This window comes from Pelobates fuscus, chromosome 2, assembly GCF_036172605.1.
Source record: "Pelobates fuscus isolate aPelFus1 chromosome 2, aPelFus1.pri, whole genome shotgun sequence".
In the NCBI taxonomy this organism is placed as follows: Eukaryota; Metazoa; Chordata; class Amphibia; order Anura; family Pelobatidae; genus Pelobates; species Pelobates fuscus.
This window is the reverse complement of record NC_086318.1, coordinates 66,424,103-66,568,281: the sequence shown is the minus strand read 5'-3', so window position 1 is coordinate 66,568,281 and position 144,179 is coordinate 66,424,103. Positions and strand designations below refer to the sequence as shown.

Genomic DNA, 144,179 nt, shown 5'->3' with positions numbered 1-144,179 from the left:
TTGCTCTATTTTCCGATACTTAACTCTATCAATATATAGATTACTTGCACGTTTTTTTCAAGAAAGTTGCTGCTTTTTGAACAGATATGATTTCTCTACACTTTAAGCATCTCTTAGCCTTGCAAGTGCAATAGGCCCTATGGCTCTCCACTTGTATATAAACTGCAAGGTTAATAGAGGGGGGTTTTCTAGATAGACCCAATGCAAAAGTATTTTCACCTGTACTCACCCTTGTACCCTTAGCTTATTTTCCATAATGTGGTAGTATACCCATACCTTATTATCCAGAATGTGGTAGTGTACCCTTAGCTTATTTTCCATAATGTGGTAGTGTACCCATAGCTTATTATCCAGAATGTGGTAGTGTACCCATAGCTTACTATCCAGAATGTGGTAGTGTACCATTAGCTTATTTTCCAGAATGTGGTAGTGTACCCTTAGCTTATTATCCAGAATGTGGTAGTGTACCCTTAGCTTATTATCCAGAATGTGGTAGTGTACCCATAGCTTATTTTCCATAATGTGGTAGTGTACCCTTAGCTTATTATCCAGAATGTGGTAGTGTACCCATAGCTTATTATCCATAATGTGGTAGTGTACCCTTAGCTTATTATCCAGAATGTGGTAGTGTACCCTTAGCTTATTATCCATAATGTGGTAGTAGTGTACCCATAGCTTATTGTCCAGAATGTGGTAGTGTACCCTTAGCTTATTATCCATAATGTGGTAGTGTACCCTTAGCTTATTATCCATAATGTGGTAGTAGTATACCCATAGCTTATTGTCCAGAATGTGGTAGTAGTGTACCCTTAGCTTATTGTCCAGAATGTGGTAGTGTACCCATAGCTTATTATCCATAATGTGGTAGTAGTGTACCCATAGCTTATTATCCATAATGTGGTAGTAGTGTACCCTTAGCTTATTGTCCAGAATGTGGTAGTGTACCCATAGCTTATTATCCATAATGTGGTAGTAGTGTACCCCTAGCTTATTATCCATAATGTGGTAGTAGTGTACCCTTAGCTTATTGTCCAGAATGTGGTAGTGTACCCATAGCTTATTATCCATAATGTGGTAGTAGTGTACCCATAGCTTATTATCCATAATGTGGTAGTAGTGTACCCTTAGCTTATTGTCCAGAATGTGGTAGTGTACCCTTAGCTTATTATCCATAATGTGGTAGTAGTGTACCCATAGTTTATTGTCCAGAATGTGGTAGTGTACCCTTACCTTATTATCCAGATTGTGTAGTAAACCAAGCTATTCAATTAAAATGGTTGGTTATACTAGATCCACGCTACTTATACAACAATGGTAGAGTATTGAGGGATATGATCACATCTTTTCCTAATTTAGAACATAATAAATTCCATGTTCCCTGACATTGGATTTAAAGTCTGGGAAATAAATAATCTCAACAGATATTAAAGAGCTATTTATATATTATTATTCTAAATATAATAAAATGTTGCCATTTAATACACAAGATACCATTTTGAGTAACTTTGAGAGCCCGGGTCAGAGTTTATCAATTCTGATAAAAGTAATTTAGCATTTTTTTAATGTAGGCCTGTTTTGTTTCAACAAAAGACTCAATCTCTGATTTGCAACCAAGTTTAAAACTACTAAAATGGTTAAACTATTTGTTTTCTCTTCAACAAACTGAGATTGAAGTAAGCTATTTGTTTTTCCAGCTGCTATGGAAATAAGGAGGGTATTATTCATTAATATCATTACAAACACATGCGTATAAATTCAGTTTAAGATTAAAGATGGTCTGCGATTAACCCCGGGTTACTGAAAAATTCAGTTTTATCTTCTAACGGATTTCTTACTTATCTTTCACAAATGTGAGATGCAACTTATCAGATGAATATCATTGAGATCAAACATGCCATAATGAAATCAGACAGTTATGCTTATTTTTTTTAAAAAAATTATAATTATTTATTTGTACCCAGCTCACAAGCGCAAGAGGGCATACAGGTGAAAATCAATAGAGACATGACATGCATATAAAATATCAGAGTATACATTCAGTGTTACAATGCATCTTAAACTAACATAGCCTGGGAGCTGAGGATTTTATTTGTATACTATTATGATCTAAATCAAAATGGTCTAATCGAGTCCTGGCCAGGGGAAGTGTACTGTGCGTCAGTGCGTATCGTTGGGTCAGTGGTTGTAAATGAAGGGTAATTAAGCTAGATAAGAGAAATCTAGATTCTCTAGCGCAGCGGTTCCCAAAGTGTGGGTCGCGACCCACTGGTGGGTCGCAGGGCGATTCCCAGTGGGTCGCGCTGACCCACACATCCAGGGCCGCCGGCTAGTCAGGCAGACTGACACCAGGAGGGAGCCTGCCGGCTTGCCCTGTATGCCGCCGGGCTCCCTCCAGTCAGTCTGCCAGCAGCTCCGGTCTGCAGCTCCGCCGGGTGCAGAGCTGCAGACCGTGTGATAGGTGTCTCGCGAGCACCCAGAGCATTACCATGGCAACACTCTGGGAGCTCGCGAGACTTTTATTACACTGTCTGCAGCTCTGCACCCGGCGGAGCTCAGACCGGAGAGTTACCCCACTGGACCACCATGGAGACACTGGACCACCAGGGAAGGTAGGACACAGCCCACAGACAACCCCCGCCCCCCCATGTAACCCCTTCACCCCCTGCCCCCCCCATATAACCCCTTAACCCCCTGCCCGTCCATGTAACCCCTTCACCCCCTGCACCTCCATGTAACCCCTTCACCCCCTGCCCCCCCATGTAACCCCTTCACCCCCTGCCCCCCATGTAACCCCTTCACCCCTGTCCTCCCCAAGTAACCCCTTCACCCCCGTCCTCCCCCAAGTAACCCCTTCACTCCCTGCCCCCCATGTAACCCCTTCACTCCCTGCCCCCCAATGTAACCCCTTCACTCCCTGCCCCCCCATTTAACCCCTTCACTCCCTGCCCCCCATGTAACCCCTTCACTCCCTGCCCCCCATGTAATCCCTTCACTCCCTGCCCCCCCATGCAACCCCTTCACCCCCTGCCCCCCATGAAACCCCTTCACTCCATGCCCCCCCATGTAACCCCTTCACCCCCTGCCCTCCCCCCATGTAACCCCTTCACCCCCTGCCCTCCCCCATGTAACCCCTTCACCCCCTGTCCTCCCCCAAGTAACCCATTCACCCCCTGTCCTCCCCCAAGTAACCCCTTCACCCCCTGTCCTTCCCCAAGTAACCCCTTCACTCCCTGCCCCCCATGCAACCCCTTCACTCCCTGCCCCCCAATGTAACCCCTTCACCCCCTGCCCTCCCCCATGTAACCCCTTCACCCCCTGTCCTCCCCCAAGTAACCCATTCACCCCCTGTCCTCCCCCAAGTAACCCCTTCACCCCCTGTCCTTCCCCAAGTAACCCCTTCACTCCCTGCCCCCCATGCAACCCCTTCACTCCCTGCCCCCCAATGTAACCCCTTCACTCCCTGCCCCCCATGTAACCCCTTCACTCCCTGCCCCCCCATTAAATCCCTTCACTCCATGCCCCCCCATGTAACCCCTTCACCCCCTGCCCTCCCCCCATGTAACCCCTTCACTCCCTGCCCCCCATGTAACCCCTTCACCCCCTGTCCTCCCCCAAGTAACCCATTCACCCCCTGTCCTCCCACAAGTAACCCCTTCACTCCCTGCCCCCCCATGTAACCCCTTCACTCCCTGCCCCCATGTAACCCCTTCACACCCTGCCCCCATGTAACCCCTTCACACCCTGCCCCCATGTAACCCCTTCACCCCCTGTCCTCCCCCAAGTAACCCCTTCACACCCTGCCCCATGTATCCCCTTCACCCCCTGTCCTCCCCCAAGTAACCCCTTCTCCCCCTGCCCCCCATGTAACCCCTTCACCCCCTGTCCTCCACCAAGTAACCCCTTCACCCCCTGTCCTCCACCAAGTAACCCCTTCACTCCCTGCCCCCCATGTAACCCCTTCACTCCCTGCCCCCCAATGTAACCCCTTCACTCCCTGCCCCTCCATGTAACCCCTTCACCCCCTGCCCCCCCATGAAACCCCTTCACTCCATGCCCCCCATGTAACCCCCTTCACCCCCTGCCCCCCCATGAAACCCCTTCACTCCATGCCCCCCCATGTAACCCCTTCACCCCCTGCCCTCCCCCTCATGAAACCCCTTCACTCCATGCCCCCCCATGTAACCCCTTCACCCCCTGCCCTCCCCCATGTAACCCCTTCACGCCCTGCCCTCCCCCTCATGAAACCCCTTCACTCCATGCCCCCCCATGTAACCCCTTCACCCCCTGCCCTCCCCCATGTAACCCCTTCACGCCCTGCCCTCCCTCAATGTAACCCCTTCACTCCCTGCCTTCCCCCATGTCACCCCTTCACTCCCTGCCCCCCTCCCCACAAACTGTAACCCCTTCACTCCCTGCCCTCCCCCATTGTAACCCCGTTACTCCCTGTCCTCCCCCATTGTAACCCCGTTACTCCCTGCCCTCCCCCATTGTAACCCCTTCACTCCCTGCCCTCCCCAATGTAACCCCTTCACTCCCTGCCCTCCCCCCAATGTAACCCCTTCACTCCCTGCCCTCCCCCAATGTAACCCCTTCACTCCCTGCCCTCCCCATGTCACCCCTTCACTCCCTGCCCCCCTCCCCACAAACTGTAACCCCATCACTCCCTGCCCTCCCCCATTGTAACCCCGATACTCCCTGCCCTCCCCCATTGTAACCCCATCACTCCCTGCCCTCCCCCATTGTAACCCCTTCACTCCCTGCCCTCCCCCCAATGTAACCCCTTCACCCCATAATTAGCATGATGTTCCAATGTTATGCACCTAAAGCTTATTGCCATGCTGTGCCAAGTTTATGTATTTAAAGCTGCCATGATGTTCCGAATTTATGCCTCTAAAGCTGGTTGCCATGGTGTGCCGCTTGTAAGCCTCTAAAAATGATTGCCATGGTGTGCCAATTGTATGCACCTAAAACTGATTGCTATAGTTGCTCCAAACTAAGTTGCTCCAAACAAGCACCTCGAGGAGGACCCGCCCCCAACCATGGCATACTAAATCAACGCGCTACCTGCAAAGATGCTCCCGTTGTGCTGAACGCTCCTGGAGGAAGTCTCGTACACAATCAGACTTTCTCCATTATAGATTCATATTGTGTTCATACAGTGCAGCCCTTGCCCTTGCCAAACAGTCCTATTTTTCCACTCTCATTAGTTCATGTTCCCGCAACCCCAGGCGTCTCTTTCACACCTTTAATTCTCTTCTTCGCCCTGCTGTGGCCACCCCCAAAACTAACCTTACTGCTGATAACTTCGCATGTTACTTCACTGACAAGATTGAACAGCTAAGGAAAGAATTCTCCCCTCCTTGCCTTTCTGTTTCTCAATCACACATAGATCATGCCTTTCCTACCCTTCAGACATTCTCCCCAGCTACTGACCAAGAGGTGGCTGCTCTTCTTTGCTCCTCTCGCCCCACCACTTGCCCGCTCGATCCTGTCCCATCTCACCTTATTAGATCTCTCTCCACTTGTCTCGTGCCTTCTCTAACACACATCTTCAACTGCTCACTCTCCTCTAGGAACGTCCCTGCTGACCTTAAACATGCCACTGTAGTACCTATACTAAAAAAAACATCCCTCGACCCATCCACCCCCTCTAACTACCGGCCCATATCCCTGCTCCCTTTTTCCTCAAAGCTTCTGGAAAGACTTGTCTTTACCCGTGTGTCTCATTTCCTCAATTCCAACTCTCTCCTTGACCCTCTTCAATCTGGCTTCCGCCCTCTCCACTCTACAGAGACTGCCCTTATCAAAGTTACTAACGACCTAATCGCAGCTAAATCCAAAGGCCACTACTCCATACTAATTCTTCTTGACCTCTCAGCGGCCTTTGACACCGTTGATCATGCTCTCCTTCTTCAAACTCTTCAATCGCTTGGTCTCTGTGACTCTGTCCTCTCATGGTTTTCCTCTTATCTCTCCCAACGCTCACTCAGTGTCTCCTTTTCTAATGATACCTCCTCCCCTTGCCCTGTCTCAGTTGGAGTTCCCCAAGGCTCCGTCCTTGGTCCCCTTCTATTTTCTCTTTATACTGCCTCTCTTGGCAAACTTATTACCTCTTTTGGATTTCACTACCACCTGTACGCTGATGACACCCAGCTATATCTCTCCTCCCCGGACCTCTCCCCTGCCGTCCTGCAACGTGTCACTGCTTGCCTTTCTTCCATCTCTGACTGGATGTCCTCCCGCTTTCTGAAACTCAATCTCTCAAAAACTGAGCTCCTTGTCTTTCCTCCTCCTAATACTGATCCTCCTCTTTCGCTCTCCCTCCAAGTTTGTGGTACCAACATCAGTCCATCCTTGCAAGCGCGCTGTCTTGGCGTCCTACTTGACTCTGGTCTCACCTTTGAGCCTCACATCCAGCATGTTGCCAAATCCTGTAGATTCCATCTTAAAAACATAGCCCGCATCCGCCCCTTTCTTGCACCAGATACTACCAAGGAGCTTATCCATGCTCTAGTAATTTCCCGCATGGATTATTGTAACCCTCTCCTGATTGGTCTCCCCAATAGCCGTACTGCACCCTTACAGTCCGTAATGAACGCTGCTGCTAGATTGATTTTCCTCTCTAGTCGTTTCTCTCACACCTCACCCCTCTGCCAGTCCTTACATTGGCTTCCTGTATGCTATAGGAGTCAATTCAAGGTACTAACTCACACCTATAAAGCACTGAACAACTCTAGCCCCTCTTATATCTCCTCACAGATCCATAGGTATGTCCCTTCTCGGTCTCTCCGTTCTGCCCGTGACCACCTCCTGTCCGTTGTCCGCACTCGTACGGCCAACTCGCGCTTGCAGGACTTCTCGCGGGCGGCTCCCTTCCTATGGAATAGCCTGCCTACCGCCATCAGACTCTCCCCTAGTCTTGCATCTTTTAAGAAGTGCCTTAAAACCCATCTCTTTAGGAAAGCTTATGGCCTCCAAGACTAACCCTTACCTCACATACCTGTCTCTTGCCCTCTCCTAAAGGGCAGCCCACCTTATTTGATTGTAAATTCCTGTCCTAATGTGTTTTACACCCCACCTCCTATAGAATGTAAGCTCGTTTGAGCAGGGTCCTCTTCAACCTATTGTTCCTGTAAGTTTATTTGTAATTGTCCTATTTATAGTTAAATCCCCCTCTCATAATATTGTAAAGCGCTACGGAATCTGTTGGCGCTATATAAATGGCAATAATAAATAAATAAAATAAAAATAGTGTGCCAATTGTATGCATCTAAAGCTGATTGCCATGATATGCCAAGTTTATGCATCTAAAACTGATTGCTATAGTGTGCCAATTTTATGCATCTAAAGCTGACATAATGTTCCAATTGTATGCCTGTAAACCTGATTGCCACGGTGTGCCAATTGTATGCCTCTAAAGCGGATTGCTATAGTGTGCCAATTGTATGCCTCTAAAGCGGTTTGCCATGGTGTGCCAGTTTTATGCCTCTAAAAGTAATTGTCATGATGTGCCAATTATGTGCATCTAAAGCGGATTGCTATGGTGTTCACTTTTTAAAATATGAATTAAAAGCAAGTGGGTCTCGAAAAATTACCGTTTTGAAAAGTGGGTCTCGGACCATAAAAGTTTGGGAAGCCCTGCTCTAGCGTGTTTGTGAATGTTGCTTCGCGTTAGGAAGAGAAACCCTGTGTCAGTTGAGAGGCAGCGTACATCTGACAGAAAACTCCTGGCACTAGATTTGATGTTGTACCCCTTTAAACACTCCGATACCTTGGTATTCTGAGTACAGGGTCAAATTTAGTCCACAAGGCAGGGTGGGGTGGGGTGGGGTGAGGGAGGGAAGTGTGTACAATTCCCTGTGTACAATTAGTGCAAAGACAGGCCATGAGTCGCATCTGACGGGAAGTAGTTCGACTAAAATTACATTACAGTGTCACTAACTAAAAAGCAAATTTATTATTTTTTTTTTAAAAGAAACAAACTTCGAACCACAATAAGACATTGTCCCAAAGAGCCACCAAAAATCATCAGTAGGTTGAGAGTTTCTTGGTTTAAGGCAACGGGTGATATGATTAGTTTTTATATATTTTTTTTGTTTTTGCTTTCAACCTCACTTTCTATATAAAATAAAAGTTATCTTCCAGACAGGGTTAAACATATTAAGAACATGAACAAATACCGTTCATGGTTCCTAACACATTCAGTATCAGTGAAAATGAGGAAGGATTTAGCAGTAATATTTTATTTATCTTTCAAAAGTTGTGTATACAGTAACACTTTTGTTAACATGCTTATTGTATCAGTTTGCATTTAAATGCTTCCTCAAAGGGGAATTGTAACTTCCCTGGAATTTACACCATTGAATAAAACATTGAAAATCACCTATAACTTGTGTTAACCTGTTTATGACGGTAAGGGGTTTCGTACCGACACTTTATGTAGGACCCTGGACTACGCCTATGTCCAAGTCACCCTGTACCCATTATAGGCGCACATTGTGTATTGTTGCCTTATTGTTATATGTTTTGTGTGCTCTCCTATCCTGCTAATGCTTGCTACTAAGTAGGTTGATTTGGCACAGCTCCACCTGTTGGTAACAACAGCAATATGTACTACCTGAGGCTTGTTAAAGGAACACTATAGGGTTAGGAAAATAAACATGTACTCCTGACCCTACAGTATTAGACCCACCATCTAGCCCTCTCTGGGCCCCAAAATATAGTAAAATCTTACTTGTATTCAAGTCTGCTGCTGCTGGCTCTGCCTTACAGCTGACATCATCAGAAGTGATTCTCTGAGCCAATAAAAATGCTTTCACATAAGATTGGCAGAGACTGTCAATGAGGCATATCAGGGGCAGAGCCAGCTCAAGTCAAACACAGCCCTGTCCAATCAGCATCTCACCATAAGGATGCATTGGATCAATGCATCTCTATGAGGAAAGTTTAGTGTCTGCGTGCAGAGGGTGAAGACACTGAATGATGGTACTGCATGGTGTGCAGCACTGCCCCAGGAAGCACCTCTGGTAGTTATCTGAGGAGTGGCCATTGAAGTTATTCCTAGGTTGTAATGTAAACACTGAAAATACTTTGTTTATTGCAAAGAGCTTGAAGGCAATGATTCTTCTTATCAGAACAAATATAATAAGCTGTAGTTGTTCTGGTGACTATAGTGTCTCTTTAATTCAGGTAGATTTGTACATTATGGTTTCTGCATGCATGAGAGATAATTCATTTTAGTTATTTTCTTCCCACCCCTTTATCAATATGTTTATGTGTTATTATGAGTGCCTGTATGTTTCCTGATTTGGTTTTATGTATTTATTTGTGTGTGTCACCATAAGCTTGATTTAGTCCCAAGTTTTAGAACTGTGTGTCCAGTGTGGATTTTTAGGCATCCCAATAACAGAGTCTTTGGACCTGTTGACTGGTTGCACTAGCCCTGGGATAAATCAAGAGAACTAGGCTTGAGAACCGCAAGTGCCTTTGTCAAAGCAATAGCAATCACTATAAGCAGAGGTGCAAAGGAATAGGCAGAAGGGGCAATAACTGCCTGGGAGAAGAATCTGGTCGGGTGGAAGAGTTCCGGAGAGACTCCAGCCAAGCTTTGGCGAAGGGGCTGAAACGTTTCAGGCTCCCTCCCGCCAGGGCCACATTTCATTGGAGTAGAAGAAACAGAAATATTGGTGGACATCAAAGTGATCTCATCCCTTTGTAATTCCTTTAAGCTGTCTCTTTCCTTTTTTAGTCATATTAAACTTGTCACCTCTTTTTTTGTTTAATGCACATAGTTTTTGCACACTTTTTTTTCAAAAATATCTAGTGCACTAGATTTAAAACTTGATGGGTAAAATTTAGATTTATTTTTTAAATAACTTTTTACATATTTATTTCCATTGGTAGCCTGCTCTATGTCACTATTTTTGGTGCCTTCTTTTTTTTTTACTTAAATAAAATCTTTTAAGAGTGGCGTACAAATTACGTACAATTTTATTAGCATCAATAAATGTTAAAAAGGGATTAAAAGTTTTTGTTGGAGCGTATTTTAGCTCTTTATTTAAAACTTTTAATTGAATATTAGTCAATGGTTTCTTAGATAAATTAAAGATTCCTTTATACTCTTCACTATTATTTACTTCTTTTAAAATCTCTCTACTCTTCCTTTTTTGTTTTCTTCATGCCCTCTGTTGACTGAACAGAAATGTGTCAATTTACATATTGTTTCCTGTTTCTGACCTGGCTTCATTTTGACTATCCTAATTTTCTATTTCCCTGACCCCTGTTTGTTCGTATTGTTAAAATTTCTGGTGTCCTTGATCTTGGCTTTCATTTGACTCTGCATTTTTTCCTATCTAGGGTACATGTTGGCCTGGCCACTCTAAGATCTGGTATCGTATCTCCCTCTGCCTTTTTCTTTATTTTGGTTACGGTTTCCCTACATTCTGTGTGCAGGTGTTACCCAATCTGGACACTATGCAAATTAGTGCAACAAAATAGGCAGTTAAATGTATGTATTTTTGCTGTTTATTGTGTTTTAAAGTTACTGGTATTATCTATTTTGATGTATTAATTATAGCTGTTTGTTTATCAAGTTTCTGTCAGGGTACCTGTGGTCTCTACCTCCGAAAGAGGTAGAGACTTAGCTGTTCCTCCATCCAGACGGTCTGATGGCTCCCTTCCCCGCGGTCTATCCGGTCATGCTAGGCCGGCCGCGAGGGAGTGACTGCCTTTTACAGCATCTAGGCAGGAAGTAGTCATCAGGACACTCCCCCGGAACAACCTGTCAGTCAATGGCTGCAGGACCAATCAGGACGCCTTGGAGGCGTGGTTACTGCTCTGAACAGGGTATTTAACAGAGCTTCTTTCATTAGCTCATTGCCCTGTCGTGGTTCTAGCTTGTTCTAGTCACTCAGTGCTTGTGTATTCTATTATCCCTTTTGGTTTTGACCCGGCTTGTTTACCTTACTCTGCTTATCTCTGTTACCCTTGATTCGGCTTGTCTCTCGCTTACCTGTCTTCTGTTACCCTCGACCTCGGCTTGTCTTTGACCATTCTATACTGTACTACTTACGTTAGTCCGGCCATTCTAAGGTCCGGTATACGTATCTGGCTACTGTTTGTACTCTGCGTGTTGGATCCCTGTCCCGATCCTGACATTACGACAGGGCCAATGGATCCTGCAAGTACAAACAGTCAGCTGGCTGCTCCTGATCCTAGGTTTGAAGCCATGGATCACAGAATGGATCAGATGGCGCTTGCGCTACAGGCTCTATTAGCTTGTGCCAATAACCCACCAGAGGAGATACGTAATACCCCTGTTTCTCCTGTCGGTTCAGGTCTAGAGGTAGCCACAGTGGGTGCTTCTTCTCACATTACCCCCCCAGTACGCTATAGTGGGGCTCCTGAGAAGTGTCGTGGTTTTTTAAACCAAATTAGTATCCACTTTGAATTGCAACCTCGCTCTTATCCTACAGATAGGGCAAAAGTAGGATTTATTATCACCCTACTCATTGAGAAAGCTCTGAGATGGGCCAACCCACTATGGGAGAACGATAATCCATTAGTTTATAACTATAACGCATTTGTAGCTGCTTTTAGAAGAACATTTGACCCTCCAGGTAGAAGGGTTAATGCAGCCAGATTACTGTTGCGCCTGAGACAGGAGAACCAAACACTGGTGGATTATGCACTAGAGTTCAGGTCTCTGGCGGCAGAAATCAAGTGGAATGAGCAGGCGTATATGGATGTATTTTTGAATGGCCTATCTGATGTAATCCTTGATGAGGTTGCTACCAGAGAACTCCCTGAGAATTTAGAGGATTTAATTTCGTTCATCTTTCGTATAGATGAACGTCTAAGAGAGAGACAGAACACTCGAGAGAGGAACCAGAGACCTTCTTTTAGGTTAGCTCCCGCTGTTCCAAGTCCTGACTCCACGATATCTTTGCTTACTGAACCTATGCAGATAGGGTATACCCGCCTCTCTGAGGAGGAAAGACAGCACAGGAGAAGAGAGGGTTTGTGTATGTATTGTGGAGCCAAGGGTCATTTACTCTCGAACTGTTCTAACCGCCCGGGAAACGCTCGCACCTAAGTCTCTCTAGAGGACAGGCCTTGGGTGTTTCTATTTTGTCCTCTACTCCTGATTATAAAGATCACAGGCTTCTGCTACCAGTTTCCTTAACTTGGGGGAAGGAAGTAGTAAGGGCTATGGCATTGATAGATTCCGGTGCTGCTGAGAATTTTATCGACCAAGCCTTTGCTAGTAAGAACAATTTCCCATCCCAGCTAAGGGAGACACCTTTGGCCGTTGAGGCCATAGATGGTAGACCACTACTAGACCCTGTTATCTTTCGTGAGACCATACCCATTAATTTAAATGTGGGTATCCTACACGTGGAGAATTTATCTCTTCTGCTCATTTCGTCTCCTTCCGTTCCCATAGTTCTGGGGTACCCATGGTTGAAAAAACATAACCCTATTATTGATTGGGAGTTAGGAGAGATACTCTCGTGGGGCCAGGGCTGCCAGGATCGGTGTTTGTGCAAGGTTTCTCCATTAGCTAATATTAACATACCGGAGAATCCTACTCAGTCCACAGAAAGACAAATACCAGACCTTTACCTAGACTTAAGGGCAGTGTTTGACAAGAAGAATGCCGATTCTTTGCCTCCACACAGGTCATTTGACTGTAAGATTAAGCTTCTACCCGGCACTATGCCTCCGAGGGGCCATGTATATCCTTTGTCTGTTCAGGAAAACTCGGTTCTAGAGGAGTATATTCGGGAGAATTTAGAAAAGGGATTCATCAGGAGGTCTTCTTCTCCGGCCGGGGCTGGGTTCTTTTTCATTAAGAAGAAGGATGGCACGCTGAGACCTTGTATCGATTACCGAGGCTTGAATAAAATAACTGTCAGAAATGCCTATCCTATCCCACTGATTACCGAGTTATTTGATCGTCTTAAGGGCTCCAAAATCTTCACCAAGTTAGATCTCAGAGGGGCTTACAATTTGGTGAGAATCCAGCAAGGTCACGAGTGGATGACGGCATTCAATACCCGGTATGGCCATTACGAATACACTGTTATGCCATTTGGACTATGCAATGCTCCTGCAGTATTTCAAGATTTGATTAATGAGGTACTTAGGGAGTTTCAGCATGATTGTGTTATTGTTTACCTGGACGACATACTAATACACTCTAAGGAGATTGAGACTCACCATAGACAGGTCAGAAAGGTATTACACAAGCTGCTGCAACATGGTCTATATTGCAAATTGGAGAAGTGCAGTTTTGATCAGTCTCAGGTAGACTTTCTTGGATACGTGATTTCTGGGGAGGGTTTTAAAATGGATCCTGTAAAACTTCAATCTATTTTAGACTGGCCCTTGCCCAAAGGACTCAAGGCTATCCAAAGGTTTATTGGTTTTTCCAACTACTATAGGCGCTTCATTAAAGGATACTCCTCTATCATTGCGCCTATTACCAATATGACCAAACAAGGGGCTGATACTAAGTTCTGGTCTAAGGAAGCTCTGGGTGCTTTCAAGACTCTCAAGGAACTTTTTGCCTCGGCTCCCATTCTAGTCCATCCTGATACGACTCTGCCTTTCTTGCTCGAGGTCGATGCCTCTGAGACAGCAGTTGGGGCTGTTCTGTCTCAAAGGTTAGGGGTGGATAAACCGTTACACCCTTGTGGTTTCTTCTCTAAGAAATTTTCTGGGCCTGAGAGCAGATATGACATCGGGGAAAGGGAACTGTTAGCAGTCATTAAAGCCTTAAAGGAGTGGAGACATTTGTTGGAGGGGACCCTACACCCTATTACGATTTTGACGGACCACAAAAACTTGTCCTATATTGGGGAGGCTAAGCGCTTATCCTCTAGACAAGCTCGTTGGTCCTTATTCCTGACTCACTTCAATTATGTACTGACTTACAGACCTGGTTCTAAAAACTCTAAAGCCGATGCATTATCTCGCCAATATGAACCTTCTACTGTACCTGAACCAGTTCTTTCTTCTATAGTTCCGAAATGCAATATCATTGCTAATACGAATCTCAGGATTCATTCTCCATTACTGGCCGAGATCATTAAGTTGCAACATCTAGCACCTAAACAGACTCCTGCGGGCCGTCATTTCGTTCCTCCTGCTCTTCAACTGGAACTTTTACAGTGTTTACATAATAGCAAGATGGCGGGACATCCTGGTATTCGCAAAACTTACGCGTTGATCTCTAAGGACTTCTGGTGGCCTGCTTTACGGAGGGATATTGAGGAGTTCATCGCTGCATGTGAAGTTTGTACTAAAACCAAACAACCCCATACGCTTCCATGTGGATTCCTGCAACCCTTGGAGGTTCCAGAAAAACCATGGTCCTGTTTGGCCATGGACTTTATTGTCGATCTACCCATCTCTAAAAGACAGACTGTTATCCTCACCGTGGTTGACAGGTTTACTAAGATGGCACACTTCATTCCCCTGCCTAAACTCCCGTCTTCTCCTGAATTGGCAGAGATATTCGCTAAGGAGATTTTTCGCCTACATGGGATACCCTCTCAAATTGTATCGGACAGAGGCTCCCAATTTGTTTCCCGCTTTTGGAGGTCCTTCTGCTCTCAACTTGGTATTAAATTAAACTTTTCTTCTGCCTATCATCCTCAGTCTAACGGAGCTGCTGAACGTACCAACCAGAAAATTGAACAATATTTACGATGCTTTGTTTCTGAACACCAGGATGATTGGGTCGGTTTGATTCCTTGGGCGGAGTTTGCACACAACAATCTCGTTTGCGATTCTACTCATTCAAGCCCCTTCTTCATGAATTATGGTTTTCATCCGTCTATTCTTCCTTCGGATTCCCCTTCCCAGGGGGTGCCGTCGGTTGATGTTCATGTTGCCAATTTGAGGAGGTTGTGGGATCAAACTCGACAAATCCTTGTGCACAACTCTATGTTGGTCAAGAAACACGCTGATAAACGTAGAAGGGCGGCTCCGGTCTTTGTTCCAGGTGATAGGGTATGGCTGAGCACGAGGAACATCCGTTTAAAAGTGCCCTCCATGAAGTTCGCTCCTCGTTATATTGGACCCTACAGGGTGCTGACCCGTATCAATCCAGTTGCGTATCGTTTAGCTCTTCCTAATACCTTACGCATCCCGAACTCGTTTCACGTTTCATTGCTGAAACCACTCATATGTAACAGATTTTCCTCCACAATAGCCCCTCCTCGCCCCGTTCAGGTGGAGGGTCAGGAGGAGTATGAGGTTAACTCTATTATTGATTCTCGAATCTCCCGGGGGAGAGTACAATATCTGGTTGATTGGAAGGGATATGGTCCTGAGGAGAGGAGTTGGGTACCTCAGGAGGATGGTCATGCTCCCCGTCTCCGCAGGGCGTATCACTCACGCTTCCCATCTCGTCCCGGTTCATTCCGCCCGGTGGGCGTATCTGAGAGGGGGGGTACTGTCAGGGTACCTGTGGTCTCTACCTCCGAAAGAGGTAGAGACTTAGCTGTTCCTCCATCCAGACGGTCTGATGGCTCCCTTCCCCGCGGTCTATCCGGTCATGCTAGGCCGGCCGCGAGGGAGTGACTGCCTTTTACAGCATCTAGGCAGGAAGTAGTCATCAGGACACTCCCCCGGAACAACCTGTCAGTCAATGGCTGCAGGACCAATCAGGACGCCTTGGAGGCGTGGTTACTGCTCTGAACAGGGTATTTAACAGAGCTTCTTTCATTAGCTCATTGCCCTGTCGTGGTTCTAGCTTGTTCTAGTCACTCAGTGCTTGTGTATTCTATTATCCCTTTTGGTTTTGACCCGGCTTGTTTACCTTACTCTGCTTATCTCTGTTACCCTTGATTCGGCTTGTCTCTCGCTTACCTGTCTTCTGTTACCCTCGACCTCGGCTTGTCTTTGACCATTCTATACTGTACTACTTACGTTAGTCCGGCCATTCTAAGGTCCGGTATACGTATCTGGCTACTGTTTGTACTCTGCGTGTTGGATCCCTGTCCCGATCCTGACAGTTTCTGTATATTTGTATTGTAAATGGTTGTCACCTCATGCTTAAGGACAAGTCACCAAAAGCTAGTCCTTGTCCAAAATAAAGAATAGCGTGGTTGTACCATTAGGATCTGTGTCTCCTGTCTGGTTTGTACTGCTATACTTTCCTGCGCATTATCTTGCTGAAAAAGACCACTGACATCAGGGAACACATTGCCATAAAAAGGTGACCATGGACCAGGCAAGCTTTTCCATTGCTCCATAGTACAGTTCTGACGCTCATGTCCCCAAGATGGACAGGGGTCATTATGGGCACTCTGTGGCTATGCAGCCCTCTACACAGCAAATTACAATGCACTGTGTGTTTTGACACCTATCTATCATGACCAGCACTAAGTCTTTTAGCAGTCTGAGCTACAGTAGCTCTTCTGTGTCATAGGTCCAGATGGGATAGCCTTTGCTCCCAACATGCATCTTGGGCACACATGAACCTGACATCAGTTATCCTTCATTGCACTTCTTTTGGTAGGTGTTGCATACCGATATCACCCCACAAGACTTGCTGTTTGACAATGCTTTGCTCTGACCAAGATGTCTAGCCATCACTATCTGGCCCCTGTCAAGGTCACTCAGATCTTTTTGCTTGTCTGTTTTTCTTGCTGCCAACACATGAAATTCAAGAACTGACTGTTCACTTGCTGCCCAATATATCCTAAAACTTGACAGATGCCATTGTAACAATATAATTAGTTATTCACTTTACCTGTCAATGGTTGTAATGTTGTGGCTGACCAGTGTACGCAGGATGTCAACTTTTATGGTCAAAGACTAATATAAAACCTTGAAAGAAACTATGTGCATTGGATGAAAAAAAAAAATCTACCCAAGATCATAAAATATCAAATACGGAAGGTACGTTGCTACTGTGACATTGTTTTATGTGAGAGAATGATCTGTACTCTGCTGTGATAAATAAAAATGAGGTGACTGTGTCTAGATTAAAAGACCATGTACTAACACAGTTTATGTTCCCTCAAGCACACTTTTTCAATGAAAAAAACTGTATGTCAAGACAATAAGACAAGAAGGTTAAATTGATGACTAGCCTTTTTTATCAGACTGGGCACATTTTTAATTTCACATTTTCAAGATCCGTTAGTGTATACTCCAGGGTCTTGTTGCTTGATGTCTATCCACTTTCCAGATAAGCAACAGTATCATTGATCTAATGAAGATAGCTTGCTGTAGATAGTCCCCCGGATTCTAGTTATCTGCAGTGAAGCAGACGTTTAAAGTAGTTAATCACTAGAAGACAGAAAATAACTAATCTTCTAGGTCATTTATTCATCCTTCATGAAAGCATAAGAACATTCCAAGTCTTCTGACATTACGTTACTAGGTTAAATGGTCTATTTTAATGATAATTGTAATGGGAATCCACTACTACTTGTGTCAAATTGTCATTTCCAGTGACGACCGGTGAAGTTTTAAGAAGGTGGGATGCCAGACTCTTCCTTCAGAATTCTATTCCTCTCTATATAGTACAGAGAACTCATACAATACATAGAGTTGAGTGTAATACAGAGATGCTCAAACAATAAAGCAAGCTGGGCACAACATAAAGATATCTAGAAAATACACAGAGCCGAGTATAATACAGAGATAACTATACCACTAACAGAACTGGGAAAACAAAGATATAATACACAGAGCTGGACACAATGCAAAGATACCTATACAATACACACAACTGGGTAGACTACAGAGATCCAACAGGTAGAGCTGAGTACAGGGGTCAAGTCCTGGGGGAAAAAGTGTGGGAACTCACCCAAGATTCCGCCTCCTCCCCCCCCCCCCCCCCCGCCTTAAAAAAAATTGCACTCCTATGCATATAGTGCAGTGCAGGGTGTGTATAATGAATGTAGTGTGTTTGTAGTGAATGCAGTGTGTATAATGAATGTAGTGTGTTTGTAGTGAGTGCAGTGTGTATAATAAATTTAGTGTGTTTGTAGTGAGTGCAGAGTGCGTATAATGAATGTAGTGTGTTTGTTGTGAGTGCAGTGTGTGTATAATGAATGTAGTGTGTTTGTAGTAAGTGTAGAGTGTGTATAATGAATGTAGTGTATTTGTAGTAAGTGTAGAGTGTGTATAATGAATGCAGTGTGTTTGTAGTTAGTGCGGATTGTGTATAATAAATGTAGTGTGTTTGTGGTGAGAGCAGAGTATGTATAATGAAGTGTTTGTAGTGAGTGCAGTGTGTATAATAAATGTAGTGTGTTTGTAGTGAGTGCAGAATGTGTATAATGAATGTAGTGTGTGTGTAGTGAGTGCAGTGTGTATAATGAATATAGTGTGTAGTGAGTGCAAAGTGTGTATAGTGAATGTAGTGTGTTTGTAGTGAGTGCAGTGTGTATAATGAATGTAGTGTGTTTGTAGTGAGTGCAGAGTGTGTATAATGAATGTAGTGTGTTTGTAGTGAGTGCAGAGTGTGTATAATGAATGTAGTGTGTTTGTAGTGAGTGCAGATTGTGTATAATGAATGCAGTGTATGTAGTGTGTTTGTAGTGAATGCAGTGTATGTAGTGTGTTTGTAGTGAATGCAGAGTGTGTATAGTGAATGTAGTGTGTAGTGAGTGCAGAGTGTGTATAATGAATGCAGAGTCTATATAATGAATGCAGAGTGTGTATAGTGAATGTAGTGTGTTTGTAGTGAGTGCAGAGTGTGTATAATGAATGCAGTGTGTATAATGAATGCAGTGTATGTAGTGTGTGTGTAGTGAATGCAGAGTGTGTATAATGAATGCAGAGTGTGTATAGTGAATGTAGTGTGTGTAGTGAGTGCAGTGTGTACAGTGAATTTAGTGTGTTTGTAATGAGTGCAGAGTGTGTATAATGAATGTAGTGTGTTTGTAGTAAGTGCAGATTGTGTATAATGAATGCAGTGTGTGTGCTGGATTATGTGTGTGTGTGTGTGTGTGGGTGCTGGATGATTGTGTGTGTGTGTGCTGGATGATGTGTGTGTGTACTGGATGATGTGTGTGTGTGCTGGATGATGTGTGTGTGTGCTGGATTATGTGTGTGTGTCCTGGATTATGTGTGTGTGCTGGATTATGTGTGTGTGTGTGCGCTGGATGATGTGTGTGTGTGTGCTGGATGATGTGTGTGTGTGCTGGATTATGTGTGTGTGTGCTGGATTATGTGTGTGTGTGTACTGGATTGTGTGTGTGTGTGTACTGGATTGTGTGTGTGTGTACTGGATTATGTGTGTGTGTACTGGATTATGTGTGTGTGTGTGCTGGATGATGTGTGTGTGTGTGTACTGGATTATGTGTGTGTGTGTACTGGATTATGTGTGTGTGTACTGGATTATGTGTGTGTGTGTGCTGGATTATGTGTGTGTGTGTGCTGGATTATGTGTGTGTGTGTGCTGGATTATGTGTGTGTGTGTGTGTACTGGATTATGTGTGTGTGTGTACTGGATTATGTGTGTGTGTGTGCGCTGGATTATGTGTGTGTGTGCGCTGGATTATGTGTGTGTATGTGCTGGATTATGTGTGTGTGTGTGCTGGATTATGTGTGTGTGTACTGGATTATGTGTGTGTGTGTGTGTGCTGGATGATGTGTGTGTGTGTGTGTGTGTACTGGATTATGTGTGTGTGTACTGGATTATGTGTGTGTGTGTGCTGGATTATGTGTGTGTGTGCTGGATTATGTGTGTGTGTACTGGATTATGTGTGTGTGTGTGTACTGGATTATGTGTGTGTGTGTGTACTGGATTATGTGTGTGTGTGTGTGTACTGGATTATGTGTGTGTGTACTGGATGATGGGGGGGATGCATTTGCTTTTTAACTTTTATGTGTTTTTTTTTTTACTTTACTCCCCCCTCCCTGCTTCTTACCTTGTCAAGGAGGGGGGAGATCGCCTGGTGGTCCGGTGGAGTGTAGCAGCCACTGCACACAGGGGCCATCACACGCGGCGTTCTTCTCCAGCTCTCTCAGCTTCAACTCTCGCGAGACTCGCCTGTGCGGAGCGTTGCCATGGTAACCCGTGGCAACTCTCTTACAGCTGCGGGTCTCGCGAGATTTGAAGCTGAGAGAGCTGGAGAAGAACGCCGCGTGTGATGGCCCCTGTGTGCAGTTAGCAGGGCAGGTCCTGCAGGACTGGGAACGGCGTTCCTGCTTTGGAAAAAGTGCAGGAACGCCGTTCCCATGCGTTCCTGCAGGACTCGAGCCCTGGCTGAGTAAAATACAGAGAAATGACACGAAGAGCTGGGCACAATAAGGAGATTCTCATAACTCTCCAACACAGCCAGCTGCAATACAAAGATCCCCACACAGCACATGCCTCTGTATAATGCTATAGTTACCTATCTCTGTCTATATTCCTAGCCCTCTAACAGCTCTGCCTCTCATAATATCATTTTCAGTAGTGCATCTGCTATGATTAAATTCTATTATTTATTGCTGTAAGGAAACATGTAAGCTACTTCGTTAGCTGTCGGCACACGGTGTGCACATGTTTAAAGCATCAAGGCACTTATAATCATGTCAGCGACTCATGACTCATTATTACAGGGCTCGACAAATCCAGGCGCCAGGTCGACATGCCGACAAGGAAATTTGTCCTGGTTCCTGACTGAGATGGGAGGCGAGTAGGCGGCTTATGGAGAGCGAAGCCTGCTGGGCAGGAGGCTTAAGGAGGATGAAGAGCTGAGGGAGTAAAGGAGGCAGGCGACTCACTGGGTGTGGAGGCGGTGATTGAGTTCTTATCTCTCTGCTTTGGTCCCTCGCGCGCCCTGGAGTGATGCCAGAATATGATGTAGCTCAGACTTCGGCACACTAAACAACGCGAGGGCTGAGCAGGGACATGACAGCCCCACTGGACCACAGCAGCAGAATCCACTCCAGTTCTCACTAAAGGTAGGGAGGCTAGGTGGACAAATTTAAGTAAAATAAATTATAATGTTATTAAAGACACGGAGGCTCATATTATGCATAACTCTTTCTTTATTTCCTCAGCAGCAAAGATAGAGGAATATAAATATTATCAAAATGAAAGAAAAAACGGTATAGGTACACAGGCAACCAATCACATAACAGAGGAAGTGACTATATAAGGCCTGTGTCTCCCACAATCCCCCTCTTTCTTTGCTGCTTCCTCAGACAGTATTTTGCTCCTTGTGCTCAAGAGCTTCCAAATCACACACAGAAGAGAAAATAGCACAGTCAGTAAAAAAGGGGGACAAAACTTTTTTTAGATACATAAATGAGAAAAGAAAAGTAAAACAAGGATTAGTTAGATTAAAAACAAAAGAAGGAAGGTATGTAGATGAGGATAAAGGTCTAGCTGACTGCCTCAATGAATATTTTTGTTCGGTATTTACAGCTGAAAATGAAGGAAAGGGACCTCCGTTAAGAAAAAGGATAAATGAGTCATTTATTACACGTGAGTTTACAGAGGAAGAGGTTCTATTTCAACTCTCAAAAGTAAAGACAAATAAGTCAATGGGACCTGATGGAATACACCCAAAGCTATCAAAAGAGCTTAGTGGTGTACTAGCAAAACCATTAACAGATTTATTTAACCAATCATTGTTAACAGGAGTAGTCCCAGAAGATTGGAAGTTAGCGAATGTTGTGCCCATTCACAAGAAAGGTAATAGGGAGGAGTCGGACAACTATAGGCCAGTAAGCCTTACTTCAGTAGTGGGGAAAGTGATGGAAACCATGTTAAAGGATAGGATTGTTGAACATCTAAAAACACATGGATTTCAAGATCAGAAACAACATGGGTTTACTTCAGGGAGATCATGCCAAACTAATCTTATTGATTTTTTTGATTGGGTAGCTAAAATTATAGATCAGGGTGGTGCAGTAGACATTGCTTACCTAGATTTCAGTAAGGCTTTTGACACTGTTGCACATAGAAGGTGTCAGGATCGGGTCAGGGATCCAACACGCAAAGTACAAACAGGTACAGGGTACGTATACCGGACCTTAGAATGGCCGGACTAACGTACAGAGAGTATAGAGAATGGTCAGAGACAAGCCGAGGTCGAGGGAACGAGAGGACAGGTAAGCGAGTAACAAGCCGGGTCAAGGATAACAGAGGAAAACAGAGTAAGTCAAACAAGCCGGGTCGTAACCAAAAGGATAACTGAAAAACACCAGAGCACTGTGTGACTAGACAGGCTAGAACCACGACAGGGCAATGAGCAACAGGGCGAAGTATGTTTAAATACCCTGGCTAGAGAGGATAGACACGCCTCCGACGAGTCCTGATTGGTCTCCAACGGATTGAGTGACAGGTCGTTCCGGATTGGCGTCATGACGTCAGTCTCCGTGCACCATGCTACATAAGGAAGTAACTCCCTCGCGGCCGGCGTTTATGTGAACGGGTCGACCGCGAGGAACAGGAGAAACATGGTGTCCGGACGGATAAACGTCTAAGTCTCTACCTCTCTCGGAGGTAGAGACCTCAGGTACCCTGACAGTACCCCCCCTCTCAGATACGCCCACCGGGCGGAAGGAACCGGGACGAGATGGGAAGCGGGAGTGATACGCCCTGCGGAGACGAGGAGCATGAACATCCTCTTGAGGTACCCAACTCCTCTCTTCAGGACCATAACCCTTCCAATCGACCAGATATTGAACCTTCCCCCGTGAGATTCGAGAATCAATAATAGAGTTAACCTCATACTCCTCCTGACCCTCCACCTGAACAGAGCGAGGAGGGGCTGTTGTGGAGGAAAATCTGTTGCATATAAGTGGTTTCAGCAATGAAACATGAAACGAGTTAGGGATGCGTAAGGTAGTAGGAAGAGCTAGACGGTACGCAACTGGATTGATTCGAGTCAGCACCCTGTAAGGACCAATATAACGGGGAGCGAACTTCATGGAGGGCACTTTTAAACGGATGTTCCTTGTGCTCAGCCATACCCTATCACCTGGAACAAAGACCGGAGCCGCCCTTCTACGTTTATCAGCGTGTCTCTTAACCAGCATAGAGTTGTGCATAAGGATTTGTCGAGTTTGGTCCCACAACTTCCTCAAATTTGCCACATGAACATCAACCGACGGCACCCCCTGGGAAGGAGAAGCCGAAGGAAGAATAGATGGATGAAAGCCATAATTCATGAAGAAGGGGCTTGAATGAGTAGAATCGCAGACGAGATTGTTGTGTGCAAACTCCGCCCAAGGAATCAAACCGACCCAATCATCCTGGTGTTCGGAAACAAAGCATCGTAAATATTGTTCAATTTTCTGGTTGGTACGTTCAGCAGCTCCGTTAGACTGAGGATGATAGGCAGAAGAAAAGTTCAACTTGATACCTAGTTGTGAACAGAAGGCCCTCCAAAATCGGGAAATAAATTGAGAGCCTCTGTCAGATACAATTTGGGAGGGTATCCCATGTAGACAAAAAATCTCCCTAGCGAATATCTCTGCCAATTCGGGAGAAGACGGTAGTTTAGGCAGAGGAATGAAGTGAGCCATCTTAGTGAATCTGTCAACCACGGTGAGAATAACAGTCTGTTTTTTAGAGATAGGTAGATCGACAATAAAGTCCATGGCCAAACAGGACCATGGTTTCTCTGGAACCTCTAAGGGATGCAGGAATCCACAAGGGAGTGTATGGGGTTGTTTGGTTTTAGTACAAACCTCACAAGCAGCGATGAAATCTTTAGTATCTTTACGTAAAGCAGGCCACCAGAAGTCTTTGGAGATCAAAGCAAATGTTTTGCGAATACCAGGATGTCCCGCCATCTTGCTGTTATGGAGACACTGCAACAGTTCCAGTTGAAGAGCAGGAGGAACGAAATGTCGACCCGCAGGAGTCTGTTTAGGTGCTAGATGTTGCAGCTTAATGATCTTGGCCAGTAACGGGGAGTGAATCCTGAGATTCGTATTAGCAACAATATTGCATTTCGGAACTATAGAAGAAAGAACCGGTTCCGGTATAGTAGAAGGTTCATATTGGCGAGATAAAGCATCGGCTTTAGAGTTCTTAGAACCAGGTCTGTAAGTCAGCACATAATTGAAGTGAGTCAGGAATAAGGACCAACGCGCTTGCCTAGAAGACAGACGCTTGGCCTCCCCAATATAGGACAAGTTTTTGTGGTCCGTCAAAATAGTAATAGGGTGTAAGGTCCCCTCCAATAAATGTCTCCACTCCTTTAAGGCTTTAATGACCGCTAACAGTTCCCTGTCTCCGATGTCATATCTGCTCTCAGGCCCAGAAAGTTTCCTGGAAAAAAAACCACACGGGTGTAGTGGTTTATCCACCCCTAACCTTTGTGACAGAACCGCACCTACTCCTGTCTCAGAGGCATCGACCTCGAGTAGAAACGGCAAAGTCGTATCAGGATGGACTAAAATTGGAGCAGAAGCAAAAAGTTCTTTGAGATTCTTGAAAGCAACGAGAGCTTCAGTAGACCACGTCTTAGTATCCGCCCCCTGTTTGGTCATATTGGTAATGGGCGCAATAATAGACGAGTAACCCTTAATGAAGCGCCTATAATAATTAGAGAACCCAATAAACCTCTGAATAGCCTTGAGTCCCTTAGGCAATGGCCAATCTAGAATAGACTGGAGTTTGTCAGGATCCATCTTAAAGCCTTCCCCAGAAATCACGTATCCCAGAAAGTCTATCTGGGTCTGGTCAAAACTGCATTTCTCCAACTTACAGTATAAACCGTGTTGCAGAAGTTTGTGTAACACCTTTCTGACTTGTCTATGGTGAGTCTCAATCTCTCTAGAGTGTATGAGTATGTCATCCAGGTAGACAATAACACAATCATGTTGGAATTCCCTAAGAACTTCGTTAATCAAATCTTGAAAAACTGCAGGTGCGTTGCAAAGACCAAAGGGCATGACCGTGTACTCATAATGACCATAGCGGGTATTAAACGCTGTCTTCCACTCGTGGCCTTGCTGAATTCTCACCAAGTTATATGCCCCTCTGAGATCCAACTTGGTGAAAATTTTAGAATCCTTTAGCCGGTCAAAGAGCTCGGTAATCAGGGGAATAGGATAGGCATTTCTGATGGTTATTTTATTCAAACCTCGGTAATCGATGCAAGGTCTGAGTGAACCATCCTTCTTCTTAACAAAAAAAAATCCAGCCCCGGCAGGAGAGGAAGATCTCCTAATGAATCCCTTGTCTAAATTCTCCTGAATATACTCCTCTAAAACAGCATTCTCTTTAGTGGATAGAGGGTATACATGACCCCTGGGCGGCATGGTACCAGGCAATAGATTAATTTTACAATCAAATGTCCTGTGTGGGGGTAGCGTATCAGCGTTCTTCTTGTCGAACACTGCTTTTAAATCCAGGTATAGAGAAGGTATCTGTATCCCCTTAGACTGGGTAGAACTGTCTGGTGTGTTAATTACAGCCAATGGGGATACCCTGCGTAAACACCTCTCCTGACAACCCTGACCCCATGAGAGTATTTCCCCTAACTCCCAATCGATAATAGGATTATGTCTCCTTAACCATGGGTACCCCAGAACTATGGGAACAGAAGGAGACGAAATGAGCATAAGTGATAAGTTCTCCTCGTGTAAGATACCAACAGTTAAGTTAATAGGTATAGTCTCACGCGAGATAACAGGCTCGAGTAGCGGGTTACCATCTATGGCCTCAATGGCCAAAGGTATCTTTCTTAACTGGGATGGGATAGTGTGTTTAGTAGCAAAGGCTTGGTCGATAAAATTCTCAGCAGCACCGGAATCTATCAAGACCATGGTCTTTAGCACTCCCTTCTCCCACGTTAAAGAAACTGGTAACAGCAACCTGTGATTTTTATAATTATGAGTAGAGGACAAAATAGAAACACCCAAGGCCTGTCCTCTAGAGAAACTTAGGTGCGGGCGTTTCCCGAGCGAATAGGACAATTCAGGCGCAAGTGACCTCTGACTCCACAATACATACATAATCCCTCCCTTCTCCTGTACTGTCTCTCCTCCTCTGAAAGGCGAGTATTGCCTATCTGCATAGGTTCAGGAAACAGTGAGGTATTGGAATCAGGACTTTGAAATGCGGGTGCCAACTTAAAGGTAGGTCTAAGATTCCTCTTTCGAGTGTTCTGTCTCTCTCTTAAACGCTCATCAATGCGAGAAATGAACGAAATTAAGTCCTCTAAATTATCAGGCAGCTCCCTAGTAGCAACTTCGTCAAGGATAACATCTGATAACCCGTTCAAAAATACATCTATATAAGCCTGCTCATTCCACTTGACTTCTGCCGCCAGAGACCTGAACTCTAGTGCATAATCCACAAGTGTTCGGTTCTCCTGTCTCAGGCGCAACAGTAATCTGGCTGCAAAAGTTCTTCTAAAGGCAGCTACAAAGGCATTATAATTATATACCAATGGGTTATCGTTCTCCTATAATGGGTTGGCCCATCTCAGAGCTTTCTCAATGAGTAAGGTGATAATAAATCCAACCTTTGCCCTATCGGTAGGATAGGAGCGAGGTTGCAATTCAAAATGAATACTGATCTGGTTTAAAAAACCACGACACTTCTCAGGTGAACCACCATAACGTACTGGTGGGGTAATACTGGAAGAGGCACCTACAGTGGCTACCTCTAGGCCTGAATTTACGGAGGAAATTGGAGTAGTACGCGTCTCCTCTGGTGGGTTATTAGCACGAGATAATAACGCCTGTAGTGCTAAGGCCATTTGGTCCATTCTGTGTTCCATGGCATCAAACCTGGAATCAGAGGGACAAACCTGACTGTTTGTACCTGCAGGATCCATTGGCCCTGTCGTAATGTCAGGATCGGGTCAGGGATCCAACACGCAAAGTACAAACAGGTACAGGGTACGTATACCGGACCTTAGAATGGCCGGACTAACGTACAGAGAGTATAGAGAATGGTCAGAGACAAGCCGAGGTCGAGGGAACGAGAGGACAGGTAAGCGAGTAACAAGCCGGGTCAAGGATAACAGAGGAAAACAGAGTAAGTCAAACAAGCCGGGTCGTAACCAAAAGGATAACTGAAAAACACCAGAGCACTGTGTGACTAGACAGGCTAGAACCACGACAGGGCAATGAGCAACAGGGCGAAGTATGTTTAAATACCCTGGCTAGAGAGGATAGACACGCCTCCGACGAGTCCTGATTGGTCTCCAACGGATTGAGTGACAGGTCGTTCCGGATTGGCGTCATGACGTCGGTCTCCGTGCACCATGCTACATAAGGAAGTAACTCCCTCGCGGCCGGCGTTTATGTGAACGGGTCGACCGCGAGGAACAGGAGAAACATGGTGTCCGGACGGATAAACGTCTAAGTCTCTACCTCTCTCGGAGGTAGAGACCTCAGGTACCCTGACAGAAGGCTTATCAATAAACTGCAATCTTTGAGTTTGGATTCCAATATTGTTGAATGGGTAAGGCAGTGGCTGAGTGACAGGCAACAGAGGGTTGTAGTCAATGGAGTATATTCGAAGCTTGGGCTTGTCACCAGTGGGGTACCTCAGGGATCTGTACTTGGACCCATTCTCTTTAATATTTTTATTAGTGATATTGCAGAAGGTCTTGATGTTAAGGTGTGTCTTTTTGCTGATGATACTAAGATATGTAACAGGGTTGATGTTCCAGGAGGGATAAGCCAAATGGCAAGTGATTTACGTAAACTAGAAAAATGGTCAGAGTTGTGGCAACTGACATTTAATGTGGATAAGTGCAAGATAATGCATCTTGGATGTAAAAACCCAAGGGCAGAGTACAGAATATTTGATAGAGTCCTAACCTCAAAATCTGAGGAAAGGGATTTAGGGGTGATTATTTCTGATGACTTAAAGGTAGGCAGACAATGTAATAGAGCAGCAGGAAATGCTAGCAGAATGCTTGGTTGTATAGGGAGAGGTATTAGCAGTAGAAAGAGGGAAGTGCTCATGCCATTGTACAGAACACTGGTGAGACCTCACTTGGAGTACTGTACACAGTACTGGAGACCATATCTTCAAAAGGATATTGATACCTTAGAGAGAGTTCAGAGAAGAGCTACTAAACTGGTTCATGGATTGCAGGATAAAACTTACCAGGAAAGGTTAAAGGATCTTAACATGTATAGCTTGGAGGAAAAACGAGACAGGGGGGATATGATAGAAACATTTAAATACATAAAGGGAATCAACACAGTAAAGGAGGAGACTATATTTAAAAGAAGAAAAACTACCACAACAAGAGGACATAGTCTTAAATTAGAGGGACAAAGGTTTAAAAATAATATCAGGAAGTATTACTACACATTCTATGTTTCTATGTATAGCTTGGTGGAAAGACGAGACAGGGGGGATATGATAGAAACATTTAAATACATAAAGGGAATCAACACAGTAAAAGAGGAGACTATATTTAAAAGAAGAAAAACTACCACAACCAGAGGGCATAGTCTAAAATTAGAAGGACAAAGGTTTAAAAATAATATCAGGAAGTATTACTTTACTGAGAGGGTAGTGGATGCATGGAATAGCCTTCCAGCTGAAGTGGTAGAGGTTAACACAGTAAAGGAGTTTAAGCATGCGTGGGATAGGCATAAGGCTATCCTAACTATAAGATAATGCCAGGGACTAATGAAAGTATTTAGAAAACTGGGCAGACTAGATGGGCCGAATGGTTCTTATCTGCCGTCACATTCTATGTTTCTATGTTTCTATGTTTCTACTTTACTGAGAGGGTAGTGGATGCATGGAATAGCCTTCCAGCTGAAGTGGTAGAGGTTAACACAGTAAAGGAGTTTAAGCATGCGTGGGATAGGCATAAGGCTATCCTAATTATAAGATAAGGCATAAGGCTAATCCTAATTATAAGATAAGGCCAGGGACTAATGAAAGTATTTAGAAAACTGGGCAGACTAGATGGGCCGAATGGTTCTTATCTGCCGTCACATTCTATGTTTCTATGTTTCTATGTTCATGGTGTTTTAATTTACGATTGTTTTATTTGTGCTTATTTTTGCTGCCTCTTTGTTTGTGCAGCAGACTTTTATGTTTTTCTCATGTCCTGCCTCACGCTGGTATTCCTGGGCTAACCCCCAGTCTCTGTCCCCTGGGATTCCTCTCTGGGATTCCTCTTCAGCTCTTCCCCTGCGCTGTTTGTTTCTCTGTCTGCTCGATCGCGGGCTGCCTGTGCGGGTAGGGTGAATGTGCCCCTTCCCCGGCCGGGTGGCAGTCCGCGATCGATCCCTGCTTCCCTTGCACGTTCGGCGGACATTTTAGGGGCGGTCCTTCCTTGTAGTCGGTCGCTCCCTCTGCTGTCGTGCGGTCTGCCTGCTCTATCCATGGGTCCCCTGGGTGCACCAGCGTGAAGGTTTTTCTCTGTGCAGTTTCTGTGGGTTAATCAACCCTTTCACTATTATTCTCTTAGTTTCATCCTCTGTTTTTTTCTTATTTACCTACTGCTATTACCATTATGTAGGATAGGGAGGAAGGGCCAGAGGGCCTCACTGGGGATTTTAACATGGAGACTAATGCCTCCCAGGAATTTAAGGCCCTGTTAGATGCCACTATGGCATCTTCCTTACAAAAGACATTTGCTTCAGCCATGACTGCTGTATCCTCCTCCTTCTCTCAGTCCCTGCAAACCATGCTTTTGCCTTCCCTAGCGGCCCCCGCCCTCCTGGGTGTGGGGACCCCTTCACCTGCCCCGGCTGTGCCTGGAGCCCGTAAGGCAAGGGCGAAGTCTAAACACGTCGACTCCCACTCCTCGATGCAGGTTCTACCTGCCATGACTGTCACTGAAAGCGCGCCTGCCATGCGCAAAAGAGCCCCTGGCCGGGCTAAAAAGGCTATAATGTGGAAACGGGCTAGGGCCCTAGATGATGGGTCGGATACCGACCGGAGTGTGGAGAATGAGTCTGACATTATGGAGTATGACTCCTATGATGAGGGCGAGTCGGGAGAGGACCTACCCATTACCGGTGTAACACCTTCTGGGACCTCTGCCGCTACCAGAAGTCATATGCAAGGCCCCACTGGGTATAGTAAGGCACTGTTTGACCCTCAGGTCAACCCTCTATTCGACACTGACGACCTCCGTCATCAGAATGGGTTCCTCCGGACCATATCGCCCAGTACGTGGCTCGGCGCATGCGTACCCCCCTTTCCAAGGAAGGTCGCAATAAGTTACACGCCGAATGCCCCAGGCCTTACCTCCCGGGCTCGGCCTGCAAGACTCCGGACATTGACCCCCAGATTGCACAGTTCCTGAACAAGTCAGGCTGGAAGCCCAAGAAGGGCCTAGACTACTCCCTCAAAGGGTGCCAGGACAAGATCTTGGATACCCTGGGCCCTTTGTCGAAGCTGTACGAGCTTCTGGATGCCGCTAGAGCAGGCGATTCCGTTCTGGATATTGACGTTGCCATAGGATGCGTCCAACGGGCTATCTGCCTTTTAGGAAATGCGAATACCGCTATGTCCACAGAGAGACGTAAGGCGATTCTTCTTAAGATCGACCCTAAATTGGCTGCCATGACGGTGGCGGAACCAGGTTAATCCGATGAAGGGATGTTATTCGGTACTACCTTCGTGAAAGACCTGGGATCATATGTTAAGACCTTTACGGTCATAGACAAGGCCCAGGCGAACATGAAATGCATGTTCGCACCCAAGGTTTTCAGAGGGGCCGGGCGTAGCAGGAACCGTCCACCCGGCCGTGGTTTTCGAGGCTCATTCCGGGCCAACAGAGGTTCCTTTTTTCCACCCAGAGGATTTCAAGATCCGAGGACCCCTCCCTTCTTCCCAGCCAGAGGGAGATCTTGGCACTCCAGATACCCCCGCGGTGCCACTTCGGGCAGACGTCCTTATGGTGAGTACCCTTTCTTCCCATCTCGCTCATGTTCGGGTGGCGGGAAGGCTGGCATTATTCCACCGGGGGTGGGCAGATATGACTTCAGATGCTTGGGTACTGCAGTGCGTAAGGGGTTATCGCCTAGAGTTTGTTTCTCTGCCTGTCCAAATTTCTGTCCCCAGGGAATTATCCCTCCCACCGGATCAGGACGAAATGATTTCGACAGAAGTCGAGGAGATGTTATCAAAAGGTGCCATAGAAGAGTTGCCGTTTGCCGCTCCGGGCTTTACGAGCAATCTCTTCCTGGTGCCAAAGAAAGGAGGCGGGGTCTGCCCGGTGATAAATCTCCGTCCTCTCAACGCATTCCTCCGCTATCAACACTTTCAGATGGAGGGCATACATTGCCTCAGAGACCTCCTTCGACAGTCAGATTGGTTAGCCAAGTTGGATCTGAAGGACGCGTATTTTACGGTTCCCATCGCGGAGGAACACAGGGATTACCTCCACTTTACCTGGCACGGGAGGCGATGGCGTTTTACCTGCCTGCCATTCGGTCTATCCTCAGCTCCTTGGTGCTTCACCAAGATCATGAAGCCAGTGGTGGCGTTCCTCCGTACCCATGGAGTGCGCCTCATTATTTACCTGGACAACATTTTAATCATGTCCCAGTCCAGAGACCAACTACTGCTACATTTGGAATGGACGATCAACCTACTTCAAAACTTAGGATTCCTGATCAACTGGGACAAGACGGTCCTGATCCCTGCCCAATCACTGGAATTCTTGGGTTTCCGGGTGGATTCCATCCATAATTCCTATACCTACCGGAATCCAAGATGAAGGCCATCCAAAAAGAGCTTCGACGAGCGCTTCGAGTATCGGATCTGTCCATCAGGCAGCTAGCAAGACTTATCGGCCTGCTTCCAGCCTCCATCCAGGTGATATTCCCGGGTCCGCTACATTACCGAGCCCTCCAACGGCTCAAAGGTTCGCACCTCTGTTCGGGGCACTCCTACGAATCCCGTATACGACTGGACGAGGAATCCAGGGACGAACTAGTGTGGTGGTTGGCACACATGGAAGCCTGGAACGGAAGGGCCATTTTCGGTTCCATCCCGGACGTAGTGATAGAGTCCGATGCCAGCTTACATGGCTGGGGTGCTCGTTGTGGCAGCGTTTCTACAGGAGGCAGATGGTCCTAAATAGAGAGATCCTTACACATCAACTGTCTGGAACTCTTGGCAGGGGCCTTCGCGATTCGCAGCCTTACCCCAGGTCGGGCAAACTGCTGCATTCTCCTCAAGATGGACAACGTATCGGCAGTTCGCTATATAAATCACCTGGGGGGAACCAGGTCCAGGATGTTGGCTCTACTGGCGAAAGATTTTTGGCAATTTTGCCTTTACAACAACGTCTCTGTGACAGCGGAACACATTCCAGGTCTGGACAATTCGGGAGCGGATTGGAATTCCAGACATTTAAGAGACTCGGGAGATTGGCACTTGCACGTTTCGGTATTCCAAAGCCTAGACAGACTGTGGGGACGGTTCGCGATGGATCTGTTCGCTTCACGTCTGAACACCCAACTACCGAAGTATTACAGTTGGAGAACGGATCCGGCAGCAGTGGCGATGGATGCTTTTATCCAAGAGTGGCCGTCGGGCCGTCTGTATGCTTTTCCTCCATTCAGCATGATTGCTCGCACAATCTCGAAGTTGGTTCGTCACGATTGTTGCCTGGTGCTGATCACCCCTCTATGGAGATCCCGACTGTGGTTCCCACGCCTGATGGAGCTGTCGATAGATTGCCCCCGACTGATCCTGAGCTTCCAGGACCTCCTTCTGGATCCGGATGGGAACTCACACGGGCTGGTGTTGCAACACCAATTGCCTCTGGTAGCGTGGCTCCTTTCAGGGGATCCTGGGTTGTCCCAAACGTTCCGCGGACAACTCTCCTGCTCCTCGATAACGCCTGGGCTCCAGGTACAAGATCAGCTTACCGTACTTCATGGTCTGGTTGGTGCATGGAACGAGCAATGGATCCCGTATCTGCCCCTCTCCATCTGATCCTGGAGTTCCTCACGTTCCTGCTTGATTCGGGCAAGGAGTACCGCACGATCAATCTTTTCTGCTCAGCTATTTCAGCTGGACATAGCGGTTTGGATGGTTCACCTGTCGGCAGACATCCTTTCGTATGTCGCCTTCTCAAGGGTATTCGCCTCGCTCGTCCTCCTAAGTCTTGTTTCTCTGCCTTCTGGGACGTCAGCGTGATGCTGCAGTTTCTATCTTCATGGTACCCTAACCAGGAATTGACTCTCAAACAATTGTCCTCCAAGCTAGTTATGTTACTCTGTTTGATCTCGTGTAAGAGGGTCTCTGATGTCAGAGCCCTTGATTGGGACGCCATTGTTTTCACTCCCGAAGGTGTTGATTTCAACATATCCAGGAGAACTAAATCGGCATCCAAGTCGTTTGTGTACCCTAGATTCTCAGGGTGTCCAGCACTCTGTCCAGTAGATTGTCTAAAGTCCTATCTGGAAGCTACGCAGTCTCTTCGTTCGTCAGATTTACATCCCTTGATCAGGTGAACAAGGAGGCCATGTCATTAGATTCTCTTCTTTTATACCCTTTCTTGCCAGCCACGCTGTGGAGTACTTGGACGCGTGTGATGGAGCATTGTCCTGCATGAAAATCATGTTTTTCTTGAAGGATGCAGACTTCTTCCTGTACAACTGCTTGAAGAAGGTGTCTTCCAGAAACTGGCAGTAGGACTGGGAGTTGAGCTTGACTCCATCCTCAACCCTCATCTTTGATGATACCAGCCCAAACCAGTACTCCACCTCCACCTTGCTGGCGTCTGAGTCGGACTGGAGCTCTCTGCCCTTTACCAATCCATCCATCTGGCCCATCAAGACTCACTTTCATTTCATCAGTCCATAAAACCTTAGAAAAATCAGTCTTGAGATATTTCTTGGCCCAGTCTTGACGTTTCAGCTTGTGTGTCTTGTTCAGTGGTGGTCGTCTTTCAGCCTTTCTTACCTTGGCCATGTCTCTGAGTATTGCACACCTTGTGCTTTTGGGCACTCCAGTGATGTTGCAGCTCTGAAATATGGCCAAACTGGTGGCAAGTGGCATCTTGGCAGCTGCACGCTTGACTTTTCTCAGTTCATGGGCAGTTATTTTGCGCCTTGGTTTCTCCACACGCTTCTTGCAACCCTGTTGACTATTTTGAATGAAACGCTTGATTGTTCGATGATCACGCTTCAGAAGCTTTGCAATTTTAAGAGTGCTGCATCCCTCTGCAAGATATCTCACTATTTTTGACTTTTCTGAGCCTGTCAAGTCCTTCTTTTGACCCATTTTGCCAAAGGAAAGGAAGTTGCCTAATAATTATGCACACCTGATATAGGGTGTTGATGTCATTAGACCACACCCCTTCTCATTACAGAGATGCACATCACCTAATATGCTTAATTGGTAGTAGGCTTTCGAGCCTATACAGCTTGGAGTAAGACAACATGCATAAAGAGGATGATGTGGTCAAAATACTCATTTGCCTAATAATTCTGCACTCCCTGTATGTGTGTCTGTCAGTGAGTGTGTTTGTCAGTGAGTGTGTCTGTTTAATAGAAAGATGATTTTACTCACCTTTTCCCCCATGCCGTGCTGGTCTCGCCATGGCTGGCCCCACCTCCATGGCTGAGTTAATAAATCTTGACAATCTCTGCGAGTCCAATGCTGCGCCAATCAACATCTCTTCATAGAGCATTGCTATTGGTGTTTACAAGTTCAGAAAGTTCATCCCTTTACAAAACTATAGCTTCTCTGCCACCTTTGATTGCTTTCTGGTACATCTGAAATCCTGCTCAGCAAATCGAGCACTGTTGCTGGAATCTGTTGCTCACCTACCTCTTCAATGCATTCCCTTTCCAACATAATCCAACTCCATAGTAAAACCGTAGCTCAAAGCTAAAAAAAAGTGAACTGTTGGTTTTTGGAGATTTTAGTATTTATTGGCTAATTCCTAAAATAATAAATTATGTTCACTGTTTAAGACTTTTCAGCTAAAGCAAATAATTTCTTCCCCAGCTTGCATTAATATGAAAAGCCCTAAGCATACTTTGCTGGACTGGATTTTCTCCATTTCTCCTGATAGAATCCAGGAGGCATGCGTTCCCCCTAACAGTTTCAGGGACAACTGCCTAGTGTACTGCATGCGCAAAATAAAGGCCACTAAATCCTCTCCAAAAATAACCACATCTTTCAAGAAATGTATTCTTGATTTTTTTCTAAATGAAAACAAGATCCTCTGATGGCACAGATTAAGTCTCTTCCAAGATCTAGATTGTATAGTATACAGAAGAAAGAGATTTGCAAACAATGCAAAACAACCCTTGTGGCTATAAAACAGGGAAAAATATATAAAATATAAATACCCCAATTCAGGAAGTGCAAAAGACTCCTCAATGTCTCTGATATTGGAAATAAAAATACTAAAAAGCACAACCTAAAAAATACAAAAGGGAAACCAATAGTGCAGACTGAAAATAAAAGTACGTAATATAAAAAGCTAAAAATACACTCACAAACAAACGTAAAAAATAGGCAGGGTATACTCAGTCCTCTTCGGATGCTTCTTCCCTTTTCAGTGTGGGAACAGTTGCTTAAAATGAAGCACAAAGACGGACCATAGTGTAAAAATTTATGATATTAAAGATAAAGCTTTATTGGACACACTTACAAAATAATAGTAGTAAAAAGGCACTTCAAATCCACATCGATGTCTTCCACCAAGGGAATGGTTTCATCATCCAACAATTCCAAAAGACACCAGAGATGAAGAAATCCACAATTAATAATAAAAGTATAAAAATAAAGCTTGCCACCCTACGCGTTTCGTCTGTTAAGACTTCGTCAGGGGCTTGTGGCATCAATATACACATAATACATACATACACAACATTTAAATACCCTGCCTTAAAAACAGCCAGTCCTGGAGATTTCTTCTGTCAGAAGCAGCTGTAGAAAATTTCCTCTATCCGATTTTCGCGCTCAGAAGGTCGCGTGCGTTCCAAGCCTCCTTTTCAAACAAACCCGGAAGTCCTAGTCCGTCTTTGCGTGGAACGCATATGCGTTCCACTTCGTCGGAGGGCAGGAAATGAAATTCTCAATAGGTGCGCACGTGTGAGTTCATCTCTCCGTGGAACGCAAATGTGTTCCACTCCATCGGAAACCGGAAAGTTCTTCAATGGTGCGCAAGTCAGTCTCTATGGAACGCATATGCGTTCCAAAAGATTGTGATGTTCTGTTCTATAAATATAGAGTGCAAAAATGCGCTCCAAAAGGAGAAAAATGTGTCATAAAACCAATGGATACAAACACATAAAACATATCAAGTCCTTAAAATCAAAAAAATATATATATATAAAAAATAATACAAATATAAAATTCGAGAGAGATATACATTCATAAATATTTATAAAAAACATGCCATATCAAAATCTACATTCATACCTTCTGGTTGCATAGTTTTCAAGGTATGAATCCAAAAGCCTTCTCTTTGTCTTAATTTTAAAACCAGATCCCCACCTCTCCCATCTAAAGACACCTTCTCAATCCCAATACATGAAAAATTGTTTGGATTAAAATTCTGACATCTGTTGCAGTGAACGGGAACTGAATGAGTTAACAATTGATTTTTAATATTATTAAAGTGCTCTAGGAATCTTTTTTTTACTAATCTAATTGTCCGTCCGACATATTGAATACCGCAACCACATGTTCATAGATAAACCACATGTGTGGAATTACATGTGATATATTCTTTAATTTTAAATTTCTTTTTCGTTTGTGTACTACAAAAATATTGTGTTTTATAATTCCTATAATTACAACTTTTGCATGAGCCACACGTAAAAAAACCTGCCGGTTTTTTTACTTCTTGTTTGTCTCCTTTTCTGAAAGTGCTTGGTGCCAAAATGTTTTTAAAACTTTTCCCTTTCCTAAAAATAATTTGTGGAACAGGAGGGAGTTCTGTTTTCAAAAAATCATCCTCTATTAAAAGTGGCCAGTGTTTTGTTAAAATTGTCCTAATTTTCTTAGCATGAGTATTATACTGGGTGTTAAAAGAGAAGGCGAATTTATTATTCGTCAGTAAGACTTGTTTCTCCTTATTTTGTAATAAATCTCCTCTTTTCTTATTGTAGGAGTGTAAAATCTCTTTGTTTATAAAATTATTTGCATATCCCTTTTCTACAAACTTATTCTTTAAAAACGAGGCCTGATCCAGAAAGGTTTTCTCGTCCGTACAATTTCTCCTGATCCTTGTAAATTGACTTCGTGGAACACCACGGAGCGAGTTTGGATGATGATTACTCTCTGTGTTAATGTAACTGTTGGCATCAGTAGGCTTAAAGAAAGTCTTTGTTTTTATTTTTCCTTCTTCAATAAAAATGGTTAAATCTAAAAAATTAATCTCATTTTCACTAAAAATAGGAGAAAAAATTAAATTAACTTGGTTAGAGTTGATGTACTTGATAAAATCTAAAAGAGTACTCTCGGGGCCATTCCATATAAACAAAATATCGTCTATATATCTTCTCCAAAGTACCAAGTTCGCGCCGAAGGGGTTATTGGTCCAAATAAAATTCTTTTCCCAATAATCTAAAAAAATGTTTGCATAACTCGGCGCGAACTTGGTACCCATGGCTGTCCCCTGTAGTTGTAAATAAAATTCCTCATTAAAAGAAAAAAAGTTGTGGGTAAGAATAAAATGAATACTATCTAATAAAAATAAGTTAAAATCTTGGGATATCGCTACATCTAAATCCAGTGCTGCTTTAACCGATGTAAGTCCTAGATCGTGTCTAATTATCGTATATAATGAGGTAACGTCAACTGTTACCCAGAGAAAATCTTTTTCCCATTCGAGACACTCTAATTCTTGCAAGAGACTCTTTGTATCTTTTAGGTAAGACTTAGCCCCCTGGGCATATTTTTGAAGGTAGAAATCTATAAATTCCGATAGTTTTGATGTTAAAGAATCTATTCCGCTAATAATTGGTCTACCTGGAGGGCTAGTTATTGATTTATGCACCTTCGGCAAAAAATAAAAAGTTGGGATTCTAGGGGTATCTGAATAAAGAAAAGAAAAAAATTTTCCATCAATAATGCCTTCTTCTTTGTACTTGGTTAGTAGTAGCTTAAGTTCACCATTAAAAGTTGCGTTAGGGTTAGAGGATAATTTTCTATACGTGGCACTGTCGCCCAAAAGTCTATTTGATTCTTTAAGATAATATTCTGTGGACATAACCACAGTCCCTCCTCCCTTATCCGCACTTTTAATAGTGATGTCTCTACGATCTTTCAGGCATTTAAGGGTTCTATTCTCTTCCCTAGTTAGATTAAAATTTCTCATTTTAAAATCCAAACTATTCATATCTTTATTAACCATTTTAAAAAAAGCCTCAATCTGGTGTCCTCTTTCATTGGGGAAAAAATTGGATTTGGGTTTGAACTTAGATTTTGGAGAAATATTCTGTTTATCATTCCTGTTACAAAAACCTTCTTGCTCTTTCTTTTTAAAAAAACGTTTAATCGACATCTTTCGTATAAATTTATTAAGATCAATAAATAAATCAAAAGGTTTAGCAGCACTGTTCGAAGAAAATTTTAAACCTTTTTCTAAAATTTCGATTTCTTTTTTTTGTCAAAGTGACATCTCCAATGATAAAAATCCCTTTTGATAAAGCTAATGATTTTATTTCGAACGGGTCGTCCCTTCGCTTATTCGCCTCCTTTTCCCTGGTGCATTCCATTCCCCCAGGGGGGCGAACCTGTTCGTAAGGTCTATTTCGGGTAGTTTGGGGGAGAAAAACTGATTTATTTGTCCCTTTTTCTTTAGGTTTCGCCCCTTGTCTAAAAAATGATCAATCTCCTCAAAAATCTTTTGTGAATCAGAATGGATCTTGGAAAGATCCTTCTTTTGTTCTGGGTTTTTTATTGGGAATTTTTTCTGTTTATTAGTAGTACCCTGAGATTTCACTAATTTCCAAGGTTTATCTTTATTCGTTTTCGTTGGAGATTTCCTCCTAAGTGGAACTTTAGACCCACCTGTTCTCTTATGACTTGGACTATAAATCCCTTTTTCTCCTTTTTTATCTATCCTAAAATTATTTCTAAAATTATTATTATTATAGCCACCATTGTGGTTAAACCTATTCGGCTTATTGATAATAGAATGGAAATTTGATTCTCTATCATTCTTATCCCTGACATATTTTCTATTTTTTGTCTCGGCTATTTTTTCATCTATTTTATTTACCTTTTCAAGTAAAAAACTTTCCTTTTTCTTAAAGACTTCATCATCTTTATCTAGACAAAAGTCTTGTTCTAATTTTTCCATGTCAGTGGATAGTTTACTCAAATTATCTTTTTCGAAATCTATAATAATTTCCATTAATATTAAAGAACATTTTTCAAGAGCTGCGTCCCATCTTAGAGCATGTGATGAGAATTCTAGACCGTTAGCAGGATCTTTTCTCAACCTCAGGCCCCTTGGGATTAGGTTTTTTTTAATATAGGCTTCTAGGAAAGAGATTTCCCACCATTTTTTAGTTTCTTTTATTGCAATTTTTTCCAGCTTAAAAAAATATTCATCAGAATTTGTATTTTGAATAATTGGAACGCCCTCTATCTGACTAGAAAACATGGAATTAAACCTAGCTTCCCTACTGGACTTCAGCTCTGAAAACATGCTCTTTTTTTGTGCCATAATCACCACCAGGGTAAATGTGAGGAATATATAGTATACAGAAGAAAGAGATTTGCAAACAATGCAAAACAACCCTTGTGGCTATAAAACAGGGAAAAATATATAAAATATAAATACCCCAATTCAGGAAGTGCAAAAGACTCCCCAATGTCTCTGATATTGGAAATAAAAATACTAAAAAGCACAACCTAAAAAACAGGTGGGTCTAAAGTTCCACTTAGGAGGAAATCTCCAACGAAAACGAATAAAGATAAACCTATTGAGAGCCCTTGGAAATTAGTGAAATCTCAGGGTACTACTAATAAACAGAAAAAATTCCCAATAAAAAACCCAGAACAAAAGAAGGATCTTTCCAAGATCCATTCTGATTCACAAAAGATTTTTGAGGAGATTGATCATTTTTTAGACAAGGGGCGAAACCTAAAGAAAAAGGGACAAATAAATCAGTTTTTCTCCCCCAAACTACCCGAAATAGACCTTACGAACAGGTTCGCCCCCCTGGGGGAATGGAATGCACCAGGGAAAAGGAGGCGAATAAGCGAAGGGACGACCCGTTCGAAATAAAATCATTAGCTTTATCAAAAGGGATTTTTATCATTGGAGATGTCACTTTGACAAAAAAAGAAATCGAAATTTTAGAAAAAGGTTTAAAATTTTCTTCGAACAGTGCTGCTAAACCTTTTGATTTATTTATTGATCTTAATAAATTTATACGAAAGATGTCGATTAAACGTTTTTTTAAAAAGAAAGAGCAAGAAGGTTTTTGTAACAGGAATGATAAACAGAATATTTCTCCAAAATCTAAGTTCAAACCCAAATCCAATTTTTTCCCCAATGAAAGAGGACACCAGATTGAGGCTTTTTTAAAAATGGTTAATAAAGATATGAATAGTTTGGATTTTAAAATGAGAAATTTTAATCTAACTAGGGAAGAGAATAGAACCCTTAAATGCCTGAAAGATCGTAGAGACATCACTATTAAAAGTGCGGATAAGGGAGGAGGGACTGTGGTTATGTCCACAGAATATTATCTTAAAGAATCAAATAGACTTTTGGGCGACAGTGCCACGTATAGAAAATTATCCTCTAACCCTAACGCAACTTTTAATGGTGAACTTAAGCTACTACTAACCAAGTACAAAGAAGAAGGCATTATTGATGGAAAATTTTTTTCTTTTCTTTATTCAGATACCCCTAGAATCCCAACTTTTTATTTTTTGCCGAAGGTGCATAAATCAATAACTAGCCCTCCAGGTAGACCAATTATTAGCGGAATAGATTCTTTAACATCAAAACTATCGGAATTTATAGATTTCTACCTTCAAAAATATGCCCAGGGGGCTAAGTCTTACCTAAAAGATACAAAGAGTCTCTTGCAAGAATTAGAGTGTCTCGAATGGGAAAAAGATTTTCTCTGGGTAACAGTTGACGTTACCTCATTATATACGATAATTAGACACGATCTAGGACTTACATCGGTTAAAGCAGCACTGGATTTAGATGTAGCGATATCCCAAGATTTTAACTTATTTTTATTAGATAGTATTCATTTTATTCTTACCCACAACTTTTTTTCTTTTAATGAGGAATTTTATTTACAACTACAGGGGACAGCCATGGGTACCAAGTTCGCGCCGAGTTATGCAAACATTTTTTTAGATTATTGGGAAAAGAATTTTATTTGGACCAATAACCCCTTCGGCGCGAACTTGGTACTTTGGAGAAGATATATAGACGATATTTTGTTTATATGGAATGGCCCAGAGAGTACTCTTTTAGATTTTATCAAGTACATCAACTCTAACCAAGTTAATTTAATTTTTTCTCCTATTTTTAGTGAAAATGAGATTCATTTTTTAGATTTAACCATTTTTATTGAAGAAGGAAAAATAAAAACAAAGACTTTCTTTAAGCCTACTGATGCCAACAGTTACATTAACACAGAGAGTAATCATCATCCAAACTCGCTCCGTGGTGTTCCACGAAGTCAATTTACAAGGATCAGGAGAAATTGTACGGACGAGAAAACCTTTCTGGATCAGGCCTCGTTTTTAAAGAATAAGTTTGTAGAAAAGGGATATGCAAATAATTTTATAAACAAAGAGATTTTACACTCCTACAATAAGAAAAGAGGAGATTTATTACAAAATAAGGAGAAACAAGTCTTACTGACGAATAATAAATTCGCCTTCTCTTTTAACACCCAGTATAATACTCATGCTAAGAAAATTAGGACAATTTTAACAAAACACTGGCCACTTTTAATAGAGGATGATTTTTTGAAAACAGAACTCCCTCCTGTTCCACAAATTATTTTTAGGAAAGGGAAAAGTTTTAAAAACATTTTGGCACCAAGCACTTTCAGAAAAGGAGACAAACAAGAAGTTAAAAAACCGGCAGGTTTTTTTACGTGTGGCTCATGCAAAAGTTGTAATTATAGGAATTATAAAACACAATATTTTTGTAGTACACAAACGAAAAAGAAATTTAAAATTAAAGAATATATCACATGTAATTCCACACATGTGGTTTATCTATGAACATGTGGTTGCGGTATTCAATATGTCGGACGGACAATTAGATTAGTAAAAAAAAGATTCCTAGAGCACTTTAATAATATTAAAAATCAATTGTTAACTCATTCAGTTCCCGTTCACTGCAACAGATGTCAGAATTTTAATCCAAACAATTTTTCATGTATTGGGATTGAGAAGGTGTCTTTAGATGGGAGAGGTGGGGATCTGGTTTTAAAATTAAGACAAAGAGAAGGCTTTTGGATTCATACCTTGAAAACTATGCAACCAGAAGGTATGAATGTAGATTTTGATATGGCATGTTTTTTATAAATATTTATGAATGTATATCTCTCTCGAATTTTATATTTGTATTATTTTTTATATATATATATTTTTTTGATTTTAAGGACTTGATATGTTTTATGTGTTTGTATCCATTGGTTTTATGACACATTTTTCTCCTTTTGGAGCGCATTTTTGCACTCTATATTTATAGAACAGAACATCACAATCTTTTGGAACGCATATGCGTTCCATAGAGACTGACTTGCGCACCATTGAAGAACTTTCCGGTTTCCGATGGAGTGGAACACATTTGCGTTCCACGGAGAGATGAACTCACACGTGCGCACCTATTGAGAATTTCATTTCCTGCCCTCCGACGAAGTGGAACGCATATGCGTTCCACGCAAAGACGGACTAGGACTTCCGGGTTTGTTTGAAAAGGAGGCTTGGAACGCACGCGACCTTCTGAGCGCGAAAATCGGATAGAGGAAATTTTCTACAGCTGCTTCTGACAGAAGAAATCTCCAGGACTGGCTGTTTTTAAGGCAGGGTATTTAAATGTTGTGTATGTATGTATTATGTGTATATTGATGCCACAAGCCCCTGACGAAGTCTTAACAGACGAAACGCGTAGGGTGGCAAGCTTTATTTTTATACTTTTATTATTAATTGTGGATTTCTTCATCTCTGGTGTCTTTTGGAATTGTTGGATGATGAAACCATTCCCTTGGTGGAAGACATCGATGTGGATTTGAAGTGCCTTTTTACTACTATTATTTTGTAAGTGTGTCCAATAAAGCTTTATCTTTAATATCATACATTTTTACACTATGGTCCGTCTTTGTGCTTCATTTTAAGCAACTGTTCCCACACTGAAAAGGGAAGAAGCATCCGAAGAGGACTGAGTATACCCTGCCTATTTTTTTCGTTTGTTTGTGAGTGTATTTTTAGCTTTTTATATTACGTACTTTTATTTTCAGTCTGCACTATTGGTTTCCCTTTTGTATTTTTTAGGTTGTGCTTTTTAGTATTTTTAAGATCTAGATTGTGCAATAGATTTATTTTTTCCAAATTCTTGTGATTTAGGAGTTTGCATGCCCCACTGTGGGAGCAAAAGTAGCACGTCAACATTGGTTAAAGCTGACCTCATTCAAATGTACCAGTTTAGCGATTCGTTGTGGTCATTGTTCAAGTGTACTGGCTCCATAAATGATCACTGTGCCTACAGACAATGGTGAAATGTATGCACAAAACAAACAAAAATAGCAAAAGGCCCAATATTTCAATGAAAATTTGAACAATAATATATCAAACCCAGGAAAATTTTGGAAAATCATAAGTAACATACAAATCCCCCAAATCCACGCCCAACCCACCACTGTCAAAATGGACAACCAAACAATGCACCACCCCCTAGATGTAGCAAATGCCTTTTAATAAGTACTTTGTCGGATGTGCCACCACCTTGATTGCTAAGTTAAATAAATGACATGCTTTCTGAAATTACAAATGCAGACCAGGCCCCATATAGTGAAATTAAATTTTAGTCCTGTGCCTGTTAGTGTCATTAATATACACCTTTATAATCTAAAAATTAAAAACCAATGTGGACCTGATCAAATCCCAGCAATGTTGCTGAAGCTCAGTGTGCCGGCAATTGCTAAACCTGATTAGGGTACCAACCCTAATCAATGAATTATTGGTGTCTGGATACATACCAAAACTTTGGAAGACTGCAAGAATAGTACCTATCCATAATAGTGGTGACAATACTTTGGTATCGTCCGATATCATTGCTCCCTGTATTTTGAAAATTCTTGAGAAAAAGCGTTCATGTGAGTATTATCAGCAATCAAACTATCTAAACCCAGATCAATCAGGCTAATGCCAGTACAACAAATACTAACGCCAGTTATTAAATATTGGGATGTAGTGTATGCACCTGCATCACAAACCCACCTTCACAAACTTACTACACTGTATAACTCATTCTGCTACTTTGTGCTACAACAAGCATGTCAAACTCGTGGCTTGTGGGCCACATGTGGCCCACAATGAATATTTCTGCGGCCCAGCGAACTGCATTTTTGAGACATGCTTACTAAGGCAGAGTAGGCACCTGCTCTCCTCACATTGCAGGTGCCTACTCTGCTAAAATATACCCGGCCGGGGAGGAGAGGTCACTGGCTGCAGCAAGGGAGCTCAGTCTTCCTGCTCCGCACTGCTCCCTGCACCCGGCATCACTAAAACTGCTCAAGTGAGGAGCAGTGAGGAGCAGGAAGACTATGCTCCCGAGAGAAGATCCCCACTGGACCCCAAGGAGAGGCCGCACACCAGCTTCCAAAGATAGGGAGCAATAAAGAAAATAATGTTAGAGTGTGCAAGAATGTGGGAATGTGTGTGTCTGTCAGTGTGAGTGTGTCTGTCAGTGAGTGTGTGTCTGTCAGTCAGAGAGTATGTGTGTGTTTGTCTGTCAGAGAGTGAGTGTGTGTGTCTGTCAGAAAGTGAGTGTGTGTGTCTATCAGTGTGTGTGTCTGTCAGTGTGTGTGTCTTTGTGTTTGTCAGTGTGTGTGTGTCAGAGAGTGAGTGTGTGTGTCTGTCAGAGAGTGAGTGTGTCTGTTAGTGAGTGTGTGTGTCTGTTAGTGAGTGTGTGTGTCTGTCAGTGAGTGTGTGTTGGTCAGTGTTGCGATGGCCGAAGCTGGACAGTGGAGGACCTGGAGGTACGTAACACCACATCAGATTCCGATGTGACGTCAACGTGCTCCAACTTCACAGATTTTCAAGGAGTAGCGGGAGGATCCGCTTTGGCACAGGGTGCGGACGGTGCCATTGAGGGTATACCAGAGTCCCATACTGGCAGCGGCAAAGTGAGTGCAGTCTGCTTGTTAGCTAATATAGTTTTTTTTTTTTTTTAAAACAAGGGTCGGGGTTCAGAAGAGGGGTGTGCTGAGATTTAGTAGAGGGGGGACGACGACTGGGATTTAGTATAGAGGGTAGGGACTGGGAATTAGTATAGAGGGGGGGACTGGGATTTAGTACGGATTGGGATTTAGTACAGAGGGGGAGACTGGGGTTAGTAGAGGGGGGGCTGGAGTTTTGTATAGGGGGTGCAGTTTGTTTTATTCTGTAATTTTCAAAACAAACCTACGTTTCTATGAAAATGGAAGGTTGTTTTTTTTGCGGCCCACATAAACTTAAACATTGTTTATTTGACCCGTGCTAGTCTTTAAGTTTGACATGTTTGTGCTACAATGTAATTGCATGACCCACCATTGTGACATATTAAAAGAGCTAAACTGGCTATCGCTGGAATCAGTAGTGTATCCTGGTTTTGTGCTGCCCTAGGCAGGACAAAACTCAGGCGCCCCCCTCCCCCCCGCGCACCACCCCCACCCAACCCTTCCCCATGCCCCGCCTTCTAAATACACACACACACACACACACACACATTCACTGACAGATACGCATACACTAGCTAACAGAAACACATACTCACAGGCAAACACACTCATACTAACAGACACACTCACTAACAGACACACAAACACTAACAGGCAAACACACACACAGTCAGACACACACTAACAGACGCACACACATTAACAGACACACACTAACACACACACAAACACTAGCAGACACACACTCACTAACAGACACACACACTAACACTAACAGGCAAACACACACACAGTCAGACACACAGACACACACTAACAGACACACACTAGGAGACACACACACACTCACTAACAGACACACACTCACACTAACAGGCAAACACACACAGTCAGAGACACACACACAGTCAGACACACACACACACACACATTAACACACACACTAACAGACACACATTAACACACACACACACTAACAGACACACACACACACACACACATTAACACACACAAACACTAACAGACACACACTCACGCGAGGGAGCTAAGTAGACAGTTCAGGGGGAGCTCTCCCTCGCCAGCCAGCGCCCAGGAGCCAGCCCAGCATGTCAGTTAGCCGCAAGGCATTTGGGGGCGGCTTTTTTTGCCGCCCCTGGAAAATGCCGCCCAAGGCAAATGCCTTGTTTGCCTCGCGGCTAAAACGTCCCTGGCTGGAATCCAGACGCATCTTTTTATATTTCCAGCCTTGTGTTTAAGAGCTTTTCTGTGAAGCTACCACCGTATGTATGCTCTCCCCAGCTGTTCCCACCTCCTATAACTTCTGATCCAGTACCAGCACTTGATATAGCATACCACAATACATAGAGAAAGTTGCTCGATCCTCATTTTCCTACATGGCACTTACTTATGGAATAACCTCACGGACACAGTCAATCCAAAATCCTTTGAGATCTCTGTAGAAATAAGACATACTTGAAAATGAGAGAAATCTCAATGTATCCTTCCTGGTAAAATATTTCATATATATTTGACATAGTCTTCCTTTATTTTGTTTTTACAGGTGTTAGACCAGTGAGATTCAGCGTTATTACAGTTTGCTTAAATTACATATATTTACACCGAAGGGAAGATACTTTCACATTGTCGTTTCTTCTCTTTTAGTGTGATTAGTATATTGTTATTGCTGTTCATCATTACCTGTTCTCCATATTTTAAAACTTGTTTTTTTTTATTCCTGTTTGAATCTACTTGTTGGCTGCATCAAGAAAGAGGAGTGGAGAGGAGTTTAACAGCCCTATATATGTTATATACTGATTGGTTGAATTTGTACTCACTTATGTTAAGTATTCCTTTGCTGCTGGGAGGTTTTTCAGTAAAGAAATTTAAGCAAATATTCACCTCTAGTACCTCCCTGGAAAGATAAGGAAGGGAGGACATGACTGATGACAGGGATAAGGGGATGGTCCCGGGGGATCATACAATGTTTCAACCTAGGCATATCATAAAAAGGGGTAAATGGGGAGAGTACTCACCAGTTCCCTGTCAGGGGCGTAGTGGTGCTAGCTTTCCACAGGGACTGTATTATAAAAAAAAAAAAATTACTTTATGACTAATATTTCATCAGCATATTCCATTACTACTTTCCCATCCTATATCTCCTCACCGGGTATCGTGTCAGGATGTCAGCGGTGTCCAGAGATGCGGTGGTAGCCTTGTTGCAGGCGTACCTCCATTCCCATGGAACCGGTTCCTTAGAGGATGTGCTCGCCGGGGTGGACGGACATCTGGGAGCAGCTGCAGGGACTGACGGATCGGACGGAGCTCCTGGTGGCGGAAGGAGGGCCCGATGTTCTAGGCCTCCTACGCACTTATCCCCCAGTCCGGTGGCAAGATGACGCAGGCGGCAGCGAGGAGAGGTGGCCATCAGCGGCAGGCATACCCCAGGGTCGGTTCGGGAAGTGAGGAGGAGCCAGAGGGCAGAGTGAGCTGACAAGATGGCGGCGTTGCGGGAAGTTCGAGAAGCCCGCCTCCTGTCTTTAATAAAATTTTGATTATTTGGTCACTGAAGCTAGAATAATGCCTAATCATTGTAGATACTACTATCACAAATCTAAACCAGAGGTGATATCGCTAAAACCTACTAATATAGTCTAAAGCATGGCAAATACCTGTATCACTTAAACAGTTCCGTGATTTAAATGCTATTGTCAGTTAAAGGTCATATTTTTAGGTTGACTGTAATAATTACTATACTTTTTACCAGAATCTAGGCTCTAAATTGTGTGACTGCAGCTTAATGCTAAGCCAGCTCCTACATGAATTAATAAATGTCGCTGTTTCAGGAAACATTCCATCAAAATATAATAAGTCCAAACATATATTACAAAACTTCTTCTGACCACAAACGTACAGGCTGCCAGCTCAGTGCATTTTAAACACACAAGGCTTGTTCTTGACTTCAACCGTTTGCTATCCTGGCATTTTTATTTATAGCTTCCAGCCTAAGTGGAAATAAGATGGGTTTTTTTGCATAATATATTAAGGAACACATAATGCACATTCTAAAATGCTATTGTATCACCTTGCCACCCCCTCCCTCCCCCCCAATGAAGTAAGGGGAATATTTATATTTTTTTTATTTTGTGTTTTGTTTTTTTCCTAGAACTGGCATATTTCTCCTTTGTTATTTGAGCAGTGTCTAAAAGCACTAAATTTGGATATTGTCTTCCTGTAATGTATGGCATGAGACTTTGTGCAGCTCATGGAATCGAGCATTCTTCAGTAGCATGTGAATGCGTATAATTGCTCTTGCAATGCTCCCCTCCTACTGTACAAGTTCAAAGCTTCATTCTTCCCCTAGTGGCAGTCCCTAAATAGACTTTCTTAGATCTCCATGCTTAAATGGGAAATGAATGGTGTAATTTACTTCTTGTAACTAATTTGGTTTTGGGATGTACCCGTTGTTAATTGTGATCCCCAGACTTATTGTTTGGCATATCAATGGAAACTCTATACTTTTCTCTTCTGTTCCCCCCCCCCACTTCATATCTCTGCCCATGCTTTATTAGCCAAAGAGGGATCATTGGCTTGTTAATAAAGCATTCTCATTTATTTATAGCAACTCTGTGAGACAGATGTTTAAATTAATAACACAAAAGACGCATTTCTCATGAGAACTGAGTATAGATTTGCAGTTTTAAAGCCACTGATGTGCTATATATCAGTAACATATAGTCTTAGCAAAACAGGTTTGCAAAATTTAGAGCCATAATGTATATTGTATAACAGTTTATATGCATCATTCCTCTGATTCAATGAATAGAGGAGGGATTTTGGGACGAACATGCATTCTTTTGAGTGGTGTTGTTCAAATGCCCTCATTATGTACAGAAGACACAAAAAGGGAGCCGCGCACACAATAAATGTATATGATCAGTTTTTTCAAAGTAAGATACTTAACCCCTTAGTGACCAGACCGTTTTTTAATTTTCTTACCGTTTGGGACCAGGACTGTTTTAAAATTTCTGCGGTGTTTGTGTTTAGCTGTAATTTTTTTCTCTTACTCATTTACTGTGCCCACACATATTATATACAGTGTTTCTCGCCATTAAATGGTCTTTCTAAAGATATCATTACTTTAATCATATCATATAATTTAGTATAAATAAAATTCTAAAATATGATGGAAAATTTAAAAAAACACACCTTTTCTAACTTTGACCCCAAAAATCTGTTACGCATCTACAACCGCCAAAAAACACCCATGCTAGTTTCTAAATTTTGTCCTGAGTTTAGAAATACCCAATGTTAACATGTTCTTAGCTTTTTTTGAAAGTTATAGGGCTATAAGTACAAGTAGGACATTGCTGTTTCAAAATATATATATTTTAAATGTATCAATAGTGACATTGTAACACTGTTATCTGTCATAAATCTCTGAATCACACCTCACATGTACATATTTTTTTTAAGTAGACAACCCAGGGTATTCAATATGGGGTGTGTCCAGGGGCGGACTGACCGGTCGGGCACTTCGGACATGGTCCGAGGGCCCGGCCGGGAGGGGGGGCCCGCCATCAGGGGGCCCGGCCGCCCCTTTAAATGCTGAGCCGCCTGAGCGCTCTCTTAAGAGCGCTCAGGCGGCTGCAGCTTCTCACCTCCCCTCCCCGTAGCGTGGCCGAGCTGCTCTGCGTCCGCGGTGCCGGCAGGAGTGATAGGAAGGTGCACACACACTGAGTGTGCACCTTCCTGTCAGTCCGGCTGGGTACAGGAAACAGAAACTCCTGTGGTTAAAAGAGAGAGGGGGGGGGTTAAAAGAGAGAGGGAGGGGGGGTTAAAAGAGAGAGGGAGGGGGGTTAAAAGAGAGAGGGAGGGGGGTTAAAAGAGAGAGGGAGGGGGGTTAAAAGAGAGAGGGGGTTAAAAGAGAGAGGGAGGGGGGGGTAAAAGGGAGAGGGGGGGTTAAAAGGGAGGGGGGGTTAAAAGAGAGAGGGGGGGTTGTTAAAAGAGATGGGTTAAAAGAGAGAGGGAGGGGGGTTTAAAAGAGGGAGGGGGGTTAAAAGAGAGAGGGAGGGGGGGTTAAAAGAGAGAGGGGGTTAAAAGAGAGAGGGGGGTTGTTAAAAGAGATAGGGAGGGGAGGTTAAAAGAGAGAGGGGGGTTAAAAGAGAGAGGGAGGGGGTAAAAAGAGAGAGGGAGGGGGTAAAAAGAGAGAGGGGAGTAGGGGGGTAAAAAGAGAGAGGGAGGGGGGTAAGAAGAGAGGGGGTAAGAAGAGAGAGGGAGGGGGGTAAGAAGAGAGAGGGAGGGGGGTAAGAGGAGGGAGGGGGGTAAGAAGAGAGGGGGGTAAGAAGAGGGAGGGGGGTAAGAAGAGAGAGAGAGAGGGGGTAAGAAGGGAGGGGGGAGAAGAAGGGGGTAAGAAGAGGGGGAGGGGGGAGTAAAAGAAGAAGGGGGGAGTAAGAAGAAGGGGAGGGGAGAGTAAGAAGAGGGGGAGGGGGGTAAGAAGAGGGGAGAGTAAGAAGAGAGGGGGGGAGTAAAGGGGGTAAGAAGAGGGGAGGGGGGAGTAAAAAGAGGAAGGGGGAGTAAGAAGAGGGGGGAGGGGGTAAGAAGAGCGGGGAGGGGGTAAGAAGAGGGGGGAGGGGGTAAGAAGAGGGGGGAGTAAGAAGAGGGAGGAGTAAGAAGAGGTGGGAGTAAGAAGAGGGGGAGTAAGAAGAGGGGGAGAGTAAGAAGGGGGAGTAAGGAGAGGGGGGGAGTAAGAAGAGGGGGAGAGTAAGAAGGGGGGTAAGAAGAGAGTGGGAGTAAGAAGGGGGTAAGAAGAGGGGGAGGGGGGGTAAGAAGAGGGGGAGGGGGGAGTAAGAGGAGGGCAATTGCCCCCTCCCCTGTCCGCAGGCACCGTGCGGGCAGCCGGCAGGGGAGGGAGGAAGAGAGGACCCGGGAGCTCAGCCTGCAGCTCCTCTGGGTCCTTCTTGCGCGAGCACAGATCGTTGCCGCGGTTACCACGGCAACGTTACGGCTCTTGCGAGAGTAAACTCTAGCCCTGGAGCTACGGGCTAGAGTTCACTCTCAACACTGTGACCACCAGGTATTTCTGGTGGTCGCAGTGGTGAGAGTGAACTTTAGCCCCATAAACACACTGCCCCCACACACCATACACATTCACACACTGCCCCCCATACACACACACTGCCCCCACACACACCATACACATTTACACACATTGCCTCACACACACACACACACATACACTGCCCACCCATACACACACAGCCCCCCATACTAACATTGCCACACACATACACAGCCCCCTCGTACACACATTGCCCCACACATTCACACACTACACCCCCTCACACACACTGAACCTTTCACACACACTGCACCCCTTACACATTGCACCACTGCTCCTATACCCTACTACAGCCTCATATCCCAGCAGACCCCAGGTAAGTTGTCAAACTGTTCTTAAACGGTTTGACTACTTACTCTGGGAGGGGGGCCCGGCCCTCCTGGCACCATAACGACTACACAGAGTAGTAGTGGTTATTGTGCATGGATTATTTCTTTAAATAATCTACGAGTGCCCCAGTAGCCAGCAAGCTAGCCAACCCACAGGCCAGCCAGCCCACAGGCTGGCCAGTAGACAGCCAGCCAGCCTACAGGCCACCAGTTAGGCTTAAAGCCAGCAAACCCACAGCCTGCCAACCGCAGCCAGCAAGCCACAGCCTGCCAGCCAGCAAGCCACAGCCTGCCAGCCGCAGCCAGCAAGCCCACAGCCTGCCAGCCGCAGCCAGCAAGCCCACAGCCTGCCGGCAGTAGCCAGCAAGCCCACAGCCTGCCAGCAAGCCCACAGCCTGCCAGCCGCAGCCAGTAAGCCCACAGCCTTCCAGCAAGCCCACAGCCTGCCAGCCGCAGCCAGCAAGACCACAGCCTGCCGGCAGTAGCCAGCAAGCCCACAGCCTGCCAGCAAGCCCACAGCCTGCAAGCCGCAGCCAGTAAGCCCACAGCCTTCCAGCAAGCCCACAGACTGCCAGCCAGCAACAGTAATTAAGGTAAGAGGAGCCAACTTGGCCTAGGTATCAGCTATGTTGTGTTGCTATATTGTGAATAGGAACCAGAGTGTTGGAGAGACCCCCCTCCAGGCCCCATTAGACTCCATTGTAGTCTCTAATGGGACCTGGAGGAAATTCTTTCTAACACACTCTCTAAAGGACACTGAGATAGCCTCTGCTAGAATGCTCCCCCCCCTCCATGGCCCATTAGCCCTCAATTGTAGTCTCTACTGGGGCCTTGAAGGGATTATTGCACTTTTGTTCCTTGTGTCTAAAGATTGTGTAGGGTGTGGCTGGAGGCGGTGCATGGAGGCGGGACATGGGTGGCGCTTGCTGCGGAATATGGGTGGGGCCTGTAAGGGGGCCCTTGATTTATTTTGCCCGTGGGCCCTGAGGGTTCTCAGTCCGCCCCTGGGTGTGTCTAGTCTTTTTTAGTAGCCACTTAGTCACAAACACTGGCCAAAGTTAGCATTTACATTTGTTTCTGTGTTAAAAATGCAAAAAACTATTATGAACGCTAACTTTGGTCAGTGTTTGTGACTAAGTGGCTACTACAAAAGACTGAACATACCCCATTTGCAATACCTTGGGTTGTCTTCTTTTGCAAATGGTCTGCCATCATGGGGGTAATTCTCATTCCTCAATGCTCTCATTCCTCAATGCTCTCAAAGGCAACATAAACAATCTGGCAAATTTCAATGTGAAAAAATGGAAAATCAAGCCTTATAAAACCTGTACATGGGGGTACTGTTATACTTAGGAGACTTCGCTGAACACAAATATTAGTGTGTCAAAACAGTAAAACGTATTACAACAATTATATCATCAGTGAAAGTGCAGTTTTAATGTGAAAAATTTAAAATAACCTCACTTTCATTGACAATATCATTGCTGTGATATGTTTTACTGTTTTGAAACACTAATACTTGTGTTCAGCGAAGTCTCCCGAGTAAAACAGTACCCCCCATGTACAGGTTTTAGGGTGTCATGGAAAGTTACAGTGCTAGCAAATGAAGTTCTCTGGACTTTCGGCCAGGGTTGTCAGGCAAGTCCCTCAAATTACCTAGAATATAAAAAACAAGGTGGGAAGTTCTAAAGCACAACAAGCAATGTAATACTTAGGTTTAAGCTTCCAATGAAGTAAAGGAATAGCAAGTATTTACCAGAGCCACTTATAGCAGGCTCCGGCTGTATAGGCGTGTATGTAAGGTATATCCAGCTCATTCAGCTGCCCCGCAAACCAGGTAAGGAATTTCCAGGAAGCAGTGGATAAATAGAGAGGATACTTTATTTTCCAGAATAGTAAAAAGCACAACGTGTTTCGACATTGATCGTCTTTTTTAAGCGCATCATAAAATCACAATACAACTCTGACATTTATACATAACAAATCATTGAATTTGGCGCCAAAATCCGGTGTCTGACCGGCACATCACAGTTTCTCAATAGGCAAGCTTGCACAGTGGGCGAAACACGTCTCAGACACCAGGATATCTCTGTAATTGTATATATATACATTTCTTTTAACCATTTTGTTTTTATCTCCCTAGTGGAGTATATTTTATATTTACTTTTGTAATATAATAACGTTTACATTTACTACAAAGTCCTCTTGGACTATGTGTTCCATATCCGTCTACAAAAAGGGGGTTCCTTGCCACTCCATATTCTGGCAAGTAGGTGCACAAATTTGGAGCCAGTATTTTATGGGCTCCAGAACCAGGTGAGTGACTTCTTTTTCAGCTATTAAGTTGTGAACCCATATTCAACCATCTGAACTATCTCTCCTGCATTTTGTGTTTCCTCTATGTATACACTGTAACATTAAGTAACATTATGCCTGCAAAGGAGACTAACAAGAAGGTTACTGTTGCTAGCAAGCGAATACGTTCCGAGCCATAGCATTGAAAAGGCTCCTGACGGGGTATGATCACGCTGCTGTACGCTCATCTCTGCTCGGAGTCGAGAGAATGGGGCAGACTAAAGTATACCGACCAGTGGGAACAGGAATTGGGAGAAGTACTGGAGGGGGTGGAATGTCAGGAGATATGAGAGGCCAGTGCTACCACCTCTGTATGTGTTACCCTCCAGGCCAATCCTTCAAAACTAATGCACAAGTCCACAACGGATGTATGTTGGAGGGGTTGCGGCCTCAAGGGTTCTTATTTACACATGTGGTGGGAATGCCCTAGTATGATTCGATTTTGGAATCTAGTTAAAGACCTCCTGGGGCAGGTGTTCTCCAGGATCCCGGACTTAGATCCCTCGGTGTATTTGCTCAACAGGTCGCTAGAGGGGTGGACCAGAACTAAACAGAAGCTTATCCACAAGATCACGCTAGCGGCTAGGAAGTCGGCAGCAGCCGCTTGGCTACGGCCAGCCACCCCAGGGGTGACAGAAATTATAGCTAGAATTAAAGAGATAAGACTAATGGACGACCTGACAGCCAGGGTACAGGGATCCACTAAAACCTTCCACAAGATTTGGGACCCGTGGGACGACAGCGCACTAGGTGAGACCTGAGACTACCGCCCATCCCGGTGCGAGACAGTTTTATAGAGTCACCACCCCTCGCTGCCCCAGAGCGCAGCTCTGTACGAGAAATATTTCATAACACAGATATCCCATGCCCCCCCCCCCCACCCGCCTTGCTCCCCCCTCCTCTTTTCCTCTTTTCCAAATCTATCTTTCTCTACTTTTGTTTAGAAAAAACCCTACTTCCAAGGGGCTGACTTATGCTGCAAGACATACTAAAAGGCATTGGCCCGATTCTGCCAAGGTTCAGGGTACTGCACATAGTGAATAACCCGGGTATATCAGCAACCTATTGCAGATGCTTGCTTTGTCGAGAGGCTAAACCAGCGAGTCTTGTCAAATATGTCTTATTATAAAGTTACTGTTTATAAAAATGAAAAACCCTTGGCAGACGGAGACAACTTTGCCTATGTGAGTTTCATATCAATATAAATTGTCTTGCATGTATCTACTGTAAGCATTTTGTACCGATATATTAAGTAATTTCATCTGGGAACATGTAACACCCAGTATTCCGATGTCATGTCTATGTCTCCCTGCCAAGATGAAAAAATAAAGAATTATAAAAAAAGAAAAGGCTCCCAACTTGTGAGCATTCATTTCTTTACTTTCCACTGTATATACAACTATCCACTGACGATATTGTACCATTATGCATTTCTGTGTATTTTGTCTTTTCAGTTATATATGAGAAACGTCCCATGCTGTATGGGTAAGCCTGTTGAGCTCTTTTAGCGCTGCACTATACTCTGCTGTGTGTCAAGTGTAATATCACCTAAATCTGGTTTCCACACATTGAGTGTTCCTTTTCTCACTATTGTGTTTCTGGGTAAAGAGGAGAACCCAAAGAGTGCTATAACTGCTAAGAGATAGATATATACTCTCTTTATTCTATATATTAAGCGCCCTAATATCACACAAATAATTTCTTCTTTATATATAGGTATGTTGTTCACTCTCGTCTCAATTGCTTTTCCGAGAATTCTCTGCCAGTTTTACTAGTTGTGTTCACAAACCGCTAGTACCGTAGTTTTAGTTGTAGTGTTCACAAACCCCTTTGTTTTTGCACATGTATATAATGTATTTCGGAATTGATTTTATGCAAGTGAATACAAATGGTTAGTGTTTTGACCCTGTGACCCTTTACTCTCACTTTGTGATTCATTTTTTTTGTTTTTTGCAGAACATTTAATATCAGAAACCTCAAACAGGGTATTATTTTTAGACTCAATAACGTGATTTTAAAAAATCATGTATTCCAATAACAAAACGTTTCTGCTACATAGCATAATCACATCAATAGGTCATTGTCGTGCTCAGACCTCCCAGTAGTTTTAGATCAGTGACATTAACAATTGAATTATGAAGGTCTCAAAGTCAGAAGATAGGTCTACAAACTTTGCCCAGGTAGGGCCACCACAAATGGAATCAGAATATTTGTTCTTTAGGCAGGTAACCTTTGGAGAAGGGGGTTTCATTCCAGAGATGTGTGGAGGCTGTAACTTATAGATGTAGTCTATTCTGCATAAAACCTCCACTTTGGTTGAAATGGAGATATTGCTCAATGTGGTTAGTCTAGACCTTTGTAAGTTCATAAGTAATTCACCACATGTTTTGTTTTAAAATCAACTCTTGAAGCAGGGACTGTGGGCTGTGAAAAGTAGTCTGAATATTTGACAGAGTAAAGTTAATATCGGGAATCGGGTCATATCCAATAAATCGGGAATAGACAATGGAAACAATTCTGCAAGTTTGTGTGTGCAGAGCCCTCACCAAACAATTTTTCCCATGCATCCAACATATCTTGTTTCAACTACTTGTTAGTTAGTCCACCAGGCACATTATTAGGTTCCAGAAATACCTTAGGCTTGAGACCAAAGCAAAGCATGATGACCCCTACCTTAACAGAAAGTTGGGGATTTTACATGACATATCCCTGCCTCCATATTTTGTCTATGATGGTAGTTGCTATACCTGAGATCATATGAATTTTACCCTTCCCCCGGACACTATTTTATTAACTGCTGGCTGCCGTTATCACCAGGATGGTTCCACCTCAGGCTGGGATTAAGTGGAACTGGGTTTGCTGTTGGAAGGTATGGAACTGTGGGTTTTATTTGTGAAATGTCTTGTTCAATCTCCTGCTCTTTCCCAACCCGCTCTACCCCAAGCTGCTACCAGACTACTGCCCCTTCAGCTTTGCTTCATGGAGATTCCTTACTGAGACCAGCATCGTGGGAGAGATTTGGAGACTTAGTCGCTGACTTGACCCACTTCTCAGCAACGATCTCTTTTGGACAATACCCCTGGGTGAAAGACTGCTCCGGGGGTCTGTATCGTCACTATGCCCTCTCCTCTCTACCCATGAAAAGCATACCTGCTAACTTAGAATGGAGGAAACAGCATGGGGTGGGAGGTTCTGCAGCACACCCTCTCAACAGTCAGCTGTAGCTTTGTGGAGCACAACACAAGTGATCTTTCTTTTTATATCGGTGACTGCTCTGAGAAGTAGCTGCCTTATGTAAAGTTAAAACTAAAGCACTATATCCTTTTTCTCCCTGCAGTACCTCTAGAGATCTGGGTCTAAAGAGTCCCACATCGTGCTTCAGCCCCCAAAGCCTCCCTCAAGCAACGCCTATGTAGTCCACCCATTGTACAGTGCTACAGGATAAGTTGGTGGTAATTGTTCTTTTGGCAACAAAACAAAAATATCACAAAACAAAGTATTTTTTAACAAACCACCACAATGCCTATATGCACAAACACAAGTACCATAAGTTTTTTTATTATGGAATATTTAATTGTCCTCCAGTCTACCTTTGTTTTAAATTTAATTTAAAGCATCCCTGTCTGAAATCATGCCCCAGAAAGTATTCAAACTGAATGGTATCTAATTAATATTGGCAGACAGATGCTCCGTTGCCATTAAAGCCCTTATTTGGAAAAGATTCCTCTGTGCACTTCAGGTAAAGTCATAAAGAGACTCATTCACTGAATAAATGCTTGCTTGTGTAGTGCCAAGCCTTTTGAAAGCTGTTTATTCCCCTACATATTTTATTTTCTTCTGAAATGTCTACTTGCTGCCTCTTCTTCTCAATTTAGCAAACTCTCCAAAATAATCATGATAATACAAATAATAATCTTGTTTCCCCCCTTTTTTCACGGTGAAGCCTTTTTTTTTTTTATTCCTGATGTAGCCTTTAATGGGATTTTGACAGGGGTTTCTATTCAGTTTTTCCTGATTGTACTTTCTATTTTAAGTCGTTATTTAGATTTCATGCTTGATTTTTAGCTCTGACCTTTAGCTGCTTCTGGATTTGGCTGCTACTTGCCATTGTCTGCCAAGCTTTTATTTTTTGCAGCCACTGCTAAACTGAAATCCGTAAGATTGTGCTGGCTTCCATACCTTCCAACATTTCAAATGGACAAAAAGGACACTTTAATCTCATGGGTGTGACCAGCACCGTTTTTACTAATAACAATTTATTAAAGTAAAATATTATTTAGAACAAGAACAGAGTATCTTTAAACACACATATTGCAGTTCATAGACATATTACTGTGAGTATTTTTACTGTGTAAATTCCGATATACTAAGAATACATAGCTCTTACAAAAGAGGGACATTAACACAGAAAAGAGGGACAGAGGTATTTTGCCTAATAGGGACACTTGGGACGTATGCAAACTCTAGACTTCTATATATCTGTGTGAGTTATCAGTACTCCGTCTCTAAAAGAAAATTTGTAATCTTTGGTCACCATTTACAATGTAAATATTCCCTTAACACCTTTGAATACATCTAATCACCCAATGCCTAGGCATAACTATTAACTGTCATTATCTGCAACAATTCTCAACTGGCCAGCATCTACTCTTATCCATCTTAAAGGAACTATAGTTACTTTGACCACGTCATCTCAGTGAAGTGGTCTGGTTGCAGTGTTCCTATCCCCTTAACCAGGGACGTTTTAGCTGCGAGGGCGCTTGAGTTTTGTCCTTTCTAGGGCAGCACAAAACCAGGATACACCACTGCCCTTAACCCTGAAAGACCCATGCGATTTAACCAAATTACATCAACAGGAGAGATCCAGAGGGAAATATTAAAAGCCCACATCATACCCATACCTAAACAAGATAAAAATCCAGAAATCATAGGAAACTATAGGCCTATTTCATTATTAAATGTAGACTTGAAAATATTCTCATCCATTTTGGTAGATAGATTAAATAACATCATTCCATTCATTATACACAAAGACCAGGTTGGCTTTGTAAAAAGTAGATCTTCTGTCCATAATGTCAGAAGAATTATAGACATATTGGACATGGCGCACCACAACGTGGTCTCCCTCCTGACTGTCTCTGGATGCTGAGAAGACTTTCGACAGAGTCAGGAGGGATTTCCTTGGTCAGGTTCTAGATGCATTCGGTCTCTGTAAAAATATAGTTAAATCTATAATGGCCTTATGCTCTTTTCCTATGGCAAGAGTAATGGGTGCTGGCTTTTCAGAATGGTTCCAGCTGAAGAATTATACATATAAAAAATTAAAATTAAAATTAATTAAAAAAACTATTGATTTTAACCCTAGACTGCTATTATTACAATTAAACATTCAAAACATTGTTGGTTCCGCCTCAACTATTGTGATACACATCTTGGCAGTTGCCAAGATGTTGATTGCCAGAAGCTGGAAGATGGCTATAGCACCTTGCTGGAATCAGGTCAAAATTCTGATTATTATTCCAAATTAAAATGGAGATGGGCATTTGTAGAACATCATATGATGTGTATAAAAAGTGGTTGGAACAGGTAGAGAAAATCTAAGTTAGAGATACCCTCCTATGACGTTAAGCAGTAAATGTTTTCATCTTGTGCTTTAATCTTTGAACATGACTGGGCCAACCCTCTCTCCCACCTCTTCCTCCCCACAGGGAACTTAGATTTGTGGGTTTTTTGTGTTTGTTTTGTTCAGTGATGTCCTATTTGTTTTTAATATTAACCAAAAATGATGTCAATGGATAAATTGGCTTAAAGGAGCACTACAGGGTTAGGAACACAAACATGTATTCCTGAACCTATAGGGTTAAAACCACCATCTAGCCACCCTGGTCCCCTCATGCCTCCCTAAATATAGAAATCTTACTTGTTTTCAAGTCTGGAGCTGCTTGCATTGTCACTGTTTCCTTTAGACCTGCCCACTGCCTGCTGACATCAAAAGAAGTGGTAGCCTGATCCAATCACAATGCTTCACCATAGGATTAGCTGAGACTGACAAAGAGGCAGTTCAGGGGCAAAGCCAGCATGATTCAAACACAGCCCTGGTCAATCAGCATCTCCTCATAGAGATGAATTGAATCAATGAATCTCTATGAGGAAAGTTCAGTGTCTGCATGCAGAAGGTGGATATAGTAAATGTTTGGATGCATTTTAGGCAGCCATGACCCAGGAAGGCTCTCTAACAGCCATCTGAGGAGTGGCCAGTGAAGTTATTACTAGGCTGTAATGTAAACACTGCATTTTCTCTGAAAAGACAATGTTTACAGCAAAAAAAGCCTGAAGGTAATGATTCTACTCACCAGAACAAATTCAATAAGCTGTAGTTGTTCTGGTGACTATAGTGTCCCTTTAAAGTTTTGTGCATGAGATTAAATGTTTGTATAATTGAAACTTTATAAAAATTATATATTTAAAAAAAAACTGTGTGTATATATATATATATATATATATATACATATCTATATATATACACAGTATCAAAACTCCGCCATTGCCGTCCCAAGCGGATGAAAAGGGAAGAGGGTTGGGTGTGGGGCTAGCAACCTCACCCCGGAAAAACCTCAACCGCTAAAGAAACACTAAAAAGAGAAACAGAGACCTATTTCCTGGAAGATGGAGGACTTCCGACAATTCGGAGATGCATGATGATAGGTGGTGAAAGGAAGCCACCGAGCCAATTACCCTTCTTTCGAACAGGAGAACCCACATTGGCACATGGAATGTTAGGACCATGGACGAGACAGGCAAGATAAAGCAGGTAGCTGCCGAGATGAAGAAGAACAACCTGATCATAATGGGCATCAGCGAAACCAGGTGGACACAAGCAGGACAGAGGAGACTGATGACAGGAGAGCTGTTGCTGTACTCCAGGCAGGGAGCAGGCTTTATGTCTTCCAAGCAAGCACAAAGGGCACTGATTGGATGGGAGGCGCACGGCCCCAAAATCATCACAGCATCCTTCAGAACCAAGCAGAAAAAGGTTAAGCTTAACATCATCCAGAGTTACGCTCCAACCAATGATTTTGATGAAGAGAACAAGGACGAGTTTTACAGTAGACTGCAGAAAATCGTAGAGACATTCCAAACCAGAGACATCGTCATCCTTATGGGAGACTTCAATGCCAAAATTGGACCTGACAACACAGGATATAAACAAGTCATTGGGATACACGGGCTGGGAGTGATGAACAATAATGGGGAGATATTTGCGGAATTGTGTGCGCTCAACAACCTGGTCATTGGAGGTAGCATCTTTCCTCAGAAGCAGATCCACAAAAACACCTGGGTATCACCGGATAGTGTGACAGAGAACCAGATTGACCACATCTGCATTAGCAAGAAGTTTAGAAGATCCCTGACATTAGAGTTAGAAGATGTGCAAATGTGGCGTCCGACCACCACCTAGTAGTAGCCAGCATGCAGCGGAAGTTTAAGAAGAACTGGATGGAAACAACACAGTGTAGAGTGAAGTATGATATCAGCTGCCTAAGGATCATCAGGGACAAGTTTGGACTTCAGTTGAAGAACAAGTTTGAGGTGCTACATGAGCTGCACGAGAAAGAGGAAAGAAATGTCATGTGGCTCGTTAGTGTTACAAGGTCTCAGGTGTGAATGGGCAAGAGCAGGTGTGTTAAATTTGGTGTTATCACTCTCACACTCTCTCATACTGGTCACTGGACGTTCATCATGGCACCTCATGGCCAAGACCCTGAAACTGAGCTGCAGCACTGTGGGCAAAGTCTCTAACATCCACCAACTCCGTGATGTCATCATGGAGGAGTGGAAGAGGACTCCAGTGGCAACCTGTGAAGCTCTGGTGAACTCCATGCCCATGAGGGTTAAGGCAGTGCTGGGAAATAATGGTGGCCACACAAAATATGGACACTGTGGGCCCAATTTGGACATTTCCACTTAGGGGTGTACTCACTTTTGTTTCCAATGGTTTAGACATTAATGGCTGTGTGTTGAGTTATTTTGAGGGGACAGCACATTTACACTATTATACAGGCTGTACACTTACTACTTTACATTGTAGCAGAGAGTCATTTCTTCTGTGTTGTCACATGAAAAGATATAATAAAATATTTACAAAAATGTGAGGGGTGTACTCACTTTTGGGAGATACTGTATATATATTGAAAATATAATGAAAGCAATAATAGCTTTAGTTTTTGTCAGCCAAAATATATAAACAAATCACTTGCCAAAATGTTACACTTGTTCTTTCTCAAACTTGTAGGTGAATCTTACTCTAACAATTCACTTTGATGATACCAGCTTAAAGTCAAAATTTCTGGTAAGACTGGAAAAGTTATTCTTACAAACTTATTAACCCTTACACACATGGAATGGGCTGCAGCACTGTAACCTGGTTGTGTACAAAGCCAAATAAAAGCACACAAAAATAATGCCCAACTACTCTTGCCCATCAGCAATGGCTATTATTCATTAGCCTGAAGATATAAATGTATTTATTTTAAATGTTACTTGCAAAGAATGTCAAATCAATATGCAAATATAAATGAGGTTTGTAGTACCACTGTAACGGTTTTAAAGTGTAAGCTCATCATGGCGGAGCCTCACCTCCAAGCTGTGAGGATGCACAACTGGGGAGCTCTGAGACCATATCTAAAAAATTTGATTTTATTCATGAAACCTATGTCCTAAAACTGACAAAACGAGAGGAAAACTGGTGGCGGTTCTGATAGAGCAAGTCTGACCATCGGCCCTGTCGAGATCGGCGGGTCAGGTGTGGGGCCCTAAAGTAGTCTAAAAGCGGACTGAAGGCAGCTGGTGAAGGCGATATCGCCGATTTTGGTGCCTGCTGTCTGAGGAGCTGCAACAAGAGTCACCCCCGGACTAACCCCGCTGCTGGTGAGGGTTATCCTGACACAGTTTCACGTGCTGCGGCGATACCTGTAGAGCACACAGCTGAGGCTGTCCTATCAAGAGCAAAATGGTGCTTGTCATGTGCCCATCCTATTCCTGCAATACATTGCCGCTTGTTCTGGAGGGTTTAGACAGGATATTTGGGGACTTTTGGTCCTAGCTTAAAAGCCGCATTAAGTAATCTGACTGTGAGCATCTAAGACTCACCTTACCCCCTGTCTTCACTACCAAGTTCAGAAAGAGGCTTCCTGTAAAGGGCCAAGTGAATGGCGGCTACAGAGCGCGGTGAGATTGTGGAAGATTCAGACGCAGAGAGTTCGGAGGATTTATCGACACCGCTGATGTGGAGGAAGGCCCAAGCCACCTGTATCCCAGACAACTGGCACCTAAAGGGAGATATAACCATTACACCAGCATGGGACAGCTCTCAATTTCTCTTCTTTGAGTGGGCCCATCTGACTCCTGGGGACATTGCTTCAAGAGATCCCCCTCAGCCTGCAGAATGATGCCTTACCCTCACACGGTGTAGCCAGAACAAGCTTGCTTCCTGGACCTCAGCTTGCCTGTTCTCCAATGGTTCAGGAAAGTCACCGCAGCCCTGACTCACCTACCTGCTTAAGTTGCAACTCCACGCATGTGTTTTGGAACACGCTTTTCTCATTTCCCTTCACCTGTTTCTGCATGCTATGCTATTCTTAATCTATGATTTCCAAAGATCACGTTGTTATTTCTTGTTATACGTCAATATCTTTGCTGATAACTAGCATGTTAAGTACTTTTCATATTTACCTGACACCCACTTGTCTGACTGGTCCTGTACATCTCTGAGCTGCATGATCTGTGACCTATCTTTGCCATAACTACTTAGGATGACCATGTTTAGTTTACTGGTTTATTTACTGTATTAATTTAACTTGACTGGTTACCTACCAGTTAGACATGTCTGACTAGCCTGATACTCCTGCCTACTTTAATTTACAAATTGTGCGATTTTCTTATATGCCATGTCATTGTATGTTTTGAATATGTGTGCTATTGTTACTGAGACATAGTGAACTTTGTTGTTACCAGAAAAAAAAAGTGTAAGCTCATCTGCCAGCATCAAGTAAAAGTAAAAATTCACACCTTGCTGCTTTCATCCCAAAGGTAATATCTCTAATAAGACAGAAATGGTTATTATTATGAATTCCTATACACTTATTAACCCCTGAGAAGGCACACATGGGACGGGCAGAAGCTCTGTAACATGGTTGTATAATACAAAAGGAAATAAAACCACACTGATAAACGCTCCCTGGTCAATCTCCTTTCAGATGAATTTTGCTGCCATTAATCATACCCTTCCTAGCCAGCTTGCTGTCTTTAAGTCATTTTTCAATATGACCTTACTTTCACTCCTCATTTCCAATCAATCCCAAATCCTGCTGCTTTCATATAAAAAATACACCTTGCCTTTCTCCTTTTGTAATATAATACATGATCTAAGCTCTTATTCAAGCAGTCCTTATTGACAGTATGAATTACCGCAACCCACTCTTTCATCTTGCACAAGCCCCGATTGCCCTTAGAGTGTATAATGAATGCCGCAGTCACGTTTCTGTTCCTTCTTACACTCCTTCCTCATTCCATGAGCGGTCTGTCTATAACCTTTAGGATTTCATTTAAAAGTGTATTGTGCTCTTACAGTGTTCTCCATCACTTGAGGATTGTCCCATTCTTATGGAAACTTGTCCCCATCATCTGTATTAACCAAACTCACATTCTTCTCTACAACTGCCATATGGTATATAATTTATAAATGCTATATATTGATATTATGTCTAGGAATTTACCTACCCATCTGGATGAAATGCTTTTCTTCTACCTTTTGTATAATCAAATCAACTGCCTTTTTCCAAAGAAATGCATAGACACTTTATAAATAAAATATATTATTAAGAAATGATACAACAAAACGCTAGGTTCAAACCTCTGCTAAAATGCATCCCACTTTCTATGTAGGCAGTGGTTAACATGAAAATATATATAACAGTCAGATATTATTTGTTCATGTTCTATAAAAAAAAAAAAAAAGGCATGTAATTTAACCCCTTAAGGACTGAGACAAATGTACACGTTGTGAACAAAACAAAAGGTAAACAAAACCTGGCATTTGCGCTATATGTCTGTCCAACCGTAATTCACCTCTTTCATATTAAATGTTCCCCCCCTTATTATATATCATTTTATTCAGAGGAAACATGGCTTTCATTTAATATCAAATATTTAGCTATGACACATAATTTAATATGAAAATAATGGGAGAAAATAAGCAATTCTGTTATTTTTTTAGTTCTACATGACATTTTAACTGTCAATGTCATAATACTGTTTGCTTTTACTGCAATAAAATACACATATTTGTATTCAGCAAAGTCTCACGTGTAAAACAGTACCCCCTATGTACAGGTTTTATGGTGTTTTGGGAAGTTACAGGGTCAAATATAGCGTGTTACATTTGAAATTGAAATTTGCCAGATTGGTTACGTTGCCTTTGAGACTGTATAGTAGCCCAGGAATTAAATTTACACCCATAATGGCATACCATTTGCAATAGTAGACAACCCAAGGTATTGCAAATGGGGTATGTCCAGTCTTTTTTAGTAGCCATTTGGTCACAAACACTGGCCAAAGTTAGCGTTAGTATTTGTTTGTGTGTGAAAAATGCAAAAAACAACAATTTTGGCCAGTGTTTGTGACTAAGTGGCTACTAAAAAAGACTGGACATACCACATTTGCAATACCTTGGGTTGTCTACTATTGCAAATGGTATGCCATCATAGGGGTAATTTTCATTCTTGGGCTACCATAGGGTCTCAAAGGCAACGTAACCAATCTGGCGTATTTTAATGTGAAAAAAATGAAACACAAGCCTTATATTTGACGCTGTAACTTTTGAAAACACCATAAAACCTGTACATGAGGGGTACTGTTGTACTCGGGAGATTTCGCTGAACACAAATATTTGTGTTTCAAAACAGTAAAAAGTATCACAGCAATAATATCGTCCGTGTAAGTGCTGTTTGTGCGTGAAAAATGCAAAAAACGTCACTTTTACTGGCGATACCATCGTTGTAATACATTTTACTGTTTTGAAACACTAATATTTGTGTTCAGCGAAGTCTCCCGAGTAAAACAGTACCCCCCATGTACAGGTGTTATGGTGTCTTGGAAAGTTATAGGGTTAAATATAGTGCTAGCAAATTAAATTCCTATAATTTCGGCATGGGTTGTCAGCCATGTCCCGCTAATTGTAATTAATTAAGATACCTAATTATGTAAAAATATTACATAAATATATATGTAGAATTAATATATGTATATATATATATATACCGGTACGTATGTGTATATATATATGTGTATATATATATATATATATATATAATTTTTTAAAATATTTTTATTTATATATAGGTATATATAGTGATATATACGTATATATTTATGTATATAGATATATATATATATATTATTTCGTTCTATGTGTATTAATATCACAATACAGTTAGAACGAAATAACACACATCTATATATTTTTTTAATTATTTTTTTAATTAATTTTGTAATTTTATTTTTTAACGTATTTAGATTTTTTTTATATTATATATAAATATATATATAACAATAATGATATATATATTTAATCAGTATCAGTCTACGTGTAATTTGATATTTATATATATATATAATTATATATATATTAATAGTAAAATACACCTAGACAGTGTATGTGTGTGTGTGTATATGTGTATATATATACTTAGATCATATATCTATGATATATATATGATCTAAGTATATATATATATATATTTTTTTTTTACACTTATTTAATTTATTTGATTTGATTTCCAGCCAGCAGGGGGACTAACTGTCATTACAGTTAGTCCCCCTGCTGGCAATGCAGCAGGCAGCTAACCCGGCCATGTGATTGTGAGGTTCTCGCAAGGACCTCACTCTCACATGGCTGGGGGGGGGCTGCACGACGTCAGATGTGCCGTGGGGGGCTCCCTGGGAGTCCCCCCAACCGCGATCACCGGCGTGGGATTGCCGGCGACCGGGTAAGTAAAAAAAAACGGAGGGCGTACTATTACGCCCTGCGGCGTTAAGAGCCGCTTAGAATAGGGCGTAATAGTACACCCTCCGGTTTTAAGGGGTTAAAGTTTAACCCCTTAAGGACACATGACGTGCCTGACATGTCATGATTCCCTTTTATTCCAGAAGTTTGGTCATTAAGGGGTTAAAGGTCATACAGGGTGGGCCAGAATTCAGAGTAGAATTTGACAGGTAAATAAATTAGTTAAATGTTTTTGTTACAGGTACATATTATAGTCATGGAGATTCTTCATGGGTAATTTCACACAAGAACAATGAGTACAAATAGTGGAATTTTATTTTCAAAACTTAGACAACTTTCTGGCAAGTGGATAATTTCAAGAAATTTCCAGATTAAATGGCCGCCATGTTTGACCAACCTTTTTTTGGTCCTTTCATTACTTCCTGTGGGGGTATCTGAAAGAGCGGGTGTATGTGAACAAACCGAGTACACTTGAGCTGCTCATGTAGAATATCTGTGCAGAAATTTGAGTGCTAGAGTCTCAAACACTAACTAATGTTATGAACAATGCAATCGAAAGAGTTTGACTTTACGAGCCGGCAAAAGGAGCTCATTTAAAAGATGTTATCTTCTGTACCTAGTCAAACAAATCTCCATACGTTAAGCATTCATTGTATGTAATATCACTGAAATTGGTTCATTAATAGAAACATAGAAACAAAGAATGTGACGGCAGATAAGAACCATTCGGCCCATCTAGTCTGCCCAATTTTTTTTTAAAAATACTTTCATTAGTCCCTGGCCTTATCTTATAGTTAGGATAGCCTTATGCCTATCCCATGCATGCTTAAACTCCTTTACTGTGTTAACCTCTACCACTTCAGCTGGAAGGCTATTCCATGCATCCACTACCTTCTCAGTAAAGTAATACTTCCGGACATTATTTTTAAACCTTTGCCCTTCTAAGTTAAGACTAATGAAAAAGTTATTGACTCCGTAAATCCTACTATGAATTGAGGCCCACACTGTATAAGCAGTGGGGCAATACTGGTAATAACCAGTGGAGGCTCATCCATAGGCAGTGCCCCACCAGCTTTATGTGGGGAAAACAATTATTTGCAGTAGTTTTGAAACACTTAGAGTGATAAGTTAAAAATAAAATGGGGAAAATTAAGCTTCTATTTAATTATGTAATAGGTTTTGGTTCTGCAGGGCCACTCCCCCCTCATTAGTAGTTGTTTGGAAAAGTTTACTTGAGAGCATCTAGGCATGTCAAAGATGGGGCTGGTTTGAAATCTGCCATGTGTCAGTAGGTTTTGCACATGCCTAGTGCCCTTTAAGAAGGAATTTCAGGAATTACCATTGAGCTGCCACTTGGGCAGCAGAACAAGCTGCTAATGAGTGGAGGCATACAATTGGCCTCTCTATTCAGGGGCCATCATTGGCTGAGAGCTCTAGAGGGAGCTGCTGCCATCTTTCCTGTCGGGATCCTGTCAGTGAGCTGAGCCCCATGGCCGAGAAGACCTTATCCGTGCCCACCGAGTCCTCCAAGCCAGAAGCTGCAGGGAAAACACAGAATCTCCTGGCCCCTGCCAAATGCAAGTGTATAATGTTATCTTTTCTCTCCCACAGTAGCCCTAACAAATACATGAGGGCTGATTAAGCAAGATAAGTTACTCATATATATAATTAATATATAAAGCCAGGGTTGACAAGGAGAGGGGGAGATGTCACTAATAGTTTTAAAATAACTCCTACTGAACATGCCCACCATCTTCTTTAAAGAGACCAGTCATTCTCCAGCTGAGAAACTCAAGCTGTGGGTAGTTGAACCGTTTTTAAATTTCAGACTAAAGGACTGGGGCTGTGACTCTGAGGACTGATCTGATTCTGATTTCAATCTGTAACGATTGCTTATTTATGCCAGCTACTTCTTGGCTCCATATTAATTACATAGCTAACTGCAAATATAATAAGGAGTCTTTCAGTATCCTGCTGCTTCAACAAAGTGTACACCGTGTGCTGAGAGCTAATACTCCGTGTCAGGAGTCGCTGACACGGTTGCAGTTTATCAGTATTTAACCATGTGCACATCGTGTGTTGAGAGCCAATGAAGTAGCTGCCATGTTTCATAACAGCAGCAATATTTAATGGAAAGCTGCAGTTATCATAGCAGGAGCACTGCTGAAGATGGAATAACGTAAGGGAGAAATAAGAGAGGGCTAGTAAGATAGTGAAAGTGGTATGTGGTATGGTTATCTCTATATAGTACTCATCTCTGTCTATTTTAGAGATATCTTTTATGCTGTGCCCAGCTGGTTTCATTGTAAGATCATGTCTGTATTATTCTCAGCTCTTTATTTTGAGAGAAGTACATTTTCTGGGGGAGGTGTCTGGTGCCCCATCATCTTAAAACTTCATCAGCCACCACTGGTATTCACAGTTGGAAAATATGTATTTTTTGTCTTCAGAACAAACCCCAATTGTCTGCCAATAATTACAATTGCACAGGAAAATTGTCAGAAGTACAAATCCAAGAAAAATAATATATGCAAGCCCCTGGGGGTGGGGGGGTGGGGGGGGGGGGGGGTTGTAATTAAGGAATTCTCATAATATTCATCCATTTTATTTGAGTAAATTAACACAATGCATAATTGTATTGCCAGGTAACGCTGTTTAAATATGATTAATAAAAACAAACCAAAACATGCTTCTAATTTTGTCATTCACAAAATCTGTAATATGGCTAGTGGGGGAGGAGAGGGGTTTAGGATGTGATGTAATGTCTACAAACCGAGATTCAGGGAAATTAAATGTCTTTGGTGCAGTTCACAAAGGCATAAATGGACATTGTGTCAGCTCTGTGTGGAACAGAGATAGGCTACAATATCCCATCGGCTGTTGTTACTGCACTTTAATCCACATTGCCCAGGAGATATAATCTTGTTGAACATAATGGAGTTCATAAGTAATAATTGGCTGGGGTCCTCATTTTCTTAACAATGGTACAATAAGACATGTAGCAGTCAACATGGTACCAACAATGCATTATTAAGTGATATCTCCAGACTGCAGTCCACCATTATGGTGTGAGAATATGATTCTTGGTTTTTGTAAAAAAAAATACTATTAATTCTTTGAAAAAGTGTATGAAGCAAAAGGTACATTTTGGATATTCCTAATCATTATTGGACAGCTAGAAACACCGGTGCAATAATCTGATCCTCTGACCATGTATTACATTTTTTGTATAAGTCTGTTTTCTACAAGAATTGGGTCAGAATTGCAAAGCACATATCAGTTAATGTGCTAATAATTATAATATAATCTATTTATACAAAGGCTTTCCCCAAAGGGGATTAGAAGCACTTAGCGTACGCTCTTGGATGTAACCGAATTGCCAGCTGAAAACCAGAGTTAATGATTTACTATTGTCAGGTGAATAACAGTGTTAATGAGAAAATGAGTTTGGAATCTCTAGAATACACTTTCACCTGGAATCTAAATTATTATTAGTAATGCAGTGCATCTACATGCTAGTAGCTTATTGATCAGTTGACCCTCAGGGTATGTACACCCTCTATAAGTCCTCACGCCCCCATCGCTGTTGCCTTTCTGCCCCCCCCCCCCCCTTGTGTCTGTTCTTTGTTAATCACCATGCAGCTTCTTTTTCAGTCTTGCATGCCATTTCCATATCTATGTCTATCTCCCTTCCTTTTGGTATAATCTGTCTATCTCTCCCCATGTCTCACCCCTCAATCCCCCTCTCTCTTTTTTCTCTTTCCGCAATGAATATTTTTATTAATTAACACAAAATTGACAAAGCCAGAGCAATAGCAATACAACATGACCGTTTTAAAAAGAATCTTAGTCAAAGACAAAGAGCGAATGAATAAAAAGTTCAAATTGAACACTTTTAGCATCCTCTATTCCTCTGTAAAACTCCTTCTCTTTGTGAGGGATCAGGTCTGTGCTGTTTCTTGTATGTCCGCCATCACTCTAATACTGTAACTATGCTGGAGAGGGTGAGGTACAACATTTTGTACCCTCACTTTTTCTATTATATTGTACTGAACACACACTAAACACTGCAATATTGGGGCTATGAAGGAGGCTGTACGGGCCCAGGAGGCTGCACGGGCCTATACTAGGCTGGGAACCCCTATGTGTTACAGGGCCCTCAACAACTATCTCTGGTATCAACTACTTGGTTAGTAGTATTAAAAAACAACATTCCACCCTGGACTGTAGGTGAGAAATGTGAATAATCCGAACGTGACCAACAGATGCAAGCTGCCGCCGAAAGATTCAAGTATGTAACTATCAATCATCTGTCCGTCTATCCATCCTAAAGTATACGGTATATTGTATAATATGCCCTGAGTCTTGCCGAAGCATCCACTTACCAACAAAATAATGTCAAAATCACTTCTGAAAGCAGTAATGCACTTTCTCTCTGATGGCTTTTGTTGATGTAGCACCAACCAGTACCAGATAAGCTATAATATAAATCTGGCTACCCAGTCCACTCAGTATAGTATAAAATTCCATCTTAATTACTTCTCAAAAACCTCTGAGCATCCAATAGATTCTACGGATATCTTTACCGGCAGTATGACCTGGTAATATCCTTTCCTACTGCCTCTTGCCAATACTTTGAAAGGATGTATGTGTGTTTCTAAATTTTAGCCGTATTTGTAATTTTCCCAGATCTAAAAAAAAGCTATTTGACATATATAAACCGTGGTAAATAATACATGGCCCTGATTTGTTCTCTGAAAATACAAAGGTTGGGTCCATGAAGATCAATAGATTTAGTAACTGTGAGGCTCTAGAAATGATTTCAATACCTTCTAGTTGAAGGACGTTTGAGCAAATCCGGTTTGATAACTTTCTTCAAGGGGAACTCATTAACTTCAGATCAGATTGGATTCAGACAAGTGCACAGCACCCACATCCTGACGTGTCTGCAGATTCTTCTTTGACTTGACTTCATGGAGTGATCCCATTGTATATGAGAAATTAAGATCCAGAGTGATGTGAGAATAAATGCTTAAGGGTTAATCTTTGTTCATGAACCCTGCTGATGTCAAAGCATGTTCTTTATTTTAGCATTTCTCCTCAACTTTTGAAAACATTTTTGATCATGACATTAGTTTTTTTTTGGTTTTCTCTAAAACAGTTAAAGAATTGTCTGCAAATTTAAAGAAAAATGGCAAATCTGAGACTATTTCACAACCCAAGAGCTATCTAATATTGTAAAGCGCTGCAGAATAATTTGGCGCTATATAAATGTTAATAATCATAACACAATATTTGCTTTGTGCTGTGCTTTTTTTTTTTTTTTTCAAAATTGACATCAGATATGAGGCTGTCAAGGCAATCTGCTAGGATAATATTTTTAAAGGATCCATATGTAAGAGCTTTGGTGGTGAAATAGTATTAGGTGTGTCTCGGGTTTTACTCAGCCTCATCCATTAATTAATTACAATCTATTCTATGGAATTTATTCCATGATCAATGAATCGACATCTCTTCTGCAGCACTATTATTACTATATCCGTATCACTAAATCCTGCCAGGTGTGCTTTACATGCAAAGCACACAGCATCCCCTTGTATATGAAAAAAAAAATGGGTTTAAACCTTTATTTAAAGAATTTAGAGGGGTTGGATCAGGCCCAGGAAAATGTGTGGCTGTGGACATAATACACTGATCAGCCACAACACTAAAACCACCAACCTAATATTGTGTTGGTCCCCCTCGTGGTTCCGAAACAGCTCTGATGTGTCAAGGCATGGACTCCACAAGACCTCTGACAAGCCTCCCAACCACCCCGACATTGGCGGGACAATTCCAGTTTTCGATCGTAATCCTGCCGTCCTGCCTTAGTTTCTTGCTTTTCTGCTTTTGGGGAAACCAGGGAACTTTCACCAACCATCATAACACTAGCACATCATAAGATGTACTCGTACTATGTTTAGGGCACCAGGACCCTCCAGGGAGCACTGAAACAGCCTGACCATTTAGGGATGGAGCTAGTGACACAATCGTGTCCCTCCCATCGGCATCCTAGTTCTCAGGACTCCGAAGTTATAAGGTATGCTCTGAACATGTCTTGTGGTTTCTAGCACCAAGACATTTGCAGCAAATCATTTAAGTCCTTCAAGTTGCAAGGTGGGGTCTCCATGTTGTTCCAGCTCATCACACAGATGCTCGATCGGATTGAGAGTTGGGGCTATGCAGCCCCATACGCAGCAAACTGCAATGCATTAAGTGTTCTGATACCTTTCTATCATGCAATTTGAGCTAGAGCTTCTGTATGATCGGGCCAGATGGGCTAGCCTTCACTCACTCCCCACGTGCATCAATGAGCTTTAGATGCCCATGTGTCACATTTTGTAAATGAGCAGGTATTGAGAATCTTCACAATTTGCAATCCAGACATATTTCATTACTCACAACGTAAAGAGCTACAGAATCCCCCCAATGAGTTACCTATCTCAAAGCGGTAAAATCAGATAAATACATTTAAGTTCAAGTTGGAAAGACAGGGATTCAATAGAGAACATCAGGGGAATCTCTATTATTCAATGCCAAACACTGAGTGCTTGGAAATTGTAATAAATAAGTTATCATCTGATTACACTCCATCACATGGCTGTTATCCATCTTCAGCCTTTTTACATTTCTTGGTCTGAATGTAAACCACCATAGATTAAATCTAATGCATAAGGGGGGGGGGGGGGGGGGGAGGGGGGCGGGACCTGACACTCACCATGGCTGTACGCACTTTCAAATAGCTCCGGCCCTTCAGGCCTGAAATCTGTGCTAAATAGCCTAAAAGCAACGCAGAAATAATCTTATTGCAGCTGCAGACTGACACTCTCACCCCTGGTACCGTTCTGGGCCCGGAGCGTAACAGTCTGACACGCACTAACCTCGACAGAAACCTGCGGCCTAGCGTGCCCGGCAAGTGGGGGAGACGGCCGATCTCCCAATCCGGAGAGCACACCTGGCAAGAAACCTTACCGCAACTCCGTCCCCCCCCCATAGGACCGGAGGGGGTTATCCCAGTCCCCACCGGTGAGCTGACTTGCACACGCTAAGGTGGACAAACCACAAACTCGGGCCTACCGACACACGACCCACTCAAGATGGCGGAGGAAGCATGGCTCCCATCTGCAAACAGCGACCCCAGCGACATACTCACCCGGCTGGACAGGCACTTCTATAATTTCTGGCAGCAACTTGAATACAGGCTCCGACCATTGGCACTGCCACAAACACAGGATCGCTTCCTGCCAAAGCCCGTAACCCCACAAGCAGCAGGGGCACTCGGGGGGCAAACCCCATCCAAGTGCGGGGCAGCGCGGAAACAAACCCAGAGGCCACCCAGGTCTTCTTTCCACCGGACACCACAAGCGAATCACCCATGCGCTACAAGCCCACCTGGGCAGAGAGCCCCTAGAAGGAATACCAAGACAGAGTCAAATACGGTGGAGCAGGCCCCAAAATGGCGGAGAGGCGCGTGGCATCCCCCATCTAAGCATAAGTGCAAGGCAGCACGGAAGAAGGAGCCATTGAGGGGGACGCAGTTACAAGCGCGTATGAGACCCGTTGCACCAAGCAGATTGCCGGCTGCGGGACAACAGTGCAGAGAAGCTTCCCAAGCTGCAGATGTTGCCCATCAAGCTAGAGTGGCACAACAATGCAGGAGGAGACCCAAGGTGGAGCTAAGGGATGGTGACCCATCAAGGCGCAGCACGACTGCGCTGCACCACAAACCAAGTAAGTCACTGCTGCCACTAGCAAAGATCAGACAGACGTCGAACACCTTGCCGGAATGCTACTCTGAGCTTACCTGCTTCCACTGCTGCGGGCTGCTAGGCCTGACACCAGGACTCTCATGGCAAAACTTCGTCTGGCTCCAACAGGGAATTGGCTAGCTCCAAAGAAGAGCTGAGGACTGTCCCACTCCTGGCAAGTTGTTCCAAAGGCACCCGCAACAGACTCAGATGCTTTCTGTCTTTTTTTGTGTCTTGCATGAGTTGGACTCACAAATGAAGAGTCTTAGGGACCTCCGAGGGGTCACTCTCAGTTATAGTTACTCCTGATGCATATACCCTATTTTTGTTTAATCTTTTTTCTTTCTGTTTTTATATGCACTGTGCTTTCCATATGTATACTTAATCCTCCTCAGGTATAGACAGTATCGCTGATAGCCAGCATATATTGTTCTGAGAAGTTTGCCTCGCATGATTAGACCTTTGTATTACTCAGCACCCGAACGCACATACTAATGGATAGGTTACTGTATTGCGATAAATGTTTAATCTCTTAAAAAAAGAAAAAAGGGGAAAAGGCAACTGCTCATGTATAGCTCAGGCAGTAGCACAGCGAGCCTACTCACTGTACCGAGCGACACCTGGCCGGATGACCCTTTGTTGTTTTTTGTTGTTTTTAACTCTAATCACTTTTAAAGAAAATCGTCTAGACCTAGCATAATTACACATTGTGCATCCCAGCATAGCATCTCACCTCACTTTACTCATACACTCCACAGATATGCACTCAGAGGCCTGAACACAATAGCGACACAATGTTTAATGTTAACTAAGCTTGCCTCCTACCATGTTCATACTCAACTACCTTTAAACACAAAATTTGTGCTAGATATTGCATGTACCTCTCTGTTAAACTATCTACTATGCGTTGGAGGAATGCCGTTGGGGTACCTCACAACCGATTGTTAGAAGCTTATGCACAACAAAAAAAAAAAATCTAATGCATAAGACAATATAAACTGGATGCAGTGTGTGTGCAATATTCCCTTGTTTTATATTCAGGGACGGTACACACCTTCTGTATATCTGCATACCTATTATTACTCTTAAGGGGATTGTAAGCATAGTAATACAGTTAATTTGGGTCATGCTATAGTTGCTGACGCAGATGACAAGCTGCACATCGAGCACGATCATTATTATTATTTAGTGGAAAGAATGAAACCTACAGAGAATAGAGCACGAGATATGACAAAATGGAACATTACGGCTAATGTAACACCTGTACCCTTTTCCTCTAAGCGAATATCACTGACAAGTGCAACGGCACAGTTCAATCTCTGCGCATAATGATCAGAGCTGCTACTCCCCAGTCTTTAATCTTTAATGAACGTAGTCTCAAAATAAGGCCAGTGTTCTGATAAAACAAGCCATGTGCGTGGAGTAAAGAACATCTTTTGTATAAATGTATAATGTGGGTTTAATCGAGTTCAGTGAGATCACTGTATTTCAATTCTTATCATGTTAATATGGGTTGTGGTTTCTGCTAACGGATATTATGGTTTTATCCATACTACTACATGAATCAAACTATTGGCGAGTGTTAAAATACATATAAAAAAACACCACTGCAGGTTATGCAGACATGGAATGTGCTGAGTGTTCCCATTGAAAACAAAGTTCGTAGCAGTCTTCACTGCAGAAGCTGTGAATCCTGGAGAATTACAGCAAAAGTAGAAATTTCATGATTATTATTTTTTTTTGGGGGGGTGGGAGGGGGGGTGTTTAATACATTAGGAATGAAAACCAACTACATCATGGAACGTCCCTGTTATTACTTTTCTTAGGATGGGAATTTGTTAGACTTTTTTTCATATATTGGATGCATAAATACAAAAACACTAAATATTCTAAACTACCAAAAATGTTCTCTTGCACCCATATATCCAATATATGGTGTCTAGGCAGATAGTTAAACGACCACTATAGGCACCCAGACCACTTCAGCTCAATGAAGTGGTCTGGGTGCCAGGTCCATCTAGGGTTAACCCTGCAGCTGAAAACATAGCAGTTTCAGAGAAACTGAGGGTTAATCCAGCCTCGCTGTCTCATTGACTGCCGCTAGAGGCACTTCCGCGCTTCTCACCTTCTTACAGTGAGAATGCTTTCCTATGGACTGACTGAATGCGCACGCGGCTCTTGCCGCGCATGCGCATTCAGCGCTGACGTCAGAAGAGGGAGGAGATTTCCCGAGCGCAGAGGGAGCCCAGCGCTGGAGGAAGGTAAGTGTTTAACCCCTCTTGAGCCCGGCGGGAGTGGCACCCTGAAGGTGGCGGGGACCCAAAGACCCTATAGTGTCAGGAAAACTAGTCTGTTTTCCTGGCACTATAGTGGTCCTTTAAGAGAATGCACCGATTGCATTAAAGGTGAATTGATAAGGTTGCATTAAAGTTTGAATTGTTATTAATAAATAATACTTAATAGCTAATAATTCTACTATTTCTGTCTCATCTCTTGGATCCTTAAGTGTTTTCTTTTCCACTCCAAAAATACAGCTATTAACTTTCTACAGAAGAACGTGAACAATTGCACAAAACATCCCAGAAAACCTTGTAATGACCCACGAAACACTGCTTTAAAGAAACGTTTAGCAGTTCTATACAAAGCTTTGACGTATGACTCACTTCCTGGTTTGGTAAGACCTGAATGTAAATCACACACCCAGAAATTTTGCAAGAACTTAAAATAGATATATTTTAAAAAACTTTTATTATTTTTCATTTTTCTTGCATGTATTTTAATGTAATGGAATGCCCTGTAATTAATAAAGCTTCCTAGTGTTTGTAAAATCGGCTTGCATCTTGTTAATCAAGGTACAATTGAAGAAAGTCCTCACGCACAGTGATCAGGCCTATGGCGACCACACCTGCAGTAAGTGATCAGTAGGGTATGTTGCATACGTTGCAATGAGAAGGGATGAGGGTGTGGGAAAATGTGACACCGCTTACGATGCATGCTTGTCACAAGCTGTTACTGTCTTAGCTGATAAATTGGAATCCCACATATGAATAGATTTAGGAGATTTAGCCCCTGCTTTTGAAAACCAGCAGGATGTACTATTGTGCTTTTATGGACCATTGTTTACATTTACAGTATGTGAATTCAAATTCATTCTCATTAAAAATTTATATAAAAACGTTTTTTATCAACTGGTTTAGGAGATAAAGTACCGTATTCTTCAACACAGCCCCCCGTGCAATACTAATGTTTTGAACTCAGAACAGATTTAACCACATTTAAGGCAGAACTGAAGCTAGTGTGGCAAAGGACTAATATGGAGAATATCACTGTTATCCTCTAAAACAAAAAAATGATAAGCTATTGTTAATAACAAGCCAGTAACATAAGGTCAAGGCATTCAAGCAATTATCAAACTGAAACGGCAAATTACATAGTACTCCCTATAGGTTTGTGTCTATAAGACAAAAATTGCTAGGGACGTGGAAAAGATGATAACGGGGGAAAAAGGTAATTGTGTGTGATTTCCAGTTATAAAATGTGGATTTATTGAAATGCGCCGATTTCTAGAGTCCTTGTTTTCATTTGATCTGCTGATGCAGCATTTACTGTTTCTAAATTTAATGGTAGGTCTTTCGAGCTGTATGCAGTATACTTAATGAGTTTATAAAAAAAACAACCCTTTTTGGTTTTGTGCAGTAGGTTTTACCTATTACTTCTGAGCATTCTCTGTTTCAAGATGTGCATTTTAAAGTTCATATGGAAATAGTTAACAACTGTACAGGACTATCACGTCTTCTTGATTTCAGCTAAATTACCCTTTCTGCGTGTTTTGATATTTATATAGGTAAAATATAAATAAATAAAATATTACTGTTTTACATTTTATCCCATTCTTCGTCTTTTAATTCACAGCGTTTCCATTGGGAGAACCAGGTCTAGCAATAAAAGCGATGTCTATTAGAACATGCCATAGAAGAGTGAATTGTGCCTTTTTTATGTTGACGTAACAATTATGATAATTGGATTTGTTGCAGATCTAATTAATCATAATTATTCATTTGTGTATTTTGGCTATTGAATACAAATTAAGAGCTGTGTTATTTAGCAAGTGGCTGAACTGAAGAATTCTAAACAATAACAGCCATAAAAAGATTGAATGCATTAGACAACAGGGGTTTATTTACTAAACAGTGCACTATGGTTCTGAATCGAAAGCGCAAGGCCAGGATAACAGAATGGAATGCATTCTCTGGTTTGGTATTTTTGGAACATGGGCCTTGATTTAATATTTTTGTAGAAGCTTTCCAAATAATTTAATATTAAAATATATAAAAATAGATATCGATATGTCAACAAATATCAAAATATTACATTAAAATATTTTTCATAATATTAAATAATTTTAAAAGCGTATCCAACAATATTAAATTGAGGCCATGGTTAGGTTTGTCTTACTTTTGCAGCCCGCTTTCCCAATCCATTGACCTGTTCCCCAGAAATGGGACATGAAGAGCAATTTTAGTGAATTTACATTTATGAACTGAATATATATGCCATTAGCTCATTTTAACATATTTTAAGAAAGTATTACAAGGGCATCTCTCATCACTCCTAAATATAATTTAGATGGATTTGGATTTCCAATATTTTACGTTGGGCTTGGCACTATAAACAGGTATATTTATGTATAATGTCCTTGTCTCCTCTTTCAGAATATGCATGTAAATTTTATATTGAAACTTGTTAATATACTAGTTCTGGTTCAGACAATTATTCCCAGGGAATAACTGGGAGACCGAGATAAAGTGGAGAAACACAACTGGGGGACTGCGATAAAGGGGAGAGACACAACTGAGGGACTGATATGAAGGGGAGAGACACAACCGGGGGGACTGATATAAAGGGGAGAGACACAACTGGGAGACTAAGATAAATGGGAGAGACAACTGGGAGACTTAGATAAAGGGGAGAGACACAATGGGGGGACTGAGATAAAGGAGAGAGACACAACTGGGGGACTGAGATAAAGAGTAGAGACACAACTGGGGGACTGAGATAAAGGGGAGAGACACAACTGGGAGACTTAGATAAAGGGGAGACACACAATTGGGGGGGACTGAGATAAAGGGGAGAGACAACTGGGGGACTGAGATAAAGGGGAGGACTGAGGGGGACTGAGATAAAAGGGAGAGACACAACTGGGGGACTGAGATAGAGGGGAGAGACACAACTGGGGGACTGAAATAAAGGGGAGAGACACAACTTGGGAACTGAGATAAAGGGGAGAGACACAACTGGGAGACTTAGATAAATGGGAGACACACAATGGGGGGGACTGAGATAAAGGGGAGAGACAACTGTAATACTGAGATAAAGGGGAGAGACACAATGGGGGACTGAGATAAAGGGGAGAGACACAACTGGGGGACTGAGATAAAGGGGAAAAACACAACTGGGAGACTTAGATAAAGGGGAGACACACAATGGGGGGGACTGAGATAAAGGGGAGAGACAACTGGGAGACTGAGATAAATGGGAGAGAAACAATGGGGGGACTGAGAGAATGGGAAGAGACACAATGGGGGACTGAGATAAAGGCGAGAGACAACTGGAAGACTTAGATAAAGTGGGGAGACACAATGGGGGGGACTGAGATAAAGGGGAAAAACACAACTGGGAGACTGAGATAAAGTGGAGAGACAAAATGGGGGGACCGAGATAAAGGGGAGAGACACAACTGGGGGACTGAGATAAAGGGGAGAGACACAATGGGGGACTGAGATAAAGGGGAGAGACACAATGGGGGACTGAGATAAAGGGGAGGGACACAATGGGGGGACTGAGATAAAGGGGAGATACACAACTGGAGGACTGAGATAAAGGGGAGAGACACAATGGGGGGACGGAGATAAAGGGGAGAGACACAACTGGGGGACTGAGATAAAGGGGAGACACACAATGGGGGGGACTGAGATAAAGGGGAGAGACACCTGGAATACTGAGATAAAGGGGAGAGACACAATGGGGGACTGAGATAAAGGGGAGAGACACAACTGGGGGACTGAGATAAAGGGGAGAGACACAACTGGGAGACTTAGATGAAGGGGAGACACACAATGGGGGGGACTGAGATAAAGGGGAGAGACACACAATGGGGGGGACTGAGATAAAGGGGAGAGACACACAATGGGGGGACTGAGATAAAGGGGAGAGACAACTGGGAGACTGAGATAAAGGGGAGAGACACAATGGGGGGACTGGGAGAAAGGGGAGAGACACAATGGGGGGACTGGGATAAAGGGGAGAGACACAATGGGGGGACTGGGATAAAGGGGAGAGACACAATGGGGGGACTGAGATAAAGGGGAGAGACACAACTTGGAGACTGAGATAAAGGGGAGAGACACAATGGGGGGGGACTGAGATAAAGGGGAGAGACACAATGGGGGGACTGAGATAAAGGGGAGAGACACAACTGGGGGACTGAGATAAAGGGGAGAGACACAACTGGGAGACTTAGATGAAGGGGAGACACACAATGGGGGAATGGGATAAAGGGGAGAGACACAACTGGGAGACTGAGATAAAGTGGAGAGACACAATGGGGGGACCGAGATAAAAGGGAGAGACACAACTGGGGGACTGAGATAAAGGGGAGAGACACAATGGGGGACTGAGATAAAGGGGAGAGACACAATGGGGGGACTTAGATAAAGGGGAGAGACACAATGGGGGGACTGAGATAAAGGGGAGAGACACAACTTGGAGACTGAGATAAAGGGGAGAGACACAATGGGGGGGACTGAGATAAAGGGGAGAGACACAATGGGGGGACTGAGATAAAGGGGAGAGACACAACTGGGGGACTTAAATAAAGGGGAGAGACACAACTGGGGGACTGAGATAAAGAGTAGAGACACAACTGGGGGACTGAGATAAAGGGGAGAGACACAACTGGGAGACTTAGAAAAAGGGGAGACACACAATGGGGGGGACTGAGATAAAGGGGAGAGACAACTGGAATACTGAGACAAAGGGGAGAGACACAATGGGAGACTGAGATAAATGGGAGAGACACAACTGGGGGACTGAGATAAAGGGGAGAGACACAACTGGGAGACTTAGATGAAGGGGAGACACACAATGGGGGGGACTGAGATAAAGGGGAGAGACAACTGGGAGACTGAGATAAAGCGGAAAGACACAATGGGGGACTGAGAGAAAGGGGAGAGACACAATGGGGGGACTGAGATAAAGTGGAGAGACACAATGGGGGGACTGAGATAAAGGGGAGAGACACGACTGGGAGACTGAGATAAAGTGGAGAGACACAATGGGGGGACCAAGATAAAGGGGAGAGACACAACTGGGGGATTGAGATAAAGGGGAGAGACACAACTGGGAGACTTAGATAAAGGGGAGACACACAATGGGGGGACTGAGATAAAGGGGAGAGACACAATCGGGGGACTGAGATAAAGGGGAGGGACACAATGGGGGGACTGAGATAAAGGGGAGAGACACAACTGGGGGACTGAGATAAAGGGGAGAGACACAACTGGGAGACTTAGATAAAGGGGAGACACACAATGGGGGGACTGAGATAAAGGGGAGAGACACAATGGGGGGGGACTGAGATAAAGGGGAGAGACACAATGGGGGACTGAGATAAAGGGGAGAGACACAACTGGGGGACTTAGATAAAGAGGAGACACACAATGGGGGGACTGAGATAAAGGGGAGAGACAACTGGAATACTGAGATAAAGGGGAGAGACACAATGGGGGACTGAGATAAATGGGAGAGACACAACTGGGGGATTGAGATAAAGGGGAGATACACAACTGGGAGACTTAGATAAAGGGGAGACACACAATGGGGGGGACTGAGATAAAGGGGAGAGACAACTGGGAGACTGAGATAAAGCGGAGAGACACAATGGGGGGACTGAGAGAAAGGGGAGAGACACAATGGGGGGACTGAGAGAAAGGGGAGAGACACAATGGGGGGACTGAGATAAAGTGGAGAGACACAATGGGGGGACTGAGATAAAGGGGAGAGACACGACTGGGAGACTGAGATAAAGTGGAGAGACACAATGGGGGGACCAAGATAAAGGGGAGACACACAATGGGGGGACTGAGATAAAGGGGAGAGACAACTGGAATACTGAGATAAAGGGTAGAAACAATGGGGGACTGAGATAAATGGGAGAGACACAACTGGGGGACTGAGATAAAGGGGAGAGACACAATGGGGGGACTTAGATAAAGGGGAGAGACACAACTGGGGGACTGATATAAAGGGGAGAGACACAACTGGGAGACTTAGATAAAGGGGAGACACACAATGGGGGGGACTGAGATAAAGGGGAGAGACACAATGGGGGGACTGGGAGAAAGGGGAGAGACACAATGGGGGACTGAGATAAAGGGGAGAGACACAACTGGGAGACTGAGATAAAGTGGAGAGACACAATGGGGGGACCGAGATAAAGGGGAGAGACACAACTGGGGGACTGAGATAAAGGGGAGAGACACAACTGGGAGACTTAGATAAAGGGGAGAGACACAATGGGGGACTTAGATAAAGGGGAGAGACACAACTGGGAGACTTAGATAAAGGGGAGACACACAATGGGGGGACTGAGATAAAGGGGAGAGACACAATGGGGGGGACTGAGATAAAGGGGAGAGACACAATGGGGGGACTGAGATAAAGGGGAGAGACACAACTGGGGGACTGAAATAAAGGGGAGAGACACAACTGGGGGACTGAGATAAAGAGTAGAGACACAACTGGGGGACTGAGATAAAGGGGAGAGACACAACTGGGAGACTTAGATAAAGGGGAGACACACAATGGGGGGACTGAGATAAAGGGGAGAGACAACTGGAATACTGAGATAAAGGGTAGAAACAATGGGGGACTGAGATAAATGGGAGAGACACAACTGGGGGATTGAGATAAAGGGGAGAGACACAACTGGGAGACTTAGATAAAGGGGAGACACACAATGGGGGGGACTGAGATAAAGGGGAGGGACAACTGGGAGACTGAGATAAAGCGGAGAGACACAATGGGGGGACTGAGAGAAAGGGGAGAGACACAATGGGGGGACTGAGAGAAAGGGGAGAGACACAATGGGGGGACTGAGATAAAGTGGAGAGAAAACAATGGGGGGACTGAGATAAAGGGGAGAGACACGACTGGGAGACTGAGATAAAGTGGAGAGACACAATGGGGGGACCAAGATAAAGGGGAGAGACACAACTGGGGGACTGAGATAAAGGGGAGAGACACAACTGGGAGACTTAGATAAAGGGGGGAGACACAATGGGGGGACTAAGATAAAGGGGAGAGACACAATGGGGGGACTGAGATAAAGGGGAGAGACACAATGGGGGGACTGAGATAAAGGGGAGAGACACAACTGGGGGACTGTTATAAAGGGGAGAGACACAACTGGGAGACTTAGATAAAGGGGAGACACACAATGGGGGGGACTGAGATAAAGGGGAGAGACACAATGGGGGGACTGGGAGAAAGGGGAGAGACACAATGGGGGGACTGAGATAAAGGGGAGAGACACAACTGGGAGACTGAGATAAAGTGGAGAGACACAATGGGGGGACCGAGATAAAGGGGAGAGACACAACTGTGGGACTGAGATAAAGGGGAGAGACACAACTGGGAGACTTAGATAAAGGGGAGAGACACAATGGGGGACTTAGATAAAGGGGAGAGACACAATGGGGGGACTGAGATAAAGGGGGGAGACACAACTGGGGGACTGAGATAAAGGGGAGAGACACAATGGGGGGGACTGAGATAAAGGGGAGAGACACAATGGGGGTACTGAGATAAAGGGGAGAGACACGACTGGGGGACTGAAATAAAGGGGAGAGACACAACTGGGGGACTGAGATAAAGAGTAGAGACACAACTGGGGGACTGAGATAAAGGGGAGAGACACAACTGGGAGACTTAGATAAAGGGGAGACACACAATGGGGGGGACTGAGATAAAGGGGAGAGACAACTGGAATACTGAGATAAAGGGGAGAGACACAATGGGGGACTGAGATAAATGGGAGAGACACAACTTGGGGACTGAGATAAAGGGGAGAGACACAACTGGGAGACTTAGATAAAGGGGAGAGACACAATGGGGGGGACTGAGATAAAGGGGAGAGACAACTGGGAGACTGAGATAAAGCGGATAGACACAATGGGGGGACTGAGAGAAAGGGGAGAGACACAATGGGGGGACTGAGAGAAAGGGGAGAGACACAATGGGGGGACTGAGATAAAGTGGAGAGACACAATGGGGGGACTGAGATAAAGGGGAGAGACACGACTGGGAGACTGAGATAAAGTGGAGAGACACAATGGGGGGACCAAGATAAAGGGGAGAGACACAACTGGGGGACTGAGATAAAGGGGAGAGACACAACTTGGAGACTTAGATAAAGGGGAGAGACACAATGGGGGGACTAAGATAAAGGGGAGAGACACAATCGGGGGACTGAGATAAAGGGGAGAGACACAATGGGTGACTGAGATAAAGGGGAGAGACACAACTGGGGGACTGAGATAAAGAGGAGAGACACAACTGGGGGACTGAGATAAAGGGGAGAGACAGCTGGAGAACTGAGATAAAGGGGAGAGTCACCACTGCAGGTTAAAGGAGAGAGACACAATGGGGGACTGAGATAAAGGGGAGAGACACAACTGGGAGACTTAGATAAAGGGGAGAGACACAATGGGGGGACTAAGATAAAGGGGAGAGACACAATGGGGGGACTGAGATAAAGGGGAGAGACACAATGGGGGGACTGAGATAAAGGGGAGAGACACAACTGGGGGACTGAGATAAAGGGGAGAGACACAACTGGGAGACTGAGATAAAGGGGAGAGACAGCTGGAGAACTGAGATAAAGGGGAGAGTCACCACTGCAGGTTAAAGGAGAGAGACACAATGGGGGACTGAGATAAAGGGGAGAGACACAACTGGGAGACTTAGATAAAGGGGAGAGACACAATGGGGGGACTAAGATAAAGGGGAGACACACAATGGGGGGGACTGAGATAAAGGGGAGAGACACAATGGGGGGACTGAGATAAAGGGGAGAGACACAACTGGGAGACTGAGATAAAGTGGAGAGACACAATGGGGGGACCGAGATAAAGGGGAGAGACACAACTGGGGGACTGAGATAAAGGGGAGACACACAATGGGGGGGACTGAGATAAAGGGGAGAGACACAATGGGGGGACTGGGAGAAAGGGGAGAGACACAATGGGGGGACTGAGATAAAGGGGAGAGACACAACTGGGAGACTGAGATAAAGTGGAGAGACACAATGGGGGGACCGAGATAAAGGGGAGAGACACAACTGGGGGACTGAGATAAAGGGGAGAGACACAACTGGGAGACTTAGATAAAGGGGAGAGACACAATGGGGGACTTAGATAAAGGGGAGAGACACAATGGGGGGACTGAGATAAAGGGGAGAGACACAACTGGGGGACTGAGATAAAGGGGAGAGACACAATGGGGGGGGGACTGAGATAAAGGGGAGAGACACAATGGGGGTACTGAGATAAAGGGGAGAGACACGACTGGGGGACTGAAATAAAGGGGAGAGACACAACTGGGGGACTGAGATAAAGAGTAGAGACACAACTGGGGGACTGAGATAAAGGGGAGAGACACAACTGGGAGACTTAGATAAAGGGGAGACACACAATGGGGGGGACTGAGATAAAGGGGAGAGACAACTGGAATACTGAGATAAAGGGGAGAGACACAATGGGGGACTGAGATAAATGGGAGAGACACAACTTGGGGACTGAGATAAAGGGGAGAGACACAACTGGGAGACTTAGATAAAGGGGAGAGACACAATGGGGGGGACTGAGATAAAGGGGAGAGACAACTGGGAGACTGAGATAAAGCGGAAAGACACAATGGGGGGACTGAGAGAAAGGGGAGAGACACAATGGGGTGACTGAGAGAAAGGGGAGAGACACAATGGGGGGACTGAGATAAAGTGGAGAGACACAATGGGGGGACTGAGATAAAGGGGAGAGACACGACTGGAAGACTGAGATAAAGTGGAGAGACACAATGGGGGGACCAAGATAAAGGGGAGAGACACAACTGGGGGACTGAGATAAAGGGGAGAGACACAACTTGGAGACTTAGATAAAGGGGAGAGACACAATGGGGGGACTAAGATAAAGGGGAGAGACACAATCGGGGGACTGAGATAAAGGGGAGAGACACAATGGGGGGACTGAGATAAAGGGGAGAGACACAACTGGGGGACTGAGATAAAGGGGAGATACACAACTGGGGGACTGAGATAAAGGGGAGAGACAGCTGGAGAACTGAGATAAAGGGGAGAGTCACCACTGCAGGTTAAAGGAGAGAGACACAATGGTGGACTGAGATAAAGGGGAGAGACAACTGGAAGACTTAGATAAAGTGGAGAGACACAATGGGGGGACTGAGATAAAGGGGAGAGACACAACTGGGAGACTGAGATAAAGTGGATAGACACAACTGGGAGACTTAGATAAAGGGGAGAGACACAATGGGGGGACTGAGATAAAGGGGAGAGACACAACTGGGGGACTGAGATAAAGGGGAGAGACAGCTGGAGAACTGAGATAAAGGGGAGAGACACCACTGCAGGTTAAAGGGGAGGGACACAACTGGGGGTCTAAGAGTCACAACTGGGAGACTGAGATAAAGGAGAGACACAATGGGGGGACTGAGATAAATGGGAGAGACAACCGGGGAACTGAGATAAAGGTGGGAGGCACAACTTGGGGGCTAAGTTAAAGGAGAGAGTCACAACTGGGAGACTGAGATAAAGGAGAGAGACACAACTGGGGGACTGAGATAAATGGGAGAGACACAACTGGGGGACTGAGATAAAGTGGAGAGACACAAGTGGGAGACTAAGATAAAGGGGAGAGATACAACTGGGTGACTGAGATAATGGTGAGAGACACAACTGGGGAACTGAGATAAAGTGGAGAGACACAACTGGGGGACTGACATAAAGTGGAGAGACACAACTGGGGGACTGAGATAATGGTGAGAGACACAACTGTAAGACTGAGGTACAGGAGAGAGTCTTCTTTTGAAAGAGATGAATCAATGTACTGGGTATCACAAATTAATACTAGTATTAATTCTGGATAAAAAAAATAAATACAAAAATTTAAAAAATAAGCAATTTTAATACAGAATTTTAAGATGTCAGATGTTTTTTGTTCAGCCCCCAAAAAAGCCAAATAAAAATCCATCCATTATCATTTAAGGCCCCCAACTAATGGGTGGGTGCTGGGAGGGACACTAGTTCCCCTGTTTTATTTGGTAGCCCCCACTAGCAGGCCAAAGGTAGGGGCTGGAGGGAGACACCAGCAGTGGCTGCTCACTGTTTAGTAGGGGCAGGAAGGAGATTTTAACCTCCCTCATTTTTAGTTATTTTTATTTTTATTGGGTTTCAGCTTTTTAGTAGGTAGCTTCCTAAAACTTGTGGGATTGCCATCATATGGCAATCCCACAGGGGAGGACCAATTTAGATGCAGCTGCGGAATGGATCGGAATTTCATTCTTCCGAACAGAAAATAATGCAGAATATCGTCCGACAACAAATGCATACACTGCCGACAAGCAGTTCGGATGCAATTTGGTCATTTGGTCATTTCAGCGGCGCCCAGGCCTAGATGACAGGACGTTTGGAAATGGCAAAAGGCAATGCGAGAATACGAAAGAGGGTTAATTATTGTGGAAAAACTTTCTTTGACACGGGACGTTCAGCTGAAGTAAGCTCCTCCTTGTGTCAATGAAAGTCAAGCATAGGAAAAATACATAAGACAAAGTAGTCCCTTTGTCTTATGATTTTAGTAAAAAATAGCTGGAAAAATGAAAAAACTAAAGAAAAGTAGGAAAGAGGGAGAAAAGAAAAAGCGATTGGGAAAAGGTAAATTCAGTGTGACAGTGCCGCTTTAATATAGTAATTAGTTTTAATTTTAAAATTATTTTCAATATTTCTGACCCCCTCATTAGTCTCTCTTAGTACAGCTCATCTTACTGCGCCTCTTCCTCCTCCCCAGCTGTTTTATGCTTAGCCCTGACCTCTACTTCTCCTTCCCCCAGTTGCTACATCGACCCAATGGGAGTTCACCTGATTCAAATCTTCAATATACCATTTGACGATTTTATAATGATCTATGTACGATTTGGTAACTATACAAATTAAGCGTTAATGACTATTTAATTTCTAATCTATGAAAAGCTCTCTAGATGTGGGTACTAGAAAAATTTAAAAAGTACTACATTGAATGCATTGCCACAGTGACACCCAGTGGTCATACAGTTTATTACAATGATAAAGAAACCTCAGCATCAGATTATTCATTAAAGTTAATGCACATTAACAGGACATTGGCCAATAAAAGTAGTAATCAGTCTTCATTTTACGACATGCAGCCCTTAAGTGCAAGTGTACCTTTTATTAAATCCTTGATCATTGCACCGGTAATGGTGCAAGGAGGTTCTCTGTTACCCAGCACAATTCCAAGTTGTATGGTGTATGCATGCTAGAGTGTAAGCTATCAGTTTATGCAGTCGGTCTACTCATTAGATCACAGGAACTTCAGCAGGTGCTAAACTACATGCTTCATAATACACTGCAAGACAAAGATTTATGGGACAAGATCAGATTCTATAGGTCACAATCAGTTACTCCTGATTGGGAGAGTATCTTCCTGGTCTTGATTGTGGATTAGCAGCAGAAGGAACTTTAAGATGAGTACTTTCTCTAAATACTGCATTAAAAATGGAGGGTAAGTTACAGCTTGTCGAGTCTCTTAAATAAGCAATGCGCTGACTTTAGAAATACATTCATGTTCAGTTTTATTTAAAGGGAAACTATAGTCGACAAAACAACTACAGCTTAAAGGAACACTATAGGGTGAGGAACACGAGCATATATTCCTGATCCAAGTGCTCCTCAACCCTCTTCTCAAAGCACACCTAATAGTCCAGGATTTAGGTATTACCCGGGTGTGTGTAAGGTGTTTAGAAAAAAAAGAAAAAAAAACTCAGAGTCTAAGGTGTTTTTAGTAGTTTGTTCTGTTTTTTTCTTTTTTTTTTTTTTAAACACCTTAGACACACCTGGATAATCCCTAAATCACGGACGGTTAGGTGTGCCTTGAGGAGAAGGTTGAGGAGGAGCACTGCCTGTCCCTGTAGTGTTAAAACCACCATCTAGCTGGACACCCTAAATATAGTAAAATCTTACTTGTATTTAAGTCTGCAGCTGCTGCATCTACCCCTGATCTGCCTACTCTGCTGACATCATCAGAAGTGGTGGTCTGAGGCAATCACAATGCTTTCACACAGGATTGGCTAAGACTGTCAAGGAGGCATATCAGGGGCTGAGCCAGCACAAGCCAAACAGCATCTCCTCAATGAGATGCATTCAATCAATACATCTCTATCAAGAAAAGCCAGCCAACATCTCCTCAACCAGACGCATTGCATTAATACATCTCTATGAAGAAAGTTCAGTGTTTCCAAGCAGAGGGTGGAGACACTGAATGGCAATCCTGCACACTGTGCAGCACTGCCCCAGGAAGCATCTCTAGTAGCCATCTGAGGAGTAGCCAGTAGAGTTATCACTAGATTATAATGTAAACACCGCATTTACCAAAATCAATCCCGTCCAACTTGAAAGAAATTGATAGACTTGAAAAAACACTGTACAAAGAACCCAATCCACTTTGTGTATGACTGTCATTCAGATTAGGAGAAACAGATATTGTTAATGCAGACACAGCTGGATAGGGGGAATCCTAAAGGTGCCAGTGAGATCCTGCAAATAAAGAGAGACTATGAATTGTTCACAAAAGCATTAATTTAAAAAACAGAATTATTTTAGCCAACTGCACTTCACTTATGAGCCTTGAGTGTTAGGGAGTTGGATTTGCAAATGCTAAAAAGATAGTTGGAGAAGGAATTATAGTGCCATCTCATGGTAAAAACCTGAAACAGCAGCCACAAAACAAGAGGAAGATGCAAATTAAATCACACCAAATACATACCCAGACTAACACACCAGATTCAAATGATCAGACTTATTTTCTTGTCCATTTTATGACCAACTTGACTTTAAATAACTAGGATGCTGTGTTGTGATCAGTTTAAAGAGTAGGAAAAAATCCTCTTCAATGGATGTATTATTGAACTTTACTCGGCTCTACCCACCCTGGTTCCTTCTAACTATATAGCATGCTCTTCCATCTGCTTGGAACCACAGGCAATCACCTCCTCTTTTCCTTCCCCTCTGCTACCTCTTGTCTCAGCTCCCCAGTCTAACCTTTAGATTGTAAGCTCACGGGCAGGGCCCTCTACCTGTTTATCGGTCGGTTCCTACTGTGTTGTCTTTCCCAGTTGTACAGAGCTGCGGAATATGTTGGCGCTTTATAAATGCCAGAAATAAATAAAATAAAACTTTCAAACATGATCCATGATTCACATTCTTAAAACCGACAAAACATATGTAAAAAAAAAAATAGTATAGCATGGCAAACAGCAGAAGCCAAGGAGCCATGGCTCTTAAAACTATGGTAATGGTAGCCCCAGATGCCTTTTCTTTGGCTGCTACATTCCACATTTAAAGAAAAATGTGCTGTGTGGATAACTGCAGAAGTGAACCTTTTCTTATATGGATTTGTCTACTAGTCTGTGCCAACATCAGCTGTAACCATAACATACAGTCCACCACAGGGGCGGACTGAGAACCCTCAGGGCCCCCGGGCAAAATAAATTAAAGGCCCCCTTATAGGCCCCACCCATGCATCGCAGCAAGCCCCACCCTTGTCCCGCCTCCAGCCACACCCTACACAATCTTTAGACACAAGGAACAAAAGAGGCGTCCATTAGAGAGCCTCTGTTAGAAACATTCGCCTCCAGGCCCCAGTAGAGACTTCAATTGAGGGCTAATGGGCCATGGAGGGGGGGGGGGGGGGGTCATTCTGGCAGAGGCTATCTCAGTGTCCTTTAGATAGTGTGTTAGAAAGAATCTCCTCCAGGCCCCATTAGAGACTACAATGGAGTCTAATGGGGCCTGGAGGGGGTCTCTCCAACACTCTGGTTCCTTTTCACAATATAGCAACACAACATAGCTCGCCGATACCTAGGCCAAGTTGGCTCCTCTTACCTTAATTACTGTGGGATTTCTAGCTGGCTGTGGCTTGCTGGCTATGGCTGGCAGGCTGTGGGCTTGCTGGATGTAAGCCTGTGGCTTGCTGTAGGCCTGTGGGCTGGCTACTAGCCGCTGGCTGGCTGCTGGCATGTGGCTGGCCTGTGGGCTGGCTAACTGGTGGCCTGTGGGCTGGCTGGCTACTGGCCTGGCTGGCCTGTGGGCTGGCTGGTGGCCTGTGGGCTGGCTGACTACTTGGCTGGCCTGTGGGCTGGCTGGCCTCTAAAGATGGCCAACAAATGTGTGGCCGAGACCAGTTTTTAAGGCTTTGTAAGGCAGTGTGCGGAATCCTTGGCCTCCGGGGGCCTGCCCACATGGCCCACCCCCAAGTCAGCCCACATGACCCATCTGGAGTCCACCCACAAGAATAAGGTGTGTGTGTGTGTACTGAATTTGATTGTGTGTGTATGGCTGTAGAATGTGTGTAGTGGATGCAAAGTGCATGAGTAAAGTAGATACGGTGTTTATAGTGGATTCAGATTGAATGTTTGTGTAGCGGATAGAGAGTGTGTGTAGAGTGGCTGAATCGTGTGTATAGTGAATGCGGAGTGTGTGTTTATGTAGTGGATACTATATGTGTGTTTGTGTAGTGGATACTGTGTGTGTGTTTGTGTAGTGGATGGTGTGTGTTTGTGTAGTGGATGCTGTGTGCTTGTGTAGTGAATGCTGCGTGTGTTTGTGTAGTGAATGCTGCGTATGTTTGTGTAGTGGATGCTGCGTGTGTGTTTGTGTAGTGAATGCTGTGTGTGTGTATTTTTTAGCTGTTGAATTTGTATAATTAGTTTTTAACAAAAATCTTTCTCCCTCCCTGCCTCTTACTTGTAGCCAGAGAGGGGGGGCACTGAGTGTGTGGTTGTGTAGTGGATGCAGTTTGTGTGTTTATGTGGTGGATGATGTATGTGGTTGTGTAGTGGATGATGTGTATTTGTGTAGTGGATGATGTGTGTGGTTGTGTAGTGGATGCATTTTGTCTGTTTGATGATGTATGTGTGTGGTGGATGTGTGACAAATGCTGCTGGGGGGTATTTTTTAGCGGTTGGATTTGTATAAACATTTTTTTTATGTATTTCCCCCTCCCTGCCTTTTACCTGTAGCCAGGGAGGGGGACAGTGGATTCCCTGGTGGTCCGGTGGCTCAGCTTGTTGGGCCAGCATAGAGGGGCCCAGCAGACTCCATTTTCCCTGTCCTGCAGCCAGTGATCTATCTCAGTGGTTCCCAACCTTTTTTTACTTGAGAACCCCATGGCAGTCAATTTCCATAAATTGTACCCCTCATATTAGTGAAATGTTTGTAATTAATATAGTTGCTGTTATTTCAAATGTGTACATTTTTCTCTGCAACATCTTCCTTTTTTTCTGCCGTAGGCTCTCCTTCCATGCCCCAGGCTCTCCCTGCTCCTTCTCTGCCCCAGGCTCTCCCTGCTCCTTCTCTGCCCCAGGCTCTCCCTGCTCCTTCTCTGCCCCAGGCTCCCCCTGCTCCTTCTCTGCCCCAGGCTCCCCCTGCTCCTTCTCTGCCCCAGGCTCCCCTGCTCTTCCTTATACCCCAGGCTCTCCCCATTCTTTTTCTGCTCCAGGGGGTGGGGGGGAGTGACAATGTGGGGGAGGGGCAGTGTGAAAGTGTAGTGGCTGTGACAGTGTGGTGGAGGGGGAAGTGAGACAGTGTAGGGGGAGGGGCAGTGTGGTGCAAGGGCAGTGTGACAGTGTAGGGTCAGTGACAGTGTGGTGGAGGGTTAGTGTGACAGTGTGGGGGAAGGGTAGTGTGACAGTGAAGGGGCAGTGACAGTGTGGTAGAGGGTTAGTGTTACAGTGACAGTGTGGGGGATGGGTAGTGTGACAGTGTAAGGGCAGTGACAGTGTGGTGGAGGGTTAGTGTGACAGTGACAGTGTGGGGGATGGGTAGTGTGACAGTGTAGTGGCAGTGACAATGTGGGGGATGGGTAATGTGACAGTGTAGGGGCAGTGACAGTGTGGGAGATGGGTAGTGTGACAGTATAGGGGAAGTGACAGTGTGTGGGATGGGTAGTGTGACAGTGTAGGGGCAGTGACAGAGTGGAGGGTTAGTGTGACAGTGTGGGGGATGGGTAGTATGACAGTGTAGGGGCAGTGATAGTGTGGGGGATGGGTAGTGTGACAGTGTAGGGGCAGTGACAGAGTGGTGGAGGGTTAGTGTGACAGTGTGGGGATGGGTAGTGTGACAGTGTAGGGGCAGTGACAGTGTGGGGGATGGGTAGTGTGACAGTGTAGGGGCAGTAACAGTGTGGGGGATGGGTAGTGTGACAGTGTGGGGCAGTGACAGAGTGGTGGAGGGGGCAGTGACCTTTCTCTCCATGCACAATAAGGAGATCTCTTACCTTTCTGAGATCCCACCACGTGTAGCAGTGTGTCCCAGCTTGCCTGTCTGTCTGCCTCCCATGCGGTCTGCTCAGCAATCACGCCAGGAAGGGGGCGGGGTCAAGCTGGGAAGGGGCGGGGCAACATGCAAGTAGCCGGAAAGCCATAGGTGCTTAAACAGACCGTCGGGCAACTGCTCTGGATAGGTCCTGCGGAAGGCAATTATATGCACTGCACTTTGAAGGACTGGGGGCCCGGGCACGCATTGGATTACCTGTGCAGTCCGGGTCCCCTGGCGGCGGGCCCCCCTCCCGGCCGGGCCCTAGAACCATGTCCAAAGTGCCCGACTGGTCAGCCAGGGAGAGGGACAGTGGATTCCCTGGTGGTCCGGTGGCTCAGCTTGTTGGGCCAGCATAGAGGGGCCCAGCAGACTCAATTTTCCCTGTCCTGCAGCCAGTGATCTATCTCAGTGGTTCCCAACCTTTTTTTACTTGAGTACCCCATGGCAGTCAATTTCCATAAATTGTACCCCTCATATTAGTGAAATGTTTGTAATTAATATAGTTGCTGTTATTTCAAATGTATACATTTTTCTCTGCAACATCTTCCTTTTTTTTCTGCCGTAGGCTCTCCTTCCATGCCCCAGGCTCCCCCTGCTCCTTCTCTGCCCCAGGCTCCCCATGCTCCTTCTCTGCCCCAGGCTCCCCTGCTCTTCCTTATACCCCAGGCTCTCCCTATTCTTTTTCTGCTCCAGGGGGTGGGGGGGAGTGACAATGTGGGGGAGGGGCAGTGTGAAAGTGTAGTGGCAGTGACAGTGTGGTGGAGGGGGAAGTGAGACAGTGTAGGGGGAGGGGCAGTGTGGTGCAAGGGCAGTGTGACAGTGTAGGGGCAGTAACAGTGTGGGGGATAGGCAGTGTGACAGTGTGGTGGAGGAGCAGTGTGACAGTGTGGGGGATGGGTAGTGTGACAGTGTAGGGGCAGTGACAGTGTGGGGGGATGGGTAGTGTGACAGTGTGGGGACAGTGACAATGTGGGGGATGGGTAGTGTGACAGTGTAGGGGCAGTGACAATGTGGGGGATGGGTAGTGTGACAGTGTAGGGGCAGTGACACTGTGGGGAATGGGTAGTGTGACAGTGTGGGGATGGGTAGTGTGACAGTGTAGGGGCAGTGACAGTGTGGGAGATGGTTAGTGTGACAGTGTAGGGGAAGTGACAGTGTGTGGGACGGGTAGTGTGACAGTGTAGGGGCAGTGGCAGTGTGGTGGAGGGTTAGTGTGACAGTGTGGGGGATGGGTAGTGTGACAGTGTAGGGGCAGTGACAGAGTGGTGGAGGGGGCAGTGACCTTTCTCTCCATGCACAATAAGGAGATCTCTTACCTTTCTGAGATCCCACCACGTGTAGCAGTGTGTCCCAGCTTGCCTGTCTGTCTGCCTCCCATGCGGTCTGCTCAGCAATCACGCCAGGAAGGGGGCGGGGTCAAGCCGGGAAGGGGCGGGGCAACATGCAAGTAGCCGGAAAGCCATAGGTGCTTAAACAGACCGTTGGGCAACTGCTCTGGATAGGTCCTGCGGAAGGCAATTATATGCACTGCACTTTGAAGGACTGGGGGCCCGGGCACGCATTGGATTACCTGTGCAGTCCGGGTCCCCTGGCGGCGGGCCCCCCTCCCGGCCGGGCCCTAGAACCATGTCCAAAGTGCCCGACTGGTCAGTCCGCCCCTGGTCCACCATCATGTATTCTCTCTCTCTCTTTAAATATAAACTCTAAATTGGTTGGAGTAAGTCCAAATTATGTTACTTTTAAGCACTGCCTGTGTAAATGGTCTTCTCCTCCACCACCTACTTTATTTGTGAGCAAAGTATTTTTCAGCTTTTTTTCTTTCAAGCAATTATCATTACTGTGGAAATACCTACAACCTTTTTAATCCATGACTCTTCCAAAAACGTCCTTACTGTGCTTACTATTAAATCTTAAAAGGCCTTTTAACAATACGGAACCTTTGAAACTTCAATAAAAATTTAAATATGGACAAAAAGGTCTTAACATTAATGATAATTGTTTAACCCATTTAAGGGATGTGCCTCTCTCCTCTTGTATAAAGAGCACAGTTGAGTATGTGAACAGTCTTGACAAATTATGTCCATGAAACATGAAGACTTAAGATTCTGCATATTAAGTGTAAAACCAGCTACCGAACATGCAATAAACTGAACGCCAGGACTATAAGGAAAAATAAAGTTTGCATTTGACGAAGCAAGGGATTTGGTCTTAGCATTACACCATTTGACGTATTATTTTATATAAGCAGGAAATGCAAAAAACGTGAAACACAACTTTTTAGCAGACCGTACTTTATTACAATTATTTTCTTTCAAACTAATCACATTATATATATATATGACAATTGCATTCTTTAATTGTAAAACCATCTGTAGAATCTGTTTGAGCAGTCTCGTATCTTGTTTAATATTGTCATGTAAAAAGGAAAAAAAAAATCTAAACTTTTGCATTGTCATTTAAAATTCTTCTTAAACATAACATTCACAAAATTTAAACAGAAAAAGCTTAAGGATAAACGTTTCAACCACTATATGCATCTTTAACAATTTCATTATTATTATTTTAACAGACACAAAAATAACACTTTAATTACAGGAGGAATTAACATTTAAATAAATTATTTTCACAACAAAGTGCTGTAATTGTCTGGGTTCTGGGTATATTATACAATTCGTACTACCATATGTTAGACTTGTAAAAAAATTTGGACAGCTCAAATTCTTTTTTTATTCCATGCCTGAACAAATAGATTGTACGGGATTTAAAGGACCACTATAGGCACCCACACCACTTCAGCTCAATGAAGAGCTCTGGGTGCCAGGTACCCCTAGTTTTAACCCTGCAGCTGAAAACATAGCGGTTTCAGAGAAACTGCTCTGTTTACACTGCAGGGTTAATCCAACCTCTAGTGGCTGTCTCCCTGAAGTCACTACAGGCCGCTTCCACGATTTACACGGAGTAAATCACACTTATTTGACAGTGGGCATCCTCACAGAGTCCAGCGTCAAAAAAGATCCCCATAGGAAAGCATTGAATAATGCTTTCCTATGGGCGGGTTTGAACACGCGCACCTCTGGCCGTGCATGCGCATTCGGCTCCACTCGGAAGCGGACGTTGATGGAGGAGAGGTCACCAGTGCAGATGGAGCCCGGCACTGGATTAAGGTAAGCAAATAAATGGTTAACCATTTATTCGCCACAGAACGGGGCTCTAGTCACCTAAACGATGACTAGGGCTCTATTGCGTTAATTCTATAGTGTTCCTTTAACTGCAGAGTTTTATTTAGGTCTATTATAGATTAACTCATTGCTGTTGTTGCAAATAAGGTTTTAATCAATCGAATAGTTGCCAGATCTAGTAACCAGCTCTAGCTATACACAGATTATCCATAGTATCTAAGAACATGATATGGAAATTAAGGGGTAATAATTACAATTAGATTAAATAAATTGACATGTCTGGTAGTTTAAAGGGCTGATTCTCTTTTGAAGCATATCTCTGATGATCTGTGACAATTATACACAATATCACACATATACAAAGTGTGCCTCTTTGGGTGGTTTAATTCATTAACCTTTGCAGCTTCCATAAAATAATGTTCTCTAATAAAGTAAATGAATGCCGCAAGCAACAGTGGGCAAATATGGCCAAAATCTATATGCTTCCCCCTTCCTGTCAAACTGTCTCTTTTGCGCTTTTAAGTTGAAGACAATACAGTGGCGTTATGATTCATGAGAAGTTCATACATTTCTTTTCAATACAAAATGTATATATGTAATGGTTTTGTATGATACACTGAAAAAAGACTTGACCTAAAAAAAAACAAAAAAAACAAAAAAAAAACACAGATTTGTTCAAAACAAATCTGAAGAAAAATCACGTGCACACTTAGAATCTTGGTTCTTGCTTGCATATAGATGTAACAGGGAATGAAGCAGTGTATAATATGCAAAGTATGGGCTCCTTTGTGGCTCAAAAGAGTGAGAGCAGCAATCAATTGAGTTGTTACAGCAAGAGCAAAAATAAATGTATTGAAAATCTTAAACCTATATAAACAAGAAAATACGAATATGAGATATGAACCCTTTAATGTGATTTCTACAACGAGGTGCAATTATTCATAAGCTCACGTGCAAATGAAAAGTACAATTAAAATCGAACAATCAGAGCAGCATCAGCCAAAATTTAAAATGTTTACAATACCATTAGATAAAAAAAACTATATCTCCCAAAAATGCTAATAAACAAACAGCACAATATTTTTCAATATTGTTTTCCTTAATTCGTTTCCAGATATTCTTTAGTGACAGCAAATGTACCGACAATAAAACAGATAGTTATAAAGTTATGTGTTCCCTGTAGCATTTCTGATTGACAAATGTATGGATAAAAAAAAAAAGTTACAAAACAGTAAATAGTTTTAGCATAGCACACCCCTTTTTCGTGTGAGTTCACGCTATTACAGGGCAGTCCTGACCCTCACTGTTGCCACCTGGTAGCCTGCCCATCTGGATTGTGGGATCTATGCCTCCCATTGTTGGTAAGCATTCAGAGAGGTATGAGAAATGAATGGCTAAAATATCGATTTTAATAGTGTAGAAACCAAAAGAGAATCATCTTTGTCATTGTCTGCAGAAATGAAACAATCAGATTCTGCCTTAATGGCCGAAGTACAGTCTATGGCAGTGCTCCCCAACCTTTTTATCGCCGCGGACCGGTAAACGTTTGATAGTTTTTCCGTGGCCCGCTTGTTTTGATTTAATAAGACAAAAAAAAACCAAACATATTAAAAAAAACACGCAGACACATACATAGTCAGAAAATCACAAACACAGTCACATAAAGACATAGACTCAAAATTGTGTGTATGTGTGTGTGAGCGGTGCAGTGTGTATGTGAGGGTGGCAGTGTGTGTGAGAGTTGCAGTGTGTGTGTGGGGGGCAGTGTTTGTGGGGCAGTGTGTGTAGTGTGTGTATGGGGGAAATGTTTGTGGGGCAGTGTGTGCAGTGTGTGTATGGGGGCAATGTTTGTGGGGCAGTGTGTGTATGGGGGCAGTGTTTGTGGGGCAGTGTTTGTGGGGCAGTGTGTGTAGTGTGTGTATGGGGCAGTGTGTGTATGGGGGCAATGTGTGTAGTGTGTTTATGGGGCAGTGTTTGTGGGGCAGTGTGTGCCGTCTGTGTATGGGGCAGTGTTTGTGGGGCAGTGTGTGCAGTCTGTGTATGGGGCAGTGTTTGTAGTGTGTGTGTGGGGCAGTGTGTGTATGGGGACAGTGTTTGTGGGGCAGTGTGTGTAGTGTGTGTATGGGGCAGTGTTTGTGGGGCAGTGTGTATAGTGTGTGCATGGGGGCAGTGTGTGTATGGGTAAGTGTTTGTGGGGCAGTGTGTGTATGGGGCAATGTGTGTAGTGTGTGTATGGGGCAGTGTTTGTGGGGCAGTGTGTGTATGGGGGCAGTGTTTGTGGGGCAGTGTGTGTAGTGTGTGTATGGGGCAATGTGTGTAGTGTGTATGGGGCAGTGTTTGTGGGGCAATGTGTGTAGTGTGTGTATGGGGCAGTGTGTGTAGGGCAGTGTGTGTAGTGTGTGTGTGGGGGCAGTGTGTGTAGTGTGTTTATGGGGCAATGTGTGTAGTGTGTGTGTGGGGGCAGTGTGTGTAGTGTGTTTATGGGGCAGTGTGTGTATGGGGTGTAAGGAGGCTTTTTTAAAATTTATTTAATTAAAATTAAGATATTCATGTCCCCCCTCCCTTCTTACCTTTACTGGGAGGAGGGGGGACATTTCTTAGTCCCTGGTGGTCCGGTGGGGATTCCCTGGTGGTCCGGTGGTGGTGAGGTGAACTCTAGCCCAGTTACAGGGCTAGAGTTCACTCTCGCGAGATTTGGAGCGTTGCCGTGGTTACCGCGGCAACGCTCCAAATCTCGCGAGAGGAGGACCCGGAGGAGCTGCAGGTAAGAGCTCCCGGGTCCTCTCACTCCCCTGCCGGCTGTCAGCACAGTGCCTGCAGACTGGGGAGGGAGATCTCTGATCTCCCCTCCGGTCCGCAGGCACATTGCAGGGCTGGCACTTGGGCAATGCCAGCCCTGCATTAGCCGGCAGGCTCGCACACCCCACACCCCTGGGCGGCCCGGTACCGTTTGATCCACGGACCGGTACCGGTCCGCGGCCCGGGGGTTGGGGAACACTGGTCTATGGAACTGAAAAATGATTTTGTTTACTGAACATCGTGATGTGTAATGTGGCTTGCTTGAGTACTGTGCTGAAAACAATATATACATAATCCACTCTGTGGCATATGAACTAATGTGATGTAATTCCAGTAAAATACAAGTTTAGCAGGCTAAGATTGCCACAAGGCATATGTATGTATATGTGTTTGTAGTATCAGTTAGTTAATTACACGTAGCTAAGATACTGTTATCACTGTACTGACCAGGTGCAGGAATGTAAGAACTGGAATTACGCGTCCCTCTCCTTTGTATCAGATGAGCCACGTGGTTAGACCGGATGGATGAGTTTAGACTCTATTTATTAAATAGGTTAAGGGTATGTGTGGGTGTAGTTAATTGTGGGAGGAGCTACAGTGCTATATAAGGAATGTACTCTATGTATTCAGTACTCAGACTTTGCTGTATTTTGGTGACGCTAGTCCCTCTGAGTCCCGATCGGTGATCCAATAAAGAATCTCTTCCTTCCTGAAGAAACCTGTGTCCATCTCTCTGTGCTTGGCTTCCGTCAGTTTCTCCGGTATCATTTGGTGCATTGGCCGGGAAGCTCATCGTTCAACGGTAGCTGAGAGGCAGAGGCGTGAGACGGTCTATCTTTGCCCACGTTCTCTACGGCTGCACCCCTGAACTTCTGCGTGGACCTCCCTTCGTCTCGGCGCCACTGGTCTGTTGTCCAGGAGATCATCGGCCTCTACGTGAGAAGTGCTGGGGTGTCCCCGTCGATGAGTGTGAACTCAGGTTCAGGAACGAGGAGGTAAGACAACTGCTGTTTTAGACGGCAGGACCCACTAGGGGTATACCGATTGTGCGGTAGGCCCAAAGGGGTTTTGAATCTGTGTATCTGCCCCCTCTGTCGGAGGGAAGGAGCGAAGGCGCACCGCTCGATCGAACGCTCTTTAGTCAGACCGTTTGATTTGGTTAGTCAGGCGGGGTCCTGGTGTAAATAGCCCTAGCCGGACACCGGTGTCTTGTCTAGACTAGCGTTCTAGGGTGTATATTACGTTCGCTAGGTCGGAGGGACCGGGAGACTAAGCGGCGCCTGTGTAAATTCGGTTCGCTAGTTCTCATCCTATCTGGGCTAAGTGGGAAGGCGTGTAAATTTGGAACCCACTAGACTTTTGATAGTGCGACTAAGAGGCGCCTGTGTAAATTCGGTTCTCTAGCTCGCTATATATGTGGTGATTGGGCAGTGTGGCTAACCAAAACGGGTGTATATAGTTTTAGGTAGTCCATTCAAGGTACTGGCCAATAGTTTAGTTGGGAATTGTAAATGTGTTAACGATTGTTTTAGTAAAGTGTATATCTTGTTAGATAGCGCGAGCTCAGCCGTCTAGCGAGAGTGTTAATAGTGTGTTGCTGTATTATAGTGCACGGTACCATAACCCTGTATATTTACTGACATTATATAATAAGTACTAATCATTGTCGTCCATTGCATGTTTAACACCATAACCACTAATAATTGTATTGTGACCTTAACTTGTGCTTTGACCTATGCTAACCGTACTGTAACCGCTATTTGTAAAAGACGATGTTACTGGGGTGTGTTATAGACGGGTAATTCGTATATAGAGAATTATAGCGTGGGTGACTGTATAGTTACGCCAAAGGGCATAATATTGATTATATAGTGACTGGTGTAACAGCTGTGTGTGTACGGGAATTCCCTGAGTGTTTATTGTTATTGTGTACGTTTCACTTGGTAACCGTACCACGTGGTGCTGTTGCCAGAGGAAACGGGTGTGACTGTTGAATAGTACGCGTGTATAGTATTCGTTGTCGACGACGTTCCATTGTTAAGTATGGGTGCGTCGCAGTCAACGATTCCGGATCCCTTAGGATGTATGGTTAAGAATTTTAAAAAGGGATTCAAAGTTTGTGATTTTGGGGTAAAGATGTCTCCTGTACGTTTGGTCACTTTGTGTACTAGGGAGTGGCCTACTTTGGTTGCGGCATGGCCGCCACGTGGCAGTTTGGATCCAACTCTGGTACAGCGCTTACACGTGGCTGTATCGGGTAGGCCTGAACTTTACGGCCAGTTTCCTTATATTGACTGTTGGAGACAGGCCGTAAATGACTCGCCAAAATGGCTCCAGACATGCCACGAGGAGCAGTGTCGCCTCATGGTAGCTAGGACTTGCTCGTCCACTAGGACTGGTGTTAGGCCCATTTTGGACACGCCCCCTGAGTCCGAGATCCCTTTGCCGCCCCCTTACTTTCCGTTAAGAAGAAGTGACGCAAACGCAGGAAGTCCTGCACCCCTCCCCTCATTACCCTCATCCACTTCCGCTTCCTCCTCCAGTACAGGATCCACCCCCCCTCGTACTAAATCTCCCCTTCCGGAACCAGAATCCACCCCCATTAGAAACGAATATCCTGATTTGGCGCCACTTCAGACTTCCGGTCAAGCTTCATCTAGCTCGGCTCGAAGTGTTTTATTTACGACCTTTTCCCAAAACCGACCTCCCACATCCCCATACCCTATCTCTCCCCGACCGGAACCCATGACTGACGCCTCTCTACGTAGCCCCATCCAAACCCGACAGTTGACTGGTGCCCAACAATTAAAGCACTATCAGATGCCTCTTCGTCTGAATCCCGGGTCAGCTTATATCGATGCCGCAGGTCAAATGGCACACGCTGACCCAGTCTTCGTATATGTCCCATTTACCACAACCGATCTTTTAAACTGGAAGACCCATAATTCCTCGTATACTGAGAAACCACAAGCTATGACTGATCTGTTCACCTCAATAGTACAGACGCATAATCCGACATGGGCTGATTGCCAGCAGTTACTAATGACTTTATTTAACAATGAGGAAAGGACAAGAATAAATCAAGCAGCCATTAAAGCATTAGAGGATAGAGCCCGTGCTTTGAACCAAGCCAATCCAGCAGCATGGGCCGCGACACACTATCCCAACACCGATCCCGATTGGAACGTAAATGGTGCTGATATGGTTCAACTCAGAGCCTATAGAGACGCTATAATTGCTGGCATGAAAGCCGGAGGAAAGAAAGCCATTAACATGTCGAAGACAGTTGAGGTGATCCAGAAAAGCGATGAAGCGCCCAGTGTCTTTTATGACCGATTATTGGAGGCATACCGCTTGTATACCCCCTTTAATCCGGAAGACGCAGACAATTCCCGAATGGTTAACTCCGCCTTTGTCAGCCAAGCATACGGAGATATTAAGCGCAAGCTACAAAAGTTAGAAGGGTTTGCAGGTATGTCCATCACCCAACTAATGGAGGTAGCAAATAAGGTCTATATGAACAGGGATACAGAAAGTAAGAAAGAGGAAGAGCGCAAGATGCGTAAAAAGGCTGATATGCTAGCGGTAGCGATCGCAGGCGTAGATAAACGGGGCCCAGATAGAGGCAATAATAGATGGAGTAGGGAGCCTTTGAGTAGGGATCAATGCGCGTATTGCAAGGAAGAAGGGCATTGGAGGAACGAATGTCCGCAAAGAGAGCAGTACGAGAGAGACCAACCCAGGGCAGGCTACGGAAACTTTAGAGGTAGAGCGAGAGGTAGAGGAGGCCCCGGAGGGAGTAATGGTTATAGAGGGAGTAATGGGAACAGAGGAAGTGTTAGGGAAGACAGGTATATTCCAGCAGCGCAAAGGTCCCGCGATAGAGAAGGTAGGGACTTTGTAGGATTGGCTGACACTGTCATGGAGGACTATTGATACCGACCGGGCTCCATCCCCCTTGGTCGAGCGGAGCCTATGGTCGATGTATCAATAGGGGGGAAAAGGAGTGCGTTCATGATCGACACTGGTGCTGAACATTCAGTGGTGACTAATCTAGTTGCTCCTCCATCTGGAAGGACTATTACTGTGATAGGAGCAACTGGAAGAAGTGCTGAAAAACCGGTTCTTAAAAGTCGACTCTGTACATTGGGAGGCCACGTAGTAAAACACCAATTCCTTTATATGCCTGAATGTCCAGTCCAATTGCTGGGACGTGATATGCTATCAAAATTACAAGCGCAGATTACGTTCCTGCATAAAAATAAAATAAACCCCTCTCTTAAAATGACTTGGAACTGACCTTATTTATACACTCAAATAGAGTAAAAAATACATTTATTGAAAAAGTACAGACAAATATATCACAGAAAAGAAAATAACTTTTGCGGATGAAAAATATGTCTATGAAAAAATAGCTAAAAAAAACAGCCACATAAAAAATGATAAAATTAAAGTCCAGACCTTATTTGAATGCTCGGCGTCCCGAGTTAGCAAAGATGAATACTGCTGAAAAAAATATATCAAATAACGGTCCTCTTTATAATCCAGATGCTGGCTGATATCCGACCTCTCCAAACGCGTTTCTCCGCTTCGGCGGCTTTTTCAATGGATCCATTGAAAAAGCCGCCGAAGCGGAGAAACGCGTTTGGAGAGGTCGGATATCAGCCAGCATCTGGATTATAAAGAGGACCGTTATTTGATATTTTTTTCAGCAGTATTCATCTTTGCTAACTCGGGACGCCGAGCATTCAAATAAGGTCTGGACTTTAATTTTATCATTTTTTATGTGGCTGTTTTTTTTAGCTATTTTTTCATAGACATATTTTTCATCCGCAAAAGTTATTTTCTTTTCTGTGATATATTTGTCTGTACTTTTTCAATAAATGTATTTTTTACTCTATTTGAGTGTATAAATAAGGTCAGTTCCAAGTCATTTTAAGAGAGGGGTTTATTTTATTTTTATGCATCTGCCGTTTATTATATAGGTTGTTAGGTCTCCTATCTATTTACCCCAATCTCTTTTATCTACATTGAATCAGCGCTCCACTAAAATTATAGATTACGTTCCTACCAAATGGAACAACATCCTTAAAGTTTAATGGACCTTCAGGTATTATGACTTTATCCGTACCAAAGGAAGAAGAGTGGCGACTTTATACAGTGTTGACTAGCCAAAACCCTAGGAGTGATGAGACATTGTTTAACATACCAGGAGTTTGGGCAGAGAACAACCCACCAGGACTGGCCCGCAATATTCCACCAATAAAAATTGAACTGAAACATGGGGTTTATCCAGTGAGCCTAAGACAATATCACATTCCGCAGAAGGCTAAGAAGAACATCCAATCCTATCTGGATAAGTTCATACGCGATAAAAGTAGCCGAAGTAACTCCGTGGATACATCACTCCAGGGTTAAACCAGCAGCAGTCGATTCTTGGCAAATTACAGCAGATCCAGAGAATCCCTGCAAGATCCGGTTGAAACGCACTACTCAGTCGGAGTAACGAGGAATTATTGTGGATTACAAATTTTATTGTTACAGGTGTGAGTGAGAAGGCCATAATAAAGCCTGTCCGCTTACCAACACATAGTGTATAAGCCAGGAAAGTCTCGAAGGGACACCTGTGAAGACGAGCAGAACTCCATTCCCTGCAGCCCTCACATCCTGGAAGCTGAGGTTCCATCGCACGGACGAAGACTGAGGATGACGGCGAAAGATGTGCTTTTGATTGTGTTTATTTATATGTGTTTTTATATTCAGGAAGGTAGAGGTACCGACACTCCTAGCTGTGAGGTATGCATTAAGACTACGAGAACAGGTAACCATATTTCCCAAACCCTAATTTGGCATTCACAATACGAATGTAAAGGAGAGGTATCAAGATGTAGATACCTAAATATAGACTATAGTGTGTGCCATTTAGGAGTAGGAGAACCTAAGTGCTTCAGTCCAGAGTATCAACCTCGTACAATTTGGTTGACTCTCAGGAATGGAGATCCTCAGGGGACCCTAATTAATAAGACGGTGTTAGAATCCGTACATTCTTCGGGTGTTCTGCTATTTGATGCATGTAAGGCGATATCAAGTGGTAGAAAACCGTGGAATGTATGTGGGGATCTTAGATGGGAGAGGACGTATGGGTCTAATGATAAATATATTTGTCCCAGTAGTAAAAATAAATATGTGAGTCCTAGATGCCCAAATAAAGACTATAACTTTTGTCCATATTGGTCTTGTGTGGGGTGGGCGACTTGGGGACAGACAGTAGATAAAGACATGATAGTGACTAAGTTGCCGACTAGCCCTTATTGTAAGTCTATGGAATGCAACCCAGTCCATATACTTATTAATAACCCCGACAAGTTCCTAGATAAGTATGGAAATTTATTTGGGTTTCAGATATACGGGACGGGTTTAGATCCTGGGACATTATTGTTTATAGGAATAGAGACTGATACGGTATCCTCCCAGACTCATCAAGTATACCATTCCTTTTATGAAGAGATGAGTATAGATAATAAGATCCCCCATAACGCTAAAAACCTGTTCATTGACCTAGCTGAAAGTATTGCCGGTAGTCTTAATGTTACCAACTGCTATGTGTGTGGAGGTACTAACATGGGAGACCAATGGCCTTGGGAAGCAAAGGAGGTAATGTCCGGTTCTGAGGCAGTTGACCAACTAATATCTACACAAGCCGATTATCATTTGAGTGTTAGAGGTAAATCTGAGTGGAGATTAAAGACCTCCATCATAGGTTATGTTTGCATAGCAAGGAAAGGAATAATGTATAATACTTCTGTAGGAGAATTAACTTGTCTAGGGCAAAAAGCTTATGATGATGATACTAAAAATACAACTTGGTGGTCGGCTTCAAATGTCTCAGAACCATCTAACCCGTTTGCTAGATATGCCAGTTTAAAGGATGTGTGGTTTGATTTATCCATCACATCTACCTGGAGAGCCCCAGCAAATTTGTACTGGATCTGTGGTAAGAAAGCCTATTCGGAGTTGCCACAGGACTGGGAAGGGGCATGTGTGTTGGGTATGCTCAAACCATCCTTCTTCTTGTTACCGATTGAAACAGGTGAGACTTTAGGTGTTAAAGTGTATGATGTGAATCATAGGAAGAAAAGGGGACCCTTAGAGATAGGCACCTGGGAAGATAATGAATGGCCTCCCCAGCGTATCATAGATTATTATGGGCCAGCCACGTGGGCAGAAGATGGTACCTTTGGATATAGAACCCCAATTTATATGCTCAACCGTATTATAAGATTACAGGCGGTGGTTGAGATTATTACTAATGAGACCTCACAAGCACTCAATCTTCTAGCGAAGCATAATACCAGGATGAGGACAGCAGTGTACCAAAATAGATTAGCCTTGGATTACCTTTTGGCAGTAGAGGGAGGTGTATGTGGGAAGTTTAACCTGAGCAATTGCTGTCTTCAAATAGATGACGAAGGGCAAGCAATAGCTGAGCTTACTAGCCATATGGTTAAACTAGTGCATGTGCCTACTCAGGTATGGAAAGGGTACAATCCAAGTAGTTGGTTTGGTAGCTGGTATGAGTGGTTTGGAGGGCTTAAGGCAGTGGTAGGTGGAGTCCTACTGATTTTACTGTTGTGTCTACTCCTACCGTGTCTTATACCCTTAGTAGTTAGGTCTGTGCAAAGCCTGATAGGAAGTATAGCAGAGAGGAAGGCTGCTGCACAGATAATGGCGATATATAAGTATAAGGCTCTAGATCAAGGAGAACCAATGCAGGAAGATGAGTGTTAAAAGATTCACATCATAAGATAAGTCTGGTCTGGTTCATGGTAACCTGAGGTATATGCAAACCAAGGTTAAGTGATGCCTCAAGTAATTGTGAAATATCAGAGGCATCAAAGGGGGGAATGTGATGTAATTCCAGTAAAATACAAGTTTAGCAGGCTAAGATTGCCACAAGGCATATGTATGTATATGTGTTTGTAGTATCAGTTAGTTAATTACACGTAGCTAAGATACTGTTATCACTGTACTGACCAGGTGCAGGAATGTAAGAACTGGAATTACGCGTCCCTCTCCTTTGTATCAGATGAGCCACGTGGTTAGACCGGATGGATGAGTTTAGACTCTATTTATTAAATAGGTTAAGGGTATGTGTGGGTGTAGTTAATTGTGGGAGGAGCTACAGTGCTATATAAGGAATGTACTCTATGTATTCAGTACTCAGACTTTGCTGTATTTTGGTGACGCTAGTCCCTCTGAGTCCCGATCGGTGATCCAATAAAGAATCTCTTCCTTCCTGAAGAAACCTGTGTCCATCTCTCTGTGCTTGGCTTCCGTCAGTTTCTCCGGTATCACTAACCTTTTAGTATTTAAACTAAAGTGCTTAAGTATTATTATTATTATTAACGTGGTGTTTGAATAATGTGAATAAATATATATGGTTTGTTCCCAAAACCAGGAATTGTGGAGATTTAAAAATGGAATCAAAAGAGCTATGATTTCCTAAAAGAAAGCAGAACGAATAAATTGCTGTGAGTCCATTCTGTTTTAAGATGAATTCCAATATACATTGTATTATGCATGACGGTGGTAGCTTAACCCCTTAAGGACCAAACTTCTGGAATAAAAGGGAATCATGACATGTCACACATGTCATGTGTCCTTAACGGGTTAATAAAGTTCTCAGTTGGGTTCGAAAGGTTGCTGTGTCTCTTTAATAAATATGCTTCTTCCAGTAAAGACCATCGGGGTTATATACTAAAGGGAGAATTTCAAGTGAGTTTCAAATTTAAGTTTAAAATAGCCAAACCAAAAAAATTCTCTAAGTCAGCTATCCTTTCAGTTCGCCTACTCTGGTCTTAAATTTGAAATTCGCTTTAAATTCTCCCTTTAGTATATAGCCCTGATGGTCTTTACTGAAAGAAGCATATTTATTAAAGAGACACAGCAACCTTTGAACCCAACTGAGGACTTTATTAAGATACCACCGTAATGCATAATACAATGTATATAGAGCAAACAATTAACTAAATTGATGACAATAAATATAACAATAAATATTTATTGATATCAATTTAGTTAATTGTATCTATCCGTTATGGTGGCAGCTTGATTAAAAACTCAGTTGAGGTTGAAACGTTGCTGTGCCTCTTCAATAAATCTGCCTGTCACTTTACCTTGAGTGCCTGGACCATCCTTTGGTCATTGTATGTCTGAGGATTGGCCAACCTCAAGTTCAGGTTGTAGCACCTTGGATTAAAAAAGTAGTGTGGATTTTCTTCTCTGTTTTCAGCATTTACTGAAACAAGTGTCCCAGTGACAATTATACAATGTGAAAAAAACTAGTTTTAATGTTGAAAAAAATACATTATCCCAGATGGAAGAAAACTCGACCATAAAATATCATAGGTAAGGAAGGGCCTGCGTAGCCAACTCAGGGACTGGGGTGAGGAAAGGGGAATAAAAGGGACTGAAAAGGAGGGGGGCAGTTATAGTGGGGCAAAAGAAGAAAGGGAAGAATGAACAGTCCTGTGTGAGGTCAGAGGTTGGGGAGTTGTTCTGAGGCAAAGGCTATAAACCAGCTCAGAGCAAAGTACTGCTAATGCAGATCATAATGTTTTATGTCTTGTACTGGGATGTTTGTACTAAGCCCTTCAACCACCTTGAATTTCCCTAGTCATTGCTCCACTAATTCCCTATGTGAATAATATTTGTTTTGCTAAAAGTGAAAAACGTGAATAAATATTTAACATAAATACATGCAAGTATATGCATATATAAAATATTTAGTGTCATCACAGATTAGATAATTGTAAGAAGTACAAAGTATGATGCAGTAAACTTAGTTCAATGATCAAACAGTAAAAAAATAGTTTGGTCTTGTTCACTGGTTAGAACACAGGTTCCATAACTTGAAATAAGTACCATAATCTGAAACCATTAGCAGACAAAGGCTATACCAAAATCTGCATTGTACGAAGAGTCTCGTAATGCGCTGCCATTTAACTAACCCCTATAGTATTTATGGGGTCACACTACACTATCATCAACGATGATAACATTCTTTTATGCAATCAAAGCACTACATAATTAAAATCACAAATACATTTTACGTCCAATAACACAATTGATTGGGCAATACCTTTACATTACATGAGCCATGGTAGGCATTTAGAGCTTTTTAAAATCTGAAGAGATCAATAAAGTGCTGAGGGGAAATGGGTACAAAGCAGCTCCCTGGGTCATTGGCAGTGCAGGGGTGTCCAGAATCCTAACAAAGCAGAAAAAAGAAAACATAAATAAATCTCGGATTGTTAATACTGCAGCAGTACAAACACTCACAGGATTAACCAGGGCTTCAACATTTAACGTGCAATGCTTCTAGTCAGGCCTCAAAGTGATCTGCTACTGAAACAGCATCATTGGGAAAGGACAGGGCTATACAGCTTGCACAGCCACCCTGTACCCCACAAAACTTGCTGAACACCCATCAGATTGTCACGACACTCCTTAGTCGACATGCCCTCGTGCAGTACTCACACTCACCACTCTTTCTGTTTGGCACTGTTCTCATTTCCTTTCGTTAGGCACTACACCTGGCCCTTGTTTAGCACCTATATATTCTGGTTTCTCCCCTCACTCCCTGTCAGATCATTATCCTCTATCCTTGACCCTGTACCTGCTGTTTCCTGGTTCCCGTGATTCTGGCTCCTTGCTCCTGTCTCCTGTGTCTTGTTTCCTGTGTATCCTGTGTATCCTGTGTTTCCTGATCCGGTGTTCCGATGTCCTTATGGTCCTGTGTCCTGTGCCTCCTGTTCCAGTGTTCGCCTGCAGTGTTCCTGTCTAGACTCCTTCTCCAGTGATTCTGACCTTGCTGCATTATTTCTGTGTGACCTGCTTAGGACTTTGCCCCTTGATGTTCATTTTGTACTTGGTGGCTGCACTAACCTGACTAAGCCTTTACCTTTGCCTAGGACTATCGTGGACTCTGCCTGCTCTATTGTATATATTATATTTATATATTTGTGACATTGTCATGTTTTGTATATATTATATATATCTATATCCTTTTGGTTTGCCTTAATACATTTTCTTTATTACTCCATTTATCGTGTCCTAGAATTATTTCTCTGCTAAGTTGGTTCCCACACTTAAAGGGACAGTGCTGTTGCAGGGCAGCACCCCTTCATGTCATGACAGAATGATCTGACCACTTGGAACCGGCAGAGTATAATGTCTAGGATCACAATGAAGAACCTTGTTGGTATTCATGCTGATTCACAGCAAGAGTGTGCTCTCATTGAGACTTGTTGTAATCAGTTAGGAAAAATTCAGCGGCAGATTGGAAAGGCCTCTAATTTATGCTTATCTATCATAGATGTCTCCTGTCAAATCCAGAAATCTGTATTATGTGGATTTATCTATGAACTTCAAACTTTTCACAAAAACATATGTGATTCATTGCTTTTTCAGTTACCTAATTGCGATATATGGTTGAGAGCCTCCTGTGATAAGTAGGGTGTATACACTTATCCGTATGTCTCTTAAAGAGATATCACATAAAAAATCTTTATCATATTTGCAGAGACAAGTGAGAGTAATGCACAATAATCTTGTTGCCTTGTTACCTGAAGTGCAATTTATTATTGATCTTGTACAAGAAAGAATGACTGTCTTTATGCCTGATAATAATGATGGTATTCCCTTTTCTGATGTACATAGCATAACTAATCCTCCTGACTCTGACTTGGGAAAATGGCTTGTTGGTCCTCCCGACTGCAAAACCGAAGTCCCTCTGGAAATTAAAGCTGAATGCCTTCCTGCCCAAACAAAAGACGAAGATGTTGAGGGGTTATACAGCACTGGCGATCCCCTCATGGACCAAGTCTTTGATGAACTGGGTGCTCGTTGCATAGCAGCTTTAGAGGACGAGCAGTCTGAATGGGAAGGTAGTACCAGTACGCAGTTTCCTAATGTTGTCTCAGTACCAGAGACCCATAGAACCCATATATTACCGTCTCTTTTCTGCAAGATCCACTCGCCTATTCCCAAGGTGAAGCTACCGGCTACCAAGATGAACGATCTCAACACCGTTCAAGAGGGTACATGTCTGGTCAGAGAAAGTCTCAAGCAAACTATGCCCAACCACGAAGCAGAAACAGACTCCCCTGAGTCTGCAACTAGAGATACGAATTCCTACCTCACCGTGCCAATTGAGGAGACCACCAGTGACCTTAACCAGGTAACGGGATCTGATCTAAAGGCCTGTCCCACAAAGGACAATGCATCCGAACTAGAAGAGTCACCTATAAAATGTGCTCCGGGTGATGCAAGTGACGACAAGGTTGGACCATTGAAATTGGGGACCAATCTCGTTGAAGGTGAATCTCCTGTCAAAAAGTCACCACGTAGGAGACGTGGTAAACGACCTACTTCTTTCAAGACACTGGCTGAGAAGGCTGAAGAACCAAAGGTGAAAACTTCAGAACAACCAGTGGAAGAAGAGGCTATTGTGCCAAAGGCAGCTCATGACTTTGATGTGGGGAGGCTTGATGATTCCAATTTTAACCTTTCTACCTCTGGGGGTTTGAAGATTGGCACCCCTCTCACAACCGCAACTGTGGAAAATGAGTTGTCGCCAAGTAAAAAAGACTGTTATCTTCAAATAGAAGACAAAGACTCAGACTGGGTGCAACGTGACAAACCCGTGATGGATCAAGCCCAAGAGAAGAATCTAAATGAGACCAGGCTTGTTCTAAACCCACAGCCTGAAGAAGACTCTACAGTTCTTCAAGTTACATGCTCTGGTAGAACAATTTCTCTGCTGCAAGAGGAAACCCCAACTACCAAGCTTGTACCTGAACCAAGCGCCGAAGATTATTCTAATCAGCCGCTTAACCAAACGCCAAAGGAAGGGAGTGAAACCGAACAAGGAGGTACCTGTTCCCATGATGAAGGAAGCTCCTTCTATGACATTTCAGTTACCATGATGTCTATCTCTCCACCTAAACTCCAGCAAGTATTAAATGAAGACTTGCCTTCAGTTGAAAGTCTATCTACGACAAATAAAGAACTACCTCGAGCTGAGTTCACAAGGGAAGAAGAGAATGATTTCATTAACCAGGTATCTCTAGCCGCTACAGAAAAATGTCAATTTGAGAGAGAGTCGTCTCTGCTTCGGTTAGCCCCGTGCTCAGAGAAATTTGGGGAACCCTTCCTTGATGCATATCTGCGGTCTGTGGAGGAAGGCTCGCAGAATGTTCTTGATCCTGTACCTATTAATTTAGGGGATTCTCCTTGTTTGGTTCCAGTGGTACCTACCCAAGATTACGCAGAGACTGTTCTCCCTTCGACTGAAGTTGCATCGCAGTCTTTGTTCCGAGGATCCCACAAGCCAGAAACCAAGTCAGACCCAGGACTTCTGAGTGATGAACCTGTTACTAGCAATAGTCCCAGATCTAGTGGGTTAACACATTTGTCGGTCACTGGTATGGAGTGTTTCTTATCTTATGTGCCTTTACCTTCTGTTTCTGTGTCTGCCCTTCTATTGCTAAATGTTACTCTACAGTCCTTGCTTTTGTATGTTTCTATTCTGCCTCGTTGGTTTCTCCCATGGGATTGTCCACCTCTCATTCCTCCTAAGCCTCCTCCTTGTTTTCCTCTACTGGTTGGGTGGCCCTGATTTCCTTCTGTCACCCGTGGGGGATCTTTGGGTTTTGGAGCGCCGGGAGTCGCTCCTTAAGGGGGGGGTACTGTCACGACACTCCTTAGTCGACATGCCCTCGTGCAGTACTCACACTCACCACTCTTTCTGTTTGGCACTGTTCTCATTTCCTTTCGTTAGGCACTACACCTGGCCCTTGTTTAGCACCTATATATTCTGGTTTCTCCCCTCACTCCCTGTCAGATCATTATCCTCTATCCTTGACCCTGTACCTGCTGTTTCCTGGTTCCCGTGATTCTGGCTCCTTGCTCCTGTCTCCTGTGTCTTGTTTCCTGTGTATCCTGAGTATCCTGTGTTTCCTGATCCGGTGTTCCGATGTCCTTATGGTCCTGTGTCCTGTGCCTCCTGTTCCAGTGTTCGCCTGCAGTGTTCCTGTCTAGACTCCTTCTCCAGTGATTCTGACCTTGCTGCATTATTTCTGTGTGACCTGCTTAGGACTTTGCCCCTTGATGTTCATTTTGTACTTGGTGGCTGCACTAACCTGACTAAGCCTTTACCTTTGCCTAGGACTATCGTGGACTCTGCCTGCTCTATTGTATATATTGGGTTATTGTATATATTTATATATTTGTGACATTGTCATGTTTTGTATATATTATATATATCTATATCCTTTTGGTTTGCCTTAATACATTTTCTTTATTACTCCATTTATCGTGTCCTAGAATTATTTCTCTGCTAAGTTGGTTCCCACACTTAAAGGGACAGTGCTGTTGCAGGGCAGCACCCCTTCATGTCATGACACAGATAATTACTGCCACCCATGTGCATGCTAGGAGATCAGGTATTCTGTGTGCAGCTACCCATTATCTCCATTTTGTAGTCTTTACAGCTGGTGACATAGGAGTAAAGACTAAATAATTCACCCACATGACAATGTTTAACTTAAAAGGTAACAACATTTATTTATTTATTTATTTTTTTTACAATATAGCTACCGCAATATATAGATGAAGCTATATTGCCTAAAAAAAAAAAAATGTAATAAGCTAATTGAGAATTAAGAAGACTAAGATGGGCAGATAGGGAATTATGTAAGCAGACATTAAGATAGGAGAGAAATAAGTAAAAAGGGTAAGACTTTCTAGTAGAGATTTTAAGAGACAATCCTCACTGGATTTGACACAATGTTTTAATGCATTACAAATATAAAATATTATAAAGAAAAAAAAAAATCAGTTCCAGTATTTTCTCAGAATTTCAGACTGTGCAGAATTTGCAGTGAGCTCTCACCAAAACCAGGAAATGAGAGGAAGATTTAACATACTTCTGATAGCACTACAAAGCTTCTACCATAAGTAATGATGGTAAACGGGTACAGCAATGGTTTCTGTGAGTTGTAGTTCAATTTCAAACTTTCTCTTCTAGAACATTGAACATATAAACTACCACACAGCGAAACTTAAATGGCACTGTGTGCAAAAGTAAAGGAGTACTTTATTCTTTATGATGTAATGATGCAATGAAACGCATCCCAGTCTACCTACTCTGTATGCAAACAGATTTAAACTTCCAGTAGTGTATTTACAAACTCTTGCAGTGCTGGGAAGTCTGGAAGCCAATGAGTGGCTGACCAAGTTCTGCAATAGTGGTGATTGAGAGTGAAGAAACGCAAGAAGTTGAAGAACCGGGTACCACATGATTTACTAAAGTTAATTTCAAATTTAAAGTACAAAGAGATCAATTGGCAACATTCTTCAAGGCAGCTAGGCTTTCACTTCTGCTCTTTTGGTATACAATTTAAAATACACTTTGAGTTCCCAACAATTCTCCCTTTAACAAGAGCGGATTAGAAGAATTTTCATAACGGTATTAGGTAGGTGAGGAAAATAACTTTGTATGAAAAGTTACTGCAATTGGTTCTTTAACCAGCGTTATCTCCGTTTTTCTCTTTTTTACAGTTATGCACACTTTGCAGGAAAACAATACATTTTACAAAAACATGCAGTTTAATGTTTATGAATGGAAACACGAAATATAAAAGAGAGCATATGTATGTACAAAACCACACACACACGCACACGCACACCTGGAGTAAAAAATATTTCAAGAGGAAAGAAAAAAATTTTTTTAAAAATCCTCTCATAAAAAAAACACGAAAACATATGGAAAAATCTGGATGCAAGCATGCAGCAAATACCTTAAATAAGAGAGCAAGCTGGAAATCCTTTATAAAAGGGGAAAGAAGTGGAAATATAAAAGAACAAATGAGAGAAATGTTACTGTTTCTGATGTGGATTTCTAGACTAACGTTTCGGTTCTTTTCACTTTTACTGAAGGTCTCACAAGACCTATGCATTTAGTAAACACATCTGTTCACGTCATTTGAGGTAAAGGCACAGGTGTCAACAGGACATTTTTTACTCTGACTAAGTGAGTGTGTGCTCGTGAACTGCGTAGGAGCTTTGAGAGGTAATGTCGGAACACACAGGACACTGTCCATGGGGCTGACTGTGCCTGATTGGGAACATGTGATGTGCCAGCTGACAGTATTTCTTTTATATGCATAAGATGAAAAAGTGGCAGCAATGCACACAATCTTACATATGCTTTTGGAAGTATGTTCTATACCAGTGATGGCTAACCTTGACACCATAAATTGTTTCTGGACTACATTTCCCATGATGCTCAGCTAGCTTTTAGACTCTAAAAGGTTAGTCATCACTGTTCTACACGGTTAGTAGAGTATAGCGTTTATCTACTATTTCTGAAATTTATAGAATAAAAGATTACACTACGGTGGCTACTTCTTGCGCTTACCCATTAATAGTTTTCATTCTATTTATGAATGTCTGGGATGGAGAAGATGCCCAACTCTGAGGGCTTTACCATTAAATGGACTCATTAACCCCTTCAGATGAATATTTTCTGCAGGCAAACTATAATATGTGTTATTTACGATTGTGTGTTTGTTTATGAAATTACTGATTTAATTATTGTACTATGTACTCTTTAGTATAGAGATAACAGCGCATATTGGTAACCTGGCAGCACAATTGTCTTCCTTTTTGTCTGTTTTGAACAGAGGAATTTGGTATTTATTCTTATTCAATAGTAAAATATATATATATATATATATATATATATATATTTTCTTATTCATCCATAGTTTCTATATAGGTAAGAAGAGCTAGAAAAGATATGGAAAGTGAAGGCAGTAGTAGTCCCAGTTGTGATAGGAGCACTCAGGCCTGTAATTCCCAAGTTGGGGGAGTGGCTTCAGCAGATTCCAGGTGGGACATGTGAGATAACTGTCCAGAATAGTGCAGTTCTAGGAACAGCTAAGATACTGCGCAGAACCCTCAGACTCCCAGGCCTCTGGTAGAGGACCTGAGAATGAGGAATATAACATACCACCCAGGAGGGGTGAGAAAATCAATATATAGATATGTATCTAGTCAAGTGTTTTGTGGTTTTCTGCCTGACGATGTTTAGAAAGTACAATTGCTAATACGAACAAAAAGAATTATATAACAGCAATAACTTATTTTGATGTTCAAATATCAAATGAATATGTGTAGAGTTATATCATTCAAAACTTTCAGGAATATTTAAAAAAAAATACATAATTACCTTCCAAAATAGAATGCTACAGTGACGACAAAATTGTAGTGTATCTGCATATTGTTCCTTTTTTGGATAATATTTCTGAAGTGCAAAAAACATGAGCTTCCAATCAATGTGGCCTGATTCTGAGACAATTAGATGGCACAACTAAAGAAATAGAAAGAAGAGAGTAGATCGTTTTACTTATATTACAAGGAAATTAATGCAGAATTGATTAAAGGGGATTATTAATTTAAAGTGTATTTATCCACTACATTTAACAAATATGTGTGTATGAGTAATTAATTATATTTTAAATGAGCACCATTGCTCCCTGCCAATCGCTATTCCAAGAAAGCATAGATAGAGGTGGAGAAACAGAAGTAATGTTTCTGTTTTTTTTCTCCTCCAATTCAGTTTGTGCCAAGGCTATGCCAGGAGTAAACAGCGTTGCAATGCAAATTGTTATACCTTTATCAAAGCTTTGATAGAATATGGAGCATGTCATGTAACATGTTCAACACATTATAAATTCTGTTTAAATGGTGTATTCAATATTCCCTTTAGGTAAGAAAACATAACACCAGAGCTACAAGCCAGGCCTTAAAGAGAAACTATATTCACCAAAATCAATACAGCTTAATGTAGTGGTTCTGGTGTCTTTAGCCTGTTCCTGCAGTGAGGGAGTCCATGTTCCATGGAGGTGGAGTCATGTGGGCTAAGCCGCAGCATGGGAGAAAAGGGGAATACAATAATGTTTTTACTACAATCAGGAAGGGGGGAGGGATAGTCACTTAAACAGTCACTTCAGGACTATAGTGTTAGGAATATATGCTCGTATTCCTGACACAATAGTGTGCCTTTAAAAGTTACTCGTCACTGCTATCCTGGAGGGTCGATTGCACACTCGCCAAGGGTTAATTCTACCTACCATTTTCTCTTTAAAATGATACTTGCAAAGCTTCTTCCAAAGATGGGGGTCTTCAGTAAGCACACGCAACGTTGGGGTCAGTTGACCCAAGTTGATTATGTCCCAGGCATCAGAAAACCTACACAATATATTGTTTTGCATATGCAATGGGAGATCAGAAAGGGTAAGGCCAGTACCAAATTCCTGGAAAGACAAAAAAAATAAATAAAAAAAAGTCAAAGACACACAACAATATTACAGGTGCAAGTAATTTACATAAAAAATGCAACGTGTGTACGAGAGTGTCCCTATTCATTTAATATTTGAATATCACAGAAGAATAACCTTGGCATTTAGATGTTTGAGAAATAAATTAACCATGATGACGAGCCAGAAAAGAGACTTGTTCAGCATAGAGGATATTCAGTTATCAAAAACCTATAAGATGGATGATTATCATGGGAAATGCAGTGCAAAAATAAGTACAACAAAAAAGAACAGTAAGGGGACGTAAAGAACATCGGGGGGGAAGTGGGAGTCACTAGTGGACTATGAATCGGAAGTAGGGTAGAATGATGTATAAGGAAAGAATGGCTTTGTACGTGGGTTGTGAAGATGAAATAGCAAAGAGAGGTGAGTGAGGAGAGACAGCAAAGGAGACCACAGATGAAAAAGTAGTTTAATTTGTAATAGTTTACTGGCCACATATAAACCATTCATGAAGCTTTGAAGTGAAAGGGAGCAAGGAGATACAGTATCTAGACAAAGAAAGCAGATGGAAGGTTACTGGAAAACACAGCCTGGACAAGGAATATGAGTACAAGTAAAAGACTGAAGGGGTAGTCTATACAGCAAACCATATACATGCAACTGTAGTGGTTATCACAATAGTAAGGTTATAGGTGCCATCGCCCAGGTGTGAGTCTAAATTTTAGAGTAGTTAAACCAAAACTGGGGGCTCACTAAGGCTCCAGTGGTCCAACCCCCTACTGACTAATTGCTATTGTGTAAGTAACATTTCAGTGTCAGTAATCATTTATTAATTGCATACATTTTGGTGAGCACTGATTGGCAGATCATGATGCCAATATCAGCATGAAATTGATATTGCTAATGCAGTGTTACCCCCCCCCCCCCCACCCCCCTCTCTGACTCTGAACTGAGGGATTACACCTGCAGCCACATATCGCACCATAACCACTAAAACAGCATGTAATGTTTATGGTGCTTAGACAATCTCTTTAAATGTGACCTGACCTGATTCATTGAGCTATCTCATCTATTAGAGTTTAACCGGCTTGTTTCTTTTTGTTCAGATATGCTTTATTTTTGAAACTAGTTTTAATTTAATTTTAAAGCAACTACTTGCTTAAAGTAGTAATACCAAAATATTCTTAAAGGAACACTTCAAACACCTTATAAATTGCAGCACGCGGTATTGGTTATTAACTTACTTGGGGATTGGAAGATGCCCGATGTCACCTTTTATTTAGCCAGACGCTCCCTGCACTGAGCTAAACCCACAGGGTAGTGCTTAGCGCATTAGCTAAGAGTGCAAGCTGACTGTCTCAGCCAATTAGCCGGCAATGCATTGCAGGGCTTAGATCATGGGTAATGAAAACTCCATGCAGGGATAATCATGACAACACAAAGACGATGCAATATTCCATTATTTTGTAGGCTCATCATTGGACTAAAATGGCTGTTCCATGCTACAGTAAACATGTACATAAATATACAATGCTACAGTCCTGATGTAATTGTGTAGTATAAAATATAATAATTGCTCTAAACCACAGACATTATGAATCAAAAGTACCTGTTTGATATGGAGATTCATCAATTGTTGTTGCCATAACAAAATATTCTCTAAACGATTAATCCATGTGTTCATATTCCCTACCAATACAAATCGGCCAATGAGGATGCAAAGAGTAGAGCTCAGATCCTCCAATAGTTCTCGGATTATTCTGGGGTTATGTTGATCTTCTAGAACTAAACAATTCAGATTTTATATTCCTGTTACAAAGTGGACTTTAAATCAATTAAACATCAAGATTTAATTTACACATTTTCACATAACTTTTCTGAGGCAGAAAATGTACAAGCAGTTAAACACTTGCAGTAAGATGAAGAAAAAAATATATACTGCAGTAATGGTTTATTACAATCACACATTTTCATTTTGCTATGCAATGCTAGCCAGTGTTTTGTTTAAAAGGAAACTCTAAGCACCAAAACAACTTCATTAACTTGTTTTGGTGTATAAATCTGGCCCTTGCAGTCTAATTGCTCAATTCTCCGCCATTTAGGAGTTATATCACTTGCCCTAGCGGAGATTCTGCCTCCCTGCAGACTTCCTGAAAAATCGTGTCATTTTCTTTTAACTCTTTTTTTGCACAGTGTGTTTAATTTAAAATTCCGTATTTCCTGCTCTGTTAATAGCTTGCTAGAGACTGCAACATGTGCGATTAAAGTTCAATTAACAGAGCAGGATATAATAACTTCTAAAGTAAACACACTGTACCTTAAGATCTGATTAAAAATAAAACCATTTTTGTCATGGAAGCTGTGTAAATCACAGCCAGGTGTGTTATGGCTACCGGGCATATGCAAAGTGAATTGAGCAGTGAAACTGCAGGAGCATGATATATACACCAAAACCATTTAATTAAAGAAACACTGTAGCGCTAGGAATACATGTCTGTAAGATTCCTGGATCTCATATCCAGTGGACTTGGAGGTGTGGCTTGAAGATGCACTTTCAAGCCTCCTAAATAGTGAAATAAAGAGTTTTGGAGGTTAGGGTTGGGGTGTGGGGGGCAGAACTGTAGGCACTATAACAACTTCAATAAGATAAAGTTAAGTTGTTAGAGTGCTTAGAGTGTTTCTTGCGCAGAATGATGATAATTATCTATTCATGATAGATACACATTTCATTCTTCACAGTTAATGCAACTACATCCCTAACAATAGAAGGATGGATTAGGCGCTCACTATATGATGCAAGAAGGCAGCAGTAACCAATACAAGGAACCCCAACCTTGTAAGAGAATAATGTGAACAAGAAAAAAGGAGGAAACCGCGCCCTAAGAGGATATACAAATATACAAAATGTATACGTACACAATAGTAGAAATGTAGGTCTCTTATGCAATTAAACCTCAAAAAGAAGAGAAAAGCATACAAGATAATAGTACAATAAATCAAATACAATGGGTATATGATTAAAATGATATTCACTCACATTTCCCAGAGCTTAACTTAGAGCTCTGCCGTTAGTACGCATAGACGGAACAATCCCCGTCTCAGGATATATAGGAAGCAGTGTACATCTTGACCGTCTCAGATGGAATAAAAAAAAGACAGGAAATTCCAAATAGTGTAGTATGTACTGGTAAAATGAGTGGTTAAAACAAAGATAAAAATTGGGTACTCACATTTACTAGAGCAGAACTTGCTCTAGTTTTCACAGCGTAGGTGGTATTGTCCCCACCAAGGAGCCAGGTATATGTGGAAAAAACAAAAAATGGCAGATGGTGCAGTATGTACTGATAAAATTAATTAAAAAAAAAATAATAAAAATGGACTTTGCACAGACTTTTTAAACTATTTTTTATTTATTTTTGTGTAATAAATTTATTTTATATTTTATATATATTTGAACTCTACTTTTTTACTTCCTGATTATCATCTTGTTCCTTGGTGGGGACTATACCACCTACGCTATAAAAACTAGAGCAAGTACCGCTCTAGTGAATGTGAGTATTCAATTTTTATTATTTTTTTTTTATTATTAATTTTATCAGTACATACTGCACCATCTGCCATTTTTTTCCCCCATATATACCTGGCTCCTTGGTGGGGACAATACCACCTACGCTGTGAAAACTAGAGCAAGTTCTGCTCTAGTAAATGTGAGTACCAAATTTTTATCTTTGTTTTAACCACTCATTTTACCAGTACATACTACACTATTTGGAATTTCCTGTCTTTTTTATTCCATCTGAGACGGTCAAGATGTACACTGCTTCCTATATATCCTGAGACGGGGATTGTTCCGTCTATGCGTACTAACGGCAGAGCTCTAAGTTAAGCTCTGGGAAATGTGAGTGAATATCACTTTAATTTTAATCATATACCCATAGTATTTGATTTATTGCACTATTATCTTGTATGCTTTTCTCTTCTTTTTGAGGTTTAATTGCATAAGAGACCTACATTTCAACTATTGTGTACGTATACATTTTGTATATTTGTATATCCTCTTAGGGCGCGGTTTCCTCCTTTTTTCTTGTTTACATCCCTAACAACATGTTTTTAACTTTTAGATTATATTACAAAAAGAGAAAAAAAAAGTTATGCTTATTTTCATTACCTTTTGCTACAATCTTTTCTAAAATATTAAAATAATTCTTCTGTGCTGCTCCACTCAGGGATGTGAGCTCGGATTTGGCAATCAACTGCAGCAACTAGAAAATAGGAATTATTATTATTTGTCAATGAATACAATAGCTGCATGAAATTTACCTACACAAAGCAATGCCTGAATTTCCCAAATTATTAAAATATCATTGACGCTTACATTTTGTTTTGTTTTTTAAAGTAGCGATATTGCTCAACATGTAAGTGGATGTAAAAGTGGATGGAATATGTGCCAGTTAAATTTAAAAAAAAAAACACACATGCTTTAACGAATTCATAGTATTCTTATCTCAATAAACCATAATTCGCTGCCTCCATTTAATAAAATCTCTTCAACGCCACATTGCACAACTGTCATCTTTTTTTGTGCCATGTTCTGTTCTTTTCTCCTAACATTATTATCCCCTTTATTTGTATACAATCAAACTATTGAATTAGAAACCAGAATATAACAAAATAAATTACTTACTCTGACCACATAATTAAATCTTCTGATGTCCTGAATTGCACTTGAAAAGTCCAAACGATTAAAAGCTTCACCCAAAGTACAATATCCATGTCTCTAATAAAAAAAATATGTTGTAACGGACGGTTATTCTCATTCTTATTTTGCTTTAATTAATTAGTACTATAATATATGTTTAGCTGCATGAACTGGACAGAAAAACTTCCTAAGACCAAAAGAACTATATAGCAATAAGAGAGATGTGACAATCTAGCAGAACATGTAGTCTCTGCTGCAGAACCTTGTATGTAGCTTAATAATTTTAAACCAGTACTATGACTCTCAGAAAACAAAATATAAACAAAATGGCTACGAATGATTCATACGTCCAGCTGGGGAATTAGCAAGGCTGCGTGGGTCTGCTTAAATGGAAATTATAGGCACCCAGATCATTTTATTTCATTGAAGTGGTCTGGGTGCAGTGTTCCCTTTAATCCTGCAATGTAAAACAGTGTAGTGTCAGAGAAACTGCAATGTTTACACTGCAGTACTAAGACTGCCCCTAGTGGCTGTCTACTATACTACCAGTGGCTGTCTACTTTAGTGTTAGGCATACAGCTTTGTATTCATAACACGTGTTTCTTTAATGTGCAGGAACGATGGGTCAATAAAGTCCCCTTTTTTAGCTACTCTTGTATCTGTGCATTGTTTCATTACTGTAATGTCTTACTTAGTCCTGCTCATGTGTTTTCCATAGCGGGAGGTAGACAATCGTTAAACCTGATCAGGTATATGTTTAAAATTAGTGAACTAGATAGAATATACTTACTTCTTTTGTACTCTCTTTGTGCACATAAATCCATTTTTCTTTGTAAAAATCTAAAAAAAATTACATGTAAATTAATATATGTAATGTTATGAATGTTACTACTGGGGAATTCCATGTTTATCATTAAGCCCTGCAAAGAATCTGGCAGAACACTAACATGTGGAGTAGATATTCACATTTAAATATTTCTTTAAAATTTTGACATTAAATTTTGGTACTGACATTTGAGTAGTTGGATCACTTCTAGGTAAAGGAAGTCATAGGTTAAAGCTGTTTTAGGAACTGTACATCTAATAGTTACCCGTTATGGCCATTTCCAAATAAACGGGACTATTTACTAAGGTGAGAATTGTCGGGAATAAAAACATGTATTCCTGACCCTATAGTGTTAAAAACATCTTCTAGCACCCCCTGTCCCCCCTTGCCTCTCTAAATATAGTAAAATCTTACTTTTATTCAACTCTGCAGCTGCTGCCTCTGCCCCTGATATGCCTGCTGTCTGCTGACATAGTCAGAAGTTGTGTTTTGAGCCAATCACAATGCTTCCCTATAGGATTGGCTGAGCCTGTCAAGGAGGTAGATCAGGGGCAGAGCCAGCACAAGTCAAGCACAGCCCTGGCCAATCAGCATCTCCTCATAGAGGTGCATTGAATCAACACGTCTCTATGAGGAAAGTTCAGTCTCTGCATGCAGAGGGTGGAGACACTGAATGTCAGTCACACTGTGCAGCAGGAAGCACCTCTAGTAGCCATCTGCGGAGTGGCCAGTGAAGTTATCACTAGGCTGTAATGTAAACACTGCATTTTCACTGAAAAGACAGTGTTTACTGCAAAAAGTCTGAAGGTAAAGATTCTACTCACCAGAACAAATACAATACTCTTAGTAACAGTATGCTGTATAATGATATAATTAAATAGAATAACATATAACCAAATTTCTTTCTCACCTTTTAATAAATTAAATACATATATCTGGTATTCTGGTCTTTAACTCCATTATTCTGTAACTCACTTGATTTTTCTCACTGTTCGTTAAACACAGATCCACTAAGACATTGCTGCCTTTCATTTAATTACCGGTAAGTGCTATTCATGCACAAATTAAATGTATACAACACTTTCCAGAACACAGAAAATGCATTTTGCTTGTCATTTTTTTTTAGAACTCACTATTGAAAGGGATAACCATTACATTCACCCAAACAATGGCACAATCTACACAATGTTATCTATTTGCACATACTCTGCTAAAGTATTAATAAGCACATTTTCAACTCTTACATTGAGTTCTTGTAGTGTTGTTGTATTCTTCCTTTTGAGTTTTTTCGACTGAATATTCACAATTTTCTGTGTACATTTCTTGGTTATCAACATTTATTCTGGAAAAAAAATACAGTGCTTATCACAAAGAACTCAAAAACAACACCGTAAATACAAAAATATATATTTATAGGCTTGTTTTAATAATGTAAATGTTATGTTCTTTAATTAAAGAAGCACTATAGGGTCAGGAACACAAACATGTATTCCTGACCCTATAGGGTTAAAACCACCATCTAGTCCCACTGGCCCCTTCTTGCCTCCCTAAATATACTAAAATCTTACTTGTATTAAAGCATGAAGCTGCTTGCTCTGTCCCTTTTACCTGCCCACTGCCATCATCAGAAGTGGTGGTCTGAGCCTTCCACAATGCTTCTCCATAGGATTGGCTGAGGCTGACAAGGAGGCAGATCAGGGGCAGAGCCAGCACAATTCAAACACAGCCGTGGCCAATCAGCATCACCTCATATAGTTGAATTGAATCAATGAATCTCTATCAGGAAAGTTCAGTGTCTGCATGCAGAGGGAGGAGATACTGAATGTTTGGATGCATTTTAGGCAGCCATGACCCAGGAAGGATCTCTAACAGCCATCTGAGGAGTGGCCAGTGAAGTTATCACTAGGCTGTAATGTAAACACTGCATTTTCTCTGAAAAGACAGTGTTTACAGCAAAAAGCCTAAAGGTAATGATTCTACTCACCAGAACAAATTCAATAAGCTGTAGTTGTTCTGGTGACTATAGTGTCCCTTTAACTGGTGCGTAGAAACTTCCTGAATGGGAAGAACTGGAAACCATGTCAGGTGCCAAACATTTTTTTTATTTGACTGTGAACAACAAACTAAATACAGTGCTAGAGAGGTCATCAATGCATTGCAGAGCAATGATTTTATACAGTGTGTGGCTCACTCTTACAAATATGCACAAGTCATGTTTGTTTTCAAATATCCCACAATTATTGTGAGTAGAAATCCAAAGCTCTTATCTATTATCAAATCAAAAACCATAATCTAACAACAAATTCTTTGAGACATCTGTAGTGAAATCCCAAATATTCAGAGCAATATGTCACCTAACCAATGGGAACATAGAGCATAATACAAACTTGTATATCGTGCTTAAAGGGACACTATAGGCACCAACACAAACACAACATTAGCTTAATAAAGTTGTTTTCATGTATAGATCATGCCTCTGCAGTCTGACTGCTTAACCCTGTCATTTAGGAGTTAAATAACTTTTGTTATGGTTTATGTAGCCCAAACCACACCTCCCCTGGCTGTGACACACATGTTGCATGAGAAAAATTGGTTTAATTTTGAATCAGATGTTAACTTGCTTTAGAAATTTTCTTTCAAAATTAAACAGACTGTGCAATACAGCAGTGGAGGTTCGTTCATAGGGGCACTTGGTTGGGACAGCACCCCACCAATTTTTATGTGGGGAAAAAAATATTTCTAAGATTATTTTTCTGGAGGGGAGGGTGGTAAGCCAAAAACATATGAGTGTCTCTTTAATTCTTTTCATCATCAATTCATTGGAGAAGCTTACTTGAGAGCATATAGGCATGTCACAAAATGGAACTGGTGTGAAATCTGCCCTGTTTCAACAGGTTTTGCATGGTTGGAGCTTCTAAGTACAGTGATGTTTAACCATGTGCACACTGTGTGCTGAAAGCTAATGGAGTAGCTGACATTTTTCATAACAGCAGCAATATTTAAAGGGATTCTATAGTGCCAGGAAAACAAACGCTGCAACGCAGACGAAACTGGAGACCCCTCACACTACTGCTTCAAGAGCATGAAATCAAGTATACGTGGGGGCTCCCCTTCAAGTTAGTGGCGTTTAAAGCCGGGACTACCTACACCCTGCAACCGGGAGGAGATCCACTAAGATTCTTAAGGAGCATCCAGTTAGAACCACCAAGAGGTTTTGCCCTATCCGGAGAATCAGTACCTGAACTTAAAGATCTGCCCGAGGAATGGACAGTTGCCAAAACAGCTAAAGCCTCCACGGACCGCCACACCTGAGACCCTCAGCGGACACCTTACGACCATTTTCAGTTCACTCTCCCAACAAGCCGGGACCCGGTTCCACAGGGGAGAAGGACTCACTTGAACTGCCTACGTTGTCGCTGACAGTTAATCGGTATCGTATGTAGCCCATACCTAGATACATTCATTTACAGGGGACTCAATGTCTCGCACCCAGCACTGAGGGAGACGATTGCCGGTGGTGAGTTGTGCTTGTGTACTGTATGTTGTAGGTATGATGACCCCCACACGGAGGCAAAGTGAATACTGGGGATAATAAGGCCTAATACACTCGCCTCCATTAGAGTACCCCAGCATGCGATACACTACCAGTCAATTGGGGCACATGGGACATTGGGGTACAAATGGAGGACGGAACCAGCTCTTATTAGAGGGCTCAAGATATACAGTTTGTCGAAGAGTGGGTGACCAACAGACGACGGACAGGTAGGGGAGCAACACATCCAGCAATCACACGCCACACGAGAGTAATAGAAACATGACACTGAAAATTCTATTTATTAACGCCAAAGGACTAAACATACCGACCAAACGCAGCCTTCTCCTAAGAGATCTAAAGGCAAAAAAGGCAGACATAGCAATAGTACAGGAGACTCACGTACCGAAGGCCTCGCCAACCAAATTAGGGGATAGCATTTACAATATTATTCACGAGGCCAGGGCGTTGCGAAAACACGCAGGAGTGGCTGTACTCATACACAAGCGCTGCCCTTTCGTGGTCACACACACACAGAAGGACCCTGAAGGCAGATTTTTGGCCATCACAGGCAACTACTACAACACCAAAATGCATATTGTAAATTTGTACGCACCTAACAAACCAGATAGCGCTTACTGGAACACCATAGCATCCCTACTCTCCACCCTACAAGGAGGCATACTGATAGTGGGAGGGGACCTGAATGCCGTACCCAGCCCAGCTACCGACCGTAGCTCTAAAGCGGGGACTCAGCGCTCACAGGGAAGAGGGGGACAGGAAAAACTCCTTCACACTTTCCTCCAACGCACCGGACTTATGGATGCGTGGAGACTCCAACATCCAGACACCTTAGACTATACGTACTACTCGGCACCCCACACTACATACTCCAGAATAGACAACCTGCTCCTCAATGGAGCTGGTATGGCTAAACTAATCCACTCAGAAATAAACAATATCACATGGTCGGACCATGCAGATGTAACTATAACCTTAGGAATAGGCCAACACCACAACGCCTGGACATGGAGACTCAACACGGACCTACTCACTGACAATGACATATCCACCACCACCCGTCTGAAAATCATAGACTATTTCACCACTAACGACACGGAAGATATCAACCCAACCACGTTATGGGCAGCACACAAATCAGTGCTAAGGGGACACCTCATACAGGCAGCCACACATAAAAAACGAACCAAAACGAAACATCTCCTAGAATTACAAACTACAATGCGGAAACTTGAACAACAACATAAGCAAAACCCCACCGCCACCATATATACAAGACTTCAAACCGTACGCCACGCTATAAAAGAACTCACCATAGCAGACATAGCACACTCCTTAGTCTGGTCAAAGCGCTTTTTCTACGAAAAAGCCAACAAGATGGACACACTACTAGCACGGACCCTCCGACCCAGACCAGGACGTAAGCCCATAACCACACTACGAAACGCAGCCAATGACCTAGTTCACACCCCTAAAGACATCAACAACACATTCACAGAATACTTTCAGAAGCTATACAACCACACCCCAAGAGAAGGGGACACACAGGCCCAATATATCACGCGTATAACAGACTTCCTATCCCAACTAAACCTGCCCCAGGTGTCCACAGTGGAGGCCAACACACTGGAGAGCCCCATCACACAGGAGGATGTAGAATCGGTGATATCTGCCCTTAAAGGTCACAAAGCACCGGGCCCAGACGGTTACGACATGGGCTACTATAAAAGATACAAGGTGGAATTAGCCCCCTACCTCACCAAATTATACAACCACTTCCTCCAAGGCGGTACTCCGGACCGCGACATGGCCACTGCCAACATAATCCTAATCCCCAAACCCGACAAAGACGGTACATTAGCCACTAATTACAGACCAATCTCCCTTATAAACACGGACTTAAAAATATTCGCGAAGATATTGGCGAGGAGGCTAACCCCATTACTTCCTACATTAATACACCCGGACCAGGTAGGCTTCATGCCGGGATGCCAATTATACGAGAATACGCGCAGAGGCGCTGATCTGATGTGGCTCATGTCGAATTCTAAGTCACCAGCCCTGGCTCTTTCCCTTGACGCCGAAAAGGCCTTTGACAGGGTTCAATGGTCCTTTCTGTTCCACCTACTACAAAAACAAGGGTTCCCTGACACATACATCACAGCTATAAAAGCCTTATACACGGACCTTCAGGCACAGACCATAATAACAGGCGCCCCGAGGACACCGTTCCGGGTGAGCAATGGAACGAGACAGGGATGCCCCTTGTCGCCGCTGTTGTTCGCGATAGTTCTAGAGCCACTCTTACATCTAATCAGAACTGATCCAAATATTAAAGGGGTGCAAATTGGGGGGGAGCAATTTAAAACCGCAGCATATGCGGACGATATTCTCCTTACACTCACGGATCCGATTCCCTCAATGGCGAATCTGGAAAAACTACTTCAAATATACGGGGAGTTAGCCGGGTACAAAGTCAATCTCACCAAGTCAACAGCATTGCCATTCCACATACCGGATCACGAGATACAACACATCAGACAAACGTACCACATTAAAACAAATACAACCATGCTCACATATTTAGGCGTTAGACTAACAGCAGACCACAAATTGCTATTCCAACTCCACTACACACCACTACTCAATAGACTTAAGACAGACCTAGACAACTGGACAGACAAGCCAATTACATGGCTTGGCCGACTACACTCAGTAAAAATGAATGTACTGCCAAGACTGCTATTTCTCTTCCAAGCGCTCCCAGTCCGGGTCACCAAGAATGACCTAGCCGATACACAAAAAGCAATAGATGCCTTTATATGGCAAAGAAGGAGACCCAGAATAGCCAAGGCAATATTATATAACCCCAAAGGTAGAGGAGGATTGGGTATGCCCCATCTGCACCATTACTACACCGCTGCCCAAGTGGCTCAAATAGCCCACTGGCACTGCCCGATTAACCAACGCAGATGGGTGGACATAGAATCCCTCATGACTGGGGCAGACCTACCACAGTTCCTCATCTGGGTGCCCAGAGAACACAGGGTACTCTTGCGGACCGAATGCCCGGCAATCCTTAACTCCCTTAGCTTATGGGACCGAGTCGCAAAGAAACTTAAATTAACAGATTTACCATCCTCAATGACTCCGGTCCTGCGCAACAGAGCATTTCCACCTGGATTAAGGGCGCAAGACTTTCACGGCATAGAAGCCACAGGCCTACAGCGTTACACACATCTGTACACAAACAACCAACTAGTATCCTACCAACACCTGCAAAATTTGGCCCCACTAAAAACAAGTGACTTCTTTAGATATGTCCAGATATGGGACTTCGCACAGACTAAAGAAGTCAGAACGGCAATCGCCAAACCGACCACGTTCTTTGAGAGAATATGCTTGCAAGAGCGTATGCCAACCAAACTAATCTCACTACTATACAACCACATATGCCTAGAATCGGGGACCTGGGGCACACAGACAAATGGGAGACGGATCTGGGGGAGACGTTAGAGGGGACAGATTGGCAAGATATCTGTGAGGCTAACGCAAAAGTTTCCATATGCACGGCCCTCCAGGAACAAGCATACAAAATACTACTACGGTGGTACACGACCCCTGTCAAACAGTGCCACATGCAACTAAGCCCCACAGACACCTGCTGGAGACTCTGTGGAGAAAAGGGCACATACATTCATATGTGGTGGCACTGTGCCAGGGTTAAAACGTATTGGGGGAAAATAGCAGACCTAACCTCAAATATTCTACAACGAAGGATAACGCCAGACCCTTGGGCGTGCCTACTATCACGGCCAACAGAGGGACTAAACAAACACGACCAAAAACTACTGAACATGCTTAACTTGGCAGCTCGTAGAGCATTAGCACAATATTGGATTAAACACGAAGTACCCCCGATCTCCCTAGTTATCTCCAAAATCAGGGATAATTACCTGATGGACAAGTTGACCGCACAGGTTCGCGACACTAGCGCCACCTTCCAAAAAACTTGGGCACTCTGGGAACAATACGACATATAACATACTGAGTCATAGACACAACTCCGCTTGTTCAGAAGTAAGAAAAACAGCAGGACATACCCACAGTTACAGGTTTTATGTTTTATAATTTATATATTATATCTTGTTGGTTATTTTTCCTTATCTATGTTTCGATGCTCAACTTTCTCCGATGTATGCATGGAACCAGCGTATTGAGACAATATCTAAATACACGTGGACTTGGCACAACACAATAATATGCTTGAAAGGCTTCTGCGCAAGCCTTATGAAAAGTATCATTATATGCACTAACATACCCTTCCTTTCTGTAATACACCTACTAAGATACTTCTGGTGATTGGTGATTAGGCCTCTGCGTAGGCCAAAAGTACTATTATGCAATGTGCCGGTCGGCATTTAAATAAAGAATTGAAAGAAAAAAAAAAGAAAGCCACCACATGATATCCACCACTGGGCAGGTAGGTTTTACTGAGGGGTAAACCATAAGAAACCCCCCTGTATAATATCCCATCTACTAGAGAAAGGTAAAGGGTCTCAATGGGAAAATCCACAAGAAAAAAAAGCTCTAATAGGACTCCCCCATCTGTAAAGAAAGAGAGACTCCAGCACCCAAGTGAGGAACACGTCATAGAGATTATAGTGGAAAGAAGAGAGAACAGATCCCTAATTGTACCAAGGGAGGATTAAGGGTACACACAGAACATAACTGTTCTAAACTATCCTCCACATAGAGTCTCTCAATCATGAGGAGCCAGACATATTGGGATTCAGGGGAAAAGTAAAATAGCAAAAATAATTGCTATCCCTGTTTACCTCGGCACCGCATTAAACTAGCGTCTACCTGCAGCAAAAATCCCTATAGACTACAAATAATATACTTAAATCAAAATGTGCATAGTGCTACCTAAGTGGTAAAAACATATAGAGGAAGGAAACGCCCTAAAAACCTACCTGCCCAGTGGTGGATATCATGTGGTGGCTTTCTATACAGCAATATGAGTAACTGTTGAACTCCACCTTTTTCCTTCATCCCCTAGACTCAATTAGGCTCACACCTTTAATCTAGCTATTTTTGGTCCATTTCCTTTTTAACATTAGATCGCAATAAAAGCTAGGGTTCTCTTTAAGCTAACTTTTCCCCACTGTGCCCCTTCCTTTTGCGCTCCCTATTAGTGGAGTGTATTAGGAATTTTTATTATCTTTCTACTACAAAACAACTACTGCAAGGCCTCCCCTTGTTTCCCCAGCACAGAAAATTGATTAAATAGAGAACCCTAGGAATCTCAGTGAGAAGCTGTGTGGTCGAGGCTTGGGTGACTTTTTACACACAGTGGTATTGAGAAGTTTTAGCAGTACAATCACGGCCACAGAGGGTGTTACATAGTTACATAGGCTGAAAAAAGACATGTTTCCATCAAGTTCAGCCTTCCTCACATTTCTTTATTTGCTGTTGATCCAATGAGTGCAGGTGCACCCTAGCCAAGTGCCTTCTACTGTGATTAGCTCAGTGGACATAAAGGAGGCAGAAAAAAAGCCTCTCTGGCTGTTTGATTAACAGCACTGGTCTATAAAAATGACAATTTCTACTGGAATTAACACCTTTATAAACGATAGAAAGAAAAAACAAATTAAGTACACACTCTACACATAAAAATCGTCAGCACATATTAAAAATCAATTAAATAATTACACACATTGGAGTGCTCTTTTTATTGATTACTGAGCCCTCCACTCTATAATAAAGGAAAACTCAAACACAAGAATCACTTCAGCTTGCTTTTTGTGTGTGTAGTGTGTCCTGTTTTCCCTATTTTATAAAAGTGTAAATTTGACCAGAAATCAGCACTTTTAAAAATGAATTCAGTTCCACCTCCCTGACTATCAGTTGGACAGCCAGTAGGTGTTTCTTTCTCGTAGTTTAGCTCAGTGGAGTTAACTCAATATGTACTATGTAAAACAGCAAATTAAGAAGCCTGTGACCGGACGGTCAGACGCTTGTAGTAGAGCCAGATCCTAGATCTGCAGCTATTGCAAACTCAGTTTTCAGTAACCACAAAAAAGAAAAATACAAATCACAATAATAATTATCAACAGCATTGCACAATCCTTACTTTTGTCTGCTAACATCTGTGCCCTATGGCATAATTTTTTAAGCCCTTCAGATGAAATCAGTGTGATAATGGTTAAAATATACTTACAGCTGAAGGTTAAAGTTGCTGTCTCTTTCAAATTCATCGCCATCAAACTCAAACCTTTTCCATCCATCTTCTGTCTTGATCCAGCTCCAACCTGGAGAACGCCAGTCCTGACCCAGAAACGGCATGACTCACCTGTGGAAATAATACACATAGCATTATAGAGACAGAAAACCCATTTAACACAATCAACTCAGCAAGCAGCTGGGAGCCTAAACCAGTAGCTAAATTATGTAACTTTACTAAGACTACTTTACACCACAGAGGGGTTTATTCACTGAACCCCAAATTGTATTTAAATGAAAATCAAATTGCAAAATTTAGGGACAAAGTGCTGATTGGGAAAATTGCTCCAACACCGTTATCGTCACAGCTTGACTATGTTAGCTTGAATATTGCAATCACTTAATCAATTGTCGAGTGAATAAACCAAAGTTTGACACATAATGATGTCTAGATTACTTTTGGACACATGGAAAGAAAAAGTAAAAACACTTAGTTGCTACTTTTGTCACTCTTTTTTGACATTTTTTCAGATAGGGCAGGTAGAACAAGTATACATTTTTTTTTGAGTAATAACTTTATTAAAAAAATGTTTTGTTTTTTTAACAAATTGACATATTTCTTAATAATTTGGAATATTGATTTTAACAAACTGCATAATGTGTTTTTTTTGCAACAAAAGGGTGTCTTGTGAAGTTTTCCTGGTGAAAATTATTAATTACAGATGTCTTTTTAATATTACTACTTCTGCAACCATTTTTACATCAAAAAAAGTATTCTATCTTCTGCTGCTCCCTTCTGTCAAGGTTTAAAGCATTCTTGCAAAGCATTCTTAGTTAGCGGTACACAATTATGAACACACACAAATCTGTCTCCGTACACATAGAAGTACTAGAAAACAAAAACAAAAGATTTGTAATATATTTTAATTGTGTAAATGCGCAAATGAATGTGGAACAAAGCAGTCAAAATGTAATAAGGGACAATATAGTCACCAGAACCACTACAGCTAAAAGTGGTGGTTCTTGTGCCTATAGCATGTCCCTGCAGGCTTTTAAATGTAAACACTGTCTTTTCAGAGAAAAGGCAGTGTTTACATTGCTGCCTATGGAACACCTCTAGTGACAGTCACTCTTACAGCCACTAGAGGCGCTTCCTAGTCCAGTCCTACACAGTGTGCAAAACTGGTGTTCAGTGTCTGTATGGAGGTGCTGAATGTTCCCTATAGAGGTGCATTAATTCAATGCATCTCTATGAGGAGATGCTGATTGGTGCAGCACCGTGTTTTACCGAGCCTTTGCATTAGTCAAGTTTGATGATCTCAGCCACGGAAGCTGAGCCAGCCATGGCAACACTGGTGCGTCATGGGGGGAAAAGGTGAATTTAAACACATTTTTACTGCGATCTATGGGGGACAGAGGACCTAAATGGTTAAACATTACAGTGTCAGGAATACATGTTTGTATAATTTGTCCTTTAAATGGTTATTTACTTGATATATGTTTTCTTCTTCTGCTTATTAACTAGTTTTAGGCAAGGTATACAAAAACAACCTGGAGTTTCAGATCTCTAGATAAACAGCAATACTTTGTTGACTAGGTTGAAATATTTGTCAATGCATGAGAGAACCTTTTGTATTAAATGGTAGCAAATGTTGGCAGCATACCATACTTTAATGGGTTACCATGATCACAAAAGGTATTTATGTCAGAATGTCTTTCAACTTCATTCCTTATATGGTTGTAGGCAGGTAACTGTGCAAAGGTAGCAAATAACACAACTATATATACAGTTTAATCTCAAACACTGTTTAAAGGTCAGATTGCATTATATAACGAAGCTCCTGCTTGAAGTATATATTTTATCCAGAAAGTGGATAGAGGTTTCACAAAGGCAATTCTAACACAATTTAATGCTGGTGCAAGACACAATACTTTGCCACCTTTTAAGACCTGAAATTAATAAGGAAAATAAAGACAATATTTGATTACTAAAATAATATCTCAATAAAGCAGCAGCATATGAACCATTCCTTGAACGAATGTATTGGTCTAAAATAAAAGTGATGTCCAAAATGCTATATATCCGATCTCAGTGGCTGGTATGGTGCCTAGTCACTGTAGTACCTTAAGGGGTTGTTGTTATTATTATTATCTATAAAGCGACAACCAATTCTGCAGCGCTGTACAATGGGATTAAACCAGAAATCGGTAGTACTAGTGTTCTAATTTCTAATAACCTAAATCTAATAAAGATGTGTTTGGTTCTTCCTGGTTTGTGCATGTGCGAGAACGTAACAGTGACAGCAGGTCAAGCCTTGTGAATCTGCTTGGAGATAAAAATAAGAAGTAATGGCCCCTGAAAGGTGTGAGTTGTTGCAGTACTCACTATATATCTTCCCTTTTCTCCCAGGTGGGCCACTGTGTAAGTGAACATGACATCTTAGAGTCTTTGCAAAGACCCCAGAAGTGACAGACAAGTTTATAAATACCCTGGCAATAAACACACACTATCTTTCTGTAAATGATTTGTCTCTAAAGTTAGAATTTTCAGGGGAATCCAAAATTAAATAAAAATTCTAGGTTGGAATTTTAAAAAGGTTGGAATTTTAAAAGATTGGAATTTTTAAATTCTCAAGTCAGCTATGCATTAATTCTCTTCCATTCTGTTTAGGAAATCCCTACAATTCACACACTATATATAATACATCGTCTCTCCACCCTCCCTCGGCTATAGTGTGAGTGTGGGGCGCTTTGCTCCCTGCCCCATTACCTGCGGGTTACAGAGCTGCATACAGAATTAGATCGCTCGCTTCTTGTTGCCGGAAGTGTCTGTTCTCTCCCCAGTGCCAACAGGGTCGTCAGAAGTTACCGTCCCTCCTCTCGTCCGAGCCCTCCGATTGGCTAAGAGCGGAGACACATCCAATGCAGTCTCCAAGTCTCACTCGATTGGCTGACAAATGACAGAGGCAGTGATTACGTGGCGACGACCACATGTTATTGTTTTGAGTTTAAGGGGGGGAAGGGATGACAAGCGAGGGAGATCCCTGTCCTTAGCAAGGTAGGAGCAAGGCTGAGACATGGCTGTGACGGCTTTCTGCTCTGCAGTGTTTATGGAGAATTTTTTTTTTACACTACACAACAAGGATTCTCAAAAACCCACACTGGATACACAAATTGTGCTGTTTAACAAATTTAAAAAAAAAAAAAAAATCCAGCTATAAAGGTGGAAATCCCATGCTTGGTGGATTTTATTATTTAGCACTATGTTGTTAGCAGTATGGTGTGAGTGTGTGTGTTCTGAATTTGTATAGCAGCGTGTGTTTGTGTTTATGTCTGACTGCATATGTCTTATTGTTTTGTTTGTGTGTACCAGTGTGTCATTGTGTGTAATGTATACTCTATCTATGTAATGTGTTTGTGTATACTTTGCCTTCATGTGTATATTAGTGTGTCATTGTTTTACATGCTTCCCAACCATCCCAATTTTGGTAGGACATTCCAGATTTTCAGATCTTGTCCCATCTTGTCTGCCCTTAAAACATCATCCATGTGACTATAACAGAGTTGAGTAATTTTCCAAATCAATCATTTTTGTTTAAATTTTGCCATTTATTATTTTCAATTAATTTAAGTTCACCATTTATTCACTAAAATCTCAATTGCAGGTCTGGATGTATAGTGAGGGGGGAAAGTATTTCATCTCCTGCTGATTTTGAACGTTTGTCCACTGACAAAGAAATAATCAGTCTATATTAGTCGGTGTATTTTAACAGTGAGAAACAGAATAACAAAATCCAGAAAAACGCATGTCAAAAAAGTTATAAATTGATTTGTATGTCAATGAGTGAAATAAGTATTTCATCCCCTATCAATCAGCAAGATTTCTGGCTCCCAGGTGTCCTTTACACAGTAACGAGCTGAGATTAGAAGCACTCTCTTAAAGGGAGTGCTCCTAATCTCAGCTTGTTACCTGAATACAAGACACCTGTCCACAGAAGCAATCAATCAGATTCCAAACTCTCCACCATGGCCAAGACCAAGGGGCTGTCCAAGGATGTCAGGGACAAGATTGTCGACCTACACAAGGCTGGAATGGGCTACAAGACCAAGAGAAGGTGACAACAGCTGGTGCGATTATTCGCAAATGGAAGAAACACAAAATAATTGTCAGTCACCCTTGGTCTGGTGCTCCATGCAAGATCTCACCTTGTGGACTTTCAATGATTATGAGAACGGTGAGGAATCAGCCCAGAACTACACAGGAGAATCTTGTTAATGATCTCAAGGCAGCTGGAACCATAGTCACCAAGAAAACAATTGGTAACACACTACACCGTGAAGGACTGAAATCCTGCAGCATCCGCAATGTTCCCCTGCTCAAGAAAGCACATGTACAGGCCCATCTGAAGTTTGCCAATGAAATCTGAATGATTCAGAGGAGAACTGGGTGAAAGTGTTGTGGTCAGATGAGACCAAAATCAAGCTCTTTGGCATCAACTCAACACGCCGTGTTTGGAGGAGGAGGAATGCTGCCTATTGCCCCACTGTCAAACATGGAGGTGGAAACATTATGTTTTTTGGGCGGGGGGGGGGGAGTTCTGCTAAGGGGACAGGACAACTGCACCGCATCAAAGGGACGTTGAACAGGGCCATGTACCGTCAAATCTTGGATGAGAACCTCCTTCACTCAGCCAGGGCATTGAAAATGGGTCGTGGAGGGGTATTCTAGCATGACAATGACCCAAAACACACAGCCAAGGCAACAAAGGAGTAGCTAAAGAAGAAACACATTAAGGTCCTGGAGTGGCCTAACCAGTCTCCAGACCTTAATCCCATAAAAATTCTGTGAAGGGAGCTGAAGGTTCGAGTTGCCAAATGTCAGCCCCAAAACCTTAATGACTTGGAGAGGATCTGCAAAGAGGAGTGGGACAAAATCCCTCCTGAGATGTGTGCAAACCTGGTGGCCAACTACAAAAACGTCTGACCTCTGTGATTGCCAAATCAGATACTTTTTCCACTCACTGTATGGTTGCACTGGCACAGCCCTAAACACGCCCCAGACCCCCCACCCCCCTAAACATACACTATCCCTCCTATGCACAAACAGCTACTATTCACATGCACACAAATAGTACACTGCAAACCGTTCCATCCATACACACACACACACACACACACACACACACACACACACACACACAGCTCCACAACAGCCTCCCTCCCACACAAGCAATTCTACAAGCAGCCTCCACATATGTGCAGCAACCTCTGACACACTCAACCCCCAAAACAGCATCACTTGAAACATGCAAAACCAGAAGTGCCATATCCTCACACACAGCACCACAAGCAGCCATACATGCAAATCATACAATTAACATCCCTACCAACATGCAAAACCACAAGCAACCTTTCCACCCACACCTATACAGTGTATAACCAACCAAATGAGCAGAAGACGTGAGATCAGTGCATTCAAAGGCACTGATCTCTTTGCCTTCTTCCTTTATATACCACAAAAGACTAAGAGCACTACTTGTCAGGGTGTTAATGGGAGCATAGGGCCTGCCACTGGTGTTCTGAATCTGTTCATGTTTCTCTTATAACGTGGTTTATCAAGGATTTATAACCTTTTATGTCTTTGTTGATGAGTTGAAGCTAGATATATGACTTGAGCACAGCTTTTTTATTTCATTTCTATTTGATTGTACAGCTTTGAGGAATTTGTTGGTGCTTTATAAATAATAATTACGTCTTTACTACCGAAAATCACCATGAGGGGGCACCCTGTGCTTCCTAGTAGTCCCCAAGTCCCAGTAGGTAATCTTGAAAGTAGTCAGACATTTGCATTTGTTTTCGTGTTACATTATTAGAGCATGCCTACTGCAGTTAGTGATAATGTTTTTACTAAATTGTTTGCCAGACTTTTTCAGAAGAAATACATTGTTTCCGAAAGACTCATGTGGGCACCTTTTCTTTCCATAGTATTACTTTTTCTAATGAAACACACATCTATGTAAAACGAAACCTGTGTATCACACAAGAGAAAATGGGTTATTTGTCTTTTTTTGACAGACCTGTTGCTTTCATTCTCTGCAAAGTCTCAAGGTATTTTTTAGGATGTCAAGTACAATAGCATATTTTTTTTGGTCTAGACATCAGTTTAGACAAGCTATTATTCCTCTGGTATAACAAGAGAATAGGATACTATGTTACGGGCAGGAAGTGAAACCTTTGTGGTGCCAGGCATATGTACCACATCAAAGCTGTTATATAATCCCCAGCCTATTATTCACAGCAGCCCACCCTGAATAAACTTTGTGTAAAATCAGGTTCAGCAATTGATATTTTCCTAATTTAGTAACTTAAATATGCACCTTATTAAATGTAAATATATGTTACAATTTTAAAGTTTTAAAAAAATGGGTTAAAATTAGAAATACATTTTTTTTCCAAATTAAACCAGTATATTCATGATAAAAAGTATGATAAAAATATATATATTTTAGCATTTTTTCATGTCCCTTACCTAAAAAAAAAACAAAAAAACCAAGATTTGAACTCCGATTGGATTTGATATATTCTCGTTATCTTGGCCCTATCTTCGCCGTATGTAAACATTTGTGGCTTCTGGAAATACTTTTCCTACGTATATTTTTAGTGGTACCATTTTCCATTCATTATATAATATGTATTAGTACAGTAGTATAATGCATATTTTACACAGAGACTGTCTGTAAACTGTGTTAAGAGTATTAATCTGTTACAGCTGCTTTAATGGAACATTCCAAGCACCATAACCACTACCAATTATCAGCTACCTGACAATTCAACCAAAGATGCACAAAGATGGCTGTCAGAATGTGGGACTGGGAACAGTGGTGTATCCTGGTTTTGTGCTGCCCTAGGCAGGACAAAACTCAGGCGCCCCCCTCCCGCCCACGCCACCCCCATCCAACCCTTCCCCCCGCCCGCACCACCCCCACCCTTCCCCCGCCCCGCCTTCTAAATACACACACACACACACATTCACTTACAGATACGCATACACTAGCTAACAGAGACACACACTCGCTAACAGAAACACACACACACTTACATACACACTCACACTCACTAGCAGATACACACACTCACACTAACAGACACACACTCACACTAACAGACACACACTCACACTAACAGACACACACTCACACTAACAGACACACACTCACACTAACAGACACACACACGCACTAACAGACACACACTAACAGACATACATACACACACACACACACACTAACAGACATACATACACACACTAACAGACATACACAGACACACTAACAGACATACATACACACACACTAACAGACATACACAGACACACTAACAGACATACACAGACACACTAACAGACATACACAGACACACTAACAGACACACTAACAGACATTCACACACACACTGACATACACACACAGACACACTAACAGACATACACACACAGACACACTAACAGACATACACAGACACACTAACAGACATTCACACACACACACTGACAGACAGACACACACACTGACAGACAGACACACACACTGACAGACAGACACACACACACTAACAGACAGACACACACACTAACAGACAGACACTAACAGACACACAGACATTCACACACACACACTAACAGACATACACACATACTCACTCACTCACATATTTAACACATTTTTTTTTTAAATTTACCCCCCCCCCAGCCTCCTTACCTTTGGGAATGCTGGGGGGGGTCCTATTTCTCCCTGGTGGTCCAGTGGCTGCTGGGCAGTGCTGGCGGGCGGGCGGCCTGCGAGGGAGCACTTCCTCTGAGCTGACTAACAGACACACACTAACAGACATACATACACACACACTAACAGACATACATACACACACTAACAGACATACACAGACACACTAACAGACATTCACACACACACTGACATACACACACACACTAACAGACATACACACACAGACACACTAACAGACATACACAGACACACTAACAGACATACACAGACACACTAACAGACATTCACACACACACACTGACATGCGCACACACACACACTAACAGACAGACACACACACTAACAGACAGACACACACACTAACAGACAGACACTAACACACTAACAGACACACAGACATTCACACACACACACTAACAGACATACACACATACTCACTCACTCACATATTTAACACATTTTTTTTTTTTAAATTTACCCCCCCCCCCCCAGCCTCCTTACCTTTGGGAATGCTGGGGGGGGTCCTATTTCTCCCTGGTGGTCCAGTGGCTGCTGGGCAGTGCTGGTGGGCGGGCGGCCTGCGAGGGAGCACTTCCTCTGAGCTGTCTGCTCAGCTCCCTCGCGCGCCGCACAGTGAGGCTGGGAGGCGGAGCCGGAATATGACGTCATATTCCGGCTCCCAGCCTCACTCTGCGGCGCGCGAGGGAGCTGAGCAGACAGCTCAGAGGAAGTGCTCCCTCGCCGGCCGCCCGCCAGCACTGCCCAGCAGACCGCCCGGCATGTCAGTTAGCCGCAAGGCTAACAAGGCATTTGCCCTGGGCGTTTGGGGGCGGCTTTTTTGCCGCCCCCTGGAAAATGCCGCCCAAGGCAAATGCCTTGTTTGCCTCGCGGCTAATACGCCCCTGACTGGGAAAGACGGCTAGTGAGTTCTATGCCCAGAGTAGCTTTATTATAATGCCTGACAGGGCAGACTTGTTGGTATGTTACAAATACTCAAGTGTTCCAAAAGAATATTAGGAAGATGCAGAATATTTAGATTGAACAATTATTTTCCTCTTTATGCACCGAAAACAGCTGTTACCAGTCAGATAACTAATCACTGATTGCTTCTAGTCCAAATAATTACTCCCTTCATTTTTTTTCCAGTCTGTTTATTTGGTGCCTTTGACATATCTTGTAGGAGACGCAGGGATGTTTACATTCATTAAAAAGACAGGGAGCTCCCCATAGAAAGAGGGAGGACAGCATCTCTGAGAAATTGGTTGTACCTGTTACTGTCCTTAACCCCTTTAAAGCCGTTGCGACGGCATGGAACGCCGTAACGGCTTAGAGCCCTTGGAGGAGAGGTGTACTTACCTCCGCCGCGATCCTCTTCTGGGGGCTGCCTGACAGCCCAGGCAGCGATCACATGGCCCCCTATAGCTGGCTATGGATCTGCCAGCAGGGGGGCTGTCTGAAATGTCAGAGAGTCCCCCTGCTCGTGGGAAGTAATAAAAAAAAATATTAAACATGTGTAAAAATGAATGTAAAATATTTTTATATATATATATATATATATATATATATATATATATAATATATATATACATATTATATATGTAACGTCATTCTAAGTGTATTTTAATATTAATATTAGTATATATATTATTAAAATACACTTAGAATGACGTTACATATATATAATATGTATGTATATTATATATAATAGATGTACATATTAAATACGTATAATTAAAATAAATAAATAAAATATTGAAACAAAATTTTATATAAATTATATATGCATATGTAATTTCATTCTAACTGTATTTTGTTATTAATATATATATATCGGTAACAAAATACACTTAGAATGACATTCTATATATATATATACATATAATTACATAAAAGATTACATTAGTATACACATAGAATTTAAATACCTACAAATGCATATATATTAAAATTCTACGTGTATATTTAAATAATCTTTTAACATAATTATGTGATTTGATTAATTAAAATTTGATTGACATGCCTGACAACACAGGGAGAAAGTGCAGAGAATTTAATTCGCAAGCACTATATTTGACCCTGTAACTCTCCAAGACACCATAAAACCTGTACATAGGGGGTACTGTTT

General features: G+C 42.8%; 1 protein-coding gene across 3 annotated transcripts; it reads right to left on the bottom strand.

Annotated features, from left to right (window-relative positions):
* Nucleotides 1-47,728: 47,728 nt before the first annotated feature.
* On the bottom strand, nt 47,729-137,124 carry FBXO25 (F-box protein 25). 3 transcript variants are annotated; one of them, XM_063440894.1, is made up of 12 exons: nt 137,044-137,124; nt 134,272-134,403; nt 125,740-125,837; nt 124,460-124,509; nt 123,655-123,747; nt 123,139-123,232; nt 120,580-120,755; nt 118,782-118,964; nt 117,878-118,018; nt 116,445-116,471; nt 110,723-110,851; nt 47,729-47,808 (listed from the first exon to the last, which is right to left on the bottom strand). In XM_063440894.1, the coding sequence occupies exons 2-11, from the start codon at nt 134,394-134,396 to the stop codon at nt 110,762-110,764; spliced, it is 1,077 nt and encodes a 358-aa protein (XP_063296964.1). In that variant the 5' UTR covers nt 134,397-134,403; nt 137,044-137,124; the 3' UTR covers nt 47,729-47,808; nt 110,723-110,761. The 3 variants fall into 3 exon arrangements, with proteins under 3 accessions (XP_063296964.1, XP_063296963.1, XP_063296965.1); XM_063440893.1 differs by lacking the exon at nt 47,729-47,808 and having other exon boundaries at nt 109,319-110,851; XM_063440895.1 differs by lacking the exons at nt 47,729-47,808; nt 116,445-116,471 and having other exon boundaries at nt 109,320-110,851.
* Nucleotides 137,125-144,179: the final 7,055 nt, after the last annotated feature.

Excerpts from the sequence above, each read along its gene's own strand:
- FBXO25 (XM_063440894.1), bottom strand. The coding sequence starts at position 134,396 with ATGCCGTTTCTGGGTCAGGACTGGCGTTCTCCAGGTTGGAGCTGGATC. Across the intron at positions 120,756-123,138 it reads AGAAAAGATTGTAGCAAAAG|TTCTAGAAGATCAACATAAC; the intron begins GTAATGAAAATA and ends TGAATTGTTTAG. Across the intron at positions 118,965-120,579 it reads TGAATCTCCATATCAAACAG|GAATTTGGTACTGGCCTTAC; the intron begins GTACTTTTGATT and ends TTGTCTTTCCAG.